General features: G+C 44.4%; 3 protein-coding genes across 3 annotated transcripts; all 3 read left to right on the top strand.

Annotated features, from left to right (window-relative positions):
• Positions 1-27,329: 27,329 nt before the first annotated feature.
• FAM234B (family with sequence similarity 234 member B) lies at positions 27,330-52,537 on the top strand. The gene is made up of 13 exons (XM_066596225.1): positions 27,330-27,407; positions 31,708-32,103; positions 34,151-34,246; positions 35,289-35,477; positions 37,378-37,529; positions 38,686-38,833; positions 39,038-39,179; positions 40,652-40,795; positions 43,560-43,641; positions 45,932-46,090; positions 46,195-46,315; positions 49,048-49,277; positions 50,039-52,537. The coding sequence occupies exons 1-13, from the start codon at positions 27,371-27,373 to the stop codon at positions 50,045-50,047; spliced, it is 1,905 nt and encodes a 634-aa protein (XP_066452322.1). The 5' UTR covers positions 27,330-27,370; the 3' UTR covers positions 50,048-52,537.
• A 12,815-nt stretch (positions 52,538-65,352) lies between these two features.
• On the top strand, positions 65,353-108,489 carry LOC136621040 (40-kDa huntingtin-associated protein-like). Its single transcript, XM_066596224.1, has 12 exons — positions 65,353-65,469; positions 69,844-69,890; positions 71,586-71,658; positions 77,327-77,486; positions 80,176-80,244; positions 85,928-86,048; positions 87,775-87,867; positions 88,958-89,022; positions 96,553-96,634; positions 99,543-99,589; positions 103,572-103,627; positions 107,987-108,489. Exons 1-12 carry the CDS (start codon positions 65,408-65,410, stop codon positions 108,066-108,068), a joined length of 957 nt encoding a protein of 318 aa, XP_066452321.1. The 5' UTR covers positions 65,353-65,407; the 3' UTR covers positions 108,069-108,489.
• A 9,641-nt stretch (positions 108,490-118,130) lies between these two features.
• On the top strand, positions 118,131-139,642 carry GSG1 (germ cell associated 1). Its single transcript, XM_066594565.1, has 6 exons — positions 118,131-118,187; positions 120,798-121,110; positions 127,306-127,353; positions 131,563-131,715; positions 139,137-139,248; positions 139,351-139,642. The coding sequence occupies exons 1-6, from the start codon at positions 118,131-118,133 to the stop codon at positions 139,640-139,642; spliced, it is 975 nt and encodes a 324-aa protein (XP_066450662.1).
• Positions 139,643-144,179: the final 4,537 nt, after the last annotated feature.

Below are 144,179 nucleotides of genomic sequence, written 5' to 3'. Positions count from 1 at the left end.
TTGTTCCATCTTCCTTAAAGGGGTTGTCCCGCGAAAGCAAGTGGGGTTCAGCACTTCTGTATGGCCATATTAATGCACTTTGTAATGTACATCGTGCATTAATTATGAGCCATACAGAAGTTATTCACTTACCTGTTCCGTTGCTGGCGTCCTCGTCTCCATGGTGCCATCTAATTTCAGCGTCTAATCACCCGATTAGACGCGCTTGCGCAGTCCGGTCTTCTCCCTGGTGAATGGAGCCCCTCGTGCCGGAGAGCTGGTCCTGGTAGCTCCGCCCCGTCACGTGTGCCGATTCCAGCCAATCAGGAGGCTGGAATCGGCAATGGACCACACAGAGCCCACGGTGCACCATGGGAGAAGACCCGCGGTGCATCGTGGGTGAAGATCCCGGCGGCCATCTTGCTAAGGTAAGGAAGAAGTCGCCGCAGCGCGGGGATTCGGGTAAGTACTAAACTTTTTTTTTTTTTAACACATGCATTGGGTTTGTCTCGCGCCGAACAGGGGGCCTATTGAAAAAAACAAACCCGTCTCGGTGCGGGACAATCCCTTTAAGTGAATTACAGAAAATCTTGAAAGAGGATTTATTCATGTCTACCTCACCAGTTGGTGCAGGGTTCTTTTTTATGAATAAGAAAGACGTTTCCCTGTGGCTATGCATCAATTACTGAGGTCCTAACGCTGTTAATACCCGTTCCCCCTAGTTTCTGAGTTGTTTGACAGAATTCAGAGTCATTCTCTTCATCAATCTTCACCTCCCTGGGGCCTACAACCATATTAGAATACGTGAAGGCGTTAAGTGGAAAGGTGTATTCAAGCACCTTGTTATGCCTTACGGTCTATGTAACACCCATGGCGTGTTTCAAGGGTTTGTGAATTATGTATTCTGAGACCTTCTGTATTAAGTAATTTTCTATACACCTACGTACTGACGTGGTACACGCCCCCCAAATATAACGCCACTACCCTATATTGCCTCCCTCATCTCAATCCATCACCCAGCCCGGGCTCTCCACTCTGCTAACGAAACCAGACTGAGCAACCTTTAATTCGAACTTCTCATTCCCGCCTCCAAGACTTCTCCAGAGCAGCACCAGTCCTCTGGAACGCACTACCAAAGGCTACCCGAGCAATCCAGGACTCGCAGAACTTCAGGCGTGCTCTAAAAACGCACCTCTTCAGGGAGGCATACCGCATTCCCTAAACAAACCCCTCTGTACTCCGCTGATAACATGTTCCCTGACCTATTGACTGCAATCCCTGCTAGCCACCATAAACCGCTCCTGCAGTCATACCGATTCTACCGTCACACGGCTAAATGTCTGACCATTGTCTGTGTATAGAATCCCTCACTGTCCACCTCGCCATACCACGCACACCGCCAGCCCCTTTACCTTCTGTATCCCCCCATTACTTGTAGTATGTAAGCTGGTAAGAGCAGGACCCGCACCCCTATTGTTTCCATCAACTGATTAAAGGGGTTGTCCCGCGAAAGCAAGTGGGTCTATACACTTCTGTATGGCCATATTAATGCACTTTGTAATGTACATTGTGCATTAATTATGAGCCATACAGAAGTTATCAGAAGTTATTCACTTACCTGTTCCGTTGCTGGCGTCCTCGTCTCCATGGTGCCGTCTAATTTTCAGCGTCTAATCGCCAGATTAGACGCGCTTGCGCAGTCCAGGTCTTCTGCTTTTCTCAATGGGGCCGCTCGTGCCGGAGAGCGGCTCCTGGTAGCTCCGCCCCGTCACGTGCCGATTCCAGCCAATCAGGAGGCTGGAATCGGCAATGGACCGCACAGAAGAGCTGCGGTCCACGGAGGGAGAAGATCCCGGCGGCCATCTTCAACCGGTAAGTAAGAAGTCACCGGAGCGCGGGGATTCAGGTAAGTGCTGTGCGGATTTTTTTTTAGGTCCCTGCATCGGGTTTGTCTCGCGCCGAACGGGGGGGCTGGTGAAAAAAAAAAAAAACCCGTTTCGGCGCGGGACAACCCCTTTAATATGTAACCGTGGTTCTGTAATATTTGTATTTTTTGTCTTTCTGTATTCCCCTCTGTCTATGTAAGCGCTGCGGAATATGTTGGTGCTATACAAAAAAAGATTATTATTATTATTATTGGCCTCTATTACTGGCGTGGATGCATGCCAGACCAACGGGAGTTCATCCACATGTTCTGAAAGCCCGATTTGAATAGCGATCACGTATTGCGAATCACTGTGGGATCAACCTGCAGGTAACCTGCAGAGTATTGGAGGGATTGATCCTGTCTACCAATGGGCATCGCCTCATACCACTGTGGGTGGTATATTGATGCCTCGATTCCCAACTCTTTCTTTCCCATCCCTCCTTTCCACCCCTCTCCTCCCCTTCTGTCCCATTGCTCCCTTCTATCATCTTTTTATTGATACATATATCCTACATGTGACTAGACTTGAGTATGCTTGAAAAAGAAGGTTATAGCCTTCGAAACGCGTTGCCAGGATTCTTTTATTGTTTTACATTTTATGTCTACTACCTGTTCCACTTGTTTGGAATTAAAGGACTGGAAAAAGACTTACAGCATCTGATATTGCATACACACCGCAGACCAGGATTAGGGGGATTTATGGATCTTTAAATCTCCCCGATGAAGTAAATTCCTATTCTTACAACTCCACACAGAATATAGCAGTGCTGGATTTTTTCCCCTCACTCTGTGAATTATTATTGTGTTAACCCTGTGATTATTCCACCATTGAAGTGAATGGGAACTTAAATTGCAATACCAACCCTGCCCACTGCAGTAAGAACGGAGCTGTCTGCTTCCTGCAGAACCAACTCAATTAAGTGACCCAGCAAACAGCTGATCAGTGGGAATCCCAACCGGCAGACCCTCACTGATTTACTACTGATAGCCCATCCTGAATATAGACCATCAATATTTTACAACTGGACAACCCCTTTAAGCTGTTTTTGCTCATATGTCTGCAGAGAATGATTTCCTATGCCTGTATGTGAACTGGCTTTTTTCAGATATCCATGAAAGCTCTCTTATGTCAAAACATTAAAGAGTTTTTGCCATACTAAAGCAAAACATTTAATATTACTTATTAGAAGCTTGGATTAATGCTGTACTGATTTTTTTTTTTATTTCCAGCATTGGCGTTTATCCACAAACTATAAGAACTGGAAAAAGTGCATTTTTATCCAGAATTCTTAGGTTGATTTGCCAAATTCAAAATTGGAAAAAAAGGGACTTCAACCCTTGAGTATGAGATACAGTATTTTACTGCACTGCTGCCCCTGAACCACCTGCATTATGTGTTCATATTACTGGTAGTTTATTTTACATTTCACAACTTCTTTCCTTATGGTGTTTATGATACATTTTCTAAATATTTCCCTTATGTTTTCTCATTTTTATCACAGAATGCACATTTTTGGATTGTGAGACAGAATAGTGTGATTTTTAAACTACAGATTCCATAGAACATACTGCTGCTTATCTAAAAATATACTTCAATATACATAATGCTTGTGACCACATGTAAGCGATGGCTGCTATGAGCAAGGACAGTGGGGCTTATTTATGTAGCCCTGGATGTTAGTTTTCCGGAGTCCAAAAGTTGTAATTTTGGTGCACATGTTAAAATTGTAACTTTTAAAGCATTTACACACTATCCATCATTTTTTCAAAAAGTGAGTGGTTCTGGTGCTAGGGGGCATGGGCAAGCATGGCCTGCAGCATTTGCTATAATCTCCTTCAGAAACTAGTGTAGATTAAGGCAAAAACCTACACCACCTCCCAGCTGCAATAGGTTTTCATCTGGGGCATGGAGGTTCCGCTAGATGGAAAAAAATGTATTAACCCCTTAACGCTACAAGGCGTACGGTTACGTCCTGCAGGTTTGGGTTTGTATGATGGGGTTTTGGGGGTCAATCTCCCTCCATACAATGTGGGTGTCGGCTGTTTCTTAAGCCGACACCAATCCGTAACAGCTCCAATAAGCTGCATGGTTGATTGGAGCTGTCAACACTTTAAATGACAGCAGAATTTAAATGCCCCAATCGATGTTCAGGTGTCCTGCAATGCCCCCCATGCAGTCACCCCTCCTTCAATCTTGGGTTGAGTTGAGGGGCTGCTCATTAGTCGGCACATGAACATTTAGCTCCCTGGCTTTCTCCATGCTACTAGAGTATATGGTGATTGAGTCTGCCCTGCAGTTTATCATGGTTCGTTATTTGGCTTCTTTTTCTGTGAGTTATGTCTTTTCTCTCACCTCTGTGATTTTACATTATACTGCAGGAGCGATCAAACCATCGCAAGTTCTTGTCCCCTCTGAGGACTAAAAAAAAAATATAAAAACTAGTTTTAAAAAGTCTTATTAATTAATAATATTAATTAGTAAAAAGACAATAAGTTAAAAAAAAACCTTTTGCCGTATCTTCTATATATTTGTCAATGTCTGTTTGTTTGTTGGAGCATCACACACAAACGGTACGACCGATTGACATGAAATTTTGCACATAGAAGATTATAGGATAAAAAAAAATTCCAAATTTTTATTGTCATATTGAGCGTTGAAAATGTGTGTTTCACAGAGCACCTTTCGTTTTACCTCAGCACTAAGAGGATCGAAAACTGTTGCCCATAGCAACCAATCACAGCGCAGGTTTTATTTTACCTCAGCACTAGGAGGATTAAAAACTGTTGCCCATAGCAACCAACCACAGCACAGCTTTTATTTTACCTGAGCAGTATAATGTATAGCTACCAATGATGGCGCAGTTCTTACTTTACCTCAGCAGAATAACAAACAAAAAGCTGAGCTATGATTGATTGCTATTGGAAACAAAAAAATGCCAAATTTTACTCAAATTGGACCCGAACTGGGGATTTGCATACGACACAAACAAACAGATTTTGTGTTTTAGGTATAGGATGCCAAGTAAGGGAAGGACCTGTTTGGGCAGAAGGACAACAGCCGCACTTAAAGTAGCAGCAGCGCCGCAGCTAACTAAGGCCCAACTCGAGAATTACCGCACTCAACTAGCCGACGCTCGACTAGCTGAGACGCCGGAGCAAACTAACAGCCAACTCGAGAATCAACGCAAGTGACAAGCGGACGCTCGAAATGTAGAAACCGACGAAGCAAAGCATGCCCAACATTCTTCCGACCGAGAGAGACACTCATTTTTGAGAAGAACAGCTTGGAAATTATTGGAGGGGGAAGCTTTTAGATACAATACAAACAATAATTCCGAGTGTCATTTCCAGCTTTCTATTGGCCTAATGAACAAGCCATGTTCACATTGCAATGTGTCATGTTGGTATTGCACGCGTTCTGTATTGGGTACCTGGGCTAGTTTATAATATATTAAGAATATAAATAATAAAACCTCAAATCATTTTTGGCATCGCTGTGTCCAAAAAAAGTATGATCTATCAAAGTAACGCATTATTTGACCCGCATGCTGAACGTCATCAGAAAAAAAAAAAATGAACGCCAGAACTGCACTTTTTTGGCCACCCTGTCTCCAAGAAAAAAAGTAATAAAAACTGATCAAAAAGTCGTATGTACTCCAAAATATTACTGATAGACACTACAGGACGTCCTGCAAAAAAATGAGCCTTTGCACAACTATGGCAATGAAAAAAAAAAAAGGTTGTGGCTGTCAGAAAATAGCAGCAGAAAATAATTTCATAAAATTAAATATCTAAAAATAAAAGTAGTACAGAAAAAAAAACTAATCGCACTGACCCATAAAATAAAGTTGTCATGTAATTTTTGTTGCCGTGTGTATGCTGTAAAAACAAGACCCCCCGCCCACCCAAAGATGGCAGAATTTAGTTTTATTTCCATTTCATGCCACTTAGGATAAAAAAAAAAATCATTACATTATATGGTACATTAAATAGTACTATTAAAAAATAATACAACTCGTCCTCTAAAAATCAACAAGCCTTCTAATGTCATTGTCAATGCATAATTAAAAGAGTTACAATTTTTTTTAAAGGGGTGAGGAAAAACCAAAAATGGGAAAAAAGGGCCATGTCCTTAAGGGGTTTAGAGGTTTGCATCTCTTACTACATTTGTAACTTGTAGCTGAGCGCAGGGCTTACTTAGACTGCCAGTGAAAGTTAATATCCTCCTATGTTCATACAACAGCCATACAGTATTACAAATACTAAGAGTCGAGTCTAGCATAGTGGTCATCGCAAATCTGAGATGTGGCGGTAATCCAGCCAAGAGCTTGCAGTCCAACAAGTCAGCGATGCTTGCAAATGAACTGAGCGTTAACCGACTTGTTGATTCTTAAGGGCTGCGCCGTTTGCCTGGATGTGCTTTGGAGTCTAGTTGAAGAGTTTCTCAAACTTTTTGCAGGCTGCAAACTGCTGGCCAAATATTTCTGCTATTTATATCTGACAATTTTATCACATTCATGAATTATGTTCTGTGCACATCTGAAAACAAGAATGAGAGAGAACGGAAATGACTTTCAGTGCAGAGCATACTACAATCCAAGTATACTTGTTATGTCTGAGATCTGCACAAACACAAGCTGTCTAATAACGCCAAACATGTAACGTATATAAATGGATACATATTGTGCAGTGTTGCTGTGCTGTGATGCCTAAGGCCTCCTTCCCACGAACGGATTTCCGCCGCGTAATTCGCGGCGAAAATCCGCTGCGTTGCACGCAGCTATTAGGTTCTATTGAACCTAATAGCTCCATGCTCACGATGCGTAATTCCACCGCGGAATTACGCACCGCGATTTCTCCCGTCCTCACCCGCAGCATGCTCTATTTTCTGCGGGTGAGGACGGGCTGTACGCACTGACGGCTTCCATTGCAGTCAATGGAAGCCGTCCATTCACGCTATCTCCCGCTGTAACCAGCGGGAGATAGCGTGAAAAAACGCTTTCCCGCCCACCGCCGAGCGTCATATGACGCCAAATGACGCGGCCCGGCCGCGTCACGTGACACGGCTGGTGACGCGAGAGCGGTGGGCGGTGACGAGCGGTGACGAGCGGTGACGCGGCGGTGGTGGGCGGGGAAGCGATTTCACGCTATCTCCCGCAGGTAAGTATAGGGGCTCTGGGGGGCGCCGTGACGGGCTTCACAGCGTAATATTACGCTGCGGAGCCCGTCACGCTCGTGGGAAGGAGGCCTAAGGCTCTCTCACACCAGCGTATTTTGCTACAAGGGAGTACGCTGTAAGTATGCAATGACGTATACTTGCTGCTTGCCAACAATCCACTATCTTGGAGTGTATGAGTGTATACATGCGTAATATGTGCCAAGATAGTACATGATTAGAGATGAGCGAGCACCAAAATGCTCGGGTGCTCATTACTCGGGACGAAAATTTCGCGATGCTCGAGGGTTCGTTTCGAATAACGAACCCCATTGAAGTAAATGGGCGACCCGAGCATTTTTGTATATCGCTGATGCTCGCTAAGGTTTCCATTTGTGAAAATCTGGGCAATTCAAGAAAGTGATGGGAACGACACAGCAACGGATAGGGCAGGTGAGGGGCTACATGTTGGGCTGCATCTCAAGTTCCCAGGTCCCACTATTAAGCCACAATAGCGGCAAGAGTGGCCCCCCCCCCCAGCAATTTTTACTTCTGAAAAGCCCTCATTAGCAATGCATACCTTAGCTAAGCACCACACTACCTCCAACAAAGCACAATCACTGCCTGCATGACACTCCGCTGCCACTTCTCCTGGGTTACATGCTGCCCAACCCCCCCCCCCCCCCCGCACGACCCAGTGTCCACAGCACACACCAAAGTGTCCCTGCGCAGCCTTCAGCTGCCCTCATGCCACACCACCCTCATGTCTATTTAGAAGTGCGTCTGCCATGAGGAGGAACCACAGGCACACACTGCAGAGGGTTGGCATGGCTAGGCAGCGACCATCTTTAAAAGGGGCGGGGCGATAGCCCACAATGCTGTACAGAAGCAATGAGAAATCCAATCCTGTGCCACCTCCATCAGGAGCTGCACACGTGGGCATAGCAATGGGGAACCTATGTGCCACACACTATTCATTCTGTCAAGGTGTCTGCATGCCCCAGTCAGACCGCGGTTTTTTATAAATAGTCACAGGCAGGTACAACTCCGCAATGGGAATTTCATGTGCACCCACAGCATGGGTGGCTCCCTGGAAACCACCGGCGGTACATAAATATATCCCATTGCATTGCCCATCACAGCTGAGGTAATGTCATGTTAAATGCAGGTGGGCTTCGGCCCACACTGCATGCCCCAGTCAGACTGGGGTTCTTTAGAAGTGGACACATGCAGTTATAACTCCATGTGGACCGACAGCATGGGTGGGTGCCAGGAAGCCACCGGCGGTACATAAATATATCCTATTGCATTGCCCATCACAGCTGAGGTAACGTCCGATTAAATGCAGGTGGTCTTCGGCCCACACTGCATGCCCCAGTCTGACCGGGGTTTTTAATACATAGACACTGGCAGGTACAAATCCCTAATGTGAAGTCCCTGTGGACACACAGCATGGGTGGCTCCCTGAAACCCACCGGCGGTACATAAATATATCCCATTGCAGTGCCCATCACAGCTGAGGTAATGTCATGTTTAATGCAGGTGGGCTTCGGCCCACACTGCATGCCCCAGTCAGACTGGGGTTCTTTAGAAGTGGACACATGCAGTTACAACTCCGTGTGGACCGACAGCATGGGTGGTTGCCAGGAAGCCATCGGCGGTACATAAATATATCCCATTGCATTGCCCTGCACAGCTGAGGTAACGTCAGATAAAATACAGGTGGGCTTCGGCCCACACTGCATGCCCCAGTCAGACTGGGGTTCTTTAGAAGTGGACACATGCAGTTACAACTCCGTGTGGACCGACAGCATGGGTGGGTGCCAGGAGGCCACCGGCGGTACATAAATATATCCCATTGCATTGCCCTGCACAGCTGAGGTAACGTCAGATAAAATACAGGTGGGCTTCGGCCCACACTGCATGCCCCATTCAGACCGAGGTTTTTAATACATAGACACAGGCAGGTACAACTCCCTAATGTGAGGTCCGTGTGGACCGACAGCATGGGTGGCTCCCTGGAAGCCACTGGCGGTACAAAAATATATCCCATTGCAGTGCCCTGGACAGCAGAGCTAACGTCTGATTAAATACAGGTGGGCTTCGGCCCAAGCTGCATGCCCCAGTCAGGCTCGAGTTTTTTATAAGTATACACAGGCACGTACATCTCCCTAATGGGAAGTCCATGTGGACCGACAGCATGGGTGGGTCCCAGGAAGCCACCGGCGGTACATAAATATATCCCATTGCAGTGCCCAGCACAGCTGATGTAACGTCAGCTTTAATGCAGGTGGGCAAAAAATTAATTGGATTACACTGTAGGCGAGGGCCCAAAAAAATTGGTGTACCAACAGTACTAATGTACCTCAGAAAAATTGCCCATGCCCAACCAAGAGGGCAGGTGAAACCCATTAATCGCTTTGGTTAATGTGGCTTAATTTGTAACTAGGCCTGGAGGCAGCCCAGTAAAAATAAAAATTGGTTCAGGTGCAAGTTTCAACGCTTTAATGAGCATTGAAACGTATAAAAATTGTTTACAAAAATTATATGACTGAGCCTTGTGGGCCTAAGAAAAATTGCCCCTTCGGCGTGATTATGTGAGGTTTCAGGAGGAGGAGCAGCAGGATGAATAGAATACACAGATTGATGAAGCTAAAATGTCCCCGTTTTTGATGGTGATAGAGAACGATGCTTCCATCCGCGGGTGCAGCCTACGTATTGTTTAGGTATCGCTGCTGTCCGCTGGTGGAGAAGAGAAGTCTGGGGAAATCCAGGCTTTGTTCATCTCGATGAGTGTAAGCCTGTCGGCACTGTCGGTTGACAGGCGGGTACGCTTATCCGTGATGATTCCCCCAGCCGCACTAAACACCCTCTCTGACAAGACGCTAGCTGCAGGACAAGCAAGCACCTCCAGGGCATACAGCGCGAGTTCAGGCCACGTGTCCAGCTTCGACACCCAGTAGTTGTAGGGGGCAGAGGCGCTACGGCAACACATGGCTGTCCTCACTAGGAAGATCCCTTTCAGGATCCTCCTCCTCCTCCTCCTCAGGCCATACACGCTGAAAGGATGACAGGCAAGCAGCATGGGTACCCTCAGCAGTGGGCCAAGCTTTCTCTTCCCTCTCCTTCTCATGCTCCTCCTCCTCCTCCTCAACGCGCTAAGATATAGACAGGAGGGTGCTCTGACTATCCAGCGACATACTGTCTTCCCCCGCCTCTGTTTCCGAGCGCAAAGCGTCTGCCTTTATGCTTTGCAGGGAACTTCTCAAGAGGCATAGCAGAGGAATGGTGATGCTAATGATTGCAGCATCGCCGCTCACCATCTGGGTAGACTCCTCAAAGCTTCCAAGGACCTGGCAGATGTCTGCCAACCAGGCCCACTCTTCTGTAAAGAATTGAGGAGGCTGACTCCCACTGCGCCGCCCATGTTGGAGTTGGTATTCCACTATAGCTCTACGCTGCTCATAGAGCCTGGCCAACATGTGGAGCGTAGAGTTCCACCGTGTGGGCACGTCGCACAGCAGTCGGTGCACTGGAAGATGAAACCGATGCTGCAGGGTGCGCAGGGTGGCAGCGTCCGTGTGGGACTTGCGGAAATGTGCGCAGAGCCGGCGCACCTTTCCAAGCAGGTCTGACAAGCGTGGGTAGCTTTTCAGAAAGCGCTGAACCACCAAATTAAAGACGTGGGCCAGGCATGGCACGTGTGTAAGGCTGCCGAGCTGCAGAGCCGCCACCAGGTTACGGCCGTTGTCACACACGACCATGCCCGGTTGGAGGCTCAGCGGCGCAAGCCAGCGGTCGGTCTGCTCTGTCAGACCCTGCAGCAGTTCGTGGGCCGTGTGCCTCTTCTCTCCTAAGCTGAGTAGTTTCAGCACGGCCTGCTGACGCTTTCCCACCGCTGTGCTGCCGTGCCGCGCGACACCGACTGCTGGCAACGTGCTGCTGCTGACACATCTTGATTGCGAGACAGAGGTTGCGTAAGAGGAGGAGGAGGGTGGTTTAGTGGAGGAAGCATACACCGCCGCAGATACCACCACCGAGCTGGGGCCCGCAATTCTGGGGGTGGGTAGGACGTGAGCGGTCCCAGGCTCTGACTCTGTCCCAGCCTCCACTAAATTCACCCAATGTGCCGTCAGGGAGATATAGTGGCCCTGCCCGCCTGTGCTTGTCCACGTGTCCGTTGTTAAGTGGACCTTGGCAGTAACCGCGTTGGTGAGGGCGCGTACAATGTTGCGGGAGACGTGGTCGTGCAGGGCTGGGACGGCAAATCGGGAAAAGTAGTGGCGACTGGGAACTGAGTAGCGCGGGGCCGCCGCCGCCATCATACCTTTGAAAGCCTCCGTTTCCACAACCCTATACGGCAGCATCTCCAGGCTGATCAATTTGGCAATGTGCACGTTTAACGCTTGAGCGTGCGGGTGCGTGGCGGCGTACTTGCGCTTGCGCACCAACACTTGCGCTAGCGACGGCTGGACGGTGCGCTGAGAGACATTGGTGGATGGGGCCGAGGACAGCGGAGGTGAGGGTGTGGGTGCAGGCCAGGAGACGGTAGTGCCTGTGTCCTGAGAGGGGGGTTGGATCTCAGTGGCAGGTTGGGGCACAGGGGGAGAGGCAGCGGTGCAAACCGGAGGCGGTGAACGGCCTTCGTCCCACCTTGTAGGGTGCTTGGCCATCATATGTCTGCGCATGCTGGTGGTGGTGAGGCTGGTGGTGGTGGCTCCCCGGCTGATCTTGGCGCGTCAAAGGTTGCACACCACTGTTCGTCGGTCGTCTGCACTCTCAGTGAAAAACTGCCAGACCTTTGAGCACCTCGGCCTCTGCAGGGTGGCATGGCGCTTATTGGCCTGTGGTTGGAGGCTGACTTCGCTTACGGAACGCACAGCAGAGCCAGGAAATAATTTTGCGCAAGCCTGCTGTAACACTTAGCTGGCTGCGTATTAATTAGGACTACTACCCCCAGCAGAGACCCAGTACACTGACGACGGTCACAGGCAGCCCAAATAGATTTTTTTTCCCAAATGTTTTTGGAAAGGCCCACTGCCTATATACACTGTATATGTCTTCTCTCTCTGCGTCACCACTACTGGCCCTGGAGTATGTAAAATAACTGCAGACTGTTGCACTGTGGACTGGAATACAGCGGTGATGTAACAGCCAACACAGAGCCAGGAAATAATTTTGCGCAAGCCTGCTGTAACACTTAGCTGGCTGCGTATGAATTAGGACAACTACCCCCAGCACAGACCCAGTACACTCAGGACGGTCACAGGCAGCCCAAATAGAATGTTTTTTCCCAAATTTTTTGGGAAAAGCCCACTGCCTATATAGACAGTATATCTCTTTCACTGTCCCTGCCTCACCACTACTGGCCCTGGACTATGTAAAATTACTGCAGACTGTTTCCCTCTGGACAGGATGACAGCGGTGATGTAACGGCCAATGCAGAGCCAGGAAAGAATTTTGCGCAAGCCTTCTGTAACACTTAGCCGGCTGCGTATTAATTAGGACTACTACCCCCAGCAGAGACGCAGTACACTCAGGACGGTCACAGGCAGCCCAAATAGAATGTTTTTTCCAAAATTTTTTGGGAAAAGCCCACTGCCTATACAGACAGTATACGTCTTTCACCTTTTTCACTGTCCCTGCCTCAGCACTACTGGCCCTATACTATGTAAAATTACTGCAGACTGTTTCCCTCTGGACAGGATGACAGCGGTGATGTAACGGCCAACGCAGAGCCAGGAAAGAATTTTGCGCAAGCCTGCTGTAACACTTAGCTGGCTGCGTATTAATTAGGACTACTACCCCCAGCAGAGACGCAGTACACTCAGGACGGTCACAGGCAGCCCAAATAGAATGTTTTTTCCCAAATTTTTTTGGAAAAGCCCACTGCCTATATAGACAGTATACGTCTTTCACCTTTTTCACTGTCCCTGCCTCAGCACTACTGGCCCTATACTATGTAAAATTACTGCAGACTGTTTCCCTCTGGACAGGATGACAGCGGTGATGTAACGGCCAACGCAGAGCCAGGAAAGAATTTTGCGCAAGCCTGCTGTAACACTTAGCTGGCTGCGTATTAATTAGGACTACTACCCCCAGCAGAGACGCAGTGCACTCAGGACGGTCACAGGCAGCCCAAATAGAATGTTTTTTCCCAAATTTTTTTGGAAAAGCCCACTGCCTATATAGACAGTATATGTCTTTCACCTTTTTCACTGTCCCTGCCTCAGTACTACTATGTAAAATTACTGCAGACTGAGGACGCAATGCTCTGCACGGCCGATATACAAAAAAAAAAAAAAAGTGCAACACTGCAAAAAGGAGCCTCAACAGTACTGCACACGGTCAGATGTGGCCCTAAGAAGGACTGTTGGGGTTCTTGAAGCCTAAAATAACTCCTAACACTCTCCCTATAGCAACTCCAGCAAGACAGCACTTTCCCTGAACTATGTCAGAATGCATCTGTGGCGAGCCGCGGGAGGGGCCGATTTATTTACTCGGGTGACACCTGATCTCGCCAGCCACTCACTGCAGGGGGGTGGTATAGGGCTTGAACATCGCAGGGGGAAGTTGTAATGCCTTCCCTGTCTTTCTATTGGCCATAAAAGCGCGCTAACGTCTCAGAGATGAAAGTGAAAGTAACTCGAACATCGCGTGGTGCTCGCCTCTAGTAACGAGCATCTCGAAACGCTAATACTCGAACGAGTATCAAGCTCAGACGAGTATGTTCGCTCATCTCTATACATGATGCAATTTTTTTTTGCCTTTCTCGTGCTGTGTGTGAGAGGTACAGCTGAATGTCAACATGAGATCAGTATTGCATATTACCTGAGCAAAAACTGTGCACGTAATACGCGGTAGCATACTTTTGTGTAAAAGTGCCCTAATACATCAAAAATAATTGTTCCTATTAAAATATAATAGCTTACCGACTTTTCTATATAAATAGTTCTTTAACCCCATACTGACTGCCAATACACCTTTCTATCAGTCATAAGGGGAATTATTCTACAGTACTTACAAAAAAAGTCATCTTGTCCTCTGTGAGCCTGAGCCCGGTCATCTTGTCTTCTGTGAGCCTGAGCCCGGTCACCTTTTCTTCTGTGAGCCTGAGCCCGGTCATCTTGTCTTCTGTGAGCCTGAGCCCAGTCATCTAGTCCTCGTGAGCCTGAGCCCAGTCATCTTGTCCTCTGTGAGCCTGAGCCCAGTCATTCATCTTGTCCTCTGTGAGCCTGAGCCCGGTCATCTTGTCCTCTGTGAGCCTGAGCCCGGTCATCTTGTCCTCTGTGAGCTTGAGTCCGGTCATCTTGTCCTCTGTGAGCCTGAGCCTGTTCATCTTGTCCTCTGTAAGCCTGAGCCCGGTCATCTTGTCCTCTGTGAACCTGAGTCCGGTCATCTTGTCTCCCATCGGGTCTTATACGATTCAGCACTTCTCTGTTTGTTACTCTTGCTGTCCAGAGCATACACAGCAGCATGCACCAGCACCGCAGCTCCAACGCATCAGTCCTCCTATCAGCTTCCCTCACAGTCCAGCTTTGACATTCATACATGGCTCTAGGGAATATGATGGTACGAACTATCCGGTGTTTAATTGCTATGCCAATATCCCTACTTTTCCAGATTTTGCCCATGTTTAACATCGTGCTTCGCCCCAATGCTATCCTACGTTTTACCTCTGGCATAGATTCTTCAGCCTGGTCAATTTTTGAACCAAGGAAAATGAAGTCTCGCACACATTCTACATCCTCGTTGTCGATTTTGATTTGAATTCGGACATTTTTTGCAGTTGTCATAATTTTAGTCTTCTTTGGTGAAGGCCCATTTTTCCCCTTTCAGTTTTAATCTTCCATATCCGCTGCTTCAGATCTGCTTCTGTTTCTGCCAGCAGAGTTGTATCATCCGCATAACCTATTTTCACCCCGGTTTCCAATTTGTCTTGGTCCATTTCATGCACGATCACTTCCACACAGGTTAAACAAGAAGGGTGAGAGGATACAGCACTGTTGGACGTTTTTGCTGATTCCAAACCAATGTGTCTGCATATTGTGTTCTCACAGGGGCTTCCTCATTAGTAAAAAAGTGATTTTATCAGCTTGATCAGATGCTCCGAAACGTCCAGCTCTTATAAAGTAAAATATATAAATTACCTCTAATGTATATTTACCACCCAAAGGGTACCTAAAAACAAGGTATGAATAATATAGCAATGTCAATGAAAAATTAAAAAGTTCTGACCACCAAAATGTATAGAGAAAAAAAACTGTGCAATTAAAGGGGTTGTCTCATGAAAGCATGTGGGGTTATACACTTCTGTATGGCCATATTAATGCACTTTGTAATATACATTGTGCATTAATTATGAGCCATACAGAAGTTATTCACTTACCTGCTCTGTTGCTGGCGTCCTCGTCTCCATGGATCCGTCTAAAATCGCCTCTTCTGGCGATTTTAGACGCGCTTGCGCTGTGCGGTCTTCTGTCTTTTGAATGGGGCCGCTCGTGCCAGAGAGCGGCTCCTTGTAGCTCCGCCCCGTCACGTGTGCCGATTCCAGCCAATCAGGAGGCTGGAATCGGCAATGGACTGCACAGTGAAGATCCCGGCGGCCATCTTACTAAGGTAGGTAAGAAGAAGGAAGAAGTCGCCGCAGGGGATTCGGGTAAGTACTACCCGTTTTTGTTTTTTTTAACACATGCATCGGGTTTGTCTCGCGCCGAACGGGGGGCCTATTGAATAAAAAAAAAACCCGTTTCGGCGTGAGACAACCCCTTTAAGATTAAGCAGGCTTGTCAATAAGACGTACACTGTACTTACAGAGGTGATATTCATGCAAGAGTTCTGTGCAACTGTGAGATGCATAGAACCTGTACTTAGAAAGAAAGCATTATTTTCAATTGCTTAATTTACAAAAGCGACTTTTTTTCACTTGCACTATTGTTTTGAGATCAAAAAAATGTCCTATTTCCTATTTTTAGACAATTTTACTGCAAGCGTCACTCATTTTTTCTATGAACGTGAAAAAAAAATTGCATACAAATAGCATGCAATTTGCATATGTGATTGTGATGCGTTTTTTTTTCTCATTTCAGCTATAGGAACAATATATGATCTTCTTCACGCATGTAAAAACGACATAGTGCAGCAATGCAAATCGTGCATATTTAATGAGCAAACATATTGCAGAAGCCTATAGGTCCCTATATCGTACCCACCTGTGTAAATACAACCTCAAGCGTGGATGACAAAACGTAATTGCAAAGTGCAGCTCCAACTCTAAGGGGCACTCACGTGTCTCTGACATGGATTTTGGTGTGTCAAATACAAGGACAATCTGAAACCCTGTTCACATGCAGCTAAAAAAAAATCTAGGTGGAATTTGATGCCGTCGCAGGAAAAGAATCAGCTGAGGAAATCAGCAGCATGCTACTTATCACCATGGATTACACTCAGAAGAACTGTGAATTAGCATCTTTGAATGAAAAACCCAAGGATCAGCCGGAGAATTTTGCAGGGGAAATACCTGTTGGCTTTTATGTTGAATTGTGAACATACCCTGAGCGGGTTTATGGATTTGGGTCTGTTGACTACGACCTTTGAATAGACCCTTGGTACAAATCACTTTGGTTCCTTCACCTTCTTTCTGGTCATCTGCTGCTGAATCTGCTGTCTGCACGTTGCAGTAAAGCTTCCTCAGGGTGTTTGCACTCTCACCAATCAGGAGCCATTTGTGACACTAAAGTTCCAGCTATTTTAACTCTACACATCTACAAAAGTCACACATTGAGGCATCTGACGTAACGCTGGACACGTGCAGTTAGTAGAGTTTTCCTGGCACTAGTCGGGACTTGTTCTGAGAACATCTGTATGTGCCATAGGTTCATGATGATCACTACAATTATTTCCCTATTTTTGGCTGCTGGATTCTCCCCTTCAGCCAGCCCGCGTAGAGTAGGCCAAATTGTACTGAGAAAAGGGGACCGTAAATAGTTTACTTCTTACTATTCGAGAGAGGCCCAGTCACTTCCCCAAATAGCTGAATAACACAGAATATTTTTTATTTTTGAAAATGAAACGTTGCATTTTTTCCTTATGTTTCTTTATTAAAGGGAACCTGTGAGGTACTTTATTCTGTCCTCGCTGAGAGCAACATAAAGTGGTGTCAGTCACGCTGGTTCCTGCGGTCTGGCACTTATAGGGTAAAATTCTGTAGTTTGCACACTTACATATTCAGCTGACAGCTTCCTGCATCAGATAGGTCGAGCTCCTGCAGTGCCCAGCGAGACATCAGTCCGGCATACTTATGAAGTGCTGCGCACCCACCGTGGTTGACCTGTTTCTAGTTATTACACTACATACTGTGAAAAATGCCAATTAGGGTGAGCAAAACCTTAGGAATATACAGGACCGATGTCTCTCCAGCCGCTGTAAGAAGCTGTCAGTGAAATATAAAAGTGCACAAAGTCATAGAATTTTGCCCTATAAGTGACAGACCGCTGGAATCCGCATGTGTGACACTAGTTCATGTTTGCTACTTTTCAAAAGTGGCAAAAAAAAGTTAAACACTTTGGCACAAATATGGGGTAAACCAAAGTTCTTTACTGTTATATGCCAGTAAACTAGTGGAAATACTTTGTTATATTCTACCTAGTGTCTTTTTTTTGCAGTATTTTAAGCCTTGAATTTCATGGGTTTTTCAGCAATTTTTTTCTTTTTTTATACAAACATGTCTTTTTTCAGGCTTTTTTCCTTACAGAGAAGATTATAGGAAAATGCCTTAAAAAAGACATACATATAGCATGCTTCATTTTGAAAAAAGCCAAGGACCCAAAGAAAGAAAAAGAGAGAGAAAGAGACAAAGAGAAAGTGAGAGAGCGAGAGAAAAGGAGAGAAAGAGAAAAGAAGAGAGTGAGAAAACGAGAGAAAAGGCCCATCAACGATTCTCGCTCAACAATCACACAAAGCTGTCTTATGAGCGAGAATTGTTGGGTCAAACTACACGGACATCGTGCAGTTTTTGTTAACGAGTTGTTCATCATTCTCTTTTAGCAAGCTGAAAGAGAATGATGAGCCTTGTCAGTTGCCACACGCTGTGTTTTCAGTGGGGTTCCGCTGATACTATTTTTTTCAGCTGGTGTTCTGCTCGGAGAACACAGCCGGAGTATGAAGAAGACAGCGGCCCAGCTGCCTTCTGCATACCCCGCACGGAGCGCACAGCTACATACCAGGCTAAGCGCTCTGTGAACACAGACGGAGTATTGTGTGCACATTATTTGTGCACGTATAACGTACAGTAAAAATAATGCAGAGGCATGTGTAAAAACACAACGCGCGATGTACAAATACATTGCGAAAATGCACATACACCTGTGTGAATGATAAGTGAACGAGAACTGCATGATTCTCAATTAGAATCACGCAGTCTAAACAGGAGCGGATGAGCTTGTGATGATGTCAAGGGGCATCACTCTGTCCAGCAGCAGTAAAATCATCTTCATCACACATGGGCTCTGGACTGGACTCTAAAAGCCAGAGACGGAGGAAGGAGTCAGGCTGTGCGGGGGTTTACAGGTAATGGCAAAATGATGGCTCTCCAGGCAAACCCAAAGTTTAGCTGTATAGGTTAAAATAGAAATGTATTCTCCATAAAACATAAAAGACCAAATGGCAGCACAAGAATATAATCATCAAATATATCAATGTTAGTGCAAACAAAACTATGTGCTGCATGATATGCTTCCGGGGTCCAAATTCAGTTAGAGGATAGGCCAAAGTTGGAAAATAACCTTCACCACAACACCACTTAGCGTGAGCAAAGTTATCTGTTTATTGAATGACAGGCAGCTTTGATTACAAGAATTCAAATTTATTATAATTACTGTATATACTCGAGTATTAGCCGACAAGAGTATAAGCCGAGTCAATAAGTTTTACCACAAAAAACTGGTAAATCCTATTGACTCGAGTATAAACCTAGCTATACTCGAGTATAGTATATACTAGGTAAAGACAAAATGCAATACTGACCTCCCAGCCTGCATTTGTGTCCCCGGCGGGATGGTCTCCCCGGCGGTGCGGCAAGCTGCTTCAGAATTCTCCCCACTATCATCTCCCTGCTCGGCTTTGAATTCCCCCGCTGTCAGCGCTGTGTAGGTAAGCGCTGTGATTGGATTGAGTGCCAGCCAATCACAGTCGGCGCTTGATAAACCAATCACAGCCATCCAGTGTTGTCATCCACTGAATGGCTGTGAATGATTGAGCGTCGGCAGTGATTGGCTGGCACTCGATCTAATCACAGCGCTTACCTACACAGCGCTGACGGCAGGTGAATTCAAAACTGAGCAGGGAGATGACAGCGGGGAGAATCCTTAATCAGCTTGCTGCACCGCCGGGGAGACCATCTCGCCGGGGACACAGACGCCGGCTGGGAGGTGAGTATTGCGAGCTTTTTGTTGTTGTTGTTTATTTTTTTTTTACCTCACTGGAGTAAAAGCCGAAAATGTGCTAAAAAAATAGGCTTATACTTGAGTATATATGGTAATTTATTACCATTGGTCAATAAAACATAAACACAATATGAATATCCAAAATTTAACATCTAAGATGCCAAACAAATGCAGCATAGGCACAATAGACTCAAACACGATTAGCTCCTCAGAACACAAAAGTACAGTAATTCTAAACAAATATGTTGTTTAGAGAGAATACTTTGGAACATATGTGAGCAGCTAGGAACATGTTATCTTAACCCGCCAGACAGTCTAAATGCTACACAGCTATTGTCAGAACCGGCAACTCTTGGGACCTCTGTGCCCACACTGCCGGTCCTACCACCCGGGTTGCAGGAGTGCGGCGCAGGGGAGCCCCGGTTCTAGTGATCTCTCCTGGCCACCGAAACTCTGGTCACCGCGCGGGTTGCTAGGGACGCAGCGGGTGCCGCCCCGCGGCACGTCCCCATTTCCATGACTACCAGGCGTGCTTCCTCGGCATCAGTCTGTTCAGCAAGGCTGGGGGCGGTGTTCCCAGCGTCTCCTTGATTGGGCCCTGCTGCTGTCAGGCTCCCGGCCCAATCAGCTGCTGGGGCGGGAGTTTTGACAGCGTTTAAATGTGTCTGTTTCCTTCCAGCATTGCCAGTGTTAGTTTGGTCTTCCAGCTGCACCCGCATATTGTTTGACTCCTGTTGTGACCCCGGCTTTCTGACTTTCTGCTTTCGTTTTTGCCTGCGCACACTCCTATTGCCGACCCGGATAGTCTGACCATTCTACTGTTTGTTTGTCTCCAGTGTCTGTCTGTCGTTCCCGTGTCCAGCTTCCCTAATTTAGTGTAGGGACTGCCGCCCAGTTGTCGCTCTGGGGGTTAGCCCAGGGGGGCAAGTAGGCAGGGACAGGGGTTGTGGGTTTTCTCAGGGACTTCCATTATCCCGGACCCTGTCCTGACCGCTATCTCCTGCAGCTCTGGACAAGGTTATTCACTCAAGGCTTTTTGAATAACTATTTAATATTGATAAATCCTCACGAAAGAGGACAAATGAATATAATGGAAAGAGGCATACAAGATGGCTACCTGACACAAGAAATGGCTACGCTTAGGATAGAAAAAGGAGTCATATTCATTTCGCTAATATTGATGTAATCTAACTCAGACCAAATGTATCTCCAATGACCTTATCAAGTTTGGTAAACATGCGATCAAGAATGGTATAATTAACTATTAAAACCCCATGGTGTTTTTACATCCTGCTTTGCTGGGCTTTAATCCCCAAGGACGTAAAAATATGCTTCCTCTGGGGATTAAAGCCCTGCAGTTTGTGGAAGTGACAGCTCCATTCTGTCAGTTACAGGACGTAGCCGACATCCTGGAGTTGTCATGGGGGCCCCCCCAGTCACGCAATCGCCGGTATCCGCCGGTAAGTCTGTGATAGACATGATAATTAGTTAGCGTAAAATGTCTATTGATTTGTAATAAACTAGATTTATTACGCAGCTGTAGTGACTTTAACTCTTAGAGGCTAATGGCTGCATAATTTTATTATAGTAATTGCTGGACAATGGCATGGTGAAAGATGTGTGTGTGGTATAATGTTGACTTGGCACAAAGTTCCACAAGCAGCCTCTTAAAGAGTTAAGTCACATTCCAATACTGAAGAAGAGTATCCAGCCCCTCCCCCACAAAGAGCTGTTTTAATTGAGCACATGTTGATAGAACAAAAGACTGGCTTACACACTGGACTTTGGAGAGGGGTGGGGGATTCTATATGATCCGACAAATGAGAATCCTATATGTTACTGATGTAATCTGTTGCACGCCCATAAAAGGGCAGGTATCATGTGTTACAATAAAGCCTGAGGCTCTACACATTGTAGAGCAGACTCAGCTTAGACCCGCACTTGTGTCTGATCTGGTCGATGATGTGTGCACACTATACAATTGGGAAGCTACAGAATACCCCGAAACCTGCTGGAGGAAAATATTATCCAGATCAAGTCAATACAAAGTAAAATAAGGTTAAAGTTTTAGCTCCCCTTACAGATCGGATCCGTAAGGGGAGCTGAGGATACTCAGCCTCAACCTCTGCGATATCCTGCAGTGTTCTGGTCCTCCTGGACCTAACGCCAACGTGTGCGCACCAGACGTCATTACATTACGCATACACGCAGAGAGCTGGGAAATTTTAACACTCTCTGCTCCCGGCTAGTATGAGTAGCCAAGAGCAGGGAGCTGTCACCGGGAGTTTTGGGCCCCATTGTGCATACGGACATAAGATTAGGGCCACAATGGGTATGTTTATGAACACAGAACAAACAGGGGTTTCCATTGTGGGGTGTAAATGCTCATTTTCATGTGCACTATAGAAAAAATCCTGTCTTTAAAATGACATACCCTGTTTCCCCAAAAATAAGACGTGTCTTATATTAATTTTTGCTCCCAAATATGCGCTACGTCTTATTTTCAGGGGGTGTTTTATTTCGCCGCGGCAAATCCGTCTGTGGCCGCTAATCCCTCAATTGGCCAGCTTTGTGGACGAAATTTCTCAGAAATCTCGTCCACATGGGACAGCAAATCTGTCACGGCAAAGCTGGGAGAAGCCGGTGTTGTGGTGCGGATTCACCGGCCACAGAAACAGAAAAGCGTGCAGCCAGGTCGCTTCAAAACAAGTGGCTGAGTGCCATGGGTTTTGAAGCAGCGCTTTCCTGGCGGAAATCTCGCTGTTTATCGCTGTGGCCAAACTGCGAGATTTCCGCTGGAAATACGCTCTGTGAGAACCCAGCCTTAAGAATCACACACAGGTTGCCTGACTCACACACAGAGCCATAAAAAAATAAGGGCTGTAAAGTAATGTACCTGTCTGCAGACAGAAGTTCCTGTACCACTTGTAAGCAGGGATGGTATTGCAGCTTCAGGCCACCAGGGGGAGCTCATCACAGCAGACATGTACAGCAGGAACAGAACGTACAGTATGGACTTTTCCAGCCAGCAAGGGGAGCTCACAACAGCACACTCGTACAGCACAGCAGGGACAGGATAACAGCAGACTGTCTGCAGATCTACCTATACATCTGGAGGTAGGAGACAACGGGGATGGCAGCAGGGGACAGGCCTCTTGACTTGCCTGCACACTTTACCATGCCTTACTATTGGGGGTGCCTTATATTTGGGTCTTCTGCAAATTTCAGGGGGTGCCTTATTTTCAGGGGGTGTCTTATTTTCGGGAAACACGGTATTTGCAAAAAAAATGAAATTTTATTTTTTCTCCTCTAAATTGCATTAACTTCTGAAAATAAACTGCGGGATCAAAGTATTCCTGACCCCCCTCAGTGAATACATTAAGATGTGTTTTTTTTTAATTGGATCATTTGTGGGGGTATCAATTATTCTGACACCTAGGAGCCTTTGCAATCCTGGCTTGGTGTAGGAAAACAAAATGTTGCTCAAATATTAAATTTGTACGCCTCCTAAAAGGTTTAAAAAATGTAAAGCTTTTCAAAAGTGCTTCCAGAATCAGATGGAAATATATATATATTTGATATATTGCAATTGAAAATGTGAAAAAATGATTCTTTTTATCAAAATGTTCCCAATTTTGGCGCTTTTAATAAATATACACAAATTCTACCGGTCTATTTTTACCACCTAAATTAAGTACAATATGTTGCGAAACAACGTCAGAATTACTTTCAATCAGGAGGCTGGAACCGGCACACGTCATGGGGCGGAGCTACGCGATGACACGTACAAGGGGGCGGAGCCAAAACGCCGATGCTGCAGAGCCGAGCCGAAGGGAGAAGACCCATCTGCGCAAGCGCGTCTAAAAAAGCAAGAAGACACTGAAATTAGACGGAACCATGGCGACGGGGACGCTAGCAACGGAGCAGGTAAGTGAATAACTTCTGTATGGCTCATAATTAATGCACGATGTATATTACAAAGTGCATTAATATGGCCATACAGAAGTGTATAACCCCACTTGATTTCGCGAGACAACCCCTTTAAGGAGAGCACCCAGGGGGTGTGTGAAGACACCTGGGGGGGGGGGGTGAGATCGGGGGATGGCATTGTCTCTCCCCAGGAAGAGCACCCAGAAGGGGTTCTATACCCAATCATTGTTTTACTGACTTGGCAGAAAGTTGATTTGAAGGAATGCTGCCATCCAATAGGTGGTGCTGCAGACATCTTGCTTATTCGCAGGTCTGAAGGAGAGATAACACACAGACCTGTCACCCCCTAGCACCAATGTAGACATAAAACTGTTAAGTTCCTTACCAGTGGACTAATTATTTACTTCTCTACTCATCTTGTATGGTATTGTTTTACGTGCAAATTAGTCTCACTATGTCTGTGCCCTTTCATGTGTGAATATATATGTGTGTGTGTAAAGGCACTGCTTGCCTTACAGATGGACTACAAAGACTCCATTTTGTCTCTTTGCTTGTCTGTTATAATACTAAGCTACACACACACACACACACATATATATATATATATATTTGTATGGTTTTCAACTCTCACCTAGAAATATGTTAGATCTCAGTCTGAATAATCCACCTGAAAATATTAATTGGAATATCACAAGGTTTCTGTCCTGTTCTCATCCTTAGATAACTTTTGCCGAAACTTACTAACAAGCTTACAGGAATGTATCTCCAGATTAACACCTGCAGAGGAGGACATATTGATAAGAAGCTGATATGTTTTAAATCACAATATGTGCTTAGTAATTTTAATTGTATTTGGCATAAAGCCACTCGCTTTGTAAAATCTTATAAAGATTGAGTACATTGTACAATAAACCAGAATGCTACACAGATACCACCATCTCTGTGTGTCCCTGCGTTCTCATGACCGGTCATATCACTTTAATTTGGAGCCCAGCAGCATATAAGCATTTCTTTGAATGTCCGTAACAATATCCCATCCAGATCTGTTTCATTATGCCTGAGGAAGGATCCTGAGAGGTCCAAAACCTCGCTATAACATCATGTATTTTTGTTAGCCATTAAAAGGTATCATATCTACAAGATTACTTGGTTTCTCTTGTTGAGAACAATCACATTTTGCTCTACTGGCTAACACCGTACCAAACCTTTTTTCGTTTTAGCTCAATCAAAAGTAATGGGTCCAACAAACTCTTATCCGCTCTTGCTGACAACTTTATCTTCCAAAAGGTAGAAGAGAAAACAAGGGGATCTGTTATCTTGGACTTAAAGGGGTTGTCCCGAGGCAGCAAGTGGGTCTATACACTTCTGTATGGCCATAATAATGCACTTTGTAATGTACATTGTGCATTAATTATGAGCCATACAGAAGTTATAAAAAGTTTTATACTTACCTGCTCCGTTGCTAGCGTCCTCGTCTCCATGGTGCCGACTAATTTTCGCCCTCCGATGGCCAAATTAGCCGCGCTTGCGCAGTCCGGGTCTTCTCCTCTTCTCTATGGGGCTCCGTGTAGCTCCGTGTAGCTCCGCCCCGTCACGTGCCGATTCCAGCCAATCAGGAGGCTGGAATCGGCAATGGACCGCAGAGAAGCCCTGCGGTCCATGAAGACGGAGGATCCCGGCGGCCATCTTCAGCAGGTGAGTATGAAGACGCCGGACCGCCGGGATTCAGGTAAGCGCTGTGCGGGTGGGTTTTTTAACCCCTGCATCGGGGTTGTCTCGCGCCGAACGGGGGGGGGGTTTAAAAAAAAAAAAACCCGTTTCGGCGCGGGACATCTCCTTTAATTCTTACCAACAAGGAGAAAATGGTTGAGGAAGTAAGGGTGGCTGGGAGCTTAAGAGGCAGCAAACATGTTTTCCTTGAATTTTGGAGATCAAGGGAAGGAAGACCTGAGAAAACTCAGACCTCAAGGTTGGATTTCAGAAAGGAAGATTTTAATGAACTCAGAAAGAGGGTGGGAAGAATCCAATGGCTGGATGTTCTTAAAGGGGTTGTCCCGCGCCGAAACGGGTTTTTTTTTTTTTCAACCCCCCCCCCGTTCGGCGCGAGACAACCCCGATGCAGGGACGTACAGACAGCTTACCGGAGCGCTTACCTTAATCCCCGCGCTCCGGTGACTTCTATACTTACCTGTGAAGATGGCCGCCGGGAACCTCTTCCTCCGTGGACCGCAGCTCTTCTGTGCGGTCCACTGCCGATTCCAGCCTCCTGATTGGCTGGAATCGGCACGTGACGGGGCGGAGCTACACGGAGCCGCTCTCTGGCACGAGCGGCTCCATAGAAGACTGCTGAAGACCCGGACTGCGCAAGCGCGGCTAATTTGGCCATCGGAGGCCAAAAATTAGTCGGCACCATGGAGACGAGGACGCCAGCAACGGAGCAGGTAAGTAAAAAACTTTTTATAACTTCTGTATGGCTCATAATTAATGCACAATGTATATTACAAAGTGCATTATTATGGCCATACAGAAGTGTATAGACCCACTTGCTGCCTCGGGACAACCCCTTTAAGGACATAAAACAATAGAGTTGGAAGGGCTCTCCAGGATCATCAGGTCCAACCCCCTGCTCAGTGCAGGATTCACTAATCCTCAGGGATAGCTCTCCATCCAGCCTCTGAAGACTTCCATTAAGGGAGAACTCACCACCTGCCGTGGCAACCAGTTCCACTCATTGATCACCCTCACTGTCTAATATTTAATTTGTGTCTCCTCCCTTTCAGTTTCATCCCATTGCTTCTAGTCTTTCCTTGTGTAGATGAGAATAGGGCTGATCCCTCTGCACTGTGACAGCCCTTCAGATATTTGTAGACAGCTATTAAGTCTCCTCTCAGCCTTCTTTTTTTGTAAGCTAAACATTCCCAGATCCTTTAACCGTTCCTCATAGGACATGATTTGCAGACCGCTCCCCATCTTGGTAACTGTTCTCTGAACTTGCTCGTTTGTCCATGTCTTTTTTAAAGTGGGGTGCCCAGAACTGGACACAGTATTGCAGATGAGGTCTGACCAAGTAAGAGTAGGGCTGTACGCGTGTGGTACGCAGTAAAGTAGAACACGCTGCGCTCTTTTTTATGTGTGTATTATACGCGGTGAACATTCTCAAATGTGAGTGGATCAATGAAGCTCAAAGTACTTCTATGGGCATGTAATAAACGAGGTACATACGTAATTACATTATACGCATGTTGCTAGGAAACAAAATAAGGGAAGTAAAAAAAAAAAAAGAAGAAAGCAGTCAGCCGCTGCCGGCCGGCGTGAGATACTGTACATGCGCAGGCGTACGTGATCACAATTGCGGTGATCGCAGCCCCACGGAACACTGTATTGTACCACACACTGGTGTGAGCCCAGCCTACGGTAATGAGCTGGTATCCGCGTGTGACCTGCGGACACACATCACGTAGACTCTCTGCCGCTCATTACGGCTTCCTCTGCATCCGTAGAAAATGTTGGTCATCGGTGATTTCAGGATACATTGTCCAGGAAGTTTACGCTTGCGCCTTCACAGACAGCCTTATAGGCCTCTGCACGCCTGCTAGCTGCTCCCCACAAGGAGGGACGTGACCCCTCTGCTTCCCCATGATGGGACCTGATACAACATGGCCACCAACACAATTCCTTCACACCCATAATATCTGTATGGCAGGCGGATTTATAATGTCCAGACCCCACCGACCTGCTGTATATCTGGCTGATAGTCTATATAACCCTCAATGCATAACCCATAGTTCTGTATAACCATAGTAACAGTAGGACTACTGACGGACCGCCTCTAGGACCCCACAGCCACCTCCCAGCCGCGCCACCTTTGCTTCCGGTCTCCGACTTCAAACTACAACTCCCAGCAGCCTTCGCGCCGCGCAGTTCGTTCCATTGAGGATGGCTACGGTGCTGTCCAGAGCGCTGAAGCTGCCAGGTGAGCTGACAGATCGGCGCTGTCGTGTCCGCCGCGATGTACAGATGCTGCTCTCTATGTCAGGGGGATGTTATGTCGGCGACATGTAGCACAGAGATGAAGGTAGAGAAGTCAGCGCTTTTGTGCGTAGTGAGAAGGTGCAGCAGCCGGGGTACAGGCAGTGTGATGCGGGGGGATTCCTGCAGTTAATATGGGGGCTAGAAGCATACCCAGCAGCTCTAGTGGGGGCACCTGCATTTAGCATGGCAGTGCCCCTATGCCTGCTGCTAGGTGCCAGGCAGTGCCATGCTAAATGCAGGTGCCCCCTACTAGGCGTCCAGCTTCCTTCACATTAGTGTGGCGCGTTACGTTTCCAGAATCCGCAGGTCCAACGGATCCATATTACGATGGAACAGACCTGAACGATGGCGAATGGCCCCAATAGATTGTAGTGTGGTCTATTCGCTCCCATCTCCTCAGGAAGAATAGTGCAGCATGCTGAGCCAGTGCGTTTGGGATTTAAATGGAATTCAGCGATGAAGGTTCCGAACCGCGGCCTGAACACTGGTGGGAAGCCGAAGGGGATTTCACACAGTGTGCTCCTGAAGGTTTTTTTCTGCACGCTAAACCCGAAGCCCTCCCACCCCCCCCCCCCCCCCCCCGCCTCCCAGACCCTCAAAGGAGAAAAAAAAACAGCCAGATGTTTGCTATAAGGGCTCATTCATGTCGGCACTTTGGGGGGGTTTCATTCTTCGTTAGGGATTATTCACACGGCAGTATTTTTAGCAGTATTTAGTAATCAAACGCAGCGGGTCCAAAATACGGAAGAAATGCAAATCTCTCCATTCTACTTCCTCTCTGCACGTTCTGCTCCTGGTTTTGGCTCACAAAGTAATGAAAAATACTGCTGTGTGAATAATCCCTAACAAAGCAGGAAAACCGAACCCAGTGCTGAACGGACCTGTCGTGTGACAGAATAGAATGGACCCCATTGTCTATAATGGGGTCTGCTTAGTGTAAAGCCAGGCTTCTGGCATTATACAAGATGAAACTGCAGCGTGCCGCGCCACTTCATTCTGTTATGTAGGGGAAACCAGCCACGGCGCTTCCAAACAGAAGTGATGTCAGCTAGCTCTAAGTACACATTAAGGTGTTTTGAAATGCACTACTTAGTGTGTTTTTCCTCACTTTTGGTGATTTTTTGGGGAGTTGGTGGGTTTGTGGCAGTTTTATTTTTTTCTCTCAATTCTTTGAACAAACTGCAACATGCTTCGTGTATGTTTTCTTTCTGGCAGTTTTCCCATAGGCTTCCATATAAGGAAAGAAATATCACCTAAAAGAAACACATGAAAAAAATGTCTATGAAAAAAAACAACCCAAAAACACTTGAGATTCATGTCTTTTTATGATCCCGCAGAAGCAAAGTACAGTACAATGTCTGTGAATGGGGTTTTAAATGGAGTTGACCCACATTAATAACTATTACCTGTCCACAGTATAGGTCATAGGTATCTAACAGCAGGGGGTCCAACAGCTGGGACCCCCACGATCACAAGAATGTGTCCCCCAGTGAACCCTATTCATCTCTATGGGGTTGCTGGAGATGAATGGTAGCGCACAGGCACGACTGCCAGCCACTCTTGACTTGTCCATCCTTGCCAATGAAATTCAGTACTGCTGAGTGTGCATTACTCATCCCAGCTCGGAGAGGGCCGTGATTGTCCAATGAGCTTACTTATACAAGGGATTCAGCATGCTATGATCGTTTGTGGTGCTGGGGTTTTACTTCCAGTCCCCTGATGTAATAAAATATATGTTTCCAGTGAGCATATAATCAGTTTACGGTGTATGCCAATGGAGTTGTCCTCTTCGCTCTCTACATAGTTTACCTCCATATTGATGCAATTACTGTGAGGGATCAGCCATGTCTTCAGTAATTGATTAAAGTGACATTTTTTAGAGCAGGTTCTGCAGCTTTGTCTTCTTTTTATGTGCCGAGATGGAGAATGAGATTTATCTCCTATATGTCCAGATGTATGGCCAGTCAGATGGAGATGAGAGATCCTCAACCTGGAAGCTTCCATGATACCTTCTTGTCCGTTCCATAAACATATGTGGTCTGTACTTGCCCACACGTCTGCCCCCATCCATCGTCTGTGAGCGGGTGATGTGCAGTCTGTTCTGCTTGTGGTTTTAATGACTCTTCTTAGTTCTTTCTGTCCTCTTCTAACTGCTCCTTGGTGACTGTCCATAGTGGTTCCTGTATAGTCTGTGATCTGCTGCTATCCATCATGATGCCGCTTTATGTTGTACTTGTAGGATCCCCAGCACAATCTGTTGTGCTCCCCAACAACCTCCATAATGTATACCCATGAATAATATGGTCCCCTCCAACTATCTGTAGCTTCTAGTTTTTGTGCCACTGCCCTATGGAAAGCCATGTCCCTTCTCATGCTTGACATAGAGGTAAGATTTTAGCAATAGCTGTTTGCCTAGAAGGGGGCTGTATGACATTGTCTTAGGAAAAGAAAATGGCTACAATTTTGCAACTAAGTACTTGGGACAAAATTCAGTCATTTGTTCACATCACAAATTTAGTATCTTATTCACCATACTAATGCCCAGGATTATTACCACCATCGTGATTTCCCACAATGCCATGCCCCTTTCAAGTAGAGCTATTGGTCCCTAAATATAGGACGCTTAGAAGGATATGTATGTGTCCGTAGTGCCATGATATAGTTCCCCCCTGATAAAGGATTTCTTGCTGTTATTAGTTGTAGCCCATGTTGTTTACTATCAGTTTATGTTGTTTTGTAAATAAACCTTTTTCAAAAACATAAATTTAGCTTGCTTTGATGTATCTTTGGTGTTGTGTCCAGGTGGCCACAGCCTCGCGCTCCATTGCATTTATTAGCCTACATAATACAGTTATTGTATAGTAATGTAATACTCTCCTGTCTCAGATAAGTAATCTGCAGGAACAATGCATCTACTGTAGCTTCAACCTTTTAACGATCCAGTCTAGTGTGGGCCTTAGAGGGTTACTCCCATCTATGAAGCATTGCCATGTTACTAGTATATGCTAACACTTCATGATTAATGGGGGTCCTTCAACCTCTGTGACTCCCCCCAAATGTGAGAATGAAGGGGTGGCAGCACTTATTTAGAATTAACCATTGCAGCAGGTAAGCAGTATGGTACACCTGACGACTGCTGCTGATGGTGCTGACATGGCTTCTCGGCTGCCTCATCTCAGAGGCATAATATTACGTTGTGCCATGGGAACTACTTTCTGACCAAATGTGACTAGGTAATTCCATCCAACAGTGCACTCTCAGGTTTTTATACAAGGTAGCCCTTTTGCCTATTTTAGGCCACTGTCCCTAACATCATGAATATGCTGCTGCCCATAGACAGTAAACGCTGATAGCAAAATCAAAGCCATAATAATACATTTATAAAGAATAGTAAGGTAGTGGTAAATACTCTGATATGACTGCGCTGCAGCCAAAACAAACATAGACTCTTCAAAATGATACTTCTGTGCATCATGTAAGCAAAAACCAGATCAGTGCTTGCGCTGCTTGTCCCATGCAGTCACAGGGAGAGCATACTGGATTATTTGGGATTACTTGGCCCTCTCTGGATCATGTTACTCTTGTGCTGAAAGCCTTCTATGCTTTGTGTCTGGGCAAGTTCACATACAGTGGAATTGCTGCAGAATGCCAGCTGAAATCCTCCAGCAGTTACAGTACAAGTGAATGCAGTTTTAACAAACTCCATTCACTACAGTGGAGCAAACCTGCAGTGAAGGGACCCGACAGCATGCTGCAGGTGTTGCAGAAATGCCGCAGATTTCCACAGTGGAATTCATTTGTTGCAATGAGTGAATTCCGTGGTAACAATCTGCGCCGATCGTTGCAGATTTAGGGTGACTACCCACTAGCATTTTTTTTACTGTGAAATTCGCAGCGTTTTTTTTTTCTGCAGGGGTCTTTGGGCTATGGAACATGTAAAGCTAAAATCGTGATCGCGCAAAATCGCGATTTTGCGCGATCGCGATTTTAACATTACAAGTCCCATAGACCCCTGCAGGAAAAAAAAACGCTGCGAGTTTCACAGTAAAAAAAACGCTAGTGGGTAGTCACCCTTACTTGGCGATGTGTGATCGTACCCTCAGTCCTGATGTTCAGCCTTGAAGGAGTGTGGTGGGAAAAGAAAACTAAACCAGATGGTACATGCTTATTGTCTTCCCAATGGATACAGTATTTAGAAATATATTAGTGGTCTGAGGTCACTTGGAATTGGTGTCTTTCAGGGAAGAAGTCCCACGACCCCAGGGAATATGACCCTCTTACGCAGGCTGACAGCGACGAGAGTGAGGATGACCTCGTCATCAACATTCAGCAAAATGGAATTCAGAATGGAAAGGGCACTCGAGGTGCATCCCGGGATCACGACTCCGATATCGAAGGAATGCCAAAGAGGGTCCAACAGCGGGCGGTAGATAATAAGCAGGATGGTCTGTCTACCACAGGAGCTCTGGAACCAGAACTAAAGCCACCATCCTCTTTGATATCGTACGTGCGGACCACAGTTTTTCTTCTGACAGTTGTTGTCTCTATGGTAATGGTGCTTGTCTGCGCTTTCCTCATCCCTTGCCCTATGAATGGTCAGCACAATGTATGGACGCTCCATGTTGGTCACGACACAGGTAAGCACTGTGATTCTGGTTCAGTGGTTTGTTCATCAGCGTTGGGTTAACCCTTTAGGTTTACCATCCCTGTCAGAGTGCATTCACCTGGATGAGATCAAGTTGTGCCTGACATTCTCAGATGCAACTTGCATCACATCATGTGCGGAAGGCTGCACTACTGCATGTTCTATTCTCGTACAAGAGTTGCACCAAAATAGAACATGCTGCAAGAGAAAAATCGCCCATGTAAATAATCATTACAAATAATGGATTGTATTTTTGTGCGTATTTTTGCAAGTTCTCAACAATGTGATGCAGCAGCAAATAAGGGCAAACACAATTCTGGGATGTATTAAGAGAAGCATAGAGTCTAGATCACATGAGATTATTATTTCCCTCTACTCTTCCTTAGTCAGACCTCATCTGGAATACTGTGTCCAGTTCTTGGCACCCCAATTTAAGAAAACGATCAACAAACTGGAGCAAGTTCAGAGAAGAGTTACCAGGATAGTGAGCGGTCTGCAAATCATGTCCTATGACGAATGGTTAAAGGATCTGGGAATGTTTATCTAGTAAAGAAGAAGGCTGAGAGGAGACTTAATAGCTGTCTACAAATATCTGAAGGGATGTCACAGTGCAGAGGGATCAGCCTTATTTTCATTTGCACAGGGAAAGACTAGAAGCAATGGGATGAAACTGAAAGGGAGGAGACACAGATTAGATATTAGAAAAAAGTTTCTGACAGTGAGGGTGATCAATGAGTGGAACAGGTTGTCACAGGAGGTGGTGAGTTCTCCTTCAATGGAAGTGTTCAAACACAGGCTGGACAGACATCTGCGTAGGATGATTTAGTGATCCTGCTTTCAGCAGGGGGTTGGACCTGATGACCCAACTCTTCAAAAGCAAATTAAGTCTTTGCAGTGCATTAAAAGAGGTAAAGGGGGCAAAGGACGAGAACATTATTCTCCCACTATATAAGCACTTGTCAGGCCCCAGATGGAATACTGTGTACAGTTCTGGACACCGCTGCTCAGGAAAGATGTTGCAGTGCTTGAAACAGGCTGAACTAGATGGACATTGTCTTCATTCAGCCTAGCATACTATGTTACCATTCTTGGATTTCAATCAGTATCATTGAAATGAATGGTGCGCTGACAGCTCCTGCTTATCCAGCATTCCATTCATTCTGACATCACTGCAGGGAGGGGCATAGGAAGCGACCTCACAGTGACAAGCAGAGGGTTACATATGATCCCCGTTCTTAAGATTGGCTGAGATCCCCACCTATCAGCAAGTTATCCCTTACCCTGTGAATGGGGGATAACCAGCGATTCTGATACAACCCCTTTAACAATGTGCTGCTATGTACGTATTAAAATTATTGTATTATAATAAATTTTACTATTATAAAGTATTTCCTCACATTGTATAGAGATCTTGTACAAAGAACAGAAAAATGTTTTCAGCCTGTTTTCTCTATGGCATGGATAACCATGCGACCCTCCATGGTGATGGCAACCTGCAGATCCAACTGCGTGTTATCAGTCTTTGCTCTGCTTGCACCTTTCACATGCTGCACACTTACTTTCATATCACGAAGGTCAATTGTTCCGAAACTCTGCAGCCATGCGGTGTTTAACCTCCATATAAACTACTGAGAACGAACGCACACTGCACTTTCTGTTCCAAACTTTCTGTTGCACACGTGATGCATCCTGCTGGAAATCGTTTTTCATGCTCAGTAGGCATGAAAATTCAATCACTTCCGTTGCATCTGAGGCCCATGACATGTTCACAAACATCGTGTACATCATTTTGTGCCACCCTGTATAATGGTAAAGACCAGGTAAGTATAAATTTGGGGGAGTTATGAGCGTCTTCAATTAGGGTCAAAGCAGCAGTATCTGTTTTTTCCAGATGGGTCACTTTAATAATGTATATTAGTGAAAACTACATAATCCCTCTTTTGCCGCATTTTAGACATTTATAGTTTTGGAGATATATTGTAACTATTTTGTTTGCAATACATTGTTATCGGTTTTATCATTTTAATGTTGCTTTGTAGAACTTTCCTCACCTCTGGAGCTGTTTGATGTAAATAAGGATGGTGTACCAGATATATTGCTGACCTTCTTGTCTTCCAGAATATGTGGACCACAGGGTAAGGCGAAGATGGTCTTTTCATCAAAGGGTTTGTCCCAACTAGACAGCTTCTCCTCTTAAATAAAATGCCTGGAATTAAAGGGGTTTTCCAACTTTACACTATTGGTAACTTATCCTCAGAATAGGCTATCAATAATAGATCTGCAGGAGTCTATGGCTGTGTGTGTAATACCAAGCCCGGCCACTGCAAGCGGGATTGGAGCTGTTTGCTATCAGCTCAAGTCAGTAATGCACTGGCCTGGCACACAGCTAATCAGATCTACTATTGATGGCCTATCCTGGACAGACACTTTAAAAGTGTTTTCTTGGACTATAATATTGATGGCCTATCCTTAGATAAACGATATCAGATCGATTGGTGGTCCGACTCCTGGCACCTCTGTGGACCAGCTATTTGAAGAAGCTGCAGCGTTTGGATAAACTCTGGGCCTGTTCATCATATATCACACATAGCGTAATATATTTTGTAGCCACTGTATTAACATAAATGGGACTGAACTGCACATAGGCCGTGTAACTAATGGATGCAATGAAGGTCATCAATATTTTAGACACAGAAACCCTCTTTAAAGGGAACCTGTCACCTGCCTAAGCACCATTAACTAACTTAAGGTGCTATTAATTAAGGTGCATGAATTAACTTCAGGTGCTATTATGCAGGTGACAGGGAGACGGGTGCTGTATTCGCATACTCGCCTGCTTCATGGTTCCCTTTAAAGAGGTTTTCTGTGTCTAAAATATTGTTGACCTATCTTCAGCACCTTAAGTTAGTTCATGAATCATGGTGCTTTTAGTTCACCTTAAGTTAGTTCAGGTGACAAGTTCCCTTCAAATAAATGGGTGATGGTTGTAATACATAGCTGCACCAATCTTGCTGGAGCGGGAGCAGCTATTGGCATTAGCAGAATAGGGACCGGAGTGGGGCCCCTACCCTTCTGACATCTGCATACCCCAATAGGGTATCTGGGCAGGGCTTTTTTATTTGCGAGCTTCCTTTAGTAGACTGTAAGCAATGGCCTTTCCTGTCTCTATATTTGCAGATGGCCTGAAGCAGCCCCCCTGTCTCTCGGTTCTCTCTGGTAATAGTGGGAGGGTGTTGTGGAGCAGAGCAACCCCAGAGCATCTCCAGAGCATTCAGTGTGGACAGCTGGTGATAAAGCCAGAGCAGAACGACACCTGTCTTCTCACTGGGAAGTACAAGCTGCTGAGCCTGATTGCTGCATCCTCAGGTGCGTGTTTGTATGATTGTACTATCCTAGATTAGAAGAAATCTCACAATTATTTCAGCTGAATGGAACTAAACAGACTTAAAGGCACGCTTTCACTGTTGTGCCACAGAACTTAGTGTCACACAATGGAGGTGATCTTATATTTGTGGCCTCATGCTTATCTCCCTGCAGATCGAATCCACCATAGACTTGTAAATGGACATTGCTTCTAATCTATTTCTTCTCTGTGACCCGTTATATTTGCGCGCTCTAGTGCACCATTAAGACGCTCTCAGTACAGACATCGGTCTCGTATTGCTACGGTATTCTAGTTGATGGCTGCTTTCATAGTGCTGCTTCCACTTGATCAGTGGTGGTCAGTCATTGCACACCCGCTGATCAAGCATTGATGGCCTATCCTAGTGATGTATGTCTGTACTGAGACAACCCCTCTAACTGTAATATAGTTTATAATTTGTTCACCAGATGGATTTTATATAATCCTAATTGAACCTCAGGGCTCCATCATATGAACATGTTATGTGCGTAATAGGCCATGAATTTTCAATGGGTTCTTTGACAGCTATGTATTTTTGTGTCACATGAGAAAAAACACAGCCTGTCCTATTTAGGTGTGTATTAAGTACCAAAACATAGTAACATAGGTGCTCTTTCCTGAGCACCGGTGTCCAGAACTGTGCTCAGTATTCCATGTGAAGCCTGACAAGTGCCTTATATAGTGGGAGGATAATGTTCTCGTCCTTCACCCCTATACCTCTTTTAATGCACCCCAAGACTTTATTAGCTTTTGCAGCGGCTGACTGGCATTGGTTACTCCAGTTTAGTCTACAATCCACTTGTACCCCCAGGTCTCTTTCCATATCACTTTCCCCTAGTAGTACCCCATTTAGTGTATATTGGTGACATCCGTTCCTCCTGCCCATGTGCATAACCTTACATTTATCAATATTGAACTTCATTTGCCATTTTTCTGCCCAAGCCCCCAGCATGTCTAGGTCCATTAAAATCAGTGGGCTTATGCAAGTATGCAGGAAACCTGTACTCACTGCAGAAATCAATAGGAGTTTTCTTTTTACATGACGGAAAATAAACTGAAATGAAGAAATACGCAGGGAATCAACGCATTTTAGTCTGTGAATATGCGGCATGTTCACAGACCGAATTACACTCATGGCCGTGTCAATGAGCCATTATAGTTAGCAGTAAGAAATGTATTAAGCCTACATAAGCATGAGAATTTCTCCCTTGCAAAATGCAGGCAAAGCTACACCAATTGTGGCCGGCACTTGGACTTGTCAGTTTAAGGCCCCTTCCACACGGGCGATAGTGATTTGGATGCGAAAAAAAATCACATCATTGTAGCTGTTATGCACTTGCAATTTTCTTGCAAACATTCTAACATCGCATCACATGTTCCCGATTTTTCTTGTGCGATTTTTTTTTCTTTTTTTTTTTCTTTTGTTTTTTCTTTATAACGTAAGAGAAGTGAACTGTCTCTGACCCGGCCCACTCGCAATCTCATCTGTGTGAACAGGCGCACAAACGTTAGATTTGTGCGCCCATTCACGAGCTTTAACGCCTCAGATGGTAGCGTATATGAAAACGGCGGCCGATATATGCTCGTGGGAAAGAAGCCTAGAGTGAACTATTGTTGGACTTGAGTCAGGATGTTGCCTTGAACAGCATGAGATTACCACTGACTGTTTGCAGTTTCCTATTGATTTTGGTTAGCACATTGTACCCCTCCAGCAGTAAGTACTTTCAGATATTCAGTGTAAACATTAAACCATGTAATAGTATGAAGAACGACTCTCTCAGTCCTGTACATGAGCAAGATGACTATTCTTACATGGATTATTGTGCACAGAAATAATACTTCCTTTTCTTGTCTGTTCATAAGGAGGAACTCTGTGGAACATGAGTCTAGACAATGTGTCAAGCGGACGAATAGCGGCTCCTGCTGTCATTCTGCCGGATCTGGATGATGACTTTACAAATGACTTACTTGTACTTACCTACAAGCAAATATCTACAGAAGGCATTGGGTCCTTGGTGTGTGCTGGGATCTGTAGCTTCATTTACTCTATGACATGTATAAATTAGACTGATCTCCTTGCGCTCCTGGTGATGGCAGATTCACTGTTAAGGCTTCATTTAGATGAGGCGTAAAAGACGCCGTAGTTACACGTGTAAAAAAAAAAACTTGGCTAACTGCGCAAAAATAGCATGAATGGGTATTTTTCCGTAATTAATTCCCGAGCTTAATTAGTGGTGAAGTTGCCCGTTCACACGATCGGGAGCTGCGTGTTGGGTGTTATCCAGCTCCTATAGGAGTCTATACTCCTGCGCCTCGTGCACCAAAGACAGGTCAGATCCTATCATTTTACACTGCTGGGAATTGCAGTTGCTGAATTTCAGGTTCACATGTCCTATTATTTTAGGTGCAATTTATTTAATTATTTAGTTTATTTGCTCTTAAAATTCCTTCATCAGAATGTTTTTATAGGAATCCATTTGTTGTATTATCTGCGATTTTTTTTTTTTTTTAAATTTTTTTTTTATTTTTTAAATGCAGGTAACTTCGGCATGCGTTCCACGCTCGTCTGAATGAGGCCTTAGGCTGATTTTACATGGGCGAGCACGATATGGGGCTGTAAATCCCGCTCCCCTATCGCGCTCCCTATCCATATGAAATCCCCATGGATGCAAGGCGTTTTCATGGGGCTGGCGATGCTGCCACCTTCCTAATTGAAAACAATGAGTGCTGCGATGCAAGAGCACGTTTCAAGATAGGGCATGCCGTGATTTGTTTCCTGTGCCATGCAGGAAAACATTGTTCGTGTATGACCCTATTCAAAAGAACGGAGTTCACATTTGTGCGTCTCGCAACGCACAAATCTTGTGCGATTTTGATGCCTGTGTGAAGCCGGCCTTTGGGTTTCTGCACCTTTTGCGCTTTCTTGCTGCAGTTTTGGCAAAATCCGGGGCAGAGTTTCAGCCCTTCACTGCTATTTTGTAAAAGTTGCTCTGAAAATGACATGAAAGGACTACAACATGTATCCTAAATGTTTGTCTCAAGTATAGATGATCTCAGTGCAGGCTTAGATTACACATATGATGATCGGGAGCATTGTGGGGTTAAATTCATTGAAGAATTAGACTTGAACTAAGTTAGTAAATGTCTGATACAACTCAACTTCTTTTGCAGCCAGATCTCGGATTCCTCTTGATCTCGGGCCGCACTGGGAAACCTTTGGGTGGAATAGTAAAATACAGCATCATGGGAGAAGGAAAACTTCTAGGACCTCAAGCGTACTACACGAGCCAGGGGGCCATTTATATTCTTTTTGGCTTTGGTAAGTTTGTTTTTGATACTTAAAGCAATGGACTATAGAAAAATGTAAATGTGCGCTAAGGTGAACCTGTTGTGTGTTGTCATCTGCATTAAACTTTCAGGTACTTACTATCTGCTAACTCTTTTAGATAGATTTCAGTGATTGACACAACAATATAAACCTTCGGCTCTGAATGTCATTAATAACATTTGATCCTCGTCATAGGGAACATCCAGGCTGTTGCATTAAGGGATATATATGCAGAGGCTAAAATTGGAGGTAATTTCCCAAGTGCCCTTCAGAGGATTGATCCAGATTGGGAAAAGAGAAGATCAGTCAATCGTTCTAAAGTGATCAATGTTTACAGGTATTCACTTAGAATATTAATCACATTTAACACATTCTAACAGATGAGACTGGTAGAAGAAGAAAGCCCTCAATTACCTCATGACGAAACCTTTAAGTATTACATTCCAAAACGTTGTGCAGCTTACTAAATAGTTTAGCATTCCAGTTTCTCACCATTTACAGCCTCATCTCTCTCAATTTTTGAGTTTACATTCCTGGAGGAAAACCATCTTCACGTAATGCTGATTTCATAGCTGAGTGTTTGTTACAATGTATCAAGCACACAGGCGTTTGGAAATACAGCGTTTTACAGCGTATTTGAACGGCGTTTTCATATGTGTTCAACAGCGTCTTTGACGCAATGATCATTGTAATAGGTGGTGATGTGCATTTAAAAATCGCTGAAATGCACTAAAATAGAACAGACGGCGTTAGAAACAACGCTCGCCTGTGAAGCCCCACTGAAATTAATGCAGGTGTTTTACAGCGTTTTCAGCGGTGTTTCAAATACCGTGCGAAACGCTTTAAAAAACCGCCTGTATAAGAGCGGCATAAAGTAAACGCAGCAGCACAATCTTGGACCACAAGATGTGAATTCTTCTGCAAGCTTGCGGCCTGTGTGCAGGAATGGTTTAGGCTGCTTGCACACCTGCGTTACGGTCAGTTCAGGGTTTCTATTTCTCTGCTCTGTTTTTGGAGGAAAGAAACTGAAATAAAATAGGTCTGTCTTTTCCATATTCATTTTCGGTGGGGTTAAAAAGGTAAAAAAGAGGAAGCCTTTCCGTTTCCTTTAGTTTTTTTTTTGTTTTTTTTTAGAAACCCCATTGAAATTAATGGGGGGGTGGGGGGATGGATCTGTTTTTAGTTCAGTTTCTCTACTCCAAAAAACGGAGCAGTGAGACGGAAACCCTGAACTGACCCTAACGCAGGTGAGAAAGTAGCTTTACAGCCTCTAAACATAGATTACAATGTTTCTATTCACTGACAGTAAATGTGAAGGGTTGAAAAAGTATGATGGATAGTTGCTTGAGTGTTAACAATACAAGAGAACTCCTTTTAAAGGGATTGTCAGAGTTCGTTTTTTTTCCCTTAGAACTAGCTTTCCCCATGCCCCAAATAACAAGCTCATGCTCACCTCTCCCCGCTCGTTCCCTGTCGATAACTCTGGGTCACTGCAGCAACCTGTAAACATTGTTGGAAGGCACTGAGCTGCTGGCAGGGGACTTGTGTGAAGAGGGGAGTATGAGCTCGTCTTAGAACAATCTTTACCCTGCTTTAGTAATATTGGACGGTGGCTGAGAAATAATTTGAAGTATTTTCAACACATTTTCCAAATGATGAAGTTTGTTGCCTCTCTCACCCAATTCTTTTGTCTATGCGCTAAGAGTTATTGAATTTTTCTTATACCCACACTGAAGAGTAAGTATGTCTTGCCGATCATTCTGGACAGTATCAGCCAAGATTGCTCTTGAAGAGCATTTTCTTCTACAGTGCCGGAGTGAAGTTTCTTCAGACTGTTCCAGTCTATCTCGGGAATTTCAGTGATCTGCTTGTCACAACCAAAGAGGCTGTAACTCTTGTGAGGGGACAAGATCTAGAGCAGAGATGGAGCATCAGCCTGAACAATATTTACAGGTCTGTATTAAACAACCGAATTGCTTTCCAGATTTATAGTGGTTTTTTTGACAATTAATTTTTAAGGTTCTTCATAGAGCTGACAGGTAACCCACCTGGAGTGCAACTATTCTATAAAAGGGTTATCCACTTATTTAAAATTGATGACCTGTACTTGGGCTAGGCCATCATCATCAGATTGGTACTGAGGGGCAGACCTCTACCAATGTCAATATGCTATTTGAAGGGCCCTGGCACTCTGTCAGCTTCATCCCAGTCACTTAAATAGGACAAAGCGGAGATACCACACAGCTAGGTGTTTCACAATACAACTCGGTGTAAAACAATAAAGGGGACACGGCGCTCCAGCCCCTAACAACAACTGAGCAACAAGGTTTCTGAGATATGAACACCTACCAATCTGATATTGATGGCTGAAGATAGTAGCTACTCTACATATCAATGTCCAACCAGCATTGGAGTGTAACTAAGGTATGTAAGCTTTAAGCCAAACCAAAGTCTTCTCCATAAAGAAAAGATACCCATGTACAGACAGCTGTTTCGCGGCTCTTGGCCCTCATCGGTGCACAGTAAGGCTTTTATTTGGCTAAGTGACAGGCGTTATATCATTAGTTATGTTACAAAGCATGTGAGAAGGTGGAACATTGACTTCTATAGAAGCTGCCTTCTAATAGGTGGTACTGCAGAGACAATTTTCCATCTTCCATGTATATTCCTTCATGACCATCCCAACTGAAGTAAGGGCCGTCAGCTGGCAACATTTTAATGATGGCTCGAAAGAAACATACTGCAAACTATAAAAATACATCTTGCTCATAACCAGGAAAGATCTCGCAATGAACATTCATAGAGGTGATCTACCATTAGGTCGGTCTCACACGACCAGAATTGCGGATTCTGCATGAGTTTGATTCGTGGTAATACGCAGCTCAATTAAATGTATTCGATTGCACAATTCCGCTCACATTAGTGGATTGGAATGACGTAATCCAGCATGTTCTATTTTACCATGGATATCCGCAGCATGGAGCCCATTGTGTTCTATGGTCATGGATATACCCGCAGCCCATAGGCAACTACATTGTGTACGGGCTGTGGGTATCTGCATCATTGCTAAGTGACGGCGTGGGAAATATAAACAAAAAAGGTATACTGGGCATGACGCCTGCGTACGTACGCCGTTATGCGCAGTACATTACGTGGCAGTATGCAGGGTCACGGCCGGGCTCACAGCTGGGATCTGCTGTGGGCTTCCACAAGTGGATTCCACGTACGACAATATGAGTCCGGCATTATTCAGACCGCTACCTGTAATATGTAATTTACAAGAAGCCCTGGGAACGCTCGCCTTTCTGCAGTTCCAGGAGCAGCTTGTGTGAGACCACCGCACCTCAAAGCTTAGAGAAGCTTCATAGAACACCACTTTTTATCCCCAATCAAGGCCACTGAGGTCAAGAAATACCCCCCAAAAAGTGTCGGGTTTGCAGCAAGCATGGGAGGAGGAGGGATACCCGGTTTTATTGCCCCATGTGCCCATCCCAAAAGGGCCCCCGTAATTACCACTGTTTTCAGACATACCACACAGTCTACATTATTACTTTTATCTAAGATTTAAGGGTTGGGGAGATAACTTTTAATGAGTCAATTTTTTTTCCGCACAAGTGAGCAACGGGGCCTGGAATTTATTAAGTTGTGCCCTGAAATCCAACGGGGGTTCCCTCCATTATAGGCCTATCCACGTGTCCAGTAAGCAAATTGGGGTTACAACGGGTATGTTTCTGAACACAGAACAAACAGGGGTATCCATTTTGGGGAGACAGTCCTTATTCACATGTGTGCTGTACAAAAAAAACTGTTTTTTAAATGACAATTGCCAGAAAAAAGAAAATCGTAATTTTTTTCCTTCTGCTTTGCTTAGATTCATTAAAAAACTGTGGGGTCAAAATACGCAGTACACCCCTAGATGAATTCTCTTAAGTGGTCTAGTTTTCAAAATGGGGTCATTTGTGGGGGTTCTCTGTCGTTTCGGACGCTCAAGGGCTCTGTACAATAAACATATTCTAAGGGGAAGATGAGTGGGAAAAGAATACCCGGCCGCCAAAGGACACGATGGCTGATACTGTCAGAGGCGCTGATACTGGCATGGATATCACACAACTGAAAGAAACATGGAGGGAGCTCGCCTTTAGGGTTGCCGAGGGTCTTGAATGACTAAACGGCTAATAACAAGGGGAAGAGATATACAGTCTATATAATTTTTAAAGACATATATATTTTTAATTTATTTTTTTTAAGGAGTACAAAAAAAAACTAGATGAACTTGGTACCGTTGTAAGCATACTGACTCACTTTATGTTATGTTATTTTTGACGCACAGTGTACTCCATAAAACAAGACACCCCTTGACCCCACAAAAAAAGTGGGGCAGTTGTGATTTCATTTTTGAAATTCCACCCCACTTGGAAATCTTTGAAGCTCCTTGGTACATTATATAGGACAGTAAATTGTACAACTGAAAACTCATCCTGCCAAAAAAGAACTCAGATGGCCATGTCAATGGAATTTTTTTTTTTTTTAAAAGCAAAAGACGAAAAAAATAGAAATAGGTGGTTAATCAGGAAATCTCTGCTCACAGATTTCCTTCAAAGCAATGTAAAGAATGTCTTGATGAAAGCTTAATGTGGTTTATGATATCTGCATGTGTTGAGTAATCGGTCTAAAGTGTATTACACATGTAAAGTAACCTTCTCATCTGCTCCTTCAGCCATCCGCAGCCTGGTTACTTCAACAGTGATGGAAACCTGGATTTCCTTATACAGATTCAGAGCAATGCCACTGAGAAAAAGGTATGCTTGTGAATTGTAGAAATGATGCCATGCTCCTCATCACAATGGTTGGGTTTATCATTCTTCGGAATGCCCCATAGTTTTCTATGTTAGAGTAATCGCTTATTTTACTTGAGCGATACTCAATGGGTCTCATCACTTATCAGCTTTATATTTATATTAACCTATTAGTATATAACTAGAGATGAGCGAATATACTCGTTTCGAGTAATTACTCGATCGAGCACTGCGATTTTCGAGTACTTCTGCACTCGGGTGAAAAGATTCAGGGGGCGGGGGGAGGCGTGGCGGAGCAGGGGGTAGCAGTGGGGAACGGGGAAGCCCTCTCTCTCTCCCTCCCCCCCCCTCCCCGCTGCAACCCCCCACTCACCCACGGCGCCCCCCGAATCTTTTCGCCCGAGTACGGAAGTACTCGAAAATCGCGGCGAAAAAGGGGCGTGGCCGTGTAGGTTCGCTCATCTCTATATATAACCAATCATAGCAGATGTTAACATTAACCCATGCACATGCTGTTTGTCTGTTCTCAGCATATAGTTCATACTCAAGGCTCCCTTATGATCTGGTATTTGTTGAAGGGCTAGACCCAGTAAGATGGGGATGATGTTATGGGTAATCTAAATGTTACTGCGAGAAGGAATGTTCACCCAAACTTATCTTTGCACGTTCAGCATATGTCGGCATCTTAGTAGTACCTTGCAAACTATCGTGCTCTGTCTGTGACCACCACAAAGTGGCTACTGAATATAGCAGAGGGCCACTTTACCCTAACATCTACATACAGTTAATCATTTGTATGAGCCTTAATGTGGGCCTCTGCTCATGGGCCAGCTGTTTGTACCTTTTCTCTAGGCTAAAATTTGCCAGCCAGCCACTGATTTTAGAAACATAGCTTCTTTCTCAATTTATCAGGCTTCATTCCTATTCCCGCTTCCTTCATAAACTGTTCACTTATTCTGAAATGCTGTGAAGTCTATCCTGAGAAACCAGATGGACTTTCAGATCACTGGGAGATCAGATTACATGCTGACACACAGAGATTTATGGAAGGCTACAGCCAAGAGAGAAACAGACTTCACAGACCTGCTGCTGCAGCTAATTCTTTTTGCTTTCACAGTATGTCATTGATACTGCTCTGTTTGAGAGAGAGAGGAAAGCAGGATCTCCTCATCTCTATTTGGAGTGTATTTGGAGGCCTCATGGCAGCTAGTCTCCACCCACCAGCTGGGAAAACTGATAATACACCCCTAATTACAAAAAGAGTTGAGATTCTGTGTAAAATGTAGAGAAAAAAAATAAAATGATTTTGACATCTTATATAACCATATTTTATTCACAATATAACTTAGAACACATATCAGAAGTTGAAAGTGAGACATTTTTCTATTTAATTTCTAAAAAAAACTAATTTAAAAGTTTATGGCAGTAACACATCTCACAAAAGTTGGGACAGGGTTAACAAAAGACTAGAAAAGTAAGTTATACTAATGAAAAACAGCTGGAGGGTCAATTTTCTAAGTCACATGACTGTGTATAAAAAGAGTTTGTTAGAGAGGCAGAGTCTCTCAGAAGCAAAAACTGCAACTAAAATTTGTAGAACCATTTTAGAAAAATGTTCCCTTAATGTAAAATTGCGAAGAGTTTGAATATCCCACAATCTACAGTACAACATTTCTAAATATTCAGAGAATCTAGAGAAATTCATGTGCACAAGGGGTAAGGCTGATATTAGATGCTGGAGATCTCCAAGCCGTCAGGCGTTAAAAACCAGCATGATTCTGTAATGCAAATCACTGCACGGGCTCAGGCATGTTTCCAGAAATCGCTGTCTGTGAACACAGTTCACTGTGCAATTCACAAATATAAGTTAGAACTGTATCATGTAAAGAAGAAGCCATGCAGCAACACAATCCAGAAACGCCAGCGTTTTCTATGGCAAAGACTACCCAGGACTGCTGAGCAGCAAGAATCCTACAGACAAAAATGGGACAACATTCTGCTTCAAAAACTCCAGCAATTGGTCTTCTCACTTTACAGATGTTTACGGATCATCATGCTATATTAATGGAGACCTACTGCAGCATAAATCAGTGGAAAATAGAACATACCAAGATTTTTTTTTCCCGCTGCGGAAATCCACGGTAGAATTCCGCATGTAAGTATTGGCAGGCAAAAAGTTATTAGGTTCAATAGAACCTAATAGCTGCGGAATTCACGTCCATGCGCATTCACCCTAAGAGAAATTCTGTGGTTTATGTTTTTGTTGTATTTTACCTGTTGCTTATTTCTTTAGGTGATTGTTATTGATGGAGCCACGAGTGAATTACTCTGGGAGTGGGAAACCTCTTGGCATGAACATGAAAAAGATACCAAAGCGCTCTCACTCCTTACAGCTGATGGGAAATCGGTGTTCATTTTCTGGGGTGAAGAAGCGGTTGTAGACAACAGCTCTGTGAGTTCTGTTTTAGATCTCTTTATCTCATAGTTTGTTCGTTCATAGATTCAGTTGTAACTGTTTCACCCTGAACTGGATTGTTTTTCTTGTTTTATGCACAGCACATGCCATATAGAAAATCAAACGTTCCATGGATCCGACATCTTTATTTGCTCTGTCCTACCTATCCAGGAGTTGTTCTGGATCTCTTCAATGTTTCTTCAAGTATCGTTGCTTTTGCTGGTAAGTTTTTCTTTTCTTTTATTCAACCCTTTCCCGCTGCTGCCCTTGTTGAGTTTTTTAAATTTCTTTACATTTTTCTACCCGCACTTTCAAAAGATAATTTTTTTTCCGACTACATGAGGTCTTGTTCTTTGTGTTAGGGTGCATTCAGACGAACGTATATCGGCTGGGTTTTCACGCCTAACCGATATACGGCGTCTCTCTCTGCAGGGGAAGAAAGCTGGAAGAGCCGGGAGCAGTGCTCTGAGCTCCCACCCCCTCTCTGCCTCCTCTCCACCCCCTTGCACTATTTTCAATGAGGAGAGGCGGGACGGGGGCAGAGCTAATTCTCAACCCCCTCCACAAACTTAGCCCCGCCACGTTCCACCTCCTCTCATTGCAAATAGTGCAGAGGGGCGGAGAGGGGGTGGAGAGGGGGCAGGAACTCAGAGCACTGCTCCTGACTCTTCCAGCCTCCTTCCCCTGCAGAGAGAGACGCCGTATATCGACTGGGCGTGAAAACCCAGCCGATATACGGTCGTCTGAATAAGCCTTAAGCTGTAGTATATACTATATTGGAAAACTTAAAGGGGTTGTCCCGCGCCGAAACGGTTTTTTTTTTTTTCAACCCCCCCCCCCCCCCCCCCGTTCGACGCGAGACAACCCCGATGCAGGGACATAAAAAAAAAACCGCTCAGCGCTTACCTTAATCCCTGCGCTCCGGTGACTTCTATACTTACCGGCTGAAGATGGCCACTGGGATCCTCTTCCTCCGTGGACCGCAGCTCTTCTGTGCGGTCCATTGCCGATTCCAGCCTCCTGATTGGCTGGAATCGGCACGTGACGGGGCGGAGCTACACGGAGCCCCATTGAAGAAAGCAGAAGACCCGGACTGCGCAAGCGCGTCTAATTTGGCCATTCGACCATTTTAGACGGTGAAAATTAGGCGGGCACCATGGAGACGAGGACGCCAGCAGCGGAGCAGGTAAGTGAAAAACTTTTTATAACTTCTGTATGGCTCATAATTAATGCACAATGTACATTACAAAGTGCATTATTATGGCCATACAGAAGTGTATAGACCCACTTGCTGCCGCGGGACAACCCCTTTAAGAATTTCTAAGCAGTGAAATGGGGGAATAAAGGTAATTTTTGCCATTTTAGGGATGGGGTGTTTTTACAGCATTCATTGTGCTTAAAGAAGAAAAGTTTGCCTTCTGTTGCCATCTTTGACCTCCATAACTACTTTTTTTAAACTTTAAAATTTTTAAAATAATTATAAGACTTCTGAGGGGCGATCTAATAACTACCGTATATACTTGAGTATAAGCCGACTTTTTCAGCACATTTTTTTATGCTGAAAAAGCCCCCCTCGGCTTATACTCGAGTGAGCTAGGTAAAAAAAAAAACAACAACAAAAAAAATGCAATACTCACCTCGCAGCCAGCAGCTGTGATGGTCTCCCCGGCGGTGCGGCAAGTTGCTCTGTTATTCCCCGCTGTCAGCTTTCTCTGCTAAACAGAGCTTTGAATTTCCCTGCCGTCAGCAAGTAAGCGCTGTGATTGGAAAGAGCACTAGCCAATCACAGCCGTCGCTCAATCATTCACAGCCATTCAGTGAATGGCTGTGATTGGTTCATCAAGCGCCAGCTGTGGTTGGCTGGCACTCGATCAAATCACAGCGCTTACTTGCTGACGGCGGGGGAATTTAAAGCCCCGTTTAGCAGAGAGAGCTGCCAGCAGGGCGAATTACATTGCAGCTTACTGCACGTCCGGGGAGACCATCGTGCGGGGGACACATATGCCGGGTGGGAGAGGAGTATTGCGTTTTTTTTAATCTAGTCTAGCTAGGCCTATACTTGAGGCACCTAATTTTCCCATTTTTTTAGGTGCCTCGCCTAATACTCGAGTATATGCAGTATGTATAAATATATCAGAGGACAATACAGAGATCTCTCCCATCATGTATTTATACCCAGGACTGTGTCTGTAACAAGGGTGCACTCTCTACGTCTAGTTGATAGAAGGTTTCTACACAACATAGAAGGCGGTTCTTTACTGTAAGAGCAGTGAGACTATGGAACTCTCTGCCTGAGGACGTGGTGATGACAAATTTGATAAGAGTGTAAGAGAATGAACGCTTTTCTTGAGGGATACATTATATGTTATAATTAGGGATGAGCGAGTATACTCGCTAAGGCACTACTCACTCAAGTAATGTGCCTTAGCCGAGTATCTCCCTGCTCGTCCCTGAAGATTCGGGTGCCGGCGGCGGGCGGGGAGCTGCGGGGGGAGAGCCGGGAGGAACCGTGGAGAGATCTCTCTCTCCCTCTCTCTCCCCCGCTCCCCCCTGCTCCCCGCCGCGACTCACCTGTCAGCTGCGGCGGCTCCCGAATCTTCAGGGACGAGCAGGGAGATACTCGGCTAAAGCACATTACTCGAGTGAGTAGTGCTTTAGCGAGTATACTCGCTCATCCCTAGTTATAATCATTAATAACTTCAGAAGGGTTAGTGATTCGGGAATTATTCCGATTGCCAGATTGAAGTTGGGAAATAATTTTTTCCCCTTAAATGGGAAAAAAGTTGCTTCTATCTCACTAGGGGTTTTTTACCTTCCTCTGGATCAACATTGGGGGGTAATGGGCTGAACTCTATGAACGTGTCCTTTTTTCGCCTTATATACTATGTTACTATGTTTTTGTGTATTAATCTTTCAATTTAAAATGTGACACGTTTTTGTTCCCGTGTTGTCAGCGGGGATCAGGGAGTTGGAGAAGGATGCCCTCATTGCTATCCTCACTGCGGAACAGGAGCAGAGCACATCAGGCAGTATGTCCCGGAACCTGACTGTAAGCAAAGTGGGCATGAGGTGGGCGCTGTCCACCAGTCGCGCTCTGTCTTTAAGAAGTACAAATATAAGGCCCAAAGTAGAAGACATAAAAAGAATTCTTACTAGGTTGAAGTTCAGTTCACTCCCTCAGTCGGTAAGTGTTTTGCTGTGTCATGGAGAGCGCAAACGTGACCTTATCTTAACCGTGCAGTTGACCAGATCATATATGCTTGTGAGCAGCTTTATTATGTTTGCTTATGCATATTCTTATTTAACTGTATGATATGTTTAATCTAACATGCTCAGACCCAGGACAGTAATGAAATTACAAATGCTTTCTAGAAATGTGGATTATGCACCATTTACACAACAGTATTTTAGTCAGTATTTGTAAACCCAAGCCAGGAGTTGGTACAAAGTACAGAAGAGGTGCAAACTTTTCTTTATACGGCTTCTCTCTATAGGCTCCATTCATGGTTTTAGCTCACAAATATTAATGCAAAATACGGAAAAAAATACTGCCATGTGATGGAGACCCTAGGGTGCACAAATAACGTACTTTAGCACTTAAAAGGGTGGTCTAAGTTATAGAATATCTATATAAGCAGCTCTAAAGTAACAAGCATATACTCCCCGCTTCTGCGCCGGCGCCCATTATTTTGTACCTGTTCGCTTATAGAGCGCAGTTCTATCTAGTTTACGGGACATCACAGGCACTGCAGTCAGTAACAGAGCTCAACGATCGATAGCCCCCCATATGCTACTGGAAATATCAAGTTTTTCTTGCATCAGTGCTTTTAAGAGCATTTTTAAAAAACTTTTGACGTCATGCATTCAAAACTATTTCTTGTTACCTTGAATGGCAGAAGTTCTCATACTTTTTACTAAGCAAGATTGTCTGTTGCTCTTTTCCAGGTATTGTAGTCATAACCGGAGAAGATTATGGCAGATGTGTGCAGAAGTGGTTTCTGTATCTTCCTTAGCTGTGGACAAGGTTTAGAATCCTAGAAGCACAAGAAAGGCTTGGAGATTGGGAGTGATCATACTATGTATTCTTGTAGATTAGTATATATGTACTGTGTTGCCGTGTTTCAGTACTACATGGTCCTTCGCTGTTCACACATACACAGTTGCAACTTTCACGTATTTAGACTACGCAATATAACATTTTATTAGAAAGTAGGGGACAGTTTGCATTGTGTTATCTTGGAAGACTAGGTGTCATGCTGATCTGTTACAAGCTTTCTAAACACTAAACTGCTGGGAAAAAATGCCTCCTGAAAAACCAACCACTAGATCACCTGTAGCCACAACGGATGGCTAGAATCTCATGGTTGGATATTTTAATCCTTCGGATTGTGAAAGCTGGATGGTGCTCATATATGCATGATCGATTCTGCACTTATCGTGTAAACACAGAAACTTAGAAGTTCTGGGACTTCTGCATGGGGGGAGCTCCATGCTAGTGCTAATAGGACTTCTGTCGCAGTGCTGGATGACGTGTCAGCAGAGACTTGCTGCTATTGAATTTTATGTGTATATTCATTATCGTTGCAATTTTAAAAGCACTTGGGGATGCTGTAGGTTTACTGTATTATAGGGAATACCAGTCTTTACGAAAACAAAGTTCTTCAGAAGAGCCGACGAGTCCTTTTTAACCCCTCAAGAACAATGCCTGTTTTTTCATTTTTGGGTTTGTCCTCCTCACTTTCAGAAAATCATGGCCTTTTTTTATTTTTCAGTTTGCTCCGCTTGTTCTTTTGCGGGACGAGTTGTATTTTCCAATGGTGCCATTTCATGTACCTCATAATTTACTTGAAAACGTTTTTACAAATGTCTAAGTCAAGAGAAAAAAATCAATGGAATTTCACCATCTTGGGGGATTCTTGTTTCTACGGCATAGACATTATGGCACAAATGACCTAACTTTATTCTTTGGTATGGTATGATTACAGCTATATTTAATTGAAATAGTTTTACTTTTGCTGTACCACTTTAAAAAAATAATAATAATTTTCTTTGGGAAAAAAAATTTCTGCTGCAATGTTCTGAGAGTCATAGCTTTTTTATTTTTCTGTTGCTAGGCATTTTTTCATGGCAAGCGATCATGCGGGGGCCCATTTGGAATCCTTGAACAGCGATCAAGGTATTCAGAGGGTTAACAGCCACAGTCCGCGTTGGCGCTGATCGCAGCCTTTGCAGGCAGGTGTCTGCTATCACAGACAGCCGGCACCTGAGTTGAATGGAGCAGGATCAGCTCATGGTCCCACTCCATGTTAACCCCACACACCCAGGGTGTAAATATACACCCTATGGTGTTAAGGATTTAAAGGGATTCTGCTAATAGGTTCATGCTGCCTGAACCGCAGGAGGCTTGTACCTGGGACAGGAATGACCAATGACCCCCTGGGTATTCTGAAGCGCAGTGGGGCTGAGCCTGCAGGAAACTGATAGCTCTGTTCCCTTTTATGCAAAGGTACAGAGCTGTTAGTCTTCATGCAGCATGTGGGGAGAAGCCGGCACTGTCCGCCGCCATAACTCGGGACTCGGCTCCCAGTCAGAGGGTATGTATTCTGAAATGCCATAGCGTTTCAGCATAAAGCACCCGTGCGGGCAATGGGCACCTCTGTTCAGGCTGCACGGACCGGATGACTGAAACCCTCCAAACCTAGTCAGTTTAATTTTCACTACTGTTATTGCGTATGTAGCCAATTGTACCGCTTGGTGGAATATATTGGAGCTATACAAATCCATATCTTACATACACCAACATATACATGTGAAATCACAGACCACCCCTGACCTTGGAAAAGCTTACCACTGTGAACATATAAAATTTGAGAGTTTACATTGCTTTCTACTGCACTTTTTTTTCTCTCAGTCTAACAAGAAATGAGTAGTTATATAAATGAAGGAAAGATGTACAAATGTAATCCCTCATAAATGTATAAAGTCTAGGGTATTAAGGGTAATTACATGTTAAAATAGAAGGTGTATAATATAATGATATAATACTACAAATATAGTGACTTACATACACAGTTGTTAATTTATTACTTTACGGCAGTGCAGGCGCAGGTTGTAGAAGCTGCTGTAATTAGGATGTTGTATATGCATGTTGGGCCATTCTCTGAATAATTTGGACATGTCCATCTGTATCTGATTGTAATTTATTTGGTATTTTAGGATGAAAGCAGGAATGTTTTTAGGTAATTCTTTAGTGAGTTTGTTTTGTGATGCAATACTTAATATTATTACATGGCTGTAAATGATGATGTCTTCATTCTCTGTGCTCTGCCCATATGAAGTGAGAAACCCGAGAGAAACTGACTTGTTTCTAAGAATGTGACTGTCACTTGTAAATAGTTCTAGTGACTTCTTGGTTATGGAATAAAGGATGATACAACTACATAACTTGGTCATGAGTCATGAATCATTCTGTGTGATCTGAGTTGAACATTAGCTCATAGGTCTTCAGTACAATAATCATGTCCTCCAATGCTGGATTAGTGATGCTCGGTATTTCTGCGGGTTTTTTGCTTGGATGTAGGAGTAAACGGGAATACACACTTCAATCTAATACCAATGAACCCTTCCGGTGACTTAGTGTGACTGTATGCATTAGATGTACAGTGACTGAACCTAATGCCTTTTCTAGGACCTGACGATCATCTAATGTTTATGGGGAACCTCCCGACTCCCACCCCAATTGTAAATGTTGGGGGAGATGATGGTGAGGCGATTGCTACGACTTAAGATGCTGAGTAGCATAAAACACATCAGTGAGTGACATGGATCACGCTGTGATCTGCCTGCGGATTTTATCTTAATAAATTCTTGTAAGTCTTATTGTCCTGACGAGCTGGATCAGTTGATTACCTCTTGAGCATTCACGTTTAGGGCTCTTTCCCACGAGCATAGGCCCAGGCACACCATAGGCACACGCCAGCACCGTAAAAACGCATTAACGGGCGCACAAATCTAACATTTGTGCGCTCGTTCAGACTGCACGGGCACAACACATATATGCCGAGGCCACAATGCCATTGCGTCCCCCCCCCACCCCCTTGCTGGCTCACCTTCTTTCTCCTTCCCTCCGGCTGTTTGCAATGGGAGTGGCCGGAAGGGGGGCGAAGCTAAGCACCCGCCCCTTGTCTGCAGCCAGCAATGGGAGGGGGCAGAGCTTGGCTCCACCCCCACCCCTCCCATTGCAAACAGCCCTCTCACCTCCCATAGGAGCCCATGCAGCAGAAAGATAGTTCTGGCGTAAAAATGCCCGGCGCCAAGATGGCCCAGCCGGACGCTTTTATGCCGCAGGAATACAGCCATGTGATCTGATGCATTGGAATTCAATGCATCAGATCGTAGTGTATATTGGCCGGCTGTGAAAACGACGGCCGATATACGCTCGTGTGAAAGAGCCCTTAGTCCAAGGAGTCCCACGCTCCAGGATTGAAAACCTATGAAGCCAGTGATCTGTTTATTCTGCTGATACGTTAGCAAGACAATACTTGAAGTTCCTTTTTTTTCTACGTCATGTGATCTCCATTTTGACCAGCTCAGATCTTCTTGGGGTTATGTATTTTCTAGTCAAATTCTCAGTTTGTAATATGCTATTACATAATTCCTACCAAAGAAACTACCTACAGTGGGACATAATCTCCTGTCACAGTTACGGAATATGGTCACACAGCTCCTGTCACACAGGTATAATAGAGGAGATCACAGCTCACCCTCCTGACTATATACTTTTGGTCTGTAGCTTATTTAGATGAATATAGAAAGTAACGATAATTAAACTGTCCCCTCAGCAGACAAAAATGGTATAGCCTTAACTGATGCATTATGGGATAGATGTGACGCTAAAAGTTAAAAAAACAAATCTCACTCTCAAGATGGTGCTTAGTAAAAATTAGATAGGGGGCTGCACTGCATGGAAGTGGCTGAAATATAAAGAGGAGACCTCCGGGGTGTAAAATACAATCAGGTGAGGTCATGGAAAATTGTATGTTTGCTGGAGTTCACTGTGACAAATAAGGCTCTTGGAGCAAATACAACCTTATCACTGAAAGGCCTTGAAACTAAAATGAACTTTTATTAATACAAAGATAAAAAAACACTTCCTCGAATCTGAGGTGGTTGAGACTAAACAGACACACAACTACAAACAAGAACACATATTCATCTTAACAAGAGATGAATTGGGGGTTAGGAGACACTGGGCAGTATGACAAAGTATATTAGCCCCTAGATGTTTTGGGGTACCGTGTCTTGTATCTAGTACAAAGATAGATTTTTGCAGGGTAACCACGATGCCAAAAGTAGCTATTCAAAAATTATCCCTGATGCCAGAGTAAGCGCCTAGATAAGGTCCTTAGGGACACCACTGTGGCATGTGTGGAAGGAGCTGCGTATATAGGTAGAATTAATTGCCGTATATAGAATACGGAAGATAGATCTAAACACGGGTTGAATGATGTATCCCAAATACCGCTTGAAATATTGCGTTTGTAAAGCCACTATGGCGAAGGTTAATAAGGCCAAGTGTTTAACGTATTACCTCCCAATAGAACAATAAGTGATAGTCTGTCAGGACCCGTAGGCTGCTGGATTGTTTGAAAACATATACGTGACCTAACGATGTTAATTATAAAGTGTCGAGGCACAAGGCGCAACTAAATAGTTGTCACAAAGTGTCACGTGAAATGCACAGAAATCAATTCCATGATTAAATTTCTACAACATTGATTCAAATAGTGAAAAATTAGCTCTAAGGTTGTGTTTGCTGGAGTGGCCCATTTAGTTTTTCTGACAAAAGCAATAGATTTTAGTCATGCAGATTTTGGTGCAGATTGAAAACTTCTCCAAAAGTGGCCAATCTCTTTAAGAATAAAAAGCAAAGTATCAAAGAAAAAAAAAAGTTAAAATTCATCAAACCCTTAAGGACACAGCCTAGGTAGGTACTAAAGGGCCACTTTGGTGAAAACACATTTTTCCATACCTGCCACCCTCATGTCATTGCCTGTTACAAGCTAGAGATCTCTTCTGTATCCTGCTGCAACTTCCTGCCTGATGCTTATCAAGCACCATCTTGAGTGTGAGAGATTTTAGTTTCACTTTCAATCAGTCCCATAATACATCAGCACAGCATTAGCTAAGGTTATACAATATTCGCCTGGAATGGCAAGAAGGGCAGTTAAATAGTCATTACCATCTATATTCACCTAAATAAGCTACAGACCATAAGTATACAGTCAGGAGGATGAGCTGTGATCTCCTCTATTATAGCTGTGTGATGGGAGCTGTGTGATCATCATCAGTAACTGTAACAGGAGTGTCTGTGTTCTCCTCCCTAAGCAGTTGCAGTGTTAGATCCATGTAATTGTCAGAACCAGCAACTCTCGGGGCCGCCGTGCCCACACCACCGGTCCTGCCACCCGGGGTACAGGAGTGCGGCATAGGGGAGCCCCGGTTCTAGTGATCTCCCCAGGCCGCTGTAAAACTGGTCGCCGCCGGGTTGCTAGGGAGGCAGCAGGTGCTGATCTATTTACTTGACTACCAAGCAGGCTTCCTTAGTAACTGTCTGTTCAGCAAGGCTAGGGGCGTGTCCCCAGCACCTCCTTGATGGGCCCTGCTGCTGTCAGGCTCCCCGCCCCAATCAGCTGCTGGGGCGGGAGCTCTGACAGCATTTAAAAGTGTGTGTTTTCCTTCCAGCCCTTGCCAGTGTTAGTTTGGTTCTCCAGCTGCACCCGCGTTTACCTTGACTGCTCTTGTGACCCCGGCTTTTCTGACCTCTGCTTTTTTGACTTTGACTACGTTTTTGCCTTCCCCTCTGTACTGCGTACCCTCCTGTCGCCGACCCGGATTGTCTGACCACTCTACCGTTTGTTTGTCTTCAGTGTCTGTTTGTCTTCCCGTGTCCCGCTTCCCTAGTGAGGGTAGGGACCGCCGCCCAGTTGTCGGCCTGGGGGTTAGCCCAGGGGGGCAAGTAGGCAGGGACAGGGGTTGCGGGATTTCTCAGGGATGCCCATATCCCGGACACTGTCCTGACAGTAATGGCATTGCACAAACTAAGAAACTGACTAGAAAATTAATCCATAACCCCAAGTAAATCTGAGCTGGTCAGAATTGAGATCACATGATCATCTGAGGAAAAAGAGGCCAGGAGTTTCAGATATGTACAAAACTAGCTGATATACCATAGTTAATTTGATACAGGGGTTTACTCATTGTTTGCATGGAACATTTTATGAAGTCGTGGTTACTTCAGAGGAACTGAGCAATAAACTATGTATACACATAGAGGAGTGTTACAGTCTCCTCAGACTGCATGTACCAATGTCCCTCTCTGCAGAATGTGCCACCCCTGCCACTCTCCTTAATTTGTACCCCTAAAGGGGTTTTCCAGTAAAATATTATTGATGACCTATCATCAGCATAGGTCATCAATAGTTGATCAGCTGGGGTCCATTGCTCGAGACCCCGACCGATCAGCTGAGCGGGCACATGCTGTCAGTGCCACAAATACACAGAGGTTGGAGTGGAAGGTGTATTTGCGGTGCTGATGGCATGTGCCTACTCAGCTAATCAGTCGAGGTCCCGAACAACAGACCCTGGCCAATCAACTATTGATGACCTATCCTGATGATTGGTCATCAATAGTATTTCACTGGAAAACCCCGTTAATGGTAACGCCCCTTTTTATTCAAATTTACCCCCAGACAGGAGATTGCAGCCCCTTCTTAGCCTTAAAGGCATTCTCCATCCCTGCAGTCCATGGCCACTTCCTTATGTACTTTACAGACTTTCAGTATATACACAGAGGTCAATTAGATTATCTTCATTATATACACAGAGGTGAGGTAGATTCTCCTCCGTATAACACAGCATCAAGTACCACCCCTTCCTCTTCCTCCTAGTCGCAGAAACCCAGAAGTCAGTCTGAACCAGTCAGCCATGAACATTTCCCCTCTACTTCACCCCGCACCCTCTGAAGCAATCCATCTGCAACTGACGACTGGGCTGCAGGTTTCATAGCCAGGATCAGGAAACAGAGAGCAGAAGCTGAACTACCACCATCACCTTCACAGACTACCTCTACCCCATATTGCAGCATGTCTAAAGTCAGCAGCCAGCCCTCCACCCCCAGCTATGGGAACGTAAAAAAATACCTCCCCAACCATACATGAGCACAGAGCCTGAGCAAAAGTATTGCACAGCTGCTTGCAATGGTAATGTTACCTTTCAGGCTACTGCGCACAGACGCCTGCAATGTGATGCCCCACGCGGTATTAGTGTATCTTGTCGCCACCGGAAGTGTGGGTGGTGACAAGATATGGGATTTTTGACAGGCCATCCACAACCCCCTCTCAGGTCCTGGCAGTCAGTAAAGAATCATTAGCCGGTGCTCCAGTGGCACACATTCAGTAAAGGAGGCTTACCTGTGGCTAAAGCGCCTTCTTCCCCATCGGCCTACTGCCTTCAGTGTCCACCTGTGACAGACAGTGAGGGACCGGCGCTGGCAGAGAGTCTTCTCCGGCGGCCTGCCTGAGCCGCACACTGATGGAGTGGGGGACCTGCGGTGGAGACAGCACACTGAGTGCCTTACGGACAGTAGACTGCCAGAGGAGAGTGCGGAGCGTGGGAGCGGCGCGGCCGCTGGCACAGGCAGAGGGGCCAGAGTGGCGAGGCTGCCAGCGCCACATTCCCCCCCACATGCCCTTATCACAGCGCTTTCTTCTCCATCAGCCTACTGCCTTCAGTGCCCACCTGCATGGACAGTGAAGGCCGGTGCTGTTAGAGAGCCTTCTCCGACGGCCTGCCTGCATCGCCCACTGATGGAGGGGGAGACCTGCGGTGGAGACAGCACACCGAATGCCTTATGGGCAGTAGACTGCCAGAGGAAAGCATGGGAGCGGTGCGGCCGCTGGCACAGGCAGAGGGGCCGGAGGAGAGCGGCGAGGCTGCCAGTGCCGCATTCCCCCCCACATGCCCTAATCACAGCCCAGCAGGAGAGACTGGGCAAGGGAGGGAGGGAACAGACAGAAGCCACGGACCACACCACGCCCCGCCAGCAAGCACCACTGAACCGGCGACAGCCTGACCCGCAGCTAGATGTGAGTGACAGCTGCAGTGTCTGGATGTCTTTTGGCCTGGCGTGACTGGTTAGGGTGAGGGTTAGTTCTGCAATTAGGCTTAGCTTTTTCGCTAATAAGCTAAGCCTAAGTGGACAACTATCCCTTACACTAACCAGCCACGGCAGGCAAAAATACATACAGATTCTGCTGGCACCTTCAAGCATTTCGCCAATCGGGAGCTAGGGGTGTGACCGGGGCGTTCCTCCTGTCAAACCCCTAGCTTTCGTTGGCGTCAAGATACACTAATACCGCCCCATGCTATCCCATAGTACATGATTCCCAGCCAACATTTCCTTGCCCAAAAACCCATACCTGCCCTGCACCATCATGTGAGCAAGCATGATCAGGGGCATTACATATACTTAACAGTACAGTGTGTCAATGTCCTGGAGGTGGGGCTGTTGATGGTTCTGCAGGCCCAGGCTGACATGTGGCTGATTCCACACAATCTGAAGCCAGGCAAGGTTGTGACAATCGGATCAACCTGCTTGCAGCCCTTTGCTTGGGCAATTTCACACACCTTGCATGGCCCATGTGATGAACCTGGTAATGCAGCGCATTTCTAAACAATGACCCAGGTTTACGGCCAATGCTGGAAACTGTGTTTGCATTTTCGACGTTTACACCCAGCCAGCCACCTCTCGTCTGACAGACGTGCAGCAAAAGTTGGGGGTACCACCCAACGGTCTCATCTGTGATGTGACTACATGGTGGATTTCATGTTACATACATTGTAGAGGCTAAGCCAGCAGCAAAATTAATTACAGAGTACCCAGTAATGTATGCCATTAGCAGGCGCTGGATGGAGAGTGGTCATTTGATGCCTCTGGAGTGGCTGCAGATCATATTCGTGTATACTGTTTTAGCCTGCTTTTATGAAGCGAGTTATGATGGTGCACAATTCAGTATGACCATCCCTGATGTCTGCCTGCTGGAACAGACCCTACTGGGTCTTGGGGCTGTGACGTGTTGTCGTCACAAAAGTAGGAAGGAATACCAATCTCTCAACAGTCTGGCCAGTACACCATCACTCAACATTGCAGAGAGGGTGGCTTTGGGCAAGAAAGAAGGGGTGACATCTTCTCCAACACATTTCTCCACCCATTGGAGAAATGAGGAGGAGGGTGATCATATAGGTCCAGAGGCAGGGGAGGGGGCTACGCAATGTTCTGTTCGTCCATCACTAACCCCAGATATTTTACGTGGATAGCAGGACCAACCGGAGGACACTCTTAGGCCTGACTCCGAGAAATGTGGGACATGCCCCTTAGGTACTTTGAGGCATATGCATGTTTTTATTCTGCAGTGCTTGTAGAAGGACCGTTTCATAGCCCACATCAAAACATTAGATCATTACTAGCCATGGCTACCCACCTTTATCTCCGCTACAAGGCTAAAATGACAAATTTTATTCCGGCAGCGGAGAGGGATCTCAAAATGCAGCAGAATCAAGACAGACTATTAATCTGCTTGAGGAGAGCATTTCCCCATGGCCATGGGCATGCATCTGCAATGGATCGCAGCTCTGTAGCTCATGAAGGATAAGCAGGAAGCCACCACAGCAACACCACCGGTGACATCATTTTTTCAACTTGTCGCAGGAACAGTTGAAAACAGTTCCTTGCCTGCTCCACTGCTGGTGGCTAACAAGAATACATGATGCTACAGCAAGTTTTTGGACCTCTTAGGATCCTTCTTCAAGCATAATAATCTCTCCTGAGCAAGGATCCTGAGAGGTCCGAAAGCTCGCTATAACATCATGTATTTTTGTTAGCCATTAAAAGGTATCATATCTACAAGATTACTTGGTTTCTCTTACTGAGAATAATCACATTTTGCTCTACTGGCTAACACCATACCAAAACCTTTTTTTAATTTCACATGCCATCAAGGTATTGGTGCTGTTGCTGGTGGTGCTGCACTTCTCCTGATGCTTCCACCATGTCTCCTACTACTTTAACCTCAAATGAAATATACTGTATTTCAATGTGGAAATGCGGAGCTATAGCTCTCAGGTTTCCACAAGGAGCACACTCTGCCCTCAAGGTGCTGTTGCTGCTGGTTGATCTGCTGCTGCTCACCTTCTCCTGCTTTGAATATGTTTTTTCCTCCTACTTCTCCCAAAATGAAAATTTTCTAAAGCGCAATCTGGGTCTTGGAATCAGGTAGGAGCTTTCAAACGTTGATCCAGGGATTATTCTGACTGCCATTATGGAGTTGGAAATAAATTTTTTTCCCCAAAGTGGGATAAATTGGCTGCTCCCTTATTGTATTTTTGCCTTTCTCTGGATCAACAAGTGGAGGTGGAAGCAGGCTGAACTTGATGGACATTGTCTTCATTCAAGCAGCAAAACAAAAGTGTTGGTGGAAATGCCTCATCTGTAAGCCTGATTGATGCCTGCTGTTTTGAAAGAATAAAGTATTTTTATACGTTAGAGCCGACACTTTGTTTTACCGCTCGCTCATAAATACTGGATGGACTGTTGGCGTGTCTAGAGCTCCTTGTGTTTCTATGCTGGCGAATCTGGTTTCTCCGTTGAAGAGGAGGTGAGCGTTTGCTTTATTGTCTTCATTCAGCCTAACATACTATGTTACAAGAAACAGCTGTAGCTCTCCAGCTTTTCCTTGGAGGAGGTCCGAGCTTGGCTGTTCTGTTCACCTGCTAGAATTTGTCCTTTAAAAACTTTATGACATTGCTTTAAAAACAAGCATCCGGTCTGCTGCCTCACGTAGTAAAATTTTTGGTAGCTCTACAGCTGTTTCTTGGAGTAGGTCTGTACTTGAATGTTGTCTTCACCTAATTCTCCTTGTAAATTTATGACATTGCTTTTAAAACCAGCAGCACACTTACTGTCTTCTGTGGTACAATTTTTGATTCAGGAGAACCTACGTTTTTTTGTTTTCAGTAACACTCGTGTGCTACCCTTGACCCCTACATCACTGTACACTATTTTGACCATCCGCAGTACAGATGAAGAGAAAAGAAAGTGGGTACGAGCGGTCGCCACTGCTGCCAGGGCTGGATTCCGCTATGGGATTCTTCATGCAGAATAAGGGCTCCTTCCCACAGACGGATTTCCGCCGCGTAATACACGGCGAAAATCCGCCGCGTTGCTCGCAGCTATTAGGTTCTATTAAACCTAATAGCTCAATGCTCACGGTGCGGAATTCCATTGCGGAATTCTGCACCGTGAAATCACCCGTCCTTACCGCGGGTGTACGCGCGGACCGCTTCCATTGCAGTCAGTGGAAGCCGTCCGTCACACTATTTTCCGCTGTAGCACAGCGGAAGATAGCGTGAAACCGCTTCCCCGCCCACCGCCAGCCACGTCATGTGACGCTGTGGGTGTGTCATATGACGCGGCCGGCGCATCACGCGCTCTATTGCGCATGCGCGCTGAAGTGTCATGCAGAACGGAAGACGCCGGATCCGCAGGTAAGTATTGGGATCTTTGGGGGGCGCCGTGTGCAGCCGGCCTTACTATTTGTCTACCTTATGTTGGCATCATTATGTAAGCATTGTTTTGTTTATTTGGGATGTCAGAAGGCTCATAAGCATAGGGGCATTTTTTATTAATTTTTAAAAAAATATCCAATTTGGGGAACAATTTAGTTTTGTAGTGACTTTAAGGGGGCCTGTATATTAGAAACCCTTGTAATTCACCTCATTTTAACCCATTAATGATGCGGCCCCTTTTATTTTCATCCCCCCCCCTTTAAAAAAAATTGTACCTCCTTTATTTATCTATCGACGTCGCTGTATTAGGTTTTGTTTTTTGCGGGATGAGTTGTAGTGTTCAATGGTGCTATTTAATGTACCATATAATGTACTGAAAAAATGTTAAAAAATTCTATGTGGAGTAAAATGAAAAAAAAAAATTTACATTCCGCCATCTTTTAGTGCGTCTTGTTTCTACGGCGCACAAACTGCAACAAAAATGACATGATAACTTTATTCTATGGGTCAGTACGATTACTACGATACCAAACTTGTATAGTTTTTTTTTTTACTACGCTTCTTTTTTTTTTCAAAGACATTTAATTTTTTTAAGTTATTTTCTGCTGCTATCTTCTGTTCGCAATAACTTTTTTATTTTTCCATCTACGTAGTTGTGTGAGGGCTCATGTTTTGCGGGATGCCCTGTTGTTTATGTTAGAATCAATATGGACTATATATGAGTTTATCGCTTTTTATTGTGTTTTTTTTCTGGGAGACAGGGTAACTAAAAAGTGCATTTCTAGCGTTCTTTATTTATTTATTTTTTCAGACGACCTTAACCGTGTGGATAAATAATGCGCTACTTTGATAGATCGGACTTTTACAGACGCGGTGATACCAAATATGTACTTTTCTTTTGGGATTTAGGTTTTTTAATTATAGATATGGCAAAACGGGGGTGATTTAAACTTTTATTACTTTTTTTTTTTTACAATTAATAAAACTTTATTGATCTCACTTTCACTTTTCTTTTAAGCCCCCCTGGGGGCATATTAACTTTTTCCACCAAACTTTTGCCCTCTTCAGCAATTCCAGCAACCTGATTGGTTGTTTGGGTTGGCTGATTCACTTCCCCCCCTTTTGAGATGTGCAGGAGGACAGAGTTTGTTATGTCTACAGCAGCCTAGAATATCCCCCATAACTGATGTTCTCCTTGTCTTCTTTCTAGGTGGTCATAGTTGGAATGGGACAGAAGGATAGCTATGTAGGAGATGAAGCTCAGAGAAAGAGGGGTATCTTGACCCTGAAGTACCCCAAAAGGGGGCACTAAAGGAGCCGTAAATCAGCCAACCCAAACAACCAATCAGGTTGCTGGAATTGCTGAATAGGGCAGAAGTGTGGTGGAAAAAGTTAATATGCCCCCTGGGGGACTACAACCAGCGATGCTTTGATCGCTCGTGCAGTATGACCTAATGCTACATTATTACGTCATACTGCGATTTGACAGGCAGTCTATCAAGCCACCCCACGGGGATGGCTTGATAGGCAGTCTCCTAAGGCAACCCTGGGGCTTTTCAGAAGGCCCCTGGCTGCCATGACACCTGCACAGCTCCCCCGATCTCTCCGTGGGGTAAGGGAGGGGGGGGGGGGCGTACGGGACCCCCGGGGAATTTAAATGCCGGTGTCAGGATTGACAGCAGCATTTAAAGGGTTAATATCCCGCGATTGGCCGCACGGCCGATTGCAGCTATTGCCCGCGGGTGTCAGCTGTAATAAACAGCTGACGCCAGCACTGTATAAAGAGAGGTCGCCCCAGGACGCTCCAGGACGTAAATGTATGTCCTGGAGTGGGAAGGTGTTAAAAACTGCTCACCTCAACGTTTTCAAATAGGCACTTACAAGGTTGATTAACTCTTAAGGTGTTTCACAGCAAATAAAGCAAACTGGAAGAGAAATTTGAAAATGCTATTTTTCTTGCAGATTTTTGATTATAAGAATTTTTTTCTGTGAAAAAACTAGAAGGAGTTAGACAAACAAAACTTAATACTTATTACCCTGAGGGCTTATTCAGACGACCGTATATCGGCTGGGTTTTCACGCCCAGCCGATATACGGCGTCCCTCTCTGCAGGGGGAGGAGGCTGGAAGAGACGGGAGCAGTGCTCTGAGCTCCCGCCCTCTCTCTGCCCCTCGCCATTGTTTGCAATGTGAGGGGGCAGGACGGGCTAGAACTTTGCTCTGCCCCCGCCCCTCCCATTGCTGACAGTGGTGAGTGGCGGACAGCCCCGGTTTTTAGGAATATCCTTCATGTGGCCCTAGTGTGTAACATGACTCCACACCGGCCTCCTCACAAATGAAGGAGCACCTTGTGGACTCGGGGCCTCCCTTTTATCCATACATTTTCCAGGCACCATTTGTGGTTTGCAGAGGCCTTGAGATGTCAAAACACCCTACAAAAGACACTATTTTGAAAACTACACCCCTCAAGGAATTCATAAAGGGGTATAGTGAATGTTTTGACCCCATCGCTGTTTTAGAATCTGACTTTGTAAATCAGTAATTACAATTTTTCCTTAAACATGCAGGTTTAGCCCCCAATTTTTCACTGTTTCAAGGTTACAATTTGATGCTCAATCTCTCCGGAGTGCAGAAATGCCCCATATGTGGATGTACACCGTTGATGGGGCACGAGGCCGGGCTCAGAAGGGGAGCAGCGCTATTTGACCTTACAGCTTTTGCTGAAATGATTTTCATACATCATGTTGTTTTTGTAGAGCCCCCCGAGGCACCAGGATGGTGGGACACTGGGCCATTAAGATGAAAATTTACAATTTTGTTCAATTACACGTAGGTTTAGCCCCAAATGTTTCTTTTTCATGGGGAAGGGGGGTGGGGTGAGAAAAAGCACCCACAACTTGCTAAGTACTTTTTCCATAACCTGCTGTTTGGGTCCCTGCCAGTCGGCTGGTTTGGCACGATAGTCATGCTGATCAGCCGCATTAGTGTGTATGAATTGTGGCTATTACATGCCCGCACTGAGCTGGGTGACAGCAGGGGACATTCTCACCTTGTACTTTGCCGTGGCCAATGACCCATGCTTACCTGTATTTCCCCAGCAGCAGCGTCTGCGTGGATTCCTTCACTTCTAGGTTCGCTGTCTTGCGCATGGTCCTCGCGGCTCACCGTCGGACATTTGCAGTACCGCTTTTTAACCTCCTGCTTTCTTACAGGTCTGCAGCATGTCCGCAGTGTCAGCTGTGGGTGAGCCGCTGATCAGACGGCTTCCATCAACTTTAATGGAAGCTGCCCATACGGGATCCGCAGAAAAATGGAGCATGCTGCGATTTGTTTTCCAGACCAAAAAGGTCTGCAAATCAAATCTGCATGCTTTAATCCATGTGCCGAAGTCCATGCTTCTCTATGGGCTGCTTTATTTGTGGTTGCCAGGCATGGATTCTGCAAATCAAATTTGCCCGGGGGCATTGAGCCTTATAATAACAGTATAATAGATGGGAAAAGTCTATCAATGTAACAATAATGTAATGATGTACTAATAGAGACAGAAGTATTCACCAAGCTGTTCCCCTGTCGGCCGGCAGGTGGCAGCAGAGGACGCACACAGCGCTGCAGGACGCATACACCGGAAGTAAAGCTTCTATCACTTCTCGCAGCCAGGAGATGTGCCGGAAGTCAGCTGCTGTCACCGGCGATGATGGCGGCGGACGGGGACTTCCTGCTTCGTTACCGGGCCGTTTCTAATAAGCTGAAGAAGTGAGAGACATCATATCTGTATTTTTAGCGTGCGCCATCCCGCCGTGTCCGCAGCGCCCCCCGCTGGTGTCATCACTGCACCGGGCTCGGCGGCGGCTCCCGCAGTGCTTGCTGTGTACGGTGTGATGGCTGCTGCTTGCGGGGGCATCCCGGCCATCTGTACTGTGATGAAGCCTGCAGGCGGGACACGAAGTGCTAACAGATGGACAAGAGCTCATGGGGAGCCCGGAAAGTAGTCAGGCTGGGCGCCCGGAAAGTAGTCAGGCTGGGCGCCCGGAAAGTAGTCAGGCTGGGCGCCCGGAAAGTAGTCAGGCTGGGCGCCCGGGAAGTAGTCAGGCTGGGCGCCCGGGAAGTAGTCAGGCTGGGCGCCCGGGAAGTAGTCAGGCTGGGCGCCCGGGAAGTAGTCAGGCTGGGCGCCCGGGAAGTAGTCAGGCTGGGCGCCCGGGAAGTTGCCGCTGGGCGGCTGGCATGTAGTCATAGGGCAGGCTGGGCGCCACAAGAAGTGCGCTGCAGCCCCTGTGGGGGGAAGATCTGCCAGTAAGGCTGCTGCCACAGCGGCTCGGTTTGGGGATCAGGACTGGTGAATCCCCGGCTGCCGACATCTTATGATGGAAGCGAACAGACCTCGCTGCCTACAATGGCTCCGGTTGGCTTCTGCTCGCTGTCCAGCTGTATGTTGTGCCGGATCTGTGATGGACCCTCCGACCGGAGATGTGAAAGCCGCCGTCTCTGCGGATGAACTTGTGCGCACATCTTGTCAAGAAGTGACGCGTCCGTTTTTTTGGGTTTGTTATGTAGGTGGTGAACGAAGCAATATGGCTGCCGTGCCGCGGCCACAAGAGGGGTGCTGGGTTACACAAGGAATCGCTTCAGCCGGTTTCCCATCTGTGTCAGAACATCCGGGGGCTCAAAATACCGGAAGAAAGTGCGCCGCATGCAGAGATTTTTATTCCATCCCAAAACCGGGCAGAAAGCGGACGACCCCCGTGTGGTCAGCGGTGGCTCCGTGGCGGGGATTCCCCTCTCCTATTTCTTGAACAGAGCAGGAACGCAGAGTCCCCAATGCCCCCTATCCCTTATCTCAGCAGGACCCTGGCCCTTCTTGTCACTGACTAGCCAACTCGTGATGGTTTGACGGCCCTTTTAGGCTACGTTCACACGGGCGAGACTCTCGTGCTGCGAGGCGCACATAAGAACTAAATACATAGACCTCTATCAGCGCCCTGTCATCAGATTAAAACAAACCCTCAGCTGGTGCTCGGGGGCATCCCCTCAGTACTAGGCCTCGTGCCCACAGACAGAGCGGAATACACCCGCCATCTTACGCCGCGGGGATAAGCAAAAAAAAGTCCCCACTGGCAATCATGGAAAAATGTGCATTTTTAATGGAGACCCCCAGCTGCAGAAATATGCGGAAAAATAGAACATGCCGTGATTTTTTTCCCGCGTCAGAATCCCGCATGTCAGGACTGAGCCTTTGGGTTCAATAGAACCTCATAGCTGCGTTATTCCGCCGTGGATTTACGCCGCGGGAACTACGCTGCAAAACCGTCCGTGGGCATTAACTCTAAGGGAATCCACCGGCACCTAGTGTCCAAGATCGCCTATCATCCTCTTTCGGACCCAAATCCAACCGTCTGGAGAGGCGTCCCGGGGAACGAAGCCCTCTGGATAACCGGGGCGTGATATGTAGCAATTCAGAGAAAGAAAAGAGTTTCCCCGCACTCCGGGATTCGAGAGAGATTGAAATAGAGCCAGTGGTCCGGAGGTCACATTAACCAAATGTAATGATGCAACGCGTTTCAGGGTTTTTAATATGCCTTTCTCAAGCATAAAGTACATCTATGACATTCAAATACACGTGCTTATATAGATAGATAGGTAATATACACTAACATACACTCACGATTGAGGTGCCCGTTTCACTTTCCCGTTTCATACATAAATAGGTTGGAGCGCAACGTGTGCTCCAATTGTAAAACGTAATGATGTCATCCCTTCCCCCACTCTGGGTTTGTGCGGCGGTATGAAATCTTTTTTTTGCATAGATAGCCATTCATATAGACAATGGGACAAATAATATGAATATCAATATAGACGTTAAAATCCCACTTTTAAGTAAATATACCCAAAAAGGGAGTATATCAAAGTGCATATACGCAGTGTGCACATATCTACCTTGGATGGAACCGAACAGCGCGGGACGGACTTCATTGACTATAATGCAGTACTTCCTCTTCTGGAAGGATCAGTAAGTCCTGCATGCGGCACTTATTCTTCCGGCATCTTGAGCCGGATCTATGACAACCTCTGGCCGGAGATTCTCCAGTCTTTGGGCATTCCTGCGGAACGCCTCGCCCGCTGTTCTCAATATGACCTTAAAAGCCTTGGCACGCCGTGTCATGTGATGGAAGCGTTGCAATCAGTTGGAAACACTTGTGATCCTCTGGCGCTCGTGAGGAGCGTTATTTCGCACAAACAATGCGAGGTGTTTTGGAATGAATACTGCCTCACATCGGCGTGAAAAAGACACGTTGGGGAGTGCGATGTCAGCCCGATAGCGTAAATCCGGCGTTACACGAGCTCCTACCGCTCAGAGAAGTCGCCGACATGTAGAAGCGACTCTCGTCTGAAAGACATTACGCAGTGCGCCTATCATTCAGTAGTTTTTCACTAAAATGTCGTCCGCAGGGGATCTCCATGCAAATTCGTTTTCAACAATTAAAATACGGTTGGCGGTGACTTTACGCCAGACGGCTTTTGAACAACCAGTGACTTTTTTTTTTAGATGATCTGAAACAAAAGTGACTAGTGAGTGAATTAGCGCGTCATCCTGTTGGTGGCCATGTCTACACGGGACAGCTGCTGTTTGCATTCACTCTTTCACAGGATCACTGAGACATTAAATGTAAAGACCCCCGTGCTGAGCTATCCCCCCAGTACCTGTCACTGAGAATATTGCCTCTCTTCTCCCCTCCGCAGTGATTGCTGGCGTGGCGGGATTGTGCGTTGGATGGATTGGCGTGGCGGGATTGTGCGTTGGATGGATTGGCGTGGCGGGATTGTGCGTTGGATGGATTGGCGTGGCGGGATTGTGCGTTGGATGGATTGGCGTGGCGGGATTGTGCGTTGGATGGATTGGCGTGGCGGGATTGTGCGTTGGATGGATTGGCGTGGCGGGATTGTGCGTTGGATGGATTGGTGTGGCGGGATGGTGCGATGGATGGATGGCCGTGGCGGGATGGTGCGATGGATGGATGGCCGTGGCGGGACGGTGCGATGGATTGATGGCCGTGGCGGGACGGTGCGATGGATAGATGGCCGTGGCGGGACGGTGCGATGGATGGATGGATGGATGGCCGTGGCGGGACGGTGCGATGGATGGATGGATGGCCGTGGCGGGACGGTGCGAAGAATGGATGGATGGCCGTGGCGGGACGGTGCGATGGATGGATGGATGGCCGTGGCGGGACGGTGCGATGGATGGGCGGATGGCCGTGGCGGGACGGTGCGATGGATGGGCGGATGGCCGTGGCGGGACGGTGCGATGGATGGGCGGATGGCCGTGGCGGGACGGTGCGATGGATGGGCGGATGGCCGTGGCGGGACGGTGCGATGGATGGGCGGATGGCCGTGGCGGGACGGTGCGATGGATGGGCGGATGGCCGTGGCGGGACGGTGCGATGGATGGGCGGATGGCCGTGGCGGGACGGTGCGATGGATGGGCGGATGGCCGTGGCGGGACGGTGCGATGGATGGGCGGATGGCCGTGGCGGGACGGTGCGATGGATGGGCGGATGGCCGTGGCGGGACGGTGCGATGGATGGGCGGATGGCCGTGGCGGGACGGTGCGATGGATGGGCGGATGGCCGTGGCGGGACGGTGCGATGGATGGGCGGATGGCCGTGGCGGGACGGTGCGATGGATGGGCGGATGGCCGTGGCGGGACGGTGCGATGGATGGGCGGATGGCCGTGGCGGGACGGTGCGATGGATGGGCGGATGGCCGTGGCGGGACGGTGCGATGGATGGGCGGATGGCCGTGGCGGGACGGTGCGATGGATGGGCGGATGGCCGTGGCGGGACGGTGCGATGGATGGGCGGATGGCCGTGGCGGGACGGTGCGATGGATGGGCGGATGGCCGTGGCGGGACGGTGCGATGGATGGGCGGATGGCCGTGGCGGGACGGTGCGATGGATGGGCGGATGGCCGTGGCGGGACGGTGCGATGGATGGGCGGGGCTGAGCTTTGGATGGATGGGCACATGTGATTGTGTGTTGCCTGGACCGCGCGGGATTATGCGTTGGACTTATCTGCTATTTTGTCCCTTTTAGCAATGTGAATGATTTATGGTTTGTACATTTCCTTTTGTAGACGATTTCTGCGGAAACCGAATGTGGCAGAGGCCAGCGAACAATTTGGTAAGAACATTTCTTGACTTATTAAAAATGCATTTAATTGTTTTGTATTTGTGCTCCCATTTGTACCGCTACTGAGCGCTCGCATGCTAGATCCCCCCCTATGGTCATTTGGGGTGGTGTCACATCTACACTTGGGGTTCCATTTTCCTGCTATCTTCGAATCCCCGTGGTCAAATGACTTTGGATGGAACCGAACAGCGCCGGACGGACTTCATTGACTATAATGAGGTCCACCCGCTTTCTGCCCAGCCTCGGGAAGGAACAGTAAGTGCTACATGCAACACTTTTTCTTCCGATATCTTGAGCTGGATCTGCGACAAAACCTCTGGCCGGAGATTCCAACGCAGATGTAAAACCGGCCCCAGATGATGCATTTCCAGAGCACTGCCCATAGTTGGTGTTTTGTTTTTTTTCTTAAAAAAGTAAACTAGTTGAGGTGCACATCAGCCGTAATTTGCATTTCACAGTTTTTGTCAATATTTAACCCCTTAAGGACCAAGCATAGTAAATATATAGCGCTTTGTTCCGGTCTTTAACCCCAGCCAATAACAGATGTACACCGCGAGTTTAAAGCCTCTGCTCGTGCAATCAAGCAGGTGCAGGTCAGGTCCTCAGCTGTCACACACAACCGATAGCCCAAAGGAGAAGGGGAGATGCAATTTTTAACTGCTTCTGTCTTCTTCGTTCCTAGCTACATAGCGCACAATGAGCGCTATGTTCTAAAGAGTGAAAATTGAAGTATTATTTCCACTATGCGACCCGTTGATCACGTGACCACCGAGTGCCCCCTGTTACAGCAGAGCTGCAGGGTCCTAGCACATCCTGATCTGCTCTGCCTGTGACTATTTTCACTACAGGGGGATGTAGGAGGTTGTACACCATCTTCAGAAGAACATTCTTCCGGCATTTCTGAGTATTCTTAGTAACGAAGGTGTGCACAGTTCTCAGTAATTCAGACTAACAAGACATAGCTGTACGGGGTGCTATAAACTCGCTGTACATGGAACTCTAACGATGCTTCCTTTAGACATAGTCGTAGCATTCTCTATACACTGAACACAACCGCGACATTAAACTGCTTATCGCAAAGTCACCGAGGGAGCTGTAGCTGGAAACTAGTTGGAGAAAAGCCGCTGCCACAGTTGTTGCGCGTACCGACCAATCACATAACAGCCTTCTATTTGCAACCTGCATTAGGAAAGTGCGCACAGTAACTGTTGCCTTTTCTGCCCCCTCCCACTAATAACACCTCCATCAGGATCACGGGGATCGGCATATTCCTGGGTGAGCCGGTCGGCACACTTCGATGTTTCCTCCCAGTCTGTGGATTTGGTTCCAGTCCAGATTATTAGTAGTATGAAGCAGAGCACTTTATATCCACACGGCGCAGTAGTACAATGCACTCCGGGCCCCCTGACCACTAACTTAATAAGCCAGGCTTCAGGTCTACCAAATAGTAATTCCAAACCAGGCGCAACTTCACCTTGTCCTGCACAAACCACTGGCAGAAGGCTCTCACAAGCCTTTGCTCAGTCTGTTTCTCTTTCCAGGCTAGAGCCATTTGGGACGGGCTCCGCCAACTTTTAAAAATCACTTGTCTCCTTTGTTTCCCCCCTAACACAGCCACGTGCCATCTAGCAACATCTGGTTCTGCTATGCATGATACATTACATTGTGTTTATCCATTTCTTTTAGGTCAACTGGCAAAGGAGCTGAAACAGCAGGACTGCCTTCAGTATGCAGGCTTCTGTAACCTGGCTATGGCACGGTAATACATGACTTACTGAATTTGTCTTTCCAAGAGCTCTTTTATCTGCCCTACCATGTGTTAATGTGTTTAAATGGTCGCTGACTCTACAAGAAACTTCTGCTTGTGTGACAATTAGCAAAAGTGCAATTTACTTAGTTTACCTAAAATGATGTTTTAGAGTTGAACAATTCTGGCCACTAGAGCTCAAGTTTCATTCTGACTTTCTTTCCACTGCCTGTTGTCATATGAACTCTGTCTTTTGTAATACATAACCAAATGGAGAACAGTAAGTGCAACAGGGTGAAGACTCATGCTGCCTATTGATGTCTATGGAGTAGGAAAAAAGAGTGATACTCAACATAAATGTAAACGAACAAAAAGATCGCTCCAATGTGCAGGTGTTAAGGAAAGGAGAAGTTAGTGGTCCAAACCTGGAAGAGTTGTGCAAGATACGCTTAGGAGATGCAGCCACCTTCGTGCGGAGCAGGGAATTACACCTCCATGTAATAGCAGAAGTCAGAGAATAGATTGGAGGACCATGGCACGCCGAGACAATGGTGGAACAGATCTGTCAAGCAACGTGTTTTGTCATCAGAATGATGCCTTCGCCTGGCCAAACATAGAAGCGTTTTTAGAAAGTTTAAATGGACAAACAATTGGCACTAAGAGCGCAGGGTAATGTGACGTCACCAATCCCGCCTCCTACACATAGTTTTTTTTTTTTAATTAAAGTATTTTTTATTAAACTTTTTCACCTTTTGCATATTTTAAAACATTTTTTTTAACAAATCTTTGGTTTCCCTTCCCTCCCTCCCCCTCCCCCTCTCACCCACCCCCTTCCCCTCACCCCCCTCCCTCCCCCATCCCCCCTAAGATCTCTCTCTCAACGTTCTGTTCTTTGGGTAAACTGTCTCTGAATGAACACAGTGTTGTGTCGTAAACAATAATAACAGTTCTTGTAACGTATATTTGTTTTCTTCTTTGGTCTTCGTGTTGCTTATCTTCTTGCTGTTTTCTTTTATTGATTCAGGGTTAGATTTTTTGTTGCATTCGAGGGGGGGTCATATTTCTTTTGCCCGTTGCCCGGTCTCTCTCTCTCCAATCCCTCCTTTCTTAACTTTTCCCTATTACTCCTTACCACTTTATTTTATTGTATATCGAGTCTGTAATTTGTTCTACATTTCCCAATAAACTTTATATATATCCATTACATACGTTGTTATGTCTTAGTAAATCCCCGGTTTACTGGTGCCTCCCCACACGGCTCACCACTCCCTATGTATTTGATCCAACATTACTGCTCTGGGCGTGTATCCATCTCAGCCATATGTCCTGATATTTTTGACTGGTCTTACGCTTAGTGTAAATACTCCTTTCCCACGGTAAAATTTGGTTGACCTTATTTTTGAATTCTCCCAGCGTGGGTGGTTCTTCGTCCAACCAGCGCTGGGCTATTGTTTTTCTGGCTATATACAATAGTCTGGCTACCGCTAGTTTTTCATGATCATCTAATGTTAGATCCTGTATGTATCCCAGAATGCACACGTATGGTGTAAAGTCCATACGTATGCCAAATGCCGCGTTAATTGCATTTCTTATTCCCATCCAATATCTGTGCAATTTCGGACATCGCCATAGCATGTGGATTAGGTCCGCCGTGTGGGTTTTGCACCTTACACATATCGGGGAGGTTCTCATTCCTATATTGTGTAAGAAGGCCGGGGTGCGGTACACTCTGTGTATTAGAAATATTTGTGAGACTCTGTGTGATTCGCTCAGAGATAGCTTGGGTGTCATTTGTAGGATTTCCTCCCAGTGCGACTCCTCAATGGGCCCTATGTCTGCCTCCCATTTTGCTCTTGTTGATAACGGGTTGTGTGCATTGACCGTGTCCTGTATATGGGAATATAGTACAGATATTTTCCCCGCTGTGGTGGTGGCTTTTCCTATTATGTCCGCTACTATATTTATTACCATTGTTATTTCCGCCGTGTTTTTTTCCGCTTGTATAGCGTGTCTAAGTTGCAGATATTTGTAAAAGTCACTATTGGGGATGTCGTGGTTTTGCCTTAACTGCTCGAAGGTTTTTAGTTCCCCCCCCTCCAGTATCTGGTCCATTCTCCTAACTCCCCTGTCTTTCCACCCTTGGAATCCTTTTAGCTTGTTGATTTCTGGCAGGTGCGGGTTATTCCATATGGGGGTATGTTGTGTGCAGTTTTTTATATCAAGCATGTTTCTGGTCTTCCACCATATTTTATGTATCAATAATAGCGTGGGGGCACTTTGACCGTTTTTTTTAAACGCTCCACGTTCCAGGGTTTCAAACAAATGTGATCCGTTAAAGAGATTTTTAAGGATTCTGAAACTAGCGTCGTGTGTTTCTTCTGTCTCCCATCCCCTGAGATGTTGCAGCTGGGAGGCCATGAAGTACGAGAACGGATTGGGCAAGGCTAATCCTCCCTTTTCTTTTGAATTGTATAGCAGTTCTAATTTTATCCTAGGTGTCTTCCCTCCCCATATGAGTTCTCTAAACAGTCCCTTGGCCTTGTGGAAAAATTTTTGTGTTATCCAGTGTGGGGAGTTGTGTATTAGATACAGTAATTGGGGCATCCATATCATTTTTATAAGATTCACTCTTCCTATGATTGTCATGGGTAGTTTTTTCCATATGTGAAGTTTTTGTTTCCATTTTTCCATAAGTGGTTCCAGGTTTATTTTCCCGTACTCACTGACCTCTTTCGTAATTTTAACTCCCAGATATTTAATTGTTGGGGTGCATTTCAGGGTTAATTCTCTGTTGGCAACTTGCATGTCTGGGGTGTCTATTGATAGTATTTCGGATTTGGTCCAATTGATAGCGAGTCCTGAGAAGGCTCCAAATTCTTTTATTGTTTGCATCGTGGTTTCTAAAGATTTTTCCCTGTCCCCTAAAAATAATAACATGTCGTCTGCATACAAAGCGATTTTCTCCTCCATGTTTCCTCTTATGAATCCCACTATTTCCTGGTGTGACCGAATTTTGCATGCTAGGGGCTCTATTGCAAGTGCAAACAGGAGTGGCGATAGTGGGCATCCCTGCCTTGTCCCTCTATGTAGTGGGAATGTTTCTGATGACCCCCCGTTGATGGACACATCCGCCTCCGCTCTAGCATATAGGAGTTTAACTCGTCTCACAAATATTGGGCCACAGCCCATTTTTTCTAGTACCTTCCACAGGTATTGCCACTCAACGCTATCGAACGCCTTGGCCGCGTCCAGTGAGCATATGATTCTGTCTCCGGTATTATCTACGGGTATTTGTAGGTTTAGAAATACTCTACGGATGTTCGTTGCCGTTGATCTTGCTGGTATAAACCCACTCTGGTCTGGATGCACCAGGGTGGATGCCACTTGTGATAGCCGCTTGGCTAAAACTTTTGCTATAATTTTGACATCCGCGTTTAACAGCGATATCGGCCTATACGAGTCCATCAACAGGGGGTCCTTTTCTGGTTTTAACAGAATTATTATTTTTGCTTTTCGCATTGTTTGTGGTAGTTCCCCTTCCTTTTCCGCCCCCGCCCATGTCTCCAGGAGTTGTGGTAATAAAGTGTCTGCATGTTGTTTGTAAAATTCTATTGGGAAACCATCCTCCCCTGGGGCCTTGTTATTTTGCATATCTTTTACTGCCTCTTGCATCTCCTCCAAGTCTATTGGTGCATCTAGAAACTCTCTCTGTTCCTCCGTCAATTTATGTGTTCTTATATCCGCCAAGTATTCCTCGATTTGTTCTACCGTTTTTTCCAGTTTCGAGGAATACAGAGAGGAGTAAAATTCCCGTGCAATCTCTCTTATGGATGTTGCGTCCCTGACTATCTCGCCTTGTGCGTCTTTTAGTTCAATGATGTATGTGGGGCTGGTTTGTGCTCGGGCTATAACTGCCAGCATATGTCCCGTTTTTTCTCCCTCCTCATAATATGTCTGTTTCCTGAACCCATTTTTAGTGGCTGCCGTTTCTAGGACGTATTTATTAAGGGCCTCTTGGGCCTGTTTCCATAGGTTGAGTGTTGTTGTAGTTTTCTCTTTTATGTAATTTTCTTCTGATTCTTTTAGTTTGTCTCGTATTTTTTGCCCTCTTTCTCTATGTCCTTTTTTTGCCTGTGTGATTTGCTGTATGTATACCCCCCTCATATATGCCTTCATGGCCTCCCAGCAAATCGTCATACTTGTGGTATCCTTATTTAATATGAAGTATTCCTCTAGTGTTTTTTTCACTATTTCCTTGTTTAATATGTTTAGCCAGTGCGAGTTCAGATTCCATCTTTTTTGGGAATGACTCACCGTGTTACTGTGCTGTATGTCCAGACGTAGGATGGAGTGGTCAGAAACAACTCTTGGTAGATATTCTATCGAGGTTATATCTCTATATATCTGAATATTCCCTACCGCTAGGTCTATTCTAGATAAGCATTGGTATGTGGATGAGTAGCAGGAGTATTGTTTGTTTGTGGGGTGCCGTGTTCTCCATATGTCTATCAATGATATCTCGTTTATTAGTTTACCTAGTGGTGTCAGGTTCCTTTCTTCGTTTGCGTTTCCTGCCCTTAGTCTGTCCTGTGCAGGGTTAATGACCGAATTAAAGTCGCCTATGATAAGGACTGGAATGTCCGGTTTATCTGTTATGAATCCTATAACTTGCCTCATTATCATGTTATTATATGGTGGCGGGATATATACTGAAGCTATAATGCATGTGTAGTTGTATCCTACACATAGTTTAATGCTTGAAACCGTAGAGGAGACATACATGAGGAGTTAACAAGTCACAACTACTTAATTGATTGCTGTGAATTAACAATGGAAATACATGAAACCTGGTATTGAATGACGCTGAGCATATATGTTCAATACCATGTATCATGTATTTCCACTGTTATTAGTCTAACAGATATGTGTAACTTGGTAATTCCTCATTTATGTCTTCTCCACTGTTTTATTCATTTAACTGTGTGTAGGAGGTGAGATTTGTGACATTACACGCTATCCCACACTCTTGGGGCCAATTCTATTTGGCCGGACAAAGACCTATTCCGATGCCGAAACGCGTTGACCTGTTGCCTGATAGATCTGTTCTGCCTGGTATGTCAGCGCACCATGGTCCTTCGGTCTATTCCCTGCCTTCTGACACTCATATAGATGTGGCTTCTGTTAAAGCTACTTTGGTCAGTATTCTGGTCAGTAGTTTGCATCAGTATTTGTAAGCCAAAAGCAAGAGTACAACATTAACGGTGAAAAGGTGTAATTAAAAGATTTCCACCTCTTCTGTTTTGGAACCACTCCATTTTTTGGCTCACAAATACTGATGCAAAACACTGTTGTGTGAAAGAGGCCTAATAGAGACTGATCTGCTGTGTTAGAACTACTGAAATCACATCTCCACTGCTTGGTACTGCTTTATAATGTCCTTCATGATGCTGTTATTTCTCTATCCATCTAATACTCTACCCCCATGTGTTTTGTGTCCCATCATTTGCCTTGATTACGGTTTCCATTTTTTTTTTAAAGACTTTCATTGTATTTGAACTTGTATTTGTTTTCTCAAGTAGTTTCCACTCCCACTACTTTCAGTAAACTTATTTATTACTGCAGTAGAATGTTTAACAGAGCAACTTAATTGGCTACATTTCACTTGTGGTTTATTTTATAGATGTGAGCAGACATTGTTCAATGCCCCTGGAGAAGCCATGGCTCTGACTGAGGCTGCCCGCCTCTTTCTGCAGGAAGAGAAGGAGACGCAACGTTTAAAATGCCCGGGATTTGAGGAACATTTGCAGGCTGCTATTAACTGTTACAGTTTTGCCATCAAGGTTAGCTCTACTGAATGTCTTTGAATTTAAAGGCGTTCTCTAATATATACAATTAACTCATTTACAGTAACCGAGGGCAAAAGCATCGGATGCTATGTAATATGTGTTCCTTGATCTGATAGTTTGAGAACTAGTACTGTATGGAGATATTCCCTATATTAAACCATACCTGGTTTTTCAACACTTTTTCTAAAATAGAGTTGGCTTTCCTTGCACACTCATTTGCTGCTGTTTGCACCTCCTTTCATACTTTAAGTTCTGATTTTAAGGTGGTCTTCCCTTTTTTTTGTGCCCTCCTGTTTACAATCCACTTTCAGGCAGGGGTGTGTCACAAGCCTACCATTCTGCCAGTAGTTCACTGTCCTGTAATTCTTTCCCCCCCACTTCCCAATCAGTATGGAGGCAGTATCTGAATGTCCATCCCTCTGTTTTCGCAGAACATTTGTAAAAGTCAGGCATTCAGAGACATTCTAGCCACATGGTTAGTAACCCCAATATAATGTGCATACACACACACACACACACTGCAACAGTAGGAGAGGCAGAAAATGTGGAGATTGTAGACCGTGTAAACAGATATGTCAGACTGTTAAGATAGCCTCTCCCCCACAGCTAAGGAAACGTCCCAGTAACTACAGAAGCTCAATACCTAACAACAGTAGACTCCAGAGGAGCTGGAAGGGAGCCACTTCAAACTTCATTTAAAGTGGTAAAACAACATTTTCAATGAAAGTATATTACGAGATTGATGAGACACACACACAGGCTATTACGTGAGCATAAGTAGTCTGATGATTTAGAACCTTTTTTAAGTGCCTATGCATGTAGTCTCACATAAAGCTGCTAGACTGAGAGAGACACTTTTCAAACAAGGAGTTAACCTTCCTCACTCAGTACTATATGGGGAAACCGTTCCACTTTTGGGGATTGCTTTTTTTTGGACAGTGATTTTAGAGTATATCTGTACCCCCATATTTTCTCTGCATGCAGATCACACGTGATCTGTGTACTAGTGTTATGTTAACAGCAACCTGCTTAGAAAGGAATGTTAGTAGGACCCGGGTCACATGGCCCATATGATAAATGGGAGCAACAGCTCAAATGACTTCTGTAGCCGATCACAAGCCTCAGCTGTACATAGCACAAAACTACTGAGACCAGTGATTGGCTGCCGCTCTCATATTTTCTTTTTTTCAATACCTCGGACATCCCCTTTAATACTTGAATATCCGTAATTGATCTTGAAATCCAATAGTTTAAAGGGCTACTCCAGGAAACATGTTATCGTTTCCTGGGGTGCAATTGGCATACATCATATATTAGGGCAAATAACACACTCTGATCCTTTTATTTATGAAAGACTTGCTCTAGTCCACTCCCTCGTCATCTCCCGGACCCACATTATGACTAGCCACATCCTTCAGCAGACTGGAAGTCATCTCGATTCATTCTTATGAGACTGACTTTGTGGCTCTTGATAGGAGTGAATAGTGGTAGCTTCTTCCAGTTCACACTGGAGATGCTAGAGGATTTAAGTAGTGAATGGTTGAGGTGGCAGGGGATGACAGACCATGATGGATTGTAGAGTTTCACAAAAATGGGTTTAAAGAGGTTTTCCAAGACTATTCTCAGGATAGATGAATATCAGATTGGTGGAGGCCCCTCGCTCGGCACCCCCACTTATCTATTTGAAGTAGCTGCGGGGGTTGACTGCTGCGGCCGCTTCTGTGCTTCACAGGCACAGCACTGTACATTGTATAGCAGTTCAGTCCCATTCACTTGAATGACACTCAGATGCTCTCAGGCTGTGCGCAGAATGATAGAAATCCTGCATCCATTTTTGTCTGAAGACTGGATGATGGTGCATGGCTTACAGGTGTATTCCCATTTTTAACCAGTGATTGCTGAGATGGGAATACCTGCCTATAAGTCATTGCCACCGGTGAATGAGATAATGGAAATAGTTGAGCTGTGGTTATTCTACGCTGGTTTTCTCATTCCCATATAGGTGCAAGGGAGCAGAGTTAACAGTGCAACACTGAGCGATATTGTTTCCGTAACTTCTGAGATGCGGTAATGGCATGGGTCGCTCTGCTACGCTATTCACACAACTCTTAATAATTTCCGTGGGAGTTAGGGAAACTGGGAAATGTCCGATTCGTCTGTTTCTATAATCCTGGCCACCTCAGTCAGCAGAGATGAACCCAGGTGGGATTGCAGGAGGCAGTATGCAAGATGGATGCAGACCCTAGAGATGGATCGTGTGGATATGCCACGAAGGCCCAAGACGGGAATGCTGCATTGTCTTTATCTTACTGTGGGCCGCACAGAGCCAAGGCTCCTCCTGCCGTCAGTTGTCCTGCAGTTACAGAGGACTTGGAGGAAGGGCGACAGGACTGCACTAACGGAACACACAGAAAATATTTTATATCCTATCAGAATTAAAACAAAATAACTAAAAAGAAAGATCAAAGGAAATGGGATGAAGGAATTGCTGGAATATTTGGTTTTCTTTCGTGCATTTTCTATAATCGTGCTTTTAATTTACCATTTAAGGGAGCCCATCCCTCATGTCCAATAATAGGGCCACCCTATGAAAATGATAGTGCTTTATTCTGTGCAGTGGCCGGTATTTCTTTGTGTTTGATACATTAATAAAATAAATTCATTGGCTTCTTTTTTTTTTTAGGTTTACATCGAACTGAATCAGCCTGTCATGGCCGCCAGTTTATGTTTAGAACTGGGGAATTCTCTTAAGGTATTTCATAATGGAGAATCTTATTTTTTTACACTGATGAAACTTATTATTTTTTTTTTTTTTTTATCTTTATGAACTTATTTTTGGTCACTATTTAAGGCTAAGTTTACATCTGCATGGTATTTTCCAACTGGGTTTTTGTCAGTTTGATGGTGGGAATTGTGCAGCAGGCAGTGGTGTTCTTGCTGTCAAAATGACAAAAACTTCAACAGGAGCCTGTAATTGAGTCAGCGAGGTACTTCATAACTTTTTAATTGTTTAACCCCTTAGTGCCTGCCCATAAGCCTTTTTACAGTGGTTACTTAAGGGCTCTAAATATACCTCTATGCCTTTTTAAAGCACGGTAGTTTCAGTCCCGCATGGGAATCTCATGAAGGAAGAGCAGGAGTTCCATTGTCTGGTGAAAGCTGGAGAATTCTCTGATTCCAGCTGTTTAACTTTTTAGAGTCAAAAATGTGTTTTTATTAGAGACTTTGTTCATAACATACAGATAGGCTGACAATAGCCTCAAGCTGGTATAATTGCCATAAAGAGTACTATAATCAATACAGTAGGAACAATTGAAATAAACTGTACCCTGAATAATTTAATAATAGCCTTTAATACAGTCTCTGTGATCTATTTTGTAACCATAAACTAGGCAACTAGGAAAAAAACAATCGAAAAGATAAACTACTATACGTAATTAAATCATATAAGTCAATTGTGAAGACGTTTTAATTTTAAGGAGAAGATCTCCACAGAGCAGTCCCTGTAGAGGGGCAAGACAGAGGAAACAAAAGGTGGATATAGACGAGAGGGAGATTAGGGGTGTGCTACGACCCCAAGAAGTGTTGGGGAAATGGGGTGAGGGGAGAGCATAATAGGAGTAAAGAAGTGACAGAGACGAGGTGAGAGAGGTGCAGGTAAAGAGAGTATGCCTCAGACCAACTCCAGCAACAAAAACCCTGTCATTCTGTTAGGTAGGCAAAATCCCCTTCACCAGCCACTGATCAAACCTCGTGGACATACGAAACATCATCCAGCCCTCCCACGTGGCGTGAAAAGCCGCATATTTATCATTATCATCCCTAGCCCGCAGCTGTTCCATGTAACTAATTAATTTCGTCTAAGGCTGTTGCCCAGTTCAACTGTGTCGAGGTAACCTGGGACCCCCAGAGTCAGGGGATTACCATCCTCCTAGCCAAAAGAAAGAATCTGAAAATCTCTTTCTTGCTAGCAGCGATATATCCCGGTAAGATCGATAAGGCAATCTCAGGGGTGAGTACTAAGGAACTCCGTCTCAGGATATTCTATAGGAGCGTTAACTCTGACCACAAACCCTAAATCCGGGGACAGGACCACCAGATGTGTATATACTTGCCCACCTCTCCCATGCACCTTCAACACATGTCGGAAGAACCCGAGTACATTCTGGCCAGACAGGTCAGGGTGCCGTACCACCTTGTGACGGGCTTGTAGTTCAGCTCATGATGTCTACCCGAGACTGGCATCTTCTGTGTTAAGCTAAGGAATTGGTCCAGTCGTCATCTGTCAGGGATCGACCTAGCTCGTTTTCCCATGATCCCTGGAACCCTAAATCAGAGTCCCAAACCTCCCCAGCTGCCAGTATACTATACACTGCGGAGATCTCACCCCTCGAGTCCGGGGAGTAGCGCAGAACTCTTCAAAGGGCGTGGAAGGAATGTTCAGTTCCGAGATTGATCCCTGAGCTCATAAAAAGTGGCATATTTGTAAGTATTGGAACCACGCACTTTCCATGGGTCCGCCGTCTCCCAAAAGTGTGATCAATGGTTTAATTTCATCCTCCTGTATAAGATCACGAACTCTAGGGACATCGGTTCCCAGTCTATTGAAAAGCGGTAGTCTCACGTCTCCAAAGGGGAAGTCCGGGTTCTCCACGAGGAGTCCATGGGCTGGAAATGGTTACCAGTCCGCCTCGCTGCTCAAAGCCATCCCCAGTCCTCAAAAGAGAATCCAGGAAGGGCAATACCTTAATGCCACGCCGCCGCAAGCCTCCCTTAAGCCAGAAAAGTCCCTGGACCTGACAAGGGGTGGATGTTTGCTCTAGTTCGACCCATAGCTTGGAGGACCCTTTATGCATGAGGTCCAGAACGGTCTTACAGTCTGCAGATCTGTAATAGAGGAGCATGTCTGGCAAGCCCGCACCCCCTCCCCTCTCCTTCCAATGGGTAAGGAGATTGTAGCTCAGACGGGGCTTAGACACTCCCCATACAAAATGTGCCAGCACCCTTCACAGTTTTAGAAAATAATGTTGCGGGATCTGAATGGGCAGAGTTTGGAAGAGATACAGAAGCTTCATCTTGATAGTGTTAATTCTGCCAAACAATGAGAGAGTTACCAGGCGCCGCCATCTTTCTAGGTCTTTCACTAGAGAGGAGTATATAGGTTTATAGTGTAGATCATATAGTTGTTCAGGGTCGGTCGATAGTGTAACTTCCAGGTATCTTATGTGGTCTTTCCGACAGTTCAAAGGACAAAGGGGCTTAAGTTGTTTGACATCCGCAGATGGGAGCGTTATATTCAGAATTTTGGACTTGCGCAGTTTATCTTGAACGTACTAACCCAATTGTAATTGTCGAATTCTTGTAGAATGGAAGGTAGGGCCTGTGTGGGGTTCGTGATATCCCGCACAAATTAATGCTGTGGGGAAAAAAAATTGTCAAGAATTGGGGTTTTTCATTTTTTCCCCTTCCACAAACGCTATAAACTCCAGAGGGTGCCATTAAAAAAAAACGCAAAACAAGCTTCTTGTACAACATTATCCAGGTGTAAATAAGAAAGTTCTGACTCTTGGAATATAATGATAGAAAAGCGTACAACATCACTTGGACATTAAAGGGAACCTGTCAAGTCCACACAGCAGTATAAACTACAGTGTGATGCTGTTAGGGGATGTGATACGGAGCCTGATGGTGTATTTATTTATTTTTTTATACTCGCCCGCTTCCGCAATCCAGTGCTGTCACCCAGTGAAGTCAACACACGGCACGAGAATCTGACACTCTCAGTCCCATGTGTGCACTTTCCCATAGACTCGTATAGGAGCATGCGTACAGAACTCTGAAAAGAATCAGAATTTGTACTGTGACTGCTCTGGAGTGCATGGGTATAAAACATGCATTCTCTGCCTCCCTGTCATGTCTCCTAACTTTTGTGGGGACATGACTGGTTCCCTTTAAGGTGCAAAATCAGACTGTCATAAAGAAATATCCCATGAACAACATTTCTCGCCTGGCCACAGGATAGGTGGTAAATGATCACCGGACCCCCACAACTGGAACCCCTGCTGACTCGGGACTCCCGATAATGTGATTAAGGAGGATTCTAGCTGTCAGACCCCTAATGAATCATCTTATGGCTGTTGCAACTTCTACCTGATGGAGCGATCTGAATGAATTGCAAGCCTCTTTTGGGGGCTTGCAATTTCCATTGACTTTTCTGTCTGTATGAAAGCCGTTGACCGAATTCAGTCATCTGGAACATACTTTGACTTTTGACTTTCAGGAAGCAGGGCATATTTAATGTTCCACAGAAGACATTAAATTGAATTGGAACACCTCTAAAGTTAGTGGGTCTATTTAGGTGGTATATAATCAAGTATACTAGTAGATAATGGATCAGATGCTCCTAAATAGCAATAAAATGACAATACCAAATATTTATAATTTGTCTGTTTTACTATTTTTGCACAATATAATCATGTGTTTGAAAAGATTTCATTTTCGTGTTGCCGCATTACGAGAGCAAAATCTTTCTGACAGCTCCTTGCAGTTGTGTGTTTGAAGTATAAAGATAATTAACATGGCTGTAGGAATAGCTACACTATTACTTGCATAAGTGAAGTCTTACTTTCTCGTCCGTATCACTGGGGGACATTGCTGAAGACCTTGGTATAGCTATTGCCATAAGGAGGTGGACACTAAGCAGAGAAGTGCCGTGTTGGTAACCACACACCGCAATCTGTGGCTTAAATTCTCGGACACAGATCCTTCCTCTAAGAAGGCCTTAACAGGTCTTCTTTTTGTTGGCTCAAGACATTTCGGAAATAGACGTCATGAAATCATCTCAGAGGCTACTGGTGGTAAGAGTTCTCAGCTACCACAAAACAGAGCATTGCAAAAGAAAAGAACCATTTTTGTTCCTTTCGCTGCTCCAGACCCTGAAATTCGGATAGATAAAAGGCCACTTAGGAACAGAAGCGAAGGTCCTTTATTGAACTGAGATCATCCCGGTGTCCCCATTCTCAGATCTTCAAAGCTGCTACCACGAAATCTTGCACATGAAGGGTGGCCCCATCCGATCCATTCTGGGAAACTTGGTTCACCTGTGTTTCAGGCGCCTGGGTTTGGGAAATCGTGTCTTCATGCCATAGAATTTTCGACTCCACCTCTAGATAAGTTTTTTTCATTTCCAGAATTGCAAGGTCTCCTTCAAAGGCCAGAGCTTTTCTTTGGGCAATAGACAACCTGTCCTCTCAAGGCATCATTGTTGCTGTGCCTCCTTCTCAGCATTATGCAGGTTTCTATTCAAATCGTTTCATGGTACCCAAGAAGAAAAGTTCTGTCAGGCCAGTTCTGGATCTGAAGAAGCTGAATCAGTATGTGAAAGTCTTGACATTTTCACTTTGAGTCATTAAGATCGGTAATTGCCTCCATGGAACTGCAGGAGTCCCTGTCGTCCATCACCATCAAGGATGCCTGTCTTCATGTATCCAGCGCATCAGCAATTTCTCCTCTTTGTCATCTGCTTGAATCTCATCAATTCAAGTCAACCACCTTGTGGGGTATGGCTTGCAGGATGCAGCGTAACGCCTCCATTTTGCATTACGGCGCATTCTACTCGGGCAATGGGTTCCTCGTGGTTAATACATAACAGAACTTCCGCTATGTGGGTGTGTAAAGCCACTAATTGGACCTCTTTGCATACTTTTTAAAGTTTTACTGGGTAGATAGTTTTGCAAGTGCAGACGCCTCCCTCAGTTGGAGAGTTTTACAAACGGCTATAAACTGACTGCATGTGTCCTTCCATATTTTCCCACCCTCAAGGAACTGCACTGGAACATCCCAAGGTCTTGAGATGTGTCTCCCAATGATACAAACATGAAATCAAGATTTTTGTAGTCACCGCAAATCTTTCTTGCCTCGTTCATTGGGCTGTCGACACAGCACCCACCCATGCTGGTGTTAGTATTTTTACTGATATATTCCGCCTTGTTGGAAGACTTCTATACAGTTGCACATGTTGCTACAATTTTGTATAGTTTTGTTACCATGTTGTCATATTGACTGTTGTTTTTGTATCTTATTTGGCAGCTCCTACTGCTTGCATACAAACTATTTAGCTTTGTGCATGCAAAGAGGTATGGCTAGCTTCTCTGCTTAGTGTCACCCCCTAGTGGCAGTAGCTATGCCAAGGTCATCAGCTGTGTCCACCAATGATATGGGCGAGAAGTACAATTTTTTTTTTCTATTGGTAACTATGAGGAACTCTTCTAAAGATAGAATGGATTCACTTATTTATAGATCTCATGTGAAAATGTCTTTATTTGTAAAGAAAATGTAGATGGAAAAAATTGTATTTTTTCACTAATAAAAACAAATTTTGTTTTTCAAATTTGCTAAAATCTGAAGCCCACTATGTTTTTCATTTAATGATCCAGGATATGAACAAACTTGGTGAAGCCTTAGTTTACTTTCAACGTGCAGCAGAGTTACAAACACAAGTTCCAATTGAATGCCTTCTGTCTCTAGGATACGTAGCGTCTTGTAAGATCATGACACGTGAGTAACTGCTAGGTGAAGTGTTACCTGTAACATTGGTTATTAATTTAGTATTATTTACTGTATATACTCAAGTATTAGCCGACCTGAGTATAAGCCGAGACAATAAGTTCCACCACAAAAAACTGGGAAAACTTATTGACTCAAGTATAAGCCGAGCTATGCTCGAGTATACACTAGGTAAAAAAAAAACCTCCATACTCACCTCCCAGCCGGCGTCTGTGTGACAAGCTGCTTGAATTCTCCCCACTGTCATCCCCCGCCGTCCTCTCTGCTTGGCTCTGTCAGTGCTGTGTAAGTAAGCACTGTGATTGGATTGAGCGCCAGCAAATCACAGCCGGCACTCGATACAATCACAGCGCTTACTTACACAGCACTGACGACAGAGGATTTGAAAGCTGAGCAGTGAGATGACAGCGGGGAGAATTCTAGAGCAGCTTGATTGGCTGTGAATAATCGAGCACCGACTGTGATTGGCTGACGCTCGATCCAATCACAGCTCTTACTTACACAGCGCTGACGACGGGGGATGACAGAGCCGAGCAAAGAGGACGGCGGGGTATGACAGCCTGCCGCACCGCCACCGGAGACACAGACGCTTGCTGGGAGGTGAGTATGGAGGTTTTTTTTTTTTAAGCCTTCCCTGACTCGAGTATAAGCCGAGAGGGGCTTTTTCAGCACAAAAAAATGTGCTGAAAAACTAGGCTTATACTTGAGTATATACAGTATATTACATATCTTAATTGTTGACTTTGTGTCCTAGCCTCCTTGTCAAAAGTCAACGTACTCTGTGAAAGTGGCACCTGATCCACATGTACAGTATATGATTACTTTTGTTTCTTCTTTAAAAGCCATAGTAAAAGTGCCAACACTACTAAACTTCTTTGGCAAAGTGTCTCATTTTTCACACTTTTTTTTTCATAGGTATAAATCCAGAAGATAAAAGATATTGATACGTTCTTTTAATTTCTGGTCAGAAAACATGTGGTATAATTGCACATGTTTTATCATGAACTTCCACGGTGTGCAATGTGGTTATTTGCTGCATGGTTCTTACAAATAAACCTCCTTTACGATTGTTCTGCCAGTAAAACCCCCTGTGGTCAACAAGCACCTCGCACCTGTAGTTTTATGAACTCTGCAGCACACTGCCCATTCAGGTGCTCCCGGACGCCTGATACGTGGGGCGAGGCGTTCTACAGTAAAGAAATTCCCTCTTGTAAATTTTTATTTGAACAAGCCCAATCTTTTTTTTTTTAACTCAAACTTTGTCACCTTGTAAAAGCATCAAAAACAAAAGTTAATGTATTACTGCGGTATTACATTATGCAGCATGAGTGAGCAAATGATCACAAGCTCAAGTCCCCTTTGAGGGCTTATAGACAAAAAATGTAAAAGTGAGTTAAAAAAACCCCCCACTAATTATTAGTAAAAACAAAAGGAAGTAAAAGTTTAAGAAAACCCCTTTTCCCATGTTTCTAATAAAATCAAAACAATAAAAAACAGAAACACATTTGGTATCGCTGCGTCCATTAAAGTGCGATCTATCATAGTAACGCGTTTTGTCCTACGGTGAACGCAGACGGTTCTGATAATCTGTATATATTATGGAACAGCTATGCATGCAACTCCCTTTAGTGAGAGAGAGAGACTGACTAGTATATTTAATTAGTCTGCTTATTTACTTTTACTGAATTGCACTGTTTTTCACCCATCTTTTGCGCAGGAGATTATGATGGAGCTCTTGCGGTGTTCACAGAGATGCAGCTTTTGGCCCAGGAGAAGGGTCTTCACACACCGGGAAACAATGTGCCAGTAGGTAAGAACAATGCTAGATATACAGAGAAAGAAACGTAGAACTGACACCCCCCCCCCCCCCCCCCCCGAGACCCTACATTGTTTGGATATTTTTATTTTTTTACAATCTTGAGTCACTGGCAGACGTCTGCAACCGTAATAATGTACATGCATGTATATACATGGTGTATAGATTGCATTACAGCTGTGTTTTGGGGTGAAATGTTTGCTCAGTATGACATTAAATACAATGTGATCATAAGATGGGCTTTTAGTAATACAGCAAAAAGTTTTTACTACTTTTTAAATGTATGCAACGTTACTGGAAAAGGGTCGTCATGTTTTAGTCTGAGCGTGTGCTGAAGGTTAGTACATGGGGGGATATAGCTCTGTTGTGACTACTCTTGAAAGGGGCAGTGCGTGGCTACTACTGTAGCGGCGGTGATTACTGTAACTGCTGGATGAAGAAATAGACTGCTGGGACTACTAGAAAGAGAGATTTGTTCCAAAAAATTGTTGTAGGCTTATACCCCACTTGTTGCTTTTTTGTGTGCTCTTTCCACAAAGCCACAGGCTTCAAGTGGTGCAAGAGGTTCCGAGGCATCTGAAACATACAGGAAGTTAAAAGTTATCTGTATTCATCTCTTCCTTTTAAAATGCAACATGTATTTCAGCCACAGACATCCATATCGGGCCAAAGGTAGAAGACAAGCAAAGCACATGTACAAACCCTAGTGCCTTTTATACACCACCGTGTGCTGACCACCTCATCTTCTCCACCACCAAAATCACACCCCCTAATCCCCATAGCTCCCAAAAAGATATATGCAAGATAAAATCACGTGAAAAACTATCAATCTTTGTGTATGAAGTGATTGTGCTGTTCAACAAATGGTTTTACTGCTAGTGTATTGAGACGGGATTTGTGGTGACTATGGTGATGGTGGGGCTACTGTGACTAATGGGGAAGCGAAAGAGTCAGTGGGTGGTGAAAGTTTTGTTACTAGAGCTGGACCAATGTGAGCACAAGGACATCTTGCTTTATCAGGAGGGAATGATAAATTGGAGTATATCCTGTTTTATGGTAAAAGTGGTCTATGTCTTCGTTCCAGGAGCATTCTTGGACGTTATTGTAAAATGTGAAGTCTCCCGGGTCCTTCTCCTTATGCTGCTGCAGGTACATTCCCTAAAATCAAATATAGGATTGTTGACTCTTTACTCCTGCATGTAATGACTATGGTCTTTATATTGCTCCTATCTCATTTTGCCATGTATTTGTGCTATATTTTTGAAATTCCTTCTTTGCATGATGCTCTATTGAACATAAATGGAATCTGTTACCTACTTTTAGCCCTGTAAGCTAGGCTTATGGGATGAAAGTAGGTGGCCTGTGCTGCTGCAGTGAATTATTGGTGCTGCTAAGTAGTCTGGCCATTATACAATTAAAATGTGCAGACTACTTAGCAATGGATTGAGCGGCGTCTTTCAGCTCTTACACCGGGGGAAGGCAAGTATAATATTTACAACCACGAGTCACCTACTTTCAGCCCGTAAACTTAGCTTATAGTGCCAAATATAGGTAACAGAGTATCTTTAAGGTTGGAACCAAAAACGTGGCACAGAAAGAACAATGAAAAGATTTTTTTGTTAGCATTCTAATTCAGGCTGTCTTTCTCAAGACGCTGTATCCTAACAAGTAACTCTGATCCTAGTTGTTTAACCCCCTCAGATGCTATCATCTCTACTGACTATGGCACCAAAGGGGTTTTACAGTTCTTAGCTCATCAATGGGGTTGCCAAGGTCACCTGGTCTGCCATGTACACTCAGGACCTGATAGGTTTCCTCCCAGTAAAACCCCAAACAGGCAATAATACATTGCAATGCAGAAGCATTGAAAAATTTATTGTAGGCCAGTGATTCCCAACTGGGGTGCCGCGACACTCCCAGCTATGGAGTCAGAATTATTCACATTAGGGATTGATTATTTTTTGGCCATTAACACTATGGGAAGTAAGATGTGAGAAAGCGCAGCAAGCAAGCTCTGCCCATGATGGTCACGCTGGCATACACTCCTGAAGGCGCATGAAGTGGGGAGGATGTGCGTAATACATGAAGAGGATTGCACCTCTTTATGTATTAATAGCGCCTGGGAAAACTATACTAAGCTGGGCTTAGTAAAATACCCCCATTGTTTTAGGGGGATAAAAAGCTATGCAGAAATTGTCACCACATGAATGACCTGTACTATAAAATTGGTACTTTATCCTGCACAGTGAATGCCATAACAGAAAGCCAAAAACAATGCATAGAACAACTGTTCAACTGGCCTCCCATAAACAGCAATAAAAAATGATCAAAAAGACAATTTTGGCATGGAGCCGGCAGTGAGGAAGGGTCCGGAATTCCCCCTCAACATTCTACAAATTTTATTTTCAGCTGCAAGAAAAGTTTGGCGGAGATGATTGCTGCAAAAGGCCAAATGCAGACGGCTGGGTCGGATTTCGACTGCGAGATCCTCACAGCAGGATGCGACACTGTGCCCCTGCAGTAACCTCTGACATCTTCACTCTGCGCTGTGGATGTGCTGGCTGGCCCACAGCCAAACATGCACAGTGCAGAGCCAGTGCGTCAGCGGTGCGAGGCTCACACTAAAATAGGACATACTGCTGTTTCCATCCCCCAAGCGGAATATCGCAGTTGATTTCCACTCCTGGGCATGGAAATGCATTTTTCAATGCATGTCCTATGGGCTGTATTTGCTGCAGGATCCAGAGCTTCACATCCTGCAGTACAAATACACCCGTGTGCATTAAACCAAAAGGGGATGTTTACTCAATGTGCTCAATAAGACATAAACGATACAACCGCTTTGATATCTAAGTCACAATTCTATACAAACACAATGTAAACTAACAGATATTTTATTAGTTATCATTGCAAAAATCTTGGGCCTCTTGCCCACGGCTGAGTCGGATTCCGCCTGCAAAATGTCGCAGCAAAATCAGACCCGGCGCCCCCCCAGAAAGCACATACTCTCCGGATCCGCGGCGAGAGTCTCTGCTGGCGCGCATGTGCAGTGCATGATGTGCCGATGCTGTGCGATGACTCGATTTCCCACGATACTTCCGCTGTGTTCACAATGCGCAGTATCGCGTGACGGACGGCTTCCATTGCTGCAATTGTCCCCCGCGAGCGGAAAATCACAGTTGATTTTCCGCTTCTGGGCAGGGAAGAATCTGTTAACATAGTATGTCTACGGACGGCTATTGCTGCGGGATTCGCAGCAGGTGTCTGACCTCAAATCCCGCCGTGATTATTCGTCCATGGGCATTCGGCCTAATTGCAAAGGGCTCACTAAATGCTACTTACAACTGTAAATGCAGGAATCAAGTCCTATAATGCTCAGGAATGCTGTTGTTCCTCATGTACACAAGTATACATATGTACATATACGTGGCTTGTGCTGAAAAGATATGTTTATTCTGAAAATGAACATGGCCCCCTTATCTGAAGGCGTGTCGTATTCAGTTATCTTGGGGAGCACTGCTGTCTGAGCAGAGGAATGGTTATAGTGCTGGAATCTTATGCAGGAGTTACAAACTTAATATTAAAGTAGAACAGTAGAGAAAAACTGGTGGAACGACCCCAGTAGACTATGGAAGTAGGAAACCATGTCCTCTTTTTGGAGAAAGGTAGGTAGGGATTAGTTTTCCATATTTAAAAACCCAGGGCAGGATTTTCCATGAATAGAAGGTGCAGCTCACCCCAGATCCCGTCATACCCGAATAAAGAAAATTCTTTGAGTATGTGGCGCGACCTCTAGTTGTAATATAATTACGTGAGATTAGTTATTGCCAAACTTCTCGCCTTATTGATTAAAACCAGCATGTATATGCGTTTCAAGGTTAATGAAACTCTTTCTCAGTATTTGCTGGGACACACATCTGGATGTTGACAATGTATCTTGTGTGATTATATTAGGCCTGGAGGTTACGCCACATACCCAAAAAATTTTCTTTCTTTTTTTTTTTTTTTTTAATATAAACCCATTAAGCATGCGGCCTTTTTTTTCCCTTTTTAGGTTTTTCCTCCCCACTTTTGAAACAGCCTAAATCTTTTATTTATTCATTGGCGCAGATGTCTGAGGGCTTGTTGTTTTTTTCCAGGACGAGTTGTATTTTTCCTCTGTATCATTGGGGAACACAGCTAAAGACCATGGGTATAGCTTCTGCCGCTAGAAGGCGATACTAAGCAGAAAAGTGTTGACTCCTCCTCCTAGTTATACTCCTCCTGCAGGCACCAAGCTACTTGGTTTTCAGCTTATTGTCTGCAGGAGGCAGACCTCTTCAATCTCAACGATCTTCAGGGCCACATGGATGTGGACTCCCCCTGTTCCCCCATGAGGAGGGCAGACAGCACGTTGTCTTCCCTCCAAGAAAAATAGTAGGCACATCAACTCTGCTTGATAGTGACCTGCCAGCCACAGGGTTCCCCATCCTGGAACACTCCCCCTCTCCGTAGGTCGATGAGTAGATGGGGTTCAGTGCTGGTTAGGAGGGAGCATTCCCCAGCATCATTACACCCGGCAGAGTAGGTAAGTAAATAAGTGAGTACATCTCTCCTTTCTGCCATGCCCTTGTAACAGGAGTCTCATCCTGTGCCACTGTGCCTGCCATGCATTTTTTTTGGTGTTTATGCGGCCTTGTTTGTGCCGGCCACAATGTGACGTGTATTTTGGCGCCCGGTGCTTTTTGCCGCCTGGGCTGTCCTGCTCTCGCATTTTTTACTGCTGACATCTTTTACTGTATTTTGTCGCCAGGCGACATGATAGGCAGACCGCTTGACTGTCCCGGCCTCCCTGAATTCGTGCCAGCCGCTGCGTGGACTGTGTTATGTTGCTGCGCGAGTAGGCCCTGATGTGGTCTGCAAGGCAACCGATGTTTCACGCGTGTAAGGTCCTATATGGCCGGTGCTGTGGCTGAGAGGCGGCCTATGTGTTGCAAGGCCTACACTATGAAGGACTACTGTCCAATCTATGCACAGCCCGTCCTTGCCCACCCAAATGTTATTGGGCCCTAATTCCTACTCAACATAGGCCCGCCTCCACCCTGTCCTATCAACCTCAGCATGGATCTGGGCTTGCTGAGACCTGTGGTACCTTCCATACTGGAAAGAGTACTATACACAGGAGTTCTCTGGACACATCACTCCTCATTTCCTCTCCGAATCTGGGGAGCCTTGTCTAGTCCCCCTGTTAATACCCCCCATGCGGTTCCCTTCAGGCAGCCTAGCGCGATGTCTGATTCCAGGATGAAACGTGCACAGGAGCCGTCCAGGGCCACATACTATGTGCGCTCTCGCTACAATACAAGATTTACATCCGGCAGAAATCATCTTGTCTTACAAACAATCTTGTTTGAACTATTTGTCAGCATTACTCTGGGCTTGCTGAAACATGTAGTACCTTCAATATGGAAAGACTACAATGCACAGGAATTCTGGGGACACATCGCTCCTCCTCTCTGCTCCGGACCGGGTGAGCCTTACGTAATTGCTAGCTCCCCTATAATTGCATGCCAACAGTTTCCTTGCAGGTAGCCTTTGCGCGATCTTTGATTATGATATGCAGGCTGGGGCCGTTCAGAGCTGCATACTATGTGTGCTCTCGCCACAATATGAGATTTACGTCCAGTCAGAGAATATCTTGTCTAACGAACATGCTTACTCTAAGTGTAGTGGTAAGTTCGGGGTTTAGTCCTCCGACAGGGAGGCAGGTGGCCGTGGATCCGTCTACTGGCACTCCTCTGGTCAGCCCTCTTAGATTTTGAGCCAGTATGAGCCTGATCCCTCTTGCAGGCGGTCTTGGAACCAAAACGGCATCTGGTGCATTCTAGAAAGACTGGATAGCTAGTTCAGTCAGCCGTTTCAATGTGGTTCACTCTTTGCTGCATGAATAGTAACTGTTGACACGGAATTCCCTGCTGACCATGATTTGGCTGCAGAATAGGCAACAAACTATTCCACTATTGTGGATAGCCGACTGTTGCCGTAAGGCGTACTCTGTAAATTAAAATCAGCCTCCTAATACGCTACCAGAGCGTTCTTCAAGGATGATTCCTCCGCAGGTACAATGCGGAGAGCTCTGGCCCAACAGTGGAGCCTGTCCGGCAAATGCTTCGCTAAACCGATGAGTTGGGATGTCCTGCATCCTTTTTCCCAGTCGACATACTAACAACCCGTGGTTGTCCCCGCCAGTAGTACATCTTCTAGTGTCCCGTTTGAGGAAACGCTATACTCTCTATACGGCTGACGCGCCTTCCTTCAAAATAGCGTGATTGGTGAATTGCGTCAGCAGAGCAATTGCTGGAGTACCTAAGCAAATTACCCCAAGATAAGTTTGTTTCCATTTCTTCTAAACTTCCCAGATATGGTAGACTCTTAGCCTGCTATCACAGGCATCCATGGACATACTCCCTGGAGTTAAAATCCCAGGATGCAAATGCCGTTTTTCAAGTAATACTTAAAGGACTTCCTCTCGATTGCTTCAGGTTCTCTGCAACCAGTATGGCTGAGAACCACTGGTAGTAAGAGTTTTCCTTTATCACATATCAGATCCAGTGTGTAGACTACGCTTTACATAGCGCTGTCCTGGATACAAATCGCGACGGATCCAGAAGCTCGCTGCTGTTCCCTCCTGTGGTATTGCTTAAAGCAGACCATGAAACAGTATACACTTGTACTGCTCTCAATTCTGACTGCTCTACCCTCTCTACTACTGATATTTCCACAAAGGGACCAGCGAAATTCACATACTTCGTGTGATCTTGCTGTGATGTCACATTTTCATGCGGCTAGTTAGAATCAATTACATCTTGGTAAAGGGCTGACCCTAGTGGACAACCCAGAGAGCCACCCGTTTCTAAGGTTAGAGTTCTTCAAAAACCCATACACTTCGCGCAGAAGGTGAATGCCGTGACCATCATCACAGTATGAGTATGCTAGTGCTAATGGTCTTCTCAAGGCATGTTTCTCAATTGCCCATTCTCATATTGGCCTTCCCAGTAGTACATTCTCTCACACAGGCCTGTGAACTATATATATTCATACACCCAGATAAATTGGTAGCTTTGTCTCAGAGCTGGCAGCTCTATTAGGTGAACTTTTCTTTGGCCATTTTTTTTCGTCAGGATAAGTCCGTTTTACGACCTGTTGCCTCTTACCTAACTGCACGTGGTATCAGTATCCAGATCAATAAAAGCTTTGGTTTACCCTTCTATCTATAGCGGCTCATCCCAAGGGATGCACCTGTCACAAGCGGGCTCTGTATGATCTTGCAAACTTACCTCTCAAATGGCATTCTTCAGACGCCCTAGCTCTCTGCTTGTACTCCTGACAACCCACAAGTGAACTTGGTCCTAATTCGCATATTTATCTCTCTCAAGTGGCATTCTTCAGTCTTCCTGGCTGTCTGCTGGTGCTCCCGACAGCACAAGTGGATCCTTTGTTTTCCGAGGTGGGTTCCTCGCACTGACTCTGATCTGTGGCAGTACAGGTTTACACGGACCCCTTTTTTTCTCCTGCAGTCAGTCTACTGGATCTCTAGGCATCAAATAGCGCTAGTTACAGTTACAGAGCATTACTTTGATAGATTGGAACTTTTACAGATGCAGCGATACCAAGTATGTATTTTTGTTTTATTTATATTTTTTATTTTTTTTTAGTCTCCAGAGGGGGGAATAATTTGCGATTCTTTGATCGCTCCTGCAGTATTATGTAATGCCATAGCATGACCATGAGCATAAGGGTTTAAAGTCAATGTGTCACCAGGCTTTTGCTGCTCTATCTAGTAGCAGAAATCCTGATTCCATCGTTGGTTCACTTTAAATGCTGCTATTGCCTTCTTTAAATCAGCTTTCATATGTAATGCAGGGTCTTCGTATCCATAAGCTTCAGGCCAACCCCGCCGTTCCACAGATGTGTTAACTGTGCATAGAGAGAAAGCTGCCAGGTGAGCAGAGGTAGCCGCAGTTCACCAGTATTGAGAACCTCAGGATGTGCGGCAGTCTAAAAAGAAATTTAAGAAAAGAAACTGATAAAACAAAATGAACGAGTACTCACATATTCTCTGTCCCAGCGATCCAACACTGAGGCTCCTGTGGTCCACCTAGTCTTTGTCTATATATGGACAGCATGTGACAGCTGCAGCAGATACGCGCCCGCACTACTGCCATCACTGCTCAGCGATGGTAACCGTGATGCCAGGAGGATGGGCACATCACCCCTGCCTTCACCTATTGGCTGTAGTGCACCAGCAGTACAAAATATCCCTATTTAATTAAGAGCTGTGCCTACAATTACCAATCCGGGCCGCAGTTGTCAGCTTCCTGCTCCATCCACGCTGACAGCTGGCCCAATATCAGTAGATTGCTGGGGGTCCTGAGTGGTGGATCCCCAACGATCAGCTATCATGACCTATCCTGAGAAAAGCCCCTGTAATTACGTGTCATGCATAATTTTTCTTTTGTAGATACTTCTGTAATAATTGCTGTTTTGTACAAATAACAGGAGTATTGTGTAACAATGATTTTTCCGAAAGAAAAAAAAGGCTTGGGAGTGAAGGGGTTAATAACTCGATGTATGATGATGGCTTACTCCGTGTTATCGGCAGTATGTTGTGTGCTGACATCGTATTCTGTCTTCTTTCAGCCCCCCCCTCAAAAGCTCTTACCTGAACATGCGCAGACACTGGAGAAGTATGACTGGGAAGCCTTTGACAGCCACAGCCATGGTAGGAGCAAGATTAGCAATTCTTCCTAGTTTAGAGAATATGCTGAGACAGATTAATGGTAGAACTACTTGGCAGTAACCCACTCATATATTAACCCCTTAACATCACAAGGTGTAAACTTACGTCCTGGGTGTGCCGGGTTTATATGGAGCTGATCCCGCTCCATACAAGGCGGGTGCCAGCTGTCTGTGATAGCAGACATATGCCCGAGACAGCCTGATCAATTCAGACAGTGGCATTTAAATGCCATGATCATTATAGGGGGTCCCAAATGGCACCCATGTGATTTTGGGTGGGCCGTTCGGTTTTCATGGCAGCCAGTAGCCTTCTAAAGGTCTACAGGACACATAAATGCCTATAAGGGTGTGCCTGTGATGTGCCTTCATAGACTGCTTGTCAAAATGCGATATCATGTAATGTGGTATTACATAATACTGCAGTAGTGATCACTAAATCAAGTCCCCTGTGAGAAATTTAAAAATCATTTAGTTTTTTTTTTAATTAGAAAAAAATAAAGAAAGACAGTTTAATTTAAAAAAGCTTGTTCCCATACTAATAAAAAAAGCATATTTGGTATCACCGCATCTATAAAAGTCTGATCTATCAAAAAAACATGTTATTTATCTCACCCGGTGAATGTTGTTGGGGAAAAAAAACAATTGCGCATTTTTGGTCACATGGTCTTCCCCAAGAGGGTGGAATTGCGCTTTTTTACCCATTTTACTCCACTTAGAAATTTGTAAAAGTTTTTCCCAGTTAATTATGTGGTACATTAAATGGTACCATGGAAAAATACAACAACAAAAAAACCAAGACCTCAGGTAGCTACAGAAAACTATTAAGATTTGTGAGGAGCAAAAAAAGAAACCGGGAGCATGTCCTTAACGGGTTAAAGGGGTTATGTGGATTCAAATTAAAATTTTTTACCACCTGGACATGGGTTGAAATAAAACACTCTCACCTGTCTTTGCCGCTAACCGGCTCAGCTGCCCTGTCTCCGTCTGGTCACCTGACTGTTGGCGGCAATCTGGCCAATCAGAGGCTGCGACATCACCTTCACGAAATCCTGGCATCATGGAGCCCGAGGTGTGAGCTTCCATTCTATATGGTACAGAATGCAGTACTGTAGGAATATAGGGAGTGGGCACAGCCATTGTGCCATGGCCTTTTCCTTAGCTCTCCGGTGGTATGTTATTGCATCCTGAGAGATGAGAGTGAGTGGTTGTCTCCTGATGAGCCCATTACTGGAAGTCAAGCATTTCACTATTATTCTACCTAGCAGAAGAAAAGCCAACTACACATGACTAATGTATAAAGGCCCATTTGCACAGAGTGTTGATCGCTCAAAGATCGCTCAAACGACAGTTTGAGTGACAGCTTTGAGCGATCATTTTGCACAAACTATTAAGTAGCTACTTAGCTACTTTATAGCTTATTGGCGTGCAAATGAATCCTTTAGCTGAATGCAGTTAACAGCCGGAGGGCTCTTATCTGCATTCAGCTCCTTTGTTCTCCACGGGGAAACAATGCTATCAGCACTACCCGTGGAGAACTGCTGCTAAGGCCGAATGACGATTAGGTTGGACTGAAACGACCAGCCAGCAGTGCACGAAAAGTGCATGATGGCCGCGTGTTTAGACACGCTGATGATGGCTTTTTAGCGATTTTTTTTTTTTGATTTTTTTTTTTTTAAATTTTTATTTCCCATCGCTATATGTAACCTTAAGAGATAAACCACTAATGTCACATTACCACAAATCAACCGCCGGCATGAAATCCACTGCTTGTCCATTAGTAGACTTGCATACAACCACGAATGCTAAGAAAATCCAAAATACCAGAAATCTTTTAAGCTGCATCTCTCTAAGGCCTCATGTCCACGGGGAAAATCAGGCCCGCTACAGATTCTTCTTCTGTAGAATCCGTAGCGGGTCCCTCCTGCCCCGCGGACATGAGCGCTTAAAATAAGAATTAACTTACCTCTCGCCCGCTCCGGATCTTCCCTTCACCACGGCTTCATCTTCTCTCCGTCGTGGCCGGATCTTCTTTCTTCGGCCCGGCGGATGCGCAGGGCACGTGGGTTGCGTGCCTCACGCATGCGCCGGCCCGAAGAAAGAAGATCCGGACGCGACGGAGAGAAGATGAAGCCGCGGCGAAGAGAAGATCCGGAGCAGGTGAGTAAATTCCGATTTTTGGTCTCACGCGGATCCAGACGGCTTCCATAGGCTCCAATAGAAGCCCGCGGGAGCCGTCCCCGCGGGAGACCCACACGAAAATGGAGCATGGTCCAGATTTTTTCATGCTCCATTTTTTAAAAATCCCTTTTATTGACCATCCACGGGTATTTATCTACCCGCGGGTGGTCAATGCATCCCTATGGGGTGCGGATCCGCGCGCGGGAGAAGAGTTAAAATCCGCTGCGGATTTAATTCTTCTTTTGCTCGTGGACATGAGCCCTAAGTCTGGACTACATTTACCGCTGTGTGTATTTACGTGTCTGTAGTCATGTCTGTCCGGATTTCATCCAGTAGTTAGCAAGAGATGACTAGAAAGTATTGGCGGAACTAGTTGTCGGAGATTAGTGGTGTTAGCAACTTCCTTAGCTGTCAGTGTCTGTGTAATTATGGAGTTGAAACCACCAGCATCTCCGTCATCAATAAGGTATGGAATGACAAAACCTTTAAATACAGACGTTCTTGTGGCTTTTTGGGGTGTAGTTTGCGTTTTAGTCTATCATTCTAAGTGTTTGTGGATTACATAAACGCAGGACAATGGCAGCCATGAATCACCTAGAATAATAATCGTAAACTAGCTTTGTCTCATATGTATGGATAATGTGTGACTAATTGGCTCCACTGACTAAATAGTATTTCATCGGCTTTATTTGTTTTCTCTCTCTTTCCCGCAGTGAATTACCTGACTGAGGAGGTGTTCTTGCTGTTGCAGTCTGTTGTGGCAAGTATCACCACATACCTCCATATTATGTTCTGTCTAATAGTGCAAGATTTACTCTGGGAATGAAACTGTGACTCCTATAGAAAATCCCTGATGACACATGGTGACATCATACCGGGCTGTGCCAAGGGACAGCGGTTGGAGTATGTTCACACACACTTCTGTGACTGTCCCATTTATCTGAATGGGGCCTACAGAAAACCATTGCACATGCCATAGTAAAAACATCCATTTAAATGCAAGGAACTGCTTTTCAGCCACAGAAACCTCTACAACAAGGCAAATGAACAAATCCCTCTAAAGACCATCAGGACATCACAGCCGGACCTCTACACACTGTATTCAGGCTGTTATTGTAGTTTTCTGCTGATTGTATGTGATTTCTCTGCAGTTGCTCTACTTTATTAGGGTGTATGTTGCCCATGTATGACATATAGTGCTAAAAGCCCATTGACTTCTATTGGGCATTCACACCTGCGATTTTTCATGCGTGTGAAAAAAAATGCAACATGTCCTATTTGATGCATATTAAACACCAATATAGGCTATGTGGATTTAGCATATGCAGCAAATATGCATGTACATACGTATTTGCTGTGTGCTGTATATTTTACATGCAGGAAAAATTACTGGGACACATAAACGTGTGAGTGAGCCCTTAGATTGCAGGGCTGAACCTATGTTTGTGTAATACCGTGTTTCACTGACAATAAGACCCTGTCTTAAATTAATTTTTGCCATAAAAGAGGCGCTAGGTCCTATTTTTTTGAGGATGTCTTATTGTACTTTCCTAGCGGACTCGGTCCAGCTCTCTCCCGCTGCTCTCCAGAGTCATGGTGTGGACACACCTGCTGAGCCGACACTATAAGGCTGCCTCTCCACGGGCGTTGCGCTATCCCACCTGGGAGCAGGAGTCAGCAGACGGATCTCCGCTGTCAGCCTATCTGACAGATAGGCTGACTGTGGAGAATCACGGTAAATTTGCAGGATGTTGCGAATTGCACCCGCAAGCAGAGAATCGCAATGATTCTCTGCTCGTGTACAGGGGCAAAGAGCTCTCCATTACATAGTGTAGCTTTCACTGCGTTCCCTGCGGCCGCATTACCGCCACGGGAAACGCAATTCAAACCCGTCCGTGGACAGGCAGCCTTACTGTACCGTACTATTATGGTGCTTTACGGTAATGGTTTTCCCACAGCACTGTAATAGTATGCCGCAAACCAGAAAGGGATTAAGACAAATGTTCACATAAGAACATGGCTGAGCAGTGCTCGAGAACCAATCAATGCAGCGCTCAATAAACCAATGAAAGCCATCACATTCGTTTTTAAGTGCTGCTCAGCCAACCAATGCAACGCTCGATGAATTAATCAGAGCCATCGTTTCCTGGAGGTGGGATTTATGAATCCCAAAACCAGGAAGTGATCTTCTATGGATGGCTGAGGACTGCAAAATGCGCGTCAGAGCTCCGGAGAGCAGCAGGAGGGACGTGTACCGAGCCTGCAAGGTAATGTATTGCTTTTCTTTTTTTTTGCATGCAGCATTGTAATGCAGCTAGGGCTTATTTTCAGGGTAGGGATTATATTTAAAGCCTCCCAAAAAATCAGGGTGGGGCTTATCTTCAAGGTAGGTCTTATTTTCAGGGAAAATAGGGTAGCAATTAGTGCTAGTAAATGACCATTAATGGCATGTAATGACGCTAATTGCTTGTGCTTACAGGTGCAGCCCGGCAGTTGTAGGAAAAACATGAGCGCTAGTGTTTGTGAAATAATAAGGGTCATATTACAAATTGAATAACACTCTGAAATATAATTAAGTCGCACAAGTGGGGAAAGCAGGACTCGTCTCAATAAGAAATCCACAATGGACCCTGTTTAGGAGGCATAGGTTCATTTGTTAAGGCCCTTTTAGTGGCTCTTTCAGAGTTTTTTTCAGTTTTTTTTTTTATTGCATAGCAGCTCTATGTAAATTATGGCAAAACTATAACATATGGCTTCAGCCTTATATATGGCAGCTATGTTATATTTGCTTGTTAAGCTCACTGTGTGCAGCCTGTATGTTTACTACCTGCATCAGTTGGGAATCCATTAATCTCTTACTGGTTTCTAGAAAAGTAGAGCACTACATGCATTATGTGAACATTTCTCTCAATCCCTTTCTGGTTTGCGGCATACTTATTACAGTGCTGTGGGAAAATCATTCCCATAAAGCACCTTAATAGTACAATACAGTAAGGCTGCCTGTCCACGGACGGGTTTGAATTGCGTTCCCCGCGTGAACGCAGTGAAAGCTACACTATGCTATGGAGAGCTCTTTGCCCCTGTCCACGAGCAGAGAATCATTGCGATTCTCCGCTCGCGGGTGCAATTCGCAACATGCTGCAAATTTACCGTGATTCTGCGCAGTCAGCCTATCTGTCAGATAGGCTGACTGCGGAGATCCGTCTGCCGACTCCTGCTCCTGGGCGGGATACCGCAACGCGGGTGGACAGGCAGCCTTATAGTGTGGGCTCAGCAGCTGTGTCCACACCATGACTTGCCAGTGCTAACTGCATTATAGAGTTGGCACACCGTGCGAATGTTCAGAATTGAAGATACCACCGGCACAAGTATTTTAAACCCCTTAGATGCTGCAGTCAATGCGGACTGAGGAATCTAAGTGATTAACAGAGAGGGCTCCCTCTGTCAGCTCATCGGCTCCCTACAGTCGTATAAAATCACTGGGTTGCCATCGCAGCTGAAAGCCTAACAGTTGCCGGCATGCCAATTTAAATGTAACATGAATGGAATTAACACACTGCAATACAGAGGTATTGAAGTATATTATTTCCGTGATCAGAGGATTGCATATACTAGGACACAGAATAAAACTTTAAAAAAGGCAAAATGAGAAGACAGCTCAAAATTGACGAGGTGCTCTTTTATCTTTGAGGGCTGTGTTTGAGTCATGATGCAAATTAGGGCCACGGGTGGGATATATCTGGAAACTGCTGATTCTGAGTAATAAATATTGATTTGTGTTTATTTGTAACTCCTGCTGTTAGAGAAAACATTTGTATTAAAATTGAATATTTGCTAGAAAAATGAAATTTTCCCTCCACCTTACTTATTCTTTTCAAACACCTGGAGTTTACAAACTTTCTCAATGCCATTTTGAAACTTTGAGGGGTGCAGTTTTTAAAAATGGGGTGATTTATGGGGATTTCAAATATAATGAATCTCAGTCACTTCAGAACTGAATTTTGTCCCTTAAAAAATAAGTTTGTGATATCTTCAAAGTTAGAAAAGTTGTTCCCTTAGGCCTCCCTCACACCGGCGTTACAGTAAGCAACGCAATTTTACTTTGGCTTTCGGCTGCAGGGAGCTGCGGCTGACAGCGGAGTTTAGCATAGCTCATCATTGATGAGGTGTGCTAAATAGGCAAAAGCATAACAGACAGTGCTCGACAATTTAGGTGCTGGAAAGCGCTGCTATCGAGTGGCTGTCTGAGCGGTCTCATTGAAAACAATGGGAGTATTATACAGCTCCGCATTCCGCAATGCAAATCCGCCTGTGTGCAGGAGGCGTTAAGCAGAAAATTGGCGACCAAACTTGAGCACTAACATAAAGTACAAGGTGTCACAAAATACAAGCTCAGAATCGCTTGCATATGTAAAAGCATTTCAAAGTAATTACCGTATGAAGTAACATGTCAAATCGGGGCTAATGGACGCTGCATTACTAGTAAACCTGTTCAGATGATTAGAAAGAGATAAAGCTATGCCAATGAATGGTTGTGGCTTTTATGATACAGTAAATAAACTGAACTATACAACAGTGCATTGTCACATGAGCGTACTACAGGTGTATTTATGTGCCCATAATATGAATGAGTGTCTGGTCCAACTATGGATGGGGATCGCACTACAATCTTCTTTGTGTGTATTTGGTGCCTTGTGGACTCGTATGGCAGTTTCTCATTGACCATTTATTTCTATCTACAGATGGCATGCCAGGAGAGCGATGTAGAATCACTAAAAATTTTGCAAGTGGAACTTTGGTATGTTTTGCAGTGGACTACTCAATATAAACTATATAGGAAGTTATTCTGTAAGGCTGCATTCACACAACCTTATTACCTGCGAAATGTAGTGCCTGTATTATGGTTGAGTATCTTGACCTGTCAGCAGGACTGCTGACCCAAACTCGCAGCACCATAGATCCCTATGAAACTGTGACTTTGGATCAGTAAAACCGCAGACAGGCTGTGACACTCGTCCAAAGTAGCGACACTAAAATGTGCCCACAGTATGGTTGCATGTATGCAACCTAAGGGCTTTGCATATGTAATACGCTGTATCAATCTGCCATAAGCTCCCATGTTGCCACTCACACATATCGCACAAAATGCATGTGCAAGAAAGAACGCAGTATGTTCTCTTGGCACATATCACGCGCGCATACACGCCATGATAATGTGTGGCAATTGGCAGCGCATAACGAGTATGCAATGTACTTGCTACGTGCCGCCTCGCGCACGGCACTCAGTGAATTACACCCATGTGAAGCCACTCTTACTAACATTTGATTTATTTACCTTTGAACTTTTGGTAAATATTACAACATACCGATATATGAAACTACAGTTTCTCCCCAAAAATATGGAGGGTCCAAGTATTGTATGTAGAATGCAGACTGTTAAACATGGGTACAGTAAGTAATGTCCACTTGCACGCATGGATTCCAATGCTGAATCCCGTAGTAGAATCCATGCGTGCCTGTGGCCATGGAGAGGGAAAATACATTTTCTTACCCTCTCTGGAAGCTGGGAGCTCTCCTCTGTGCAGGCCGGATCTTCTTTCTTCCAGCTGACGGATGTGCTCGGCATGCCGGCAGTGTGCCGGTCACATACGCCGTACACAGCTTTTTTTTTAAAACTCCCACTCTCCTGTGTATCCTTGGCACAGCACAAAAACAGCTGTGACTGTGCCATGGGTATAGACGGCTTCCATAGGCTTAAATGGAAACCGCAGGAGCCGACCGTGCAGCACATCCGCAGGAAAATGAAGCATGCTGCAATTTCTTCCTGTGCGTGCGACCCGCATGCCAGGAAGAAATCCCATCTACATGCTTTTAGCTGCCCTACGGATGCTAATGCATCCCTATGGGCAGCAAGATGCATGAATCTCACGTGTGGGGGCCACATGCGGATTTTATTAATAAAATCCGCACGTGGACATTGGGCCTAAGGTTGTTGGAAGATGGGCTTGTACTTCTTTTTCTGTAGAAGCGGTTATTTCCTTGCATTGATTTTTCTTTTTTTTCCTGCAATTTTGCATGTGTACGGCTGGCTGTCTACGGGCGAGTTGTCATTGCGAGATCTGCGCCGATAAATCGCACGCGGAGCTCGCAAGACACGCTTTCATAGGAGGACTATGGAAAGCACAGCCCGACGCCCACGTGCGGAGAATAATAGCAATTCTCTGTTCGCGTGATTAAAATTGCGGCATGCTGCGAATCTCTGCGGTGAGCCTATCTATTAGATAGGCTCATCACGGAAACCTTTTAGTGCTCCCCCCTCCTCCCCCATGGCAGAATATTGCTAGCAATACTCCGTCCTGGCTGTGGACAGGCGGCCTAAGGCCCGTCTCAAATGACTGCATAGGAATTGTGGATTCCGTACGCATTTTATCCACAGTAATACGTGGATCAATCAAATTCATTGGATTACGCAGTTCCGCTCACATTAGCGGCTCAGAATCGCGTAATCCGCTTGCGGAAAACAGAACGCAGCATCTTCTATTTTCCCGTGGATATCTGCGACACAGCGCCGATTGTTCTTTATGGTCACGGGTATACCCGCAGCCTAGCCTTAGTGGTGCAGCTCTTTGCCGCACTGCTGTAACCAAGTGTTAATGCCTTACTGATAAGTATCCAATGGTTGTTTTAGGTCGTCCGGCCATTATCAGTCAACTATTTTCTCTCCTAATTTGGTTAGCTGACATTTTTGCAGCATGTGTCTTCTGGACTTATTACGCAATAAACATACAGAACTTCTGCTTTTTTTCTAGATGGTGTCTAATCTTGCTTAATCTTTCAGTAATCCTTGAAGGAATCCTGAAGCACCATGTTTACTATTATTGATGTTATGCAATGCTCGGTCTCTTCTGTATGCAAGATATTTGTTTCCATTTATCTGTAGCGGCCCGTATTTTGTCAGATTGCTGGAATATAAGGTGTTAATGTAATAGTTGTTGCTGGATCGTATTATGAACACCTCACTTACTGATTTTCAGATTTTTACTTTCTTGCAGTGCTGTATTTCTGATTGCATGCCTTATACAGTGGATATAAAAGTCTACACTGCGCTGTTAAAGACAGATCAATAATTTCAGATTTATTTCCACTTTCAGTGTGACCCCTTATATGTACAATTCCATTGGAAAACAAGCCAAAATCATTTACAGTAAAAAAATATATCTTTGCCCACTCTTCCTTGCAGCAGCTTCAACTCCAGGCCAGCCACAGATTTTCATTGGCATCCAGATCTGTGATCTGGCTGGGCCATTCTAGAAATGTGACCTTCTTCTGGTGAAGCCATTCTCTTGGTGATTTGGCAGTCTGTTTTAGGTTGTGGCCGTGCTGAAAGGTGAAATTCCTCTTCAGCTTTTTAGCAGAGGCGTGAAGGTTTTGTGCCAACATGGACTGATATTTGGAACTGTTCATAATTCCCTCCCCCTTGACAAAATCCCCAGCTCCACAGCAAGACAGCCCCACACATGATGCTGCCCCCACCATCTTCAGTGCGGGACTGGTGTCTTCTGGTGATGTCTAATGTTGGCTTTACACCAAACATCTCTTTTGTAATTATGGCCAACAAGTTCCCCCTTGGTATCATCAGACATAACACGTTCTCCCACAGACTGCTGGAAGACTTGATGGAGGATTTGGAAGAACATAGTTGGGCTTGGATGTTCTCTTTTAGAAAAGGCTTCCGTCCCTCTACCCCACAGCCCAGACATATGAAGAACACAGGAGATGGTTGTCACATGCACTACACAACCAGTACTTGCCAGAAACTCCTGCAGCTCCTTTATTGTTGCTGTCGGCCTCTTAGTAACCTCCCGGACCAGTTTGATTCTGGTTTATACACCAGTTTTTGAGGAACTTCCAGTTCTTGGTAATGTCATTGTTGTGCCAAATGTAATCCACTTCTTGCTGACCGTCTTCACTGTGTTACATGCTACATGTAATGTCATGGGAATGTTTTGGTCCCCTTCTTCTGACTGACACCTTCCAACAGACTCCTTTTGATGCGCTGTAAGATCTTTAGAGACCAACTAAGAAAATGTCAGGAAAATCCTAGAAGATCCGAACTTTATATGGGAGAGATCAGAATCCCTGTAAATAACGGCAGCAGAGTGCTGACTACTATTTATCAGGAGTCTAAATGTGATTTGGCTAATTCTGAACACAACCATATCCCCTTATATAAGAGGGTGTGAACACTTATACAACCACATTATTTTAGTTTTTCAAAATACATCGCACAAAAATCACAAAGCACAAACTTGTGTTCCGTTTTTAACATTAGAAAGTCGCATTGACAATTGCGTTAAAAAAACACAGCAATATCGCAGCATAAAAAATGCAAGTGTTTGGGAGCCCTAAGGCTGCCTGTCCACGGGCAGCTTTTGCATTCCCTAGCTGCGGGAAACGCAGTGCACGCTTTCCATAGCGTTGCTATGGAAAGCGCAGCCCCCTGTCCACGAGCAGAGAGTCATAGCGAGTCTACGCTTGCGGGCGGCAAATCGCAGCATGCTGCGAATTGCCACAATTCTCCGCGGTAAGCCTATCTGTCAAATAGGCTCACAGCGGAGATCCGTCTGCTGGCTTCTGCTCCCAGGCGGCGGCTCCCGCGGCCGAGATCTATCGCGGGATATCGCAACGCCCGTGAACAGGCAGCCTAAAGGTGGAAATAAATCTGAAATGATTCATCTTTGTTAGATTTTTTTATGTGGAATTTTAACAGCGGTGTGTAAACATTTTATATCCACTGTATACACATATAAGGTATAACCTTGCATTTCACGAAACCTGTAAATTAGGGTGTTTATAGAACAACTATACAAACAATATAACATCAACTGCAGAAAGGGGTTGGGGAGGCATTTTAAAAATTCTTGCTTTATCAAGTAGATAACCAAATTTTAACAGTAGAGGCATAGGAATGAGTTAAGATGGACTATAACCGGAACTATTTAGAGTCTGATTGTTAGAATATAGAACTTACATTTTGTGCCCTCTTGGTTTAATTTGTTTAGTTTGTCTGAGCTTCTGAGATGGTAACATATATAGCTTTTTCTGCAGGATGAGTAGCCACATGTGCCCACTAACACCTTAACCTTTATGCTTCCAGGCCACTATTAACAGCAGAACAGAACCACTTATTACATCTCGTCCTTCAAGAAATGATCTCACCATCAGGTCAAGGCAAATGAGCCATGCCATAAAAAAGACCTACCAGAAGCTGTAGGGTCTTGGTCAGCCAACACATAAGTAGACCTCTGTTACTCTGGTGACTGCAGATTTGGACTGTATTTCTCTCTGTTTGTTGATGCAGCTTTTTAACAATATTAGTATACACTTTTAATGTTTATTAAGTACCATGTGTTACATATTATGTAATTTCTGTCATTGCTTCCCTAACTTTAACACCTATGAGAGTAGTGTTGGCTGAGAGGCCTGTCCTGGTGACATGTTCCTTTTACTGTCTCAGTGTAATATGATTCTTTTAAAAGACACTTCTTAAAGACATTCTATTGTGTTTCCAGCGCCGTCTACAATGTATAAAGTTCTATAATGTTGTAATTTATTTATGGCAATCGTATTTTTCAATAAAGGTTTTTTTTCTCAACTGTATCCAATCAGATTCTTAAATTTATGATTTGTCTACAATAATTTAAGAGCTTTCCACACACTCGATAAAAGTTTGGTAAATGGGTCAATTTTTATATTGCTGACAAGCTATGCACATGAAAGCAGCACAAGTGCGGCACATGAGCATCTGTAAAAAAAAAAGTGTAAACTAAACTTTAGGGGTTAGTCTAATGGTCCAAGGCTCAATACGGGAGATGTCCTGAAGATGAGATTAGCCAGTCAGTGTGTTTTTATAGAAGAAACACTGGTCTAACCCTACCATCTCCACTTCTATGCAATGTGGAGATTAGGTAGTCTGAAGATTGTCGTCTACCTCTGACAGCCGAAAATAGGACCTGGAACCAGAGGATTAGAGGGACGGCAGAGAACAATTGCAGGTAATATACCTCCCTCCGATCCCAGGACTGAATTTTGTCTCAAAACCAGAAGATCGCTTTACTGGTATCTGCGCTTGAGAACATATTGTAATATAACAGTGGTTGTAATTTTAAACTTGTGAACTGTAAAAATTAGATTTCAGTCTGAGGCAAAAGTATTCCAAGGGTGGAGCACACAAGGGCTAGGAGAGATTTCAATGAGGGAGGAGAATAGCTGTAGTTTTTTTGACTGATGGAACAAAAAGCATTTTGAAAGTATTCGACAAAGTTCAAATAAATGCTACATTCAGAATGGATTGAAGTTTAGTCAGTTTGGTTAACAAAATACATTTGTATGCTGATGGGTTTTTCACAGCCGTCTAATTAGGTGGAGACACGGATTAGGAGATTTATTGTTGCATAACTTGGCAGATTGACATCTCGGGATTTAAAGGTGTTTCCCGAGCTGTATTAAATTGGAGTTTAGTAAACCTGCACCTCATAAAAACCATATTAATAAATGAAGTTCTACTGCATTACATACTATATATTACTTTTTAAATTTGCATTACATGTCATTTGAAATCCATGCTCTATTTTACCAAAACTGTCTCGGGGAAAAATGTGCAGGTGTCAATAAATCCAGTCGGTAAAAAAACTATTAGACACCTAGAAGGCGTTTTTGTTTTGCTGCAAAACTCTGTCGCTAATCTCAGGCAAATATGCAAATAGTTAGACTTGTGGTGTGATTAGATGAACGGTCTTGTCACCTGAGGCCCTGAAAGTGGTTCAATTTTTGTCCTATAAAAAGGCTCTCAGAGGCTCCCTTGTGGGTAGTGATCTCTCCTTCCGCTTGTGTAGAGCTTGTTGACCACTACACGCCTCTATGATGCAGAGAAGAGATTTTACCCAGGCAACAGAGTTTCAGAGGGGGCCAGTGGATGCATACAAGCACATAAGGGGACCAAACTCAGGCCAACGGACAAGCATGATTAGCTCCAACTGTTTCGTTGTCTGCAATCCAGAGACAGGTGCTGATATCTTTCCAGGCCCCTTTGTCTGTTGTAACTATTTCCAGGTGCTTGACGTTTGGTCTCACGGCACTTATTACATGTACAGTTTTTAACACCCTTCCACTGACGCTTCTGTTTATAATTGTGGTGCGAATGACGAAACTGGACTGCTACAGAGTGGGACCTGGTTCTCTTCAGAGAATAATCCTGGTTTAGTTTGGGCACTGGCGACGGCTGTGTTAGTTTCTGGGGACCTCAGAGGAGGACTCTGCAGCCTGGGAGTCAGAACCTAGGGTGAATATGTCTGTGGCAAAACACATAATCTTACCATTTTGAGGATTCCACTCAACTCAATCCTATGGATCAAAAGGCAGGGGGGGCTCGCTTAAAAATACATAGGAAGCAGCTTCATACCTATTGAGACCAGGGATGGCAGCCACCTGCGTGGCAAGAACCCTAAACATCAGGTTAGAACAGCTGGAGAAGCATGTTCAGAAGAGAACCCCCCAAAAAAATTGAAGAGTCCTTGCCAGTTTTAAAAATGGCAACATGTTTTCTACTTGATGCAGCGGCGGCGACCCTCAGACTTTTGGCCCACACGGTGGCACTCTCCAACACTACCAGTAGAGTTCATTAGCTTCTCATCTAAAAACAAGTTCTGCTCGTTACCATTTCATGGGCAGTTCTTGTTCGGTCTCGAGTTAGACGATATTTTGGAAAAAGCCTTGGATAAAAGAAAGGGGTTTCCAGAGGAGAAACCATAAAGGAAAACATTTTTTCGTCCCTCAGGTCCTCAGCAAGAGTCATACAGGTGGAGTTATCTCAAAGGGGCCAAGAGAAGGGGCTTTATCTTTAACCCCAACCATGGACTGTCTTATAGACAGAAACAGTGGCTCCATCAGGGACAAGATTGCAGTCCTTTGTGCAACAGTGGGGCCTTCTTGGAGGGGACCCTTGGATAACAAAAATAATAGGCAAAGGATACAAAATAAATTTTATTTCTTCCCCACCTTAAAGATTCGTAGTTAGGATATTTTGGTGATCACTCAGACAAAAAAAAAATCTTCTAAGAGACTGTAATATAGTCACGATACAGTTACTTAACAGCTATGCTGGATTATAAATTGGGAAAAATCCGATCTGTCCTAGTTCAAAAAAAAATCCTGCGGCTGATCCTAAACTCCATAAAAGTTAGTTTTTGCCGGCAGACCGAGCCCAGGACCTTCAGGCAAACGTAACATCATTCCTACGTGTGAGGACTTGCCCAATGGGGAAAGTAATGTCCCTTTTCAGCAAGCTTATAGCATGTACTCCCGCAGTAGCATGGGCCCATGGAGCGGGCAATCCTGTTATCATGGGACAAGAAACAGTCCTCGCTGGACAAAAGTATGGTAATAGGGAATGCTGTGAAAAGCTTTCTTCTGTGGTGGCTTGCAGACCAAAGTATCTCCAAGACAGTAGAGTGGTTCCAAAACAAGACCATACAAGTCACAACAGATGCCAGTGCATCAGGCTGGGGTGGGCTCAGATAAAGGACCACTATTTTTAGGGAACTTGGTCTGAGAAAGTCAGAAATCGGACTTCAAATTTCCGAGAGTTATATGTGATCTCCAAGACTCGAAAGACCTGACCAAAGAACGACACTTAAAAGTGTGGTCGGACAATGCCACAGCAGTGGCATATGTCAACCACCAGGGGGGCACAAAGTGCGCCTCTCTTCAGAGTATTGCACAAAAAAATAATTTCTGAGCCCAACATCACATAAATCCATATCAGGTACTCACCTGAAAGGCTCCTAGAATATGAAAACAGACTTTCTCAGCCGCCACAAAATAGATCAAGGGGGTGGTTCCTTTCTCAGTCCGGTGTTTCAGGAACTGATACAAAAATGGGAGGTTCCAGAAATAGATTTATGTGCCACCAGAAGAAACAAGAAGGTAAAAAAAAATTATTTCCCCTCCACCCCGGGGATCGTCCTTTAGTAGTGGACGCATCTCAGGATTGGGGCTGAGGGCTGGTATATGCGTTGCCCCCTCTCCCACTTATTTCAAGAGTTTTACAGAGATATCTAAAGGAGGAGTGTGCACTGATATTATAGTACCATTCTGGCCCAAGAGGAGTTGGTTCTCCATTCTGAGGATGACAAGCATCCAGGAACCAGTTATGCTTCCAAACATCCCAGACCTGCTCTCTTAAGGTTCCCGGACACATTCGGGCCTAAAAAAATCTGCACCACTCATCATGGACTCTGAAAAATCAATATTACTAGGCAAACGACTGTTTGACAAGGTTGTAGAAAAAGAGGTCAAACCAACAGCACCAAAGGAAACCCTTCTGGGTCAGGCTCAATCATGCACGCCAGGCTGTCCAAACCATGTAAACTCCAATCGTAAGTCGTCCAAAAAGAAGTAGCCAGCAGCATAAGTGGATGAAAGTAAACAGTTACTTTATTGCCCCATCACCATAACAGCGACGTTTCGGCCATGTTGGCCTTCTTCAAGCTCTTTGTTTGACAAGGTTGTTTCAACCATGTTGCTAAGCCGGAAGAACAGCACTAATAACATTTGTCTTAAAGTGTGGAGAAGGTTTAATTTCTTGTGCGAGAAGAGAGACATTTCAGTTGTTCTCCCCAGATATCCCACTCATCTTGGACTTCTTGCAGGGAGGTTCGATTTGGGCCTAGCTTCAGCTACCCTTAGTGTGCAGATATCAGCTCTTAGTACTTTCCTTGATACCAGGTTATCTTAGAATAGATGGGTCATTAGGTTCTTAGAAGCGGTAGAAATACTAAGACCTAGAATCATAGAATGGTAGAGTTGGAAGGGTCATCTGGTCCAACCCCCTGCTCAGTGCAGGATTCACTAAATCATCCCAATGAGATATTTGTCCAGCATTTGTTTGAACACTTCCATTGTAAGAGAACGCACCACCTGTGGTAACCTTTTCCACTCATTGATCACCCTCACTGTCAGAAAGTTTTTTCTAATATTTAATTTGTGTCTCCTCCTTTTCAGTTTCATCCTATTGTTTCTAGTCTTTCCTTTTGCAAATGAGAATAGGGCTGATCCCTCTGAGGTCTGACTAAGGAAGAGTAGATGGGAATAATTACCTCACGTAATCTAGACTCTATGCTTCTCTTAATACATCCCAGAATTGTGTTTGCCTTTTTTGCTGCTGCATCACATTGTTGACTCATATTCAGTCTATGATTTATTAGTATACCAAAGTCTTTTTCACATGTGCTGCTTAGTCCAATTCCTCCCATTCTGTATGTGCTTTTTTCATTTTTCTTGCCAGGATGTAAAACTTTGCACTTCTCCTTCTTAAATACCATTCTGTTAGCCGCTACCCACTGTTCAAGCTTTTCTAGATCTTTTTGAATACTCTCCCTCTCTTTCCTAGTGTTAGCTATCCCTCCTAGCTTTGTGTTGTCAGCAAATTTGATCAGTTTCCCATCAATTGATCATTTATAAAAAATGTTGAACAATACTGGGCCTAGGACAGAGCCTTGTGGTATGCCACTGATACATTCTTCCACTTGGGTGTGCAGCCATGTATGACCACTCTTTGAGTATGATCACTCAGCTAGTTGTGAATCCACCCAACAGTTGCCTTGTCAATCCCATATTTGGTTATTTTATCAATAAGTATGGTATGAGATACTTTGTCAAATGCTTTACTAAAGTCAAGATATACTATATCCACCGCATTTCCCTGATCAATTTGTTTGCTACAAATCCATGCTGGCTCTGATTAATTACTCCATTTTTATCCAAGTACTTGCATACATGCTGTTTAATAATTTGTTTAAAGATCTTTCCTGGTATAGAAGTCAGGCTCACAGGCCTGTAGTTTCCTGGATCCACCTTCTTCCCTTTTTTGAACATAGGGACAACATTTGCCCTTTTCTAATCTTCTGGGTCTTCTCCTGTTCTCCAGGAATTTTCAAACATTATGGCAAATGGCTCAGCAATTACCTCTGTTGCCTTCTTTAGTATCCTAGGATATAATTCATCTGGACCTTGGGACTTGAATTCATTTAAGTTAGCTAAGTGTTCCCTCACCATCTCTCGGTTTTTAGATAGCCTGCATTCTTTTATTCCCCCAAAAGCACAGGGAAGATCCGTTGATGTTCCATATACTTTCTGAGAGAAAACAGATACAAAATAGGAATTTAAAATTTCGGCCTTCTCAACCTCATTCTTAATCAATTCACCATTTTCATCTTGTAAGCATCCATTAGTATCTTTGACTTTTCTTTTGCTTTTGACATACCCCCAAAATCCTTTTTTATTGCTTTTGGCCTCTTTTGCAAGCATCAATTCATTATCAGCTTTATTTTTTCTGACACTTGCCCTACAGTTTCTGCAGACTGCATTATATTATTCTTTTAGATATTCCCCCATCTTCCCAATTGATAAACATGTTTTTCTTTGTTTTTAAAATGTGTACAATTCTGTGTTCATCCATCCTGGTCTCTTTAAATGCTTCCCATTCTTCCTTCTTTTAGGGATTGTTAATGATTGTGCTTTGAGAATCTTATTTTGCAGTATTTCCCAACCTTCTTGAACATTTCTGTCCTTAAGAACATCCTGCCAATGGGCTCTTCCTATTCTCTTTCTGAGTCCATTAAAATCTGCCTTTCAGAAATCCCAACCTTGAGGTCTGAGTTTTCTCAGGTCTTCCTCTCCTTTTTATGCAAAATTCAAGGATCACTGATCACTGCCTCCTAAGGTCCCAGCCACCCTTACTTCCGCAACCATTTCCTCCCTTTTGATAAGAATTAGGTCCAAGATAGCAGATCCCTTTGTTTTCTCTTCTACCTTTTGGAAGATAAAGTTGTCAGCAAAAGTGGATAAGAATTTGGATCCAATACTTTTGCCTGTGAGAGATTCCCAACAAATGTCTGGATACTTAAAATCTCCCATGATCACTATGTCATGCTTTTTTGAGAGCTTGGCCATCTGATGTAGAAAGAGTTCATCCATATCTTCTGCTTGTCCTGGTGGCCTATAGTAAATGCCTACAACAGTGTCCTTTCTGTTGTTCTCTCCTTGTATCCTTACCCAAATAGTTTCTACAGAACTACCATGCTCTGAGGCTTGAATCTCTGTGGAGATTAAAGTTGTACTGTTCAAGCCTTGTGTTCCAATCATGTGTATCATTCCACCAAGTTTCCGTGATGCCTATGACATCATACTTCTCTTCCTGTGTTAGGAGCTTCAATTCTCTTTGTTTGTTTCCCATGCTCTGTGCATTTGTGCAGAAACATTTTAGTTTGTGATCGGTGTCTCTTTCTCCTCTTCTTTCCTTCTGAATTTTTTCTTTTTGTTCTTTCTGTCCACTTCTAATAGCAAGGTTCTCAAATGTATTAGCTAGCTATTAGAGATGAGCGAACGTGCTCGGCCACGCCCCTTTTTCGCCCGAATACCGCGATTTTCGAGTACTTCCGTACTCGGGCGAAAAAATTCGGGGGGCGCCGTGGCGGCACGGGGGGGTAGCAGTGGGGAGTGGGGGGGAGAGGGAGAGAGAGAGAGAGGGCTCCCCCCTGTTCCCCGCTGCTACCCCCCGCACCGCCACGCCTCTCCCCGCCCCCCGGCGCCCCCCGAATCTTTTCACCCGAGTACTGAAGTACTCGAAAATGGCGGTACTCGGGTGCGTAAGTACTCGAAACGAGTACGTTCGCTCATCTCTACTAGCTATATATTTTTAACTGGCTTTTCACTTCCCTTCCCATATTGTTCTAGTTAGAACCTCTAACATATTTCCCACCTGGAACCTAAATTGTATATTGAAAGCCCTCTCTGCACAGCCTTTTGAGCCATTGCAATCAGCGCCAATAAGAACCATAACTTTAAAAACATTTTTTTCTGATAGCAATTTGTACGGCTGTAAGAGTGAGTGAACTTCAGGCCTTGTCAGTTCAGAAACTGTATCTTAGGGTATCAGATACTAAATTTTTTATTTAAACCAGATCCCTCTTTTCTGCCAAAGGTGGTATCACCTTTTCACAGGTCCCAGGATATTATTATTCCATTATTTTGTGATAATCCTAAGAACAACCAAAAGAGAAGTTTCCACGCTCTAGATGTTAGACTGGCTGTCCTACAATATATCCAGGCTACTAGCCAATGCAGGAGAGATACAAACCTGTTTGTCCAGTTTTTTGGGATAAATAGGGTTAAGAAAGGTTCTAAAAGCACCATCTCAAGATGAATACGTCTGACCATTTTTTGACGCATACACTTCAATTAATAAACCAGTGCCGGAGGGACTAAAAGCCCACTCTACTGGAGCACTATCGACTACCTGGGCCGAACAGGCTTCTGCCTCAGTTGACCAGATTTACAAGGCAGCAGTGTGGAAAAATCCACATACTTTTATCAGACACTATAGATTAGATGTCAGGGTAGATGAAGACTTGACATTCGGATTGAAGGTTCTTTCAGCAGTAGCCCTGCTGTCACGTCCACCCAGGACGTGCTGAAACTGTAATCCGCAAAAATACACAAAGTGCATCAAAACAATAATAAACCAAAAGTTAGGAATTCTTTCCCTCTCTAAATAACCTCAGGGATGGGGACCTGCCTAAACACAGGCATATCGCCCTGACAAGGACGTACCTGACCTTGTCCCTTAGTCCTTAGTTAACCCTACGTAGGACCAGGAAATAACATAAGAAACACAAAAGAAAAGAAACACAAAGTTAACTTTGAGATGCAGCAGACAAATGGTCCAGGACCACGCTCTGACTGAGACCACAGCCAGAGCTAGACTGAAGATTCAACGGCAATTCAGTCCAGCATCAGCCAGACTAAATAGCCATGACAATTGCCCACAGGTGTGGCTAAACATGTCTCATCTAATCCCACACAAAGCAGGGCCAGAGGATGGAGAACCACCTGCAGAACCTGCACCAGGCTATGAGCATGGCAGCAATCCCTGAACCACCGCAACACCAGTCCTAATGTTCTGTTTTGTTGGTACATCTCAGGTGGCTCGGTCATGGAAATGATAGGGATAATATAGGTTATACTTACACGATAATCGGTTTTTCAGGAGCCTCCACAACAGCACCCTTAAATTCCACCTTTCCGTAAAAAAGGGGTACATTTTTTTGTGCATATACACTATATGGACAAAAGTATTTGGACACTGCATGTTTTTCAGAAAAAGTGCTGTATTATTTTATTTAGTAATGTGTCGGCCCTCCCTTTGCTTGCATTACAGTGGCAACACATTGAGTTATACTTTCCACACGTTCTCTGTAATAGCTCACCATTCCTCGTGCAAGTCTGTGAGAAGAGATTGTTATGAAGTTGGGCGTGAGTGGCAGTGTCATATCCCTTGCTCCTGTTCGTCCCACAAGGCCTTGATCGGATGAATGAATAGTTATTGCAAAATCAGCAACTTTTTATGTTACCCATGCCCTTCCTCGGCTACTGTTGGCAAACTCAGTATTTGCATATTTGCTGATTTTCTGCAGTGTCCAAATACTTTTGCCCATATTGTGTCCAAGCAATGGTGCTTGGACACGCCTCACTTGTAATAATTATAATAAATTATAATTACTTTTATCATTGGTTATTGAAACTAAACAATAAAGATAACGTATCATTTGCCAGGCAGACATTTCACAGGCCAAGAGGAACTAGTTCTCACGAGATTTCTGTAAAATGGCCTTCCCATGGAGAACAGACGCTGATATTATCCAAGATTGTGTAGTCTGGTCCTCCTGTCTCAAAGTATGGGATATTCTGACCAAGCAAGATTAGACAAGACGTAAGATCTGCAAAGTTCTTGTTAAAGGAAGATGAAAACATTATAATATAATAAAACGGCATGAAGCATACAAGATAGAAGATAGATACAAAATGCATACAAGATACAAAATAAGTCATATTGACTGCCCTAACATAGATTGTAGACGTAATCATGATTTTCTCAAATTATTAGAATAAAATGTGAGCAGTTTGTATATTACTATGAACAAGATCTGAGATGAGAATGAATGAGCAGGGTTTAGATAGAACAGCTGGAACTTGATTGTTTTGTGGATTAGGAACCTCCATTTCTGTGCAGCAGATGTTGGTGATTTCACAGCAATGATTCGGGTTGGTCTTTGGGTATTGAGATTAGATGAGAACAGAAGAGCATTACCAGCAGTTTCTTCTTTTCAAGGCTTTGTGCACGGCTTGTATCTTTGCCCTGCCATCCATAAAAACCATTGTATGTGTCCTCATACGTCTCAGCCATGCACCTTGCATCAGAAGCTGCATCATCTGCAAGATTTCTGCAGAAGACTTCATCAGTAAGTGCTTAAAGTTACGTTTATAGTGATGTACTTTATGCTTTAGATCGCAGTTGTGCATAATACCTAATAGTTGGGTCCAAAGAGAACTTCGGGCATATTCGTTGAAGTGAGGGGTTTATATATTATACAAATTGATTCAAAGCTAATAGTTTGCAAAGTTTATATCTAGTGCTGAATCTTTAGTCATTTTTTTACATTGTATGTTTGTATGTCTTTGATAACTGAATGGGTATTCCAGCCACTGCAAATAAAGTTATTCTTAGTCTGATGAAAAGTAAAACAATTTTTCAATATACCTATTTTATCAGTTCGTTAGGACTTACATCATTGATTGCAGTCATTCTGTAGGAACATTCATTGCTCACTCTCAGGGGAAAAAAAATTGTCTTGGTCATATGATGGACACACAGGTGCATGTATGGGTTGGGTCCCAAGAAAAGCTCACCATGCTGGGATTTACAATAGCACGTCAGCCGGGGTAATAGTGGGGTGCACAGACAACAGTCCTTCATTAGCTTGACAAACACAGCAGAGGAAGAAAGTCCGGAACATCCAAAGTTCCATAAGAACGTCTTGGTTTATTATGTCATGTTAAATCCATACAAGAGAGTGATCAACACTTACACGTTCCAGACCAAAGGGGTCCTCGTTCACAGCATAAATGAACATAAAGCTGGACAACAGTTAAAAACAAGGCTGCCCAATCATGATGAAATGATTTACATATGAAAAAAGTGCATGTGTATTAGCAAGCTAATCAGCTAGAAGCATGCATTAACTCTTTAATATACTTAATAAATATATAACAGATAGAGATGAGCGAACGTACTCGGTAAGGCCGATTTCGCAATCGAGCACCGCGATTTTCGAGTACTTCACTACTCGGGTGAAAAGATTTGGGGGGCGCCGTGGGTGAGCGGGGGGTTGCAGAGGGGAGTGGGGGGGAGAGAGAGAGAGCTCCCCCCTGTTCCGCGCTGCTACCCCCCGCTCCACCACGCCACACCCCGCCCCACGGCGACCCCCGAATCTTTTCACCCGAGTAGTGAAGTACTCGAAAATCGTGGTGCTCGATTGCGAAATCGGCCTTACCGAGTACGTTCGCTCATCTCTAATAATAGATCATTTTTGTGGTTCATCCCTAAAGGGAATCTTGTTCTTAAACTGAGTATCCAAAATGCTCCTCTAATGAAAACTTGTCTTCTCCAATCACCTCCTCTTGATGTTTTTTTTAACTATTTCAATACCAGTGAAACAAAAGCATTCCCGGGACCAGCAATGTGTCTCTATAATGTATGCGATGTGTGTGAAGGGTTTCTTTGAATACCATATATATGTTCGGGTATTCTGACCTTCAGCTTTCTTTTTGTGTGTCCTACATAAATCAGGTTACAAGATCTACATCTAATGACATACACAGCATGATGAGGATCACAACTTCTAAAATGTTTGATATTATAAGTCTGCTTCATATTGTGATTTATCCCCATATACCCATACATTACATTGTGCAGTGCCACATGGGAAAAGCCCTTTAAACTTAACTAGGTATTAATGGCATTGTGGTTATGTTTAAACTCACTTGGAGAGAGGAAGTTGACAAGCTTCCCAGAACATAGTTTATGGGGCTCAAAGGTCATGACAGGGTTATGCTCGTGGTCGGGGACCACGTGACGTCTCCAAAACGTGGTTGGTCCCTTCAATCTGTGTATTTTAATGGCATTGAAATAGGTAAAAAAAACATCAAGAGGAAGTGGTTGGAGGAGACATTTTGAATACTCAATTTAAAAACAAGATTCTAATTAGGAATGAACCACAAAAATTATCTTCTCAGCCCTAAACCGTAGCCCCCAGTGATGGATCTCAGTGCCGAAGAGCTGACTGCTTATTTCAAAAAGAAAATTGATGACATCCGTCAGGAAATATCCTCCCAATCCCAGACTAGCCCTGACCCTAGTCTCATCAATAGTGCATCTAACTCCTGCTCACTGCCTGTACTCCGACCAACGTCAGAGGAAGAAGTCTCCAAATTGCTTTCCTCTACTCACCCCACCACCTGTGCTACCGACCCTCTCCCCTCACACCTCCTCCAGACCCTCTCCCCAGTGGTTATCTCTCATCACACCACTATATGCAACCTCTCTCTGAACTCTGGCATCTTTCCCTCTTCTTTCAAACATGACATCATATCCTCACTGCTAAAGAAACTGCAAGAACAAAGCAGCTGTTTGCATATACAACACAGCTGCTGTTCTTAGAGTTATCAGCAGTGTCCCGCTTCACCTGCATTTAACTCTTTAAGTAGCTAATTAGCTACTTAAAAGTTATGCAAAGATAATTGCTCAAAACTGTCACTCAAACTGTAGTTTGAGCGATTTTTGAGCGATCATCTTTCAGTCTACATGCACCTTTAGGGTTTGTTAGGTTAATTACAATATTCACATAAGAGAAGCATTTACTATATATATCAGTAGATGCCCCTTTGACAGTACATGTCTTGTTGAAGTGCAAATTATTAGGGAATTGAACAATATATTATTGCATTAGAAAGCTGTATCTGTAGCGTGTGCTATACTTGCCAGAACATTTTACAATTTCCTTTCTTTCCAGATGGAGCTCACAGAAGTTGTACATTGGCGTCGTGCCGTACTAGCAGTCGTCTTCAACCTGGTGTCCCTTGCTCTCTCTACTACAGCACTTCTAAGTAGCTACTGGTGTGAAGGCACACAAAAAGTTCCTAAACCTCTTTGTGGAAATGGAAAGGCCACTAAATGCATTGTGGTTCCCATAGCTGTGGAGAGCATTAATGCCTCAGGTCAAGACGTGGTACACTACAGTTGGGAGACGGGAGATGACAGATTTGCTTTCCGCTATTTCCACACTGGAATTTGGTATTCTTGTGAAGAGAATATTTTGGGGACAGGTAATAAACAACTTTTTTTTATGTTTAAAAAAAAAAATAATAATTGCATACAAAACTGAAATGAAGTGAAACAACATGGAGGTGACTGTGAAAAGGTGATGCCATAGCAGCCCTTAAGGTGGGGCATGAGCAATCTTCCCAGTGATCAAGATGTGCATTTAATGGTGTATTGCACCCATGGGGTACATATCATTCAGCAGCTACATCTTATAATTATAGAGGGCGTTCATTAATCATTATCCATAAGACCGACAAGATCTATATTAATATCCAGACGTTTATGTGGTTTGGCTTTCGCAGCGACCACAAACATAAAGGAAAACGGTCTATGTGTGTTCAGCGGTTTCAAAAAAGGATGGACTGAAGTTATACTAAGATGTATGACCAAAGGAAGCAGAGGGTAGACCCTTGTCCAAATCCCTTAGTGTAGAAACCACATACATGTACAGAATATTGTTTATATACTAGGGAGGGGGACCCCTTCTTGAGGACCCCCTCTATTAGCCAGAGTGGAGAGTCACTGCAGCAGCTCTTGTATAGAGGAAGCACACATGCACTGGCTGTTGTGTAATGCTACAGTTCCTCTCTAGCAGGGCTCGCTGGTCAAATTATCATAGGGACAACCCCTTTAATACTACAACACACAGGAAATTACATTCATGGAGCAATCCAGATCATTTCAAATGCAAAGGCTTTCCTACATTTACTTAAATGTGTGCATATTGACAAATGTTGTGAAATATTGTATACGTTTTCATGCCAGATGCAACCCGTCGTACGTCAGAAGGCATCTGAAATGTACTTGTGATTTGTTCAAAAGAGGAAATCAACATAAAAGAAATGTACTTAATAGAGATGAGCGAGCGTATTCGGAAAAGCACTACTCGCTCGAGTAATTGGCTTTATCCGAGTATCGCTGTGCTCGTCCCTGAAGATTCGGGTGCCGGCACGGAGCGGGGAGCTGCAGGGGAGAGCGGGGAGGAACGGAGGTAAGATCTTTCTCTCCCTCTCTCCCGCCCGCTCTCCCCTGCTCCCCGCTGCGACTCACCTGTCAGCCGCAGCGGCTCCCGAATCTTCAGGGACGAGCACAGCGATACTCGGATAAAGCAAATTACTCGAGCGAGTAGTGCTTTTCCGAGTACGCTCGCTCATCTCTAGTACTTAATGCTTTCTCTTAACTTATTAACACATTTTGGCAAATGTGCATTATTTATAAACGATCGTACCAGTGTTTTTTAACTGAAATGCTTTCCTGCCTTCTTAAAGGGAACCCGTCACCACCATCGCACCCCTGAAACTAACCTCACTGTCTGGCAAGGGATAAAACGTCACTCCATTCTAATGTTCTCCCTTTCCCCAATGTATCTGTGTATGTCTGCAATTAGGTTCCAAATTTTTTTCCACGCAGAATGCAGATGAAAAGAGAAGCCAGGCTGATTCATGATCTGCCGAGCAAACCGCACTGCCTTTCTCTTGATAAGGTTTCCTGTGTGATGAGCTGTCCATCAAGAGAAAACGGGTGTGGCTAATTAGCATGAGTCTTCTCAACCATTTGCATGCAGTGCTGGATAACTTTGGAACTTAAAGCCATCCTTCTGATTTGTTGCTGACATTTAGACAGAACGATCCAGAGAGAATCTGACCTATTATTGTTGAGTGTAAAAGAGCCCTTAGCTTACTTCACAGTGGGCATCAGGTAGTCAGACATACGGTTTGGACACCTTTGTCCAAGAGAGGAGGGTCACTTTACGTCACACATGCATGTGGCCTAATAAGTGACACCTTCTAGACCCACAGTTGGTATGCGGTGCGGCTTTTCATGATAGTCTGTGCTTTGCTGATTCTATACTTACATTTTTTCCACTTGACATTTCAGCTGTTTGTCTAAACCACCTCGGCTTAGCAAGAGAAGCTTAGAGATGTCATTCTGTCATTCCATATCTCCACCTACTATTATGAGATTACTTGCAGCAGACTTGTAGACTCAGACTCCCATGCCGTCCCATCCAGGACTTTTAGCTCTCTGATTACTCCCAGACAAGGACAATCTTTTGAGTTCAGTTTATTGCATACTACTGCCAAAACAAGAAAACAGCCACATTTGAAATGAATATTGAGTTTAAAAAGAATACTCCCTTCTGTTGGGAATGTCACTTTAAAAGTCTGTTATAACCCAGTAAGGGCCAAGCATCGTAAATAAACAGCCCTTGGTCCTGGGCTTTATTCTGGGCCAATAGTAAATATACAATTAAAGCTCCTGCTCCTACAATCTAGCATGTTCTCAGCTGCCAGACACAGCCGAAGGCCTGGAGGAGAAGGAAGAAGGAGTTTTTAACCACTTCTGACTTCTCGTTTACAGGCCACATAGCGCTCAGTGAGTGCTATATAGAGAATACATGAAGCAGCACTGACGTTTCCCGCATGGGTCTTGGCGATTGTTGACCACCCGCGAATCCTGGAATGTCAGAGCTACAGGGTCCTAGCAGACCCAGATCAGCTATTGCCACTACAGGGGGATGTTTTCCCCTGTAATTGGGGCTCCTATGGATGCTCCAGCTACAGTGGAAAAGTGTGAAATGCAAAAAAATACAATGTGAATGACTTCCAGAGGTCTTATATGACGTCATGGAGCACATGCATGTTTAAAAATTTTTTGAAAAAATAGGTTAAAAAAATTACCGAATAAAAATATATATATATATAAAAAAGGAAAGGGCCCACCGCTGATGCCAACCAAAACTGTTGCTATATCTGCCCTCTAATCCGAGACTCTTATATATATATCAAAATGCGTGAAACAAAGTGGTAAACCAATTCCTGTACTATTATTTTAATGCAAATATAATAATTTAAAAAATAAAGAAATATAAATTGAAACCGTTTTTTTCTTACCTTTTGCATGCATTACCCCTTAGTCATTTTTTCTTTACTACAATAGTTGAAATACCTGGGGACAACTCTCTGCATGTAGCAGACAAGACCTTCCACTGTCATAGATCACATGACCTAGCAGAAGGTAGAAGTTCCCTGATTGGTTGAGAGGCGGAGCTAACCGCAGCCAAGCTGATACAAGAGCCCTGAGTGTAGTAAAGGGGAATTATTTCCTGTTTCCTCTGATTTGTGGTGTAGTAGATAATTATAAAAGTGTTCAGAGGTAGGGAATGAGTCAGAGTGTACAGTGAGTTGAAAGAGAGGGAGAAGCAAGGATGGGGAAGAAATGTCGGCAGCCAGGTGAAGCCGTCTTACTGGTTCCCTCACCCTGTCCTGTAATTAGAGAAGCTATGTACAACTTCAAGAACCCTGTGGGCAGCTAATCAATCACCCACTGCGCTGAGAGAAGCCTGCATTAGTTCTCAAGACCTGAAATCCTTCCATCCATGCTTCCACTGAACAGCCAAAGCAGACGCAGCATCGCCAGCTGCAAAGATCACAGAATCACCAGATGATCCCACGGCATGAGTGCTGGAGAATCTGAGCTAGTGTTTCAGGTTGACAAAACCGTTAGTGTGATTAATAGGGGGTTTCCGTCCTTGTCAGTCTCTCTCTTGAGGTTGTTTACCTTCATCTGTGTGCAAAGTTACATAAAGCATGCTGCATTCACCACCACTGTGGCATGGCTCCTCAGCCACCTCTTAGAAACCGTTCAGAGAGTGCAGGCCTCTTCCTGCTTGTTGTACATCACAGCGGCGGTTGATTGCAGCTAGTAGGGATTGCAGTAGGACAGGGAGCATGTTATCAGGTGGAGTAAAGAGGGCTTTGGTTTAGGAGATGTGGTATGCCTCCCTGAGGAGGTGCATTTTTGGGACACACTTGAAATTTTATGCCTGGGATTGCCCGGATAGTTTGGGGTAGTGCATTCCAGAGGACTGGTGCTGCTCTGGAGAAGTCTTGGAAGTGGGAGTGAAAGGTTTGAGTTAAAGAAGCGCTTAATCTTATTTTGTTAGTGGAGTGGAGGGTGCGGGCTGGGTGGTGATTTGAGATGGGGGATGCAATATAGGGGGGCGTGTGGTGGAGAGCTTTGTGGATGAGGGTAGTGAGTTTAAATTGAATTCTGTATTTGACGGGCAGTTAGTGCAGTGACTGGCACAGGGCAGAGGTGTCTGAGTAGTGGCTGGACAGGAATATGAGCCTGGCTGCCGCATTCAGGATGGATTGAAGAGGGGAGAGTGGGACGTTACGGAGGCCTATCAGCAGCAAGTTGCAGTAATCGAGCTGAGAGTGGATGAGGGCAACAGTGAGTGTTTTTGTCCACGGTGAGAAAAGGGCTGATTCAGTTTTAGGTAGAGAGAGGGCATAGTGTTAGAGACAGCGGACAGACAGTCTGTGACGTTCTGGAGGAATGGTGCTGTAATGTCACGGAAGGTGGTGTATAACTGGCTGTTGTCAGTATAGAGATGGTATGGATAGCCAAAACTCCTGATGGTTTGTCCAATAGGGGCTGTGTAGGTGGAGAAGAGGAGAGGGCCAAGGACTGAACTCTGTGGGACCCCAACAAGCTCGGGATTCGATAGCGGCTATTCTTCATTAATGCGATTTTACGGAGCGTGCAGGCGGCCATAAAAATGTATACGTATGAATGAGGCCTTAATGAAATAAATACTGTTTGTTAAGTCACATGACCTTGTAGCACCACATGCGAGGATTTTCGGGGAGGGGGGGTGAAATATAATCCCCATCCCGAAAATGAGCCATAGCAAAGAAGAAAAATAAAAAGAATACACATATATCACCTTACAAGCGCTCTCCAATGCCACAGCAGCTTCTCCCTGGGTCCTGGCACTGTTTCTCCTCATCATCTTCTGGCTGGGATGGAAAATCCCCACCTTCTGGAAGTGCTGGCTGTGATTGGCTGACGCTTAGCCAATCAAAGCCAGCGGTCAATGAATGGCTGTGATTGAACACTTAGAGCGCTTGTAAGGTGATGTATGTGTCATTTTTTATTTTTTCCCTGCAGCTAGGGCTTAGATTTGGCTTAGATAGTAGGATTTCCTAATGTCAAAGTTGCACCGCACTGGATGAAAACCGCGTTTTCGTGCGATGCGATGCAACAGAGAGGAAGGCTCCATAGGGAAACATGAACTACAAAATCTCATGAGTCACGGGCTTATCGCCAGACCCGTGAGGTTTTTGTGTCGGGTTGTCGCTACAAAATATTGCATGTGTGAATTAACCCATACATGCGATTTGTTGCATTGTAGCAACTCTGCATAATCGTGTGACTTTGTCACCCATGTGAACGAGGCCTATAGAGCATGCCACGATTTTGTAGTATCGCAATGGAGCAGGCTACAAAACATCACTTATGTGAAAGAACCCATAGGAAACCCTGGGCTCTACATACATGCGATTTGTAGCTACAAAATTGTGTGATTTTGTAACCTGTGTGAAACCAGCCTGAGGGCTCTTTTACACAAGAGTATATCGGCCCACTATTTGGCTCTTTATTAAAGAAAATTTAATAAAAAGTGATGAAAATGTATTTTCCAAAAATACGGATAAATGAAGACTATGACATCTAAGGTGCTTCACAGAGGGAGGGGCTTGTTTATCATTATCACTGTAGCACTGACAGGCAATAATGATTTGGAATACTATGAATTATGTGAGCGAACAAATTATTCTCTAGCATAGTTCGCCTATTGGGACAAAAAAGTGCAATTAAAGTTTAACAAAGCATCTTAAAAAAAAGGCTCAGCCTCCAAAAAATAAACTTTTTCAAAACAGTTCACTATAAAAAATACACACTTCAGTACCGCTGCAGTTCTAATGACCTACAGTATACAATTAGCCTGATCGAAGAGACCATTGCGCTCGTGCAAGTATTGCGTCCTTTTCAGTGTTTACATGGGTGTACAATCCTGTTTGTACTCAGAAAGCCATAGTATATGTAGTGGCCGTTCTGGTACTACAGTGTTGTCCACAGAAGTAAAAAAAATGCTGCAGTACTCAGAGCGGCCGCTATATATACTATGGCTTTCTGAGTATGAACAGGATTGTACACCTATGTAAAGACTGAAGAGGATGCAGTGCTCACATGAGCGTTGCAGCCCCTTCATTTGACCAGCAGGTGTCCGGGGCAGCAGACTCCCACCCATCAGACATTGATCAATCTTTGAAAGTTGGGTAACTCCTTTCAGAGGTTAAATCTGAAAATATATGCTGTGTGTTCTTATAATTCTTTCTGTCACATTACAGATGAGAAATGTCGAAGCTTTTTAGAGTTAACACCCCCTGCTGAAAGAGGTAAACCAACAGTGTGTTGTGTCATGTATTTTATTGTATCATGTATTGTATATTATGTGTTGTATCATGTATTGTATTGTATCATGTATTGTATTATGTGTTGTATCGTGTGTTGTATTATGTATTGTATCATGCATTATATTGTGTATTGTATATTGTATTACGTTTGTATCATATGTTGTATCGTGTATTGTATTATGTGTGTTGTATCATGTACTGTATCATGTATTATACTGTGTATTGTATCATGTATTGTATCATGTATCGTATCGTGTATTGTATTATGTGTGTTGTATCATGTATTGTATATTGTATCATGTATCGTATCATGTATTGTATTATGTGTTGTATCATATGTTGTACCATGTATTATATTGTGTATTGTATCATGTATAGTGTATCATTTGTTGGTAGTTTGTTTGAATGTCTCAAATATACAATTCTCGAAAAACCACAATGGTTTCTACGATGGTATATAAGGGCTCCTGCACACTTGCATTTTTCTTGTGTGCTTTTTTCATGTGTTATCTCTGTGTTTTTTTCATGCAATTGTCAAGTGGACTTTCTAATGTTAAAAAAGCATTGCACAAAAATTGCAAAGAACTAAGTTGCGATGCGTTTTTAACATTCGTGTGAAAAAACGCAAGTGTGCAGAAGCCCTCAGGGTGCATTCAGACGACCGTATATCGGCCGGGTATTCACGCCGGCCGATATACGGCGTCTCTCTCTGCAGGGGGAGGAGGCTGGAAGAGACGGGAGCAGTGCTCTGAGCTCCCGCCCCCTCTCTGCCTCCTCTCCACCCCCTCTCCGCCCCTCTGCACTATTTGCAATGAGAGGACGCGGGATGGGGCGGGGCTAAGTTCCAGGAATTAGCTTCGCCCCGTCCCGCCTCTCCTCATTGAAAATAGTGCAGGGGGTGGAGAGGAGGCAGAGAGGGGGCGGGAGCTCAGAGCACTGCTCCTGGCTCTTCCAGCCTCCTTTCCCTGCAGAGAGAGACACTGTATATCAGCCGGCGTGAATACGTGGCCGATATAAGGTCGTCTAAATGCGCCCTAAGACTGATAGGAAAAAAAAGCACTTTTTTGGCGCTGGTTCCATCTCAGCTAAAACATTGCAGAGGACGACACTTTTCTATCCTCTGTTGAAGACTGAGAATAGAATCCATTGATGACATTGGGTTCATACACATTTCTGCATTTGCCCACCCAAAATCCCTGTATAAGTCTATGGGGGCTGTGCAAATGCACGCACAATATGCAAGGTGATGTGTGAAATACTGCGCAATTCCACTGGAAAAAGAACACATCTGTAACTTATTAAGTCAAGTAGCCATGTAAATGGGGGCGCGGTTGTGTAGAGTGCACAAAAACCCATGCCTTGTGCACAGAAATTACAGTAAAATACAATATTACACATGCAGAAAAGCCTCGTTCATGGCACGTATGCTGCTCTGAGGCATATGCACCTGTGCATATACTCGTGTGAAGCCGCCATTACTGATACCATCCATATAAATTACCTGCGTGGAATCAGACACTTCATCTGGTTCTCTATCCAGTAATATTCTGTAACGTGACTCCCAGCTGCGGTCAAACTAGAACGCACACAGAGTTGCAGTGTATAATTAGTTCTAGATGATTTCTCCTTGTTCCTGATCCAGAACTACGCAGCACAGTGCCAATTTCCTAGACTGCGGCTTGTGCAACCTCACTAAACAAGAATGACTATTTTGTATGGAATTAGGCCCGTGTCACACGAATGTATTTGCACAATACGCAGTGATTACAACCTATTGATCTCAGTGGGTTTGTTCTGCAGGAGTTCAAAATACGGAATAGATGCAAAACTTTCCATTCTGCCTTTTCTCTGTAGGTTCCATTCCTGGTTTTGACTTACAGATAGTGACCAAGTATTGCCGTCTGAATAGCTCCCCCCCCCCCAAAAAAAACCTGATCAAATATGGATTTCAAATCCATGTTTCATCCGTTTTACAGACTCTCATATGGAGTAAAGAAAATCTATGATTGGTTCATCGAGCACTGGCTCTGATTTGCTGAGCCCCCCCCCCCCCCCCGCGCTCAGCCAATCAGAGGCAGCACTTCCTGGAGGTGGGGATTTTCCAATCCCTGGCCAGAAGACATGCCTGAAGACCAGATCGTGAAGAAGACGCAGTGGAGCCAGACAGTGCTTCTTAGGTGATGTATTGTTTTTGGCTAGGATGTATTTTCAGGGTAGGGCTTATATTTCAAGCACCTCGCACCCCCCCCAGAAATCCTTACATGTGGTGCTACAAAGCCGCTCGACTTTGTAGCGCCACAGACCACGGATGCAATATTGCTGCGATTTTCTCATGACAATATTGTGTCGCCTGTGTGAAGCAGGCCCTAACATTAGAACGTCCTTTTAACTTTCTCGCTATAAAATCGCACTATTTTATTGCATGAGAAAATTGCAGGTAGCAGCGACGCGATAATATAATTTTCCCAAGAAAAAAGCATCACTGATGCTACAAAATCATGTGTGCAAAGCAGCAGCGATGTAGCAGCGATATCGCTGTTGCCCATGTTAAAGAGGCCTCAAGGAATTTTACAAATGCACTCTTCTGAAAGTGGCTGTAATAAACAGGTTTGCCAATTTTGGTTCCACACCAACCTATCTGCAGCCTTAGACCTCTTTTACACGGTCATTGCCTTTTAATGCTGCCCGGGTCTCTGCCGAAAATCGCATGAATGAAGAATGGTTGCAACTATTATTTGCGATTTTTTTCTTAGTCTATTCACACGGCTGGCTGTGGCGTATTGCAGGGACAATACACTGCAGCCTCGAAATCCCTCGGTCATCAGAACTACTAGTAATCACTTTAAATGCCTCACCTGTCAGTGTTTAGCAGCACTTGTGGCTGCTAAACTCCCTCCCCATCCCTTTCTGACGGCTCCCATAAACTCCCATAGGAGTCTATGGAGCCGCCAGCTTGTTTCAGTCAAAAGATAGGGCAAGTCCTATGTTTTTCGGCCGCATGTAAATTCGGCCCTGGATGTACTATTTTTTTCGTCCGGCCGATTTTGCATGGCTAGTCATCGTCCTTCTGGAATCCAATGCTACAGATGGACATAAAAACATTCATATAACTAAGGCCTCCACTGGGAATTTTGACTTTGTTGTGGATGTGGAAATGCTAGAAATTTGTCGCTAAAATTCCCCAGCATTTCTGCTGCATGTAAACATACCCTAATGAATTCGTAGGATGATATCACACCATATGCATGGGATTTGTATGTTCTCCCCGTGTTTGCATGGGATTTCCTATCGTACTCCGAAAACATACTGATAGGTTAATTGTCTTTCTGTAAAATTGGTTCTAGTGAGTGTCTGAGACAGGGAAATTCCCAGGGAGCCCCCCTGGGAACAGAGACTTATGTTTTGTAGCATTTGTTGGTACGACAGGAAAAAACTAAGTAGTAATGATAAATCCAACTAATGTAAAGCTGATCTCACACGACCCGATTTCTATTGCGAAATCCGCGGCCGTTGTCCGCACTCAGGATCCGCAGCAAAAGGCCAGGCATTGAAAGGTATGTAAAAATTGCTTTTTCTTCACACTACTGGAAACAAATTGCGATTTCCGTGAGTGGAGGAAAAATCACAGCATGCTCTACTTATCATGCTGCAGACTCCACACGGACGGCCTCCATTAAAGTCAATGTAAGCTGTCCAACCTGCAGCCCATCCACAATTGACATTGCGGATAGTCCGTGGGTACCTGCATCAATGCCCAGCGACGGCGCGGAAAAAAAAAATCTGTACTGCACATGACCGACGGCGAGCATTCATGGACATCCACAGTACAGAAAAATAAGGTATAGGGGGACGCCAGCCGAGGTCACAGCCAGATTCCGTATGCATTGCTTTTAATGGGAATCCACCTCAAAAAGACTAGAGATTTTAAATCCGCATTGCAGAAAAAGTGCCATGTTACTTCTTCTTCATGCAAAGCTGAGTCTGAAAATCCACATGTGGATTTCTCCTTTGACCGGGATAAATCTGTGTGTGGATACAAAGCTACAACCAATGAAAATCCGCATCAAAACCCCTCAGCAACCACCCAGTTCTGACAGTGATCTCAGTGGATCAGAGCCGTGTGAACGTACCCAACCTAATCCCAGTTCTGATAATCCTCACATGTCCTCACCCTTGTGTTGTCTATTACAGGGATCCTATGGCTTTCATTAGGATCGGAACTCGTGTACATTATACTGTTAGTCATTAGCTTCGGACTGCTGCTACTGGAAATATTTTACACTGGAAACCCCGTCTGTGGACTGAAGCTGAACGCATTTGCTGCAATGTCTTCAGTGCTCTCAGGTAACAGCATTTGATCCCAGAAAATGGTATTAAAGGGCCACTGTATTGAAAACACATATTTTCTATGCCTGACCCCTCACCTGATTGTCTGTCACACTCTGAAGGTGTCTTCTGTGTATTGCAGCCACTTCCTAGCAGTGCAGCCCCCCTGTCTGATACTTGTCAGGTACCATCTTGGGGCTGAGATTTTACCTTTCACATCAGTCCCATAATGGATCTGTACAGCCTTAAGCCCCATTTAGATGGGGCGAATGTCGGGCAAACGATGCCTGACACTTGTCCCCGCACAAACACACACCTGTGCTCCGGCACAGGAGGTTGTATTGCTGGCTCACAGTGGGGCAGCAGGAGCAGATTTTAGTTCTCGCTTTCCCTCGCCTCTCTCCATTCAGTTAACATAGTGGCCGTTCAATACTGAATTGCTGCTATTTACACTGGACTATCATCTGGTCCAACTGGTCCAACCCCCTGCTCAAATGCAGGATCTACTAAATCATCCCAGACAGATATTTGTACAGCCTTTGTTTGAACACTTCCATTGAAGGAGAACTCACCACCTCCCGTGGTAACCTGTTCAACTCATTGATCACCCTCACTGTCAGAAAGTTTTTTCTAATATCTAATTTGTGTCTCCTCCCTTTCATCCCATTGCTTCTAGTCTTTCCTTGTACAAATGAGAATAGGGCTGATCCCTCTGCAGTGTGACAGCCCTTCTGATATTTGTAGACTGCAATTAAGTCTTCTCTCAGCCTTCTTTTTTGCAAGCTAAACATTCTCAGATCCTTTAACCGTTCCTCATAGGACATGATTTGTAGACCGCTCACCATCTTGGTAACTCTTCTCTGAACTTGTTCCAGTTTGTGTATGTTTTTTTTTTAAGTGGGGTGCCCAGAACTGGACACAGTATTCCAGATGAGGTCTGACTAAGGAAGAGTAGAGGGGGATAATGACCTCATGTGATCTAGACTCTATGCTTCTCTTAATACATCCCAGAATTGTGTTTGCCTTTTTGACTGCTGCATCACATTTTTGACTCATGTTCAGTCTATGATCTATTAGTATACCCAAGTCTTTTTCACATGTGCTGCTGCTTAGCTCAATTCCTCCCATTCTGTATGTGCTTTTTTCACTTTTCTTGCCCAGATGTAGGATTTTGCATATCTCCTTGTTAAATACCATTCTGTTAGTTGCTGCCCACTGTGCAAGCTTTTCTAGATCTTTTTGAATGCTCTCTCTCTTTCCTAGTGTTAGCTATCCCTCCTAGCTTTGTGTCATCAGCAAAATTGATCAGTTTCCCATCAATTCCCTTCTCCAGATCATTTATAAAAATGTTGAACAACACTGGGCCTAGGACAGAGCCTTGTGGTACCCCACTTGATACATTCTTCCACTTGGATGTGCAGCCATTTATGACCACTCTTTGAGTACGATCACTCAGCCAGTTGTGAATCCACCTAACAGTTGCCTTGTCAATCCCATATTTGGTCAGATTTTCAATAAGTATAGTATGAGGTACTTTGTCAAATGCTTTACTTAGGTCAAGAAAAACTATATCCACTGCATTTCTCTGATCAACCCAGTCAGTCATACTATCATAGAAGGAAATTAGATTAGTCTGGTATGACTTGTTTGTTACAAACCCATGCTGGCTCTGGTTATTTAATTCATTTTCATCCAAGTACTTGCATACATGCTGCTTAATAATTTGTTCAAAGACCTTTCCCAATATAGAAGTCAGGCTCACAGGCCTGTAGTTTCTTGGATCCTCCCTCTTCCCTTTTTTGAAGATAGGGACAACATTTGCCCTTTTCCAATCTTCTGGGACTTCCCGGGAGCAGTAGCCGGCAGACGGATCTCCGCTGTGAGTCTATCTGACAGATAGGCTCACCGCGGAGAATCGCGGAAATACTCAGCATGCTGCGAATTGCTGGCCGCGAGTGGTGAATTGCAATGATTCTCCGCTCGTGGACAGGTGGGCTGCGCTTTCCATAGCAATGCTATTGAAAGCGTTCACTGTGTTCCCCGCAGCTGGATAATTGCAGCTGGGAACGCAGTGAAAATTTGCCTGTGGACAGGAGCCCTTAGGAGAACAAAATATTTTAATGCCTTAGGCCTCATGCCCAAGGCTGTGACGGACCCGTCACAGCTGTGAATATCGCAGCGGAGTCCGCCACGGGGCTGCCCCAAAACCCCCATACTTACCACTCCGTACGCGTCCGACATGGCGGGCCAGCGCGCATGTGCAGTACAGCGCATGATGCACCAGCAGTGTCAGATGACGTGGCCAGTGGTGGGCAGGGCTGTGTATTCACGCGATACTTCTGCTGTGCTATAACAGAAGTATAACGAGACGTATTCGCATGGCATTTAGAACATGCTGTGGTTTATTTCACGCTGCGGAATTCCACATTGGAATTCCGCAGAGTGAACATTGAGCTATTTGGTTCAATAGAATCTTACAGCTGTGGGGCAATGTCGTGGATTTCTGCTGCGTAGAGCGCGACGGAAATCCATCTGTGGGCATTAGCCTTTAAGATAAGGTAACTTTCTGCAACAAGTTATCACAGACAAGTTAAACTCTGCTACATCTGTAAAATTAGAACGTTTGGATAGGGGGAAACTATGTAAGTGGAGAGGTAACGATATCAGTGATAGAAAACCAGATAGTGGTTATTAATGGTACATACTCTGATTAGGTCACTGTTACAAGTGGGGTACCACAGGGGGCAGTATTGGAGGTGTCACCATTACTAGTGAAGCGCCACAGGGGGCAGTATTGGGCCCAATTCTTTTTAATATGTTAGATTGACACTATTAATGAAAAAGATTGCACAGTAAGGCTACATGCACACAAACGCGAAACTCACGCACGTTTTGCGCGTTGCAAGACGCACAAAACTTGCGTGAATATGAACTCCATTCTTCTAAATGGAGTCATACACATGAGCGATGCTGTGAGGTAAAAAATCACTGTATGTCGTGTTTTTTCACATTCCTCGGAATGCGTCGCCCATTGTTTTCAATGGTACCTTGCATGGTACTCACAGGCTGTACAATATGCATGCGAGTGCAATGTGATGCTTTCTATTGAAATCAATGGGAAACACTTGCAATCCTCTATCAGGCATGAAGATTGTAATTTTACACAAGTGATGCGGGGCGTCTTTGCATGAAAAACGCCTTATATCTGCAGGTAAAATGCACGTTGACGAGCACGATGTTTGGCCAAGTTTCTCGGCCTGATATGCTCGCCTGTATGAATGTAAAAACAATCACAGACAATGGCCGTTACTTACTGACTGAGGAGTGCATATAAATGCATCCTCTCACCATGCAGGTTGCTGACTACCAAATGGAGGAGCCAATAATTTTTTATTTCCCCTTCTGTGATGCATTTATATTAGTGTAGGGACCCACTACAACACAAGGAACTGGGAAGTGGTTAGTGGGCTCATGTATCTTGGCCAACATTCAACCAATGCCTTGCATTTATTATCTATCATTCACATGCAGTGTGGCATTGAGACTCCAGGGGGATCCCAGGGTGGCAGTACCAATGTGGTTCACTGATGGATATGCAGGGCAACCCGCCAAATTATCATGGCGTCATTAATAGGTTGCTGGTCTGCATGGTGAACTACATGTATCAGAATGGTCTGGCACCCTGTATCCACTATGTGTGGGAGTATACGCCAAGCAGCCGTCCCCCTCATTATCAAGAGGCAGTGTGAGTGGGTGTTATTATCGGTGTCCGCACAGGTGTTATTCGCTCCTCCATTTGGTAGTCAGCTAACAGCATGGTGAGAGGAGGATGCATCTATATGCACTCCTCAGTCAGTAAGTAACGGACATTTTTCTGTGATTGTTTTTAATTTTTTATTTCCCCTTCTGTGATGCCTGTATGAATGTAGCCTTAAATAACAATTTATCTGACTGATACTAAACTTTGTGAAGTAATGAACACACAAAGGATAGTGCTCTGTTACAAATGGAGGTGAATACGTTGGATGTTTGAGTTAGGAAGTAGCAAATAGTGGCATGGCGATTTTTATGTTTTTTTCCCTATTTTGTCATACCAACTTCCAGAGAGCCCTAAATTTTTTAATTTTTCGACATAGCCGTAAGAGGACTTGGATTTTGCATGACAAGTTGTATTTTTCAATGGCACAATCCTGGGGCACATATAATAAATAACTTATAAGCAGGGAGGTGTAAAAACTGTCAATAATGCATTTTTTTCCAGTTCTACCTTTTGATCGCTATTTATTATATTTTTTGAGGGGAAAAGGTGGGATGAACAAAAACCAGAAATTCTGTCATCTTTTTATTTTTATATGGCATTCACTAAATAACACGATTTTACAGTTTGGGCTGTTATGAAACAGTGATACCAGTTAGATGTACTTTTTAAAAAATTATTTTTGACAGAAATTAGTTTTATTGGAGAAAAGGGGTTTGTATTTTTCTATTTTCTTTGTCTGCTTTTGCCCATACATTTTCTGTATTTCATCTCATTAGGGGACTTGACTGTGCAATTTTCCATAGTAACCCATCAGCACCAATTGATTGTGTCATGGGGTTGCAGGTGAGGTGACAGAGGGAGGTCCTTCCCTTTGTCCAAGCACTTAGATGGCATGGTCACTAATAATAGATATCTTGAATCTCGACCTTTGCAGCAGAGAATCAACTGCCAGAGCTTAACCCGTGCCATCACAGTGCAATAAATCTACAGAGACTGGCCTCAAGGACCTGGCAGCAGCACCATGTATGTACGGTGCATTTTGCCAAGAGTTCAATACTGTGTGAGTGCATATGGGAAGAAAAAGTACAAGCCAAGAGTATTTACTAAATGGGAAACCACTCACTGGTTGGCCCATAAACTAAATATCATATTTATTGCATAGATCATAAAAAAGAACATTGTTTATCATTTACATGCTATTAAAAACACCCCAAAATGATGCAGTGAAGCATTACAACATTTAACTACACAATACGGGGCCACATAGTGTTCAAAGTGTACAGCAGTGTGCACATTCACCTAATGAGCTGAGCGCTTGCAGACACAAGCTTGGTCACTTTCTCCATAGTCAGGTCTCTGCATAGAGATAGAAAATGAAGAAAGTCTGATTCTCCTCAAAGCCTGCGACAAGCACAGATCAGCAACAGCAAGGAGGAGAGAAATGTCCAAGATTTCTTAACAATCCCTAAAAGAAGGAAGAATGGGAAGCATTTAAAGAGACCAGGATGGATGAACACAGAACTTACACACATGTTAAAAAGAAAGAAAAAAATGTTTGTCAAATGTAAAGATGGGGAAATAGCTAATGAATAATATAATGCCAACTGTAGAGCAAGTGTCAGAAAAGCTAATAATGAATTGAGGCTTGCAACAGAGGCTAAAAGCAATACAAAAGTGAAAGAAAAGTCATGGATGTTTATAGAATGAAAATGGTGAATTCTCTAAAAATGTTGAGAAGGCCAAACTTTTAAATTCCTATTTTTTATCTGTTTTCTCTTGGAAAGTAGATGTAACATTAGCTGATCTTCCCTATGCTATTGGGAAATACAAGAATGCAGGCTATCTATAAGCAGAGAGATGGTGAGGGAACACATCACTACTAATATCTTTGTAGTGGGGTGATTGTAAATTGGCTTTTCCTCCTCTTACCCTTTTCATTTTTTCTCTCCCTTTTTCTCTTGGCCATATGTTTCATGTGTGACCCCCCTTAGCGCAAGGAGTTTATGTTACGCTGATGCAAGTGTATTTGACATATTGACGATTTGATGCAGTTGTTGTTTTCTGTTATCTTGTGCCGTCGCTCATGGGTCACTGGTTGTTTCATTGCTTATTACATTGTACTTAATACTTACCTTATTTATTTCCATTTTTTGTGAAATGCTAAATCTAAATAGAAACAAGTTTAAAAAAATGTATTGCATTCCCATCATATGTGTGCAATCCGTTTTTTTAATGCACCCATTGACTTGAATAGGCGATTCTCATTCAAGAATCTGACCAAGATAGGATATGCTGTGTGAATAGAACCGTTGAAGTCAATGTACTTTATTTTCATGTGATTTCGATCTGATTAAATATCGCATGGAAAACGCTCCCATGGGAATAAGTCCTTAGGGAAGCAAAAAAATGTACAGTACTGTGCAAACGCTTTAGGCAGCAATGGGAAAAATGCTGCAAAGTAAGAATGCTTCCAAAATAGAAGTGATTAATAGTTTTGTTTTTTTAATTAACAAAATTCAAAGTGAATGAACAAAAGGGAACTCTAAATCGCATCAATATTTGGTGTAACCACCATTTACCACCATTTAAAACAGCATCAATTCTTCTAGGTACACATGGTTTTTGAAGGAACTCGGCAGAAAGGTTGTTCAAAATATTCCTGGAAATTAACCACAGATGTACTAATTAACCTACTTCTGTAGATGTCGGCTTCCCCAAATTCTTCTGTCTCTTCATGTAATCCCAGACAGACTGGATGATGGGAGATCTGGGATCTGTAAGGGCCGTATCATGACTTCCAGGACTCCTGGTTCTTCTTTATATTGAAGATAGTTCTTTATAACATCGGCTTTATGCTAGGCTTGTACTCTTGTATTCACCCTGTTTCGAAAAAAAAATCATTTTAAGAAAAAGTGATGAAAAACTTATGTACAGTCCAAAACGATATCAATGGAAACTACATGATCCCTCACACAGCTAGATTGATGGAAAAATAAAAAAATTATGGCAGTCAGAAGATGGGGGGACAGATTTTTTTTTCTTCAAAGATATTTAATTCTTTTAAAGTAGTAAAAAATAAACTATCTATCTGTAAAGACCTGCAGTTTTTGGTTCTTCAAATATATATGCAGAAGGCCCAGTCACCCATTCCAGTTGGCCCGGGATTACTAAAACAGACAAACTGGAGGTTCTACACTGTTTCTTGCTTTGCTACACTCTTTCCCTAAGTCCTATTTACTTGTATGATAGTTACAGGGACAGTGTAGAATAGCCAGTTTGACTGTTTGAATAATCTGGGACCTTATAGCCAGAGCATTCCGGCTGGTATTTCTATGCCATGTTTACAGCAATCTGGGTTTACCGGAAGGACAAGGAACCAGGATGGCCTTGATAAATCATGGGGGTGCATGAAACAGCTGTAGACCGTCTGCTCCTCATCCTTGTCCTACTCCAAGGTTGCAGCTATTGGTGATTGCCATGGGATTTCTTTATGATTATGTACTTTCATCTTAATTGCATTCTGATTTTGTCTGCTAAGCATTACTGGAGCTCGTATGCAAGGAGCCCTTTACTCATATGAAAAGTTGTTGTAGGACTTTGTAGTTCTACTTGTGGATACAGCAATGCCCGCCTTGTTATTTTGCTGGTGTTAATTAATAATATGATATATTTTCGGCAGGACTTCTAGGGATGGTGGCGCACATGATGTACACTCAGGTTTTCCAAGCCACTGTGAGCCTTGGACCAGAGGACTGGAGACCACATTCATGGGATTACGGTTGGGCATTTTAGTAAGTTTAGCATTATTTGTTTACAAAAAACAGGGAAATACTTAAGTCTTGTTGTAAGAGCGCATTTCTTTATATAAGACAAGCCTGTCCTCTGTATTTTAGCACCGCATGGGCATCTTTCACTTGCTGCATGGCTTCTGCTGTCACAACTCTAAACACTTACACCAAGACTGTTCTGGAATTTAGAAGAAATCAGAAAGCTTTTCAGCAGAGCTTGAAGGAGCAAACCTGCTTTCTGAATAACAAAGGAATAAATGTCTATAGAGACAAGCCTGTCCACTCTGTGTCAGAAAGTGTGGATTTCTACACAGAACTTCAAAAGAAAGTCCTTCTACGTGACCATTCAATGGATCTCGAGGATGTGGAAGAATCCATGGAGGAGGAACATTGCTAGACAATTCTTTGGGAAAAGACACTAAGCACAAAGGAGTTGTGTGCAGATCCAGTGGATTAAAAATGAATTGTATACAGCTATATGCAAAGCACTGAATATCCAGCAGGGCTGGACATTACACAACTCTTTAACCATTGATGTACATTTGCACCAACCAGCCATGTTTTTTCCTAAGCGGTTATGCTAAGTAGCTATAAGTATGGATATTGCTGTGGGTAATACTATTCTCACTCTTATATATAAGACAATGGTAACTTGTGTTCAATTAACATTGTATAGATTGATATAAACAGTAGCAATGAAAATACCAAGGCATGGCACTAATTTAACACTTGCCCAATGACTAATTAAAAGTCTGCATCCATATACTTGTTTGCAATATACCCCAATGAAGGCTGATAATTCTATTCCATATAGAAGATTCCCAGGAGAAACGTTACTGGTGACCTATTCCCAGGATAAGCCACCAATAGTCAGTTTCTGCCATGTGAGCATGTACTGTAGATGGAGCAAAGTTGAACTTGAGACACTGTGTGGTTATAGGTTTCTGTGCTGCAGTTTATTGGTGTTTTTAATTGCTTTTTGTTGTGCTAAAAGAAGGGGTATTCCAATCTCAGCAAGTTATGCCCTATTCACCTGCACCAATCCAGAGATATTTCCCCTGGAATGTCCCTAAATTTTGAATGCAAAATTTAGGTACACGCAGGGGAAGCTTTATCTGGATAGGTAGGAGTCCCAGGGGTCAGGCCCCCACTGATCAGCAAGTAATCGCCTACACTGTGGATAGGAGATAACTGAGTAAAGAATATGCTTAGAAGATAAGATAACTAGCAAAAAGTTAACACAATCAAGTTAAACTTTGCTACATCTGTAATTCAAAGCATAGCTACACTTTTAAAGAACTTATTACATGTCAGAAGTATGGATTAGTGAGGTTCTGGGTGTCAAGTCCACCTCCAATTGCTAAAATGAAGGAGCAGAAGCATTCATCTGAGTGCTATGTCAATTTGGTTGGTTTCCTCCCTGCTTAGAGCAATGTATGTATAGACTCCATAGAAAGTCTGTGAGCCCGAACACTGCTGGACGATCACAGATGAAAATGCACAGTGCTCAGCTGAGCACTTCTGCCCCTGGGTTTTAGCAGTGGATGGGGGTGTCAGCACCTGGACCCCCACCAATCCATATTTCTGACATGGTGAAAGAAAAGTGGTGGAGCTACTCCATGGGTGGATGTATAAAGTTCGTTGATCAAAAACGGTACAAGTATAAGTAGGAGGTGCTACTGGCCAGACGTGTACCTGACTACTAAGGCCACTGTGGCAGTCATTGTTACTACTGAGGCCACTGTGGGTGTCAGCATTACTACTGAGACCACTGTGGGGTTCACTATTACTACTGAGGGCTACTGTGGGGAACACTATTACTACTAAAGCAACTGGGGGGGGTGTCATTCTTCCTACTGAGGCCACAGTGGGGGTCACTATTACTATCAAGGCTACTGTGGGGGACACTGTTACTACTGAGGCCAGTGTGGGGGTCAATATTACTACTGAGGCCAGTGTGGGGGTCACTATTACTACTAAAGCCACTGTGGGGATCATTATTACTACTGAGGCAACTGTGGCGGACACTATTACTACTGAGGCCAGTGTGGGGGTCACTATTACTACTGAGGCCACTGTGGAGGTCAGCATTAGTACTGAGGCTACTGTGGGGACAATATTACTACTGAGGCCACTGTGGGGATCATTATTACTACTGAGGGCCACTGAGACGGACACTATTACTACTAAGGGCCACTGTAGGGATCACTATTACTACTAAGGGCCACTGTAGGGATCACTATTACTACTGAGGCCACTGTGGAGGTCAGCATTACTACTGAGGCTACTGTGGGGGACACTATTACTACTGAGGCCACTGTGGGGGTCACTATTACTACTGAGGCCACTGTGGAGGACACTATTACTACTGAGGCCACTGTGGGGGTAACTCTTACTACTGAGGGCCATTGTGGGGGTTACTCTTACTAATGAGGGCCACTGTGGGGGACACTATTACTACTGAGGCCACTGTGAGGGACACTATTAATACTGAGGCCACTGTGGGGGGTCACTATGATTACTGGGGCGACTGTGGGGGTCACTATTACTACTGAGGGCCACTGTGGGGGACACTATTACTACTGAGGGCCACTGTGGGGGTCACTATTACTACTGAGGCCACTGTGGGGCTAAGCATTACTACCGAGGGCCACTGTGGGGGTCACTATTACTACTGAGGGCCACTGTGAGGGTCACTATTACTACTGAGGCCACTATGGGGGTCAGCATTACTACTAAGGCCACAATGGGGGATGCTATTACTACTGAGGGCCACTGTGAGGGTCAGCATTACTACTGAGGCTACTGTGGCAGTCATTATTACTATTGGGGGCCACTGTGGGGGTCACTATGACTGCTGAGGCCATTATGGGGCTCAGCATTACTACTGAGGCCACTGTGGGGGTCACTTTTACTACTGGGGCCGATATAGGGGACACTATTACTACTGAGGCCACAGGGGGGACACTGCATATGGCAGCGTACCTCAAGCTGACTTATGGTATGTTTACATTTATGGTATGCTTTCCACTGCAAATTCTGCAGCACTTCCACATCCAAAGAAACAGTCAAAATCCATGCCATTGGTGTGGATTTTGACTGTAAATCAGCCGCATATCTGCAATTGATGTCCAACTATGCGGTGCTCCCCTCCCCTCCACCAAAGGTTTCCCGCTGTCAGTGCTCCCTGGCTAACGGTTCTCTTCAGCCTGGTCAGGTGCGGTGCTGCTAGTCAGGTGAGGCCACTACAGGCCGCTGAGAGCCAGAAGCTGGGGAGCACTGACAGCGGGAAGCCTTTGGAGAAGGTGAGGGGAGAGCCGAATAGTATGAAATCAGATGCACCAATGGTATGGATTTTGACTGTTTTTTGGATACAGAAATGCTATGGAATTTGCTCCCTGTCTTTTTTGAAATGACCTTGTACTTTTTATAACGACAGAGGTAAAATCATATGTCATGATAAGCCCTGCTTCTGACCATACCCCTCTGTCCCTCTTTGACCTAGGGAAAGTCACCTTACCATACCTCAACTTTCACATGAAGATGATAAATGTGAATGCTCAGGTAGGGAGTCCCATTCAAAACTTTGCTACGGGCCCAGCGTTTTGTAGCTACGCCCCTCTTCGAAATCCAACATCCACACACCATGTTTACATTCATAGTAAGCTTATTAAGACCCTCTTCACATTGGGGCCCTCTGGCTATGTTCACTGTAAGTGCTGGGGGCATTCCTCCTGCATATGTGTAATGGACACTATAAACAAGACATAGACTACCAACAGAGTGAGGGAAGGAAGTAGAGATCTCAGAGAAATCCCCCTCAAGGAGGGAACATGCAAACTCCATGTAGATGTTTGTATGATCAGATTTGAAGTCATGATACCACTGAACTTTCTTATTATTTTACCTCCGTCGTTTCTCCCGTGTTTCTCACTTTTCTCACCAGTAACTATCACTAGCTTTTATATCTTGGTTTCTACTTCCCTATGAGTGTACTTCTCTGAGCCCCCGTGTTGGATGACCCTTCTGCAACATTAAACTGTCATATCCAGTTAGATTTGTCACCAGAGCTTGCATTGTGTTTTAGTACATGTTGAAGTACTGCGTTGAGCCCTCATGGATCTTGAAGGAGAACAGTTTACAGATTTTAATGAATTTGTCTTTAATTTGTAAAATATAAACTATCTGTAAATGTGTATTTTTAGGAGTTATAGGGTGCTGAATAGGTTAAACATGTGCTAATGTGATGCTCATGTTCTTACGACTCCTACATCTAATGTAGACAGGAATAGAGATATACATCCAAAGTCCTTTATTTTTAAATTTACAACAAGTACTGATGGCATCTTATGATTGGAGTCAGTGAGCACTGCCAGGTTCCTGAAACAGGTTTATTCCCCACCCTTGTCCTGCACATGTTGAAGACATGCTAACCTTGACCACGTAATCTCCAATAAACAAATCAAGGCCTTATCTGTAATCCTGGGATTAGGTGTTCCCTTCACAAAACTGCAGGGAAATTAGTTATGAAAAAGGGATTCAAACCACTAAATGAAAGACACAGATTAAAGAGGAGGATCTAGGATGATTCCCATAATCCATTGCTGTCTTTCTTTTCTACTTTCTTGGTCTGACCTAGCAATTAGTATGATCACCAACGGATTGGTCAAACTGGATAAAGAGATAATGTTGGTTTATCTCTATACTATATACATTTAGTCCACACGAAAGCGAAACACTTCTATAGATTGTGTGTATCTTTGTGGTGTTTTTTCATTCGTAGCAGGTGTAACCTTTTTTTTTCTTGTGCCCTTGTAGAACCGCAGAATATTGTAAATACACATATTCTTCAACATGGCGTCACATGATGGAATTCGACTAGTGTCAGATGCCCAGAGCTGGTGAACATCACTTGTTTCTGGGCTATAATTATT

This window comes from Eleutherodactylus coqui, chromosome 3 (genome assembly GCF_035609145.1).
Source record: "Eleutherodactylus coqui strain aEleCoq1 chromosome 3, aEleCoq1.hap1, whole genome shotgun sequence".
Classification (NCBI taxonomy): Eukaryota; Metazoa; Chordata; class Amphibia; order Anura; family Eleutherodactylidae; genus Eleutherodactylus; species Eleutherodactylus coqui.
This window is presented reverse-complemented; position numbering and strand designations above follow the sequence as displayed.

Bases quoted from the DNA above. Each gene is read 5' to 3' on its own strand.
- LOC136621040 (XM_066596224.1), top strand. From the start codon at position 65,408: ATGATGGCGGCGGACGGGGACTTCCTGCTTCGTTACCGGGCCGTTTCT. The intron at 80,245-85,927 runs GTATTTCATAAT...TTAATGATCCAG, and splicing joins AACTGGGGAATTCTCTTAAG to GATATGAACAAACTTGGTGA. The intron at 86,049-87,774 runs GTGAGTAACTGC...TCTTTTGCGCAG, and splicing joins GTCTTGTAAGATCATGACAC to GAGATTATGATGGAGCTCTT.
- GSG1 (XM_066594565.1), top strand. From the start codon at position 118,131: ATGCACCTTGCATCAGAAGCTGCATCATCTGCAAGATTTCTGCAGAAG. The intron at 127,354-131,562 runs GTAAACCAACAG...TGTCTATTACAG, and splicing joins AACACCCCCTGCTGAAAGAG to GGATCCTATGGCTTTCATTA. The intron at 131,716-139,136 runs GTAACAGCATTT...TATTTTCGGCAG, and splicing joins AATGTCTTCAGTGCTCTCAG to GACTTCTAGGGATGGTGGCG.
- FAM234B (XM_066596225.1), top strand. From the start codon at position 27,371: ATGGCTACGGTGCTGTCCAGAGCGCTGAAGCTGCCAG. The intron at 34,247-35,288 runs GTAAGGCGAAGA...CTATATTTGCAG, and splicing joins CAGAATATGTGGACCACAGG to ATGGCCTGAAGCAGCCCCCC. The intron at 38,834-39,037 runs GTAAGTTTGTTT...TCCTCGTCATAG, and splicing joins TTATATTCTTTTTGGCTTTG to GGAACATCCAGGCTGTTGCA.